Below are 144,179 nucleotides of genomic sequence, written 5' to 3' on the forward strand. Positions count from 1 at the left end.
ATAAATGATAAATTTTGAACTTTTGAAGTCCATTTATTTCTTAAATTCTATCATTTTCTCCACAATATTCAAAATATAAAATGTAAAACATAAGAGAAAATTTTAATTGCAACAAGTTATATTTTTTTTAAACTTTTCAATAAAAACTCTTCAAGGAATGAATGGGATCTTCTCTTTTAGTTAGGATGGTTTAATATTTTCAGTAGGGTGACCAATCTTTTGTAGATGTCATCATGTTTATAGTAGGTAGTGTTCATGAACAGGCAACCGACTGTCTTTGGGTCCACCTAGAAGTATCTGTGATATAAATTTAAAATATTTTGTTATACAATATTATATTTAAACTAGAATTGCTACAAGTGAACATGATATTCATGAATATGCTTACTGGTGAGAAAATAAAAGATACAGAATCTACATTTTAAATTAACATTTAGAAACATTGCTAATAATTTTAACATGGCATTTTCAGGTAATTAAATCTTTCCTTAATTCATGGGCAACAAGGTCCAAAAAGTTAGACCTTTTATTGCTTCAGTAACATTTTAGCATTTGTTTACAATACCTACTGGGGAGATTCTAAGTGAAAAGGGGAAAAATGCAGAGGAAGGGAAGATCAAATGATTGACATTTGCTTTGCATTATTTCCAATGTTTTGCATTAGGATAATTACATATCACCTCTTTTCTAAGATGGTATATAACAATATAGATTTCATAAGCATGTGTCATTGGTTGATGAGAGAATTTTGCCATTTAATCCTTATTTCAAATTAGCATTTTAATGGATAACAACTCATTTTCGAAAAGACCTTATTTTATTGTTGACAATATAAACATTATAATATAAAATATAATTTTATTTATTCATTTCATATGTTTCAAAAATAATAAACCATTTGTTTAATAGATTTGTTTAAATTAGCAAGAAAAAACATATTCCCTTGGTTCTCTGGCTCACCGTTATGATTCTGTTCTGCATGTTTTATGTATTTTTCCTTTTGGTTATATTTTTATTATTAAGCAAAGGAATATATTTCATCCAGATCTGCACATCTTCTTTGATAGATTCTCAAATTATGTATGATTAAAGCAGCTTTAAGGTTTTTAAATGATTAAAAATTGATAAAATACTTATAACCATACTATCTTTGTAACTGTACAAGTCCTCTGTAGAACAGACTTCAGTACTAAGTGGAACATTTTGAAAATACTTGGATGACTTAATTAGAAAAGCTATATATGTATAACAAAGTTGAGCTTACTATTTCTGTCATTATTTTTATCCAAAAATAATGATGAATATCAATTTTATGCCCACAGGTCAGAACAAGCACTGAAACCTAAAGATCTGTTTATTACTGGCTCTCCTTCAACCTTACTTTATTTGTGAATCCTGACACAATAAAGTAAATAGTTCTTTTTGCCATAGGCAAAGGAGGTCCTTGAAAATAGCACTTACAGAATCTAGTTATTTTCATACAGTCAAATTCCAATAAGAAAGTAAACAAGATTTTCAGGGTTTCAAGCCAGATTTACCTCGTGGCCCCATTTGTATTTATAATTCCTCCTATTATAGCCAATAATAGAATGAAAACCAGTGAGAGAAACATGAATAGATGGTTAGTTTCAGGGCAGCAAACTAATACTTTAAATCGTAAATACAGTCTTTTACGCAATTTATAGACAAACGACACGCAGGCATCACAACGAGGCTGACTTCTAATGAAGACTGTTTATAGAAGACAGTGATTTTCAAACCCACTTCTCAGATCCAAACAGCCAGGGCTTTAACCACCATCCACTTTAAACAGATCAGTTCCACTTTTGAAAAACCTATTTAATATATTAGGATTGTACTTAAGATTTCTTTTTTAAACCTCTGACTGACGTAACAAAACAAGTTATTTACCTGATTCATTTTTAGTGACTTGGATTAAATCATCCTCATCCTCATCACAGCTATCAAAGTTTATTTGTTGGAGGACTGTTTCTGACTGGCTTCCAGCTTGATTAACATCTTTCTGCTTACTGAAGCTCTGAAGTGCAACGAGACGATGATGTATTGCTGTATACAGATATCCTATATCTTTGGCACTGGCCTGCATGAGGAAAATTAAGAATATAAATCATTTGTTAATATTAGCCACATTTTATAGATTTTTAATCTTTCACTATTATGAAAGAAAGAATTATATGGCATAAATCTAGAATTAAATGAGTGCTAACAACCCTAAAAAGTAAAGGGTAAAAAGCCAAACTGAACCAAATTGAACGAAATTGCATCCTAAAGTGAATAAACTTATGAGGTCTCAATTTGTACATTTCAAATTGAGAAAATTATGTGATTTAAAATTTCTACTTGAATTTAAGTTTGTTAAGGCTATACATCTGCCACTATTTTACACCACAGAAAACTGTAGTGTTAGGGGAAAAAAGACTTCCATTTCCTTTTCATCCCTTTCCTTAGACATCCCTCCATGTCGTATAGCTTTATGGAGAAACAGCTCATTAGAGCAGTCTACGATTTTTTACTATGAACACATCAGGAGTTTTTGCTTTTCAATACGTTTCTATGCTACCTTTATGGTTGCTATTAGTATTAAAATGATAGTAACAATAACTAACATTGGTGTAACATTTACTGCTATGTATTTTTTTAATTCAATACTTACAATAAAACAGTGGGTTCGTTATTCATTCTATTTATATTAGCAAAAGCAAGTAGCACAGGTATTCAATATATACTTGTTTCCTTCTTCCCTTTACAAAAGAGGAAATTATGACTCCAAAAGGTAAAATGATTTGTCTGGGTTACATATTAAAAGAATTTTTGAGGAATAAACTGCTATTTAATGGCATGAAAACACTCATTTACACTAAATGAAATTATATATGTGTATTCATAATCATATTATTTAATCTTCTCAACAGCTTTGTAAAGTGTATTATTGTTATCTTTGTTTTGCAAATGAGTAAAATTGGTTGAAAGAAGGCTAAGTTGCCTGAAGGTCATACAGTATGTAAAGAATGATAGGTATATATGTATATACATATGAACATACACATACATACTAAAATATAGTATAAGACTAAAATGTTAATAGTGACCATCTCAGGGTGGAATTTTGAGTGATTTTTATTGCATTTGGTTTGTTTATATCTAATAAAATAAAATTACAATTTAAAAAATCAGCATGGGTCAGATATTGAGCAGCAGGGTCTAATATGGTTAATAGTCTCATTCTCAGTCTTAGTCTCTGGCGCAATGCTTTACCCACTCTAAACCTCGGGGGATCTGAACTGGCAAAGTATCAGGTATTAACTCCCTAAATGGTAAACAGAGTTTAAACATCATCTTATCTAACATTTTAATACTCAAAAACACCTAACAGTGCACTTACTGGTAGTTAGTAAAATCTTTGGTTTTTCATCACTAGGCACTTACCAACTTTTTTTTCCCCCCCATTAATACATAGAAGCCAATTGACTTGTATTTTCATCTTTTGCCTAAGTCGCTTGGGTTCTCAGTCTTCTCCAATCTTCTAGGTCTCAGCCCATGGGGAAAACCCAGCTTTTTTTTTGTTTTGTTTTGTTTTGTTTTGTTTTATTCTAGCAAGCTCTCTTGTCTGGATCTTGTATTTGAGGTCAAGCATTCCTGCTGCCAGGAACAGCTAAAGCTGTGCTCCCATCCTGTTACCTTGGAGATGAACGCATGTCCAGAATTGGAATTTGCTGGTGGACTGGTTGCTTTAACTTGCTAGCCTTGTGTTTTTCCATTTATCCCTGATTCCTTTCCAGTGATTCTAAAGCCTTCTTAATCTCAGCTTGCAATGTAAGCATGAAGCTTTGGATTCTGCTGACCTTCTCTTGGGAGCCATTCCTGACAGTAGTCACTTTGGTAACTCAGTGAGATTGTGGACATAATTTCAATGGTAAAGCAAAGGGTAACGGTTTGACAGCATAAATCACACAAAGGTCTTGAAAACGGTACCAATTGATTAATATAAACTTTGGTGTTAATTTCTAATTTCATATAAAATTTAAGTCTTATATAAAATTTAAGTCTTATATAAGACTGTAAATAACCATAATGAATGGCTGATTTTTTGCCAAAAGTACAGATTATTATAATGAAATGAAAGAACAAATTAGTAATTGCAGAGATCTATTAATATAGTAGGATAATCCTCGATCACTGAAATTTCTCACTTACCTGAATTAAAAATACTTGGATGCTACAGTCTTCTAAATCAGTAGCTGTTATTTGTAAATTTTTGTGGTTTGCTCTTTGAATCTTCATCTGAGCCCAGAGTTTGCTGTTGAGGATCAGCCTCAGGCTGCCCTGATGGCGCATTACTAAAATAGGAAGGTGAATATATCAGACTGCAATACAGTTAATTTCTCAGTCTTTCAGGGGAATTCACCATTTTTGCAAGCAAAGTAAATCTTGTAGTTGTTTTTCAGACTGCATTTTCACTATTAAGTTAGTTGACTCGATTATATCTCGATTTTCAAATTGTATTTGGGCTTTAATATGTTGGAGAACTCTTTTAGCTTAAATGCTGAAATTATATATTTTTTAGTATAATACTTTAAAATGGTTAAAATTTTAGAACTCCTTTTAAGACCTAGTGGTCTTAAGAATATTTATCCAGGAATTGTTTAGTGGAAAAAACTGAAACAAAAACCTTTAGCATCCCAAAAATGGAATTAGTTAAATAAATTATGGTATAGCCATTCAAGAGAATATTATGAACACATTAAGATAAGAATACTGCAGAATGATATTTTATTGATGTGGAAAGATGACCTTGGTATACTATGCATACAAAGAACAAACTCTGAAGAAGGTATCTGTTAATAGAAGCTATCCCAGGATGATAGGCCTTTAAGTGATTTTTTTTTTTCTTTTGGTTGATCCATATTTTCTGTTTTCTACAATGAACATGGATTACCTGCATAATAAAAGGAAAAGCTCTTTGGGGGGTTGGTTTTTGTATTGGGGGAGGGGAAGCAGGCAGTGGAATTCAATCAGAGTAAAGAACAATTAGGACCTGTCTTGGGAACATTACTTGGTTGGGTTGTTAAGAAACCTCTTTGCCAGTTCCTGAATTGAAGGCACTGTTCCTATTCTTTTAATCTGAAATCTATTTCTTACCCATTTCTTGAGTATGATATCCAAAACTCAGCATATATCCACATACCAGGATCCAACTTCTACCTATAGTCTCCTCCAAAGCTTTGACCTCAGAATTGACCAGTAAACCCATTCACCTCACACAGATCTCTGCCTATGCCCACTTTCAGTTTGGGCTTCTGAACAATGCCCAGTGTGTCTTTCTGGATACCAGACTTCCTGAATCTTTCAGTATGACTGACTCCAACTTCTGATCATCACTCTGCCTGTAGTATTCAATAACTGCACACCTTTCTGCTTAGAAACAGACCCTTCATCCCAACCTGCACACAACGTTTGAAATGTCAAGGATAAATTATGGGGCAAGTATGTTCACTTGAAAAACTTTTCACTTTATAGAGTAATTTACATCATATTCCTTCAAATAGTACTGAGAATTCTATTCAGGTGTGTGCTGGGCTCTGACATAGGTACTTTACATGCATTATTGAATTCTCACAATCACTTAGTAAGTCATGAACTACAATTACCCCCATTGAGGGTCTTTTTCAGCTCATTAGTATTTTATTTTGTTTTTCTGGCACTGGTAGGTATGAGGATCTGAACCCTTAACCTCAGTGTTATCAGCACCATGCTGTCCCAAATGAGCTAACTGGCCAGCTCAATCATCCCCATTTTAAACTGATGCAATGAGGGCAGAGAGAGATTGAGTAACTTGTCCAAGGTCACCAGTTAGTCAGTGGTAAAGCCATAACTGGAACTCATGCAGTCTCACAGGAGAGCGTACTTGAAATGGGATGCTCTTATAGACATTAGAAATAATTTGTTTTCAACAGTCTGATTTACCAATGTGTTTTATAACACATCTCCAGAAAATGATGTGTACCTATATTAGAAATTTGACCCTGAGACACCATGGCTTGCTTTACAAAATGATTCCTTACTTAGTCTTGACTGTAATGTTCCACAGTCGCTGCTTGCTGTGTCATTCAGTCTCAAAGTTCCTCTGCCCCTTTCAGTCCAGGATTGTGTTGTTTTGTTGAATATAAAAAGCTTGCAGTTGATCTAAATGACAATTTTTTTAAATGTCATATAGAAATTTTTTTCAAAATAAATTATTTTCTATGCTATAACACTTCATATTTGTCTAATCTTTTACCAGAATTACCTTGGTTAATGATTTATAAACCAGCTTTTAAATTTATTTAACTTTTAAAAACATGCAATTTTTGAATAATTCAAACATCAAAAAGTAAAAAGACATACAAAGTGAAAAGGCCTCACAATCTTTGTTTGCCATCTGCCAATTTCCACCCCCACAAAAGGTAAGCACTGTTATTAATGTTTTGTTTTTCCTTCCAGAGATATTTGTATACATATACATAACAATACATATATATGTTACCCTCTTTTTTTTAATGGTAGAATACCACACATACTTTCTGCTTTTTCACTTAAGAAATACCTATACACAAATTTTTTAATTAAACTGAGTATTAGTTGAGCTATGTAATGTTATTTGAAAGTAATGGAATCATGGAACTATTTTCATACTTAAAAATTTTCAAAGATGGCGTGAGAACTTGGAGAACTAGGATGTGATGCCTCAGGGTACCCTGCTATAATTTAATGATTACCAATGGTTCTCAATACTGCTTTGTACAAGAATCACCTAGGTGATCAGCTAAAAATATAGTGTGCCAGAGCCTCACCCCTAGCAATTATTTAGTAAGGCTGGAGTTAATCTAAGGCTGGCATTAATCCAAGGGTTATGCTTTGAGGTACACTTATTTAAGTAAAAGTATCCATCAATCATGGGGGAAGTGAAGAGGAATGGACAGAATTTAGGAGAAAAGCAGATGGAGAAAGGCAAAGGGAAATTCCTGCCTTGTTGAAAAATGATAAACTTGTAGTAATTACATTTTATACGCCTATGCTGATAGTGATTTCAACATTCAGATCCTATGTGTGATATTGAGAGTACATCTCTGAAATTCCTGGTTTATATAAAATTCAATCCTTTTTATTTTGGGTGGCTGGCCAGTATGAGGATCTGAAGCCTTGACCTTGGTTTTATGAACACCAACTGAGATAGCTGACCAGCCTTCATTTTTTAAAAAGAAAACCAAAATTCTTTATATTATCCTGAACTGAAATTAAGTCATCTTATCAACATTTTAAAACCTTCAGTATAGGCAGATTTAATCACGTGACATTAGCACTGATTATAAAAGCAGGTATTAAAAAGTGTAAAGCATAAGTCTGAAGTTATTCTAAGACAGAATGGCTATCTTCTTTCCAAGAGACTAATGTGAATGGTTGTAAACTCAACAACTCATTTTCCTGCAAATCATGCATACAAATGTAAAATGACAACAAAATATTGGTTTAATCTTTGGAAGCCTCCAGCATTTTTATTTAAGCAATTTTAGTCTTCATGAAAGCTGTACTTCTGTCTGCACTTTAACAGGTATCCCTGTTGATAGTAACTTTATTCCGTATACGTAAGTATTACTAGAAAGAACAATACATGTTAAACGGACCTTTAACACATTATGTTCTGCTTCCTCTCCTGTTATAACATCAATTTTCTCCAGCAAGCATTTCTGTGGTGGTTGAGAAGAAAAAGCAGCAGCTGATTCAATTAGGGATGTATTTTTAATAGAGTCTGTTCCTAAGAGAAAATAAGGGAAAAACACATAAAAAGCCCCATTTTCTCTCCTGTAAAAGTTCTTTTTTGCCCTTGTTAACACATGTCTTCTTGGTTTTTTATAACAATGTGTTTCTAAGAAAATCAAACTGCTTGAGTTTGGGTAAAATTTCTTTATTGATTCCCCCATAGCATTCAATCAAAAAATTCTTAAAGCTTATGTATCAGGTAACCATATATATATATATGCTTTAATCTTTACCAAAGAAATTTAAAACACTGGATTGTTATTTTCTTTGTTTTGTAGATATTTAACAAATGACATGAAAAACAGGAGACAAACTAGTTGAATCAAATGTTTTACAAATGAAATACTTACTTGAATTTGGAGAGTTGATAGAAAATTTCAGAGTGGAATTGAATGGCTTTTCCTTGGCATAGGAATCATTTTCAAGTTGAATCTGGGTGAGTTTTTGAGTACCCTAGGTGGAGAAAAGGATGGATTATTTAATTTTATTCCTATATATTTGCAGTAAGCCAAAAGATACTTTTGCTCTTCTATTTCAGCATGGCAAACGAACCCACTGCTATGTTTTTGTTTTGGACACCCTATGTGCTGAACAGGAAACTCTTCTCTATTGTTAGAGGGCCTTGTTCTAATCTTCAGAAAACACGCTCTAGTAACCACCAGCCTATTTCAGGAAGGATCTAGTCCCAGGGACAATGGGAAAAGTTCTAGTGGTAGAAAAGAATGTAGCATCTGTGCCATCCTCCCACTAGACTAACCTGATGCCTAACAGGTGCGCCTATCACCTCTGTTTTGAGGTATTTCAGTATTACCAGCAACTCACTCTTGCTATCCACAATATTCATGTTATCTTTTAAATCTATCTCCTCTTACTAGATTATAAACACGTCTAGGGCACAATGTCTCCTTTAGCTTCTCATAACCTCTTACTCAGGTGGTTTTTAAACCTGGCTGCATATTAGAATCACTTGACACCTGGCCTCACCCACAGAGATTCTAATCTAATTGGTCTGGGGTGAAGCCCAGGCATAAGAAATCCTTTAAAGGCTTACCAGATGATTCTAATATGCAACCAAATTTGAGACTGATGTTTTATGTATCATAAGAACTCAATACATGTTTGGTAAATTGAGTTGAATGTAAGAATTGATCCTGTAAGTTTGGAAAGCATCTGTAGGGAAAATATAGGAAAATGTTCGGGGCCCCTCAGATGTTCAGAATCTTGCCAAGCATTTGATGTAAATAGGCACGTGCACTCAGGTGTGTGTTCCTTGATTATTGTTTAATGTACTTGCACATGTGCACCCAGGTGTCCTGGGTTATGGACTTAAGTATAAAGGATGAATGGTTCTGATCCACAGTGCCCCCGCCCCCTGCCCCCAGGGGACCATAGGGAGGGGGCGTACTGCTGCTGGAGGCTGTTGCTGCAAGCTGTTGCTGCAAGCTGTTGCTGCCCGTGTCCCCAGATGCCCGGAGAGGCCACTGCTGCTGCTGTTTCTGCTCCTCGTGCTCCTGCTGCTACTGCTGCTGTAAACTGCTGCTGCTACTGCTGAGAACTGAGCTCGTGCTGTCTGCCAGTGGATCCCAGGATCTTTCCCAGTTACCTAATGTGGACCTGTGTGTGAGGGGTCTGGTGACCCAGCCTGTCATGTGAGGGGTCTGGTGACCCAGTCTGTACAATGGCTTTGAAGGGTCTGTGAGCCCTAGCTCTGACAATATAAATGGAAACTTAGTATAACTAAAATAATGAAATGTTTTGGCTTTAGCTATGAATGCTTTAACAATACAATTGGTGTAGTTGGTAGCTTTATAGCATCTTAATTGTGTCTGACATCTTACAGAAGCTGTGGCTAGTCTAATGCCAAACTTAGAAGTAAACGATATGAAATAAATGTGCCTAAATATATTGCCTGGAACTTCACCCTGGAGGTTGGTCCATTCTAGTTCAAATGCAAAGGTGTGGGTCAACAACTTTAGGGATCGTAGAGTAGACCTTCATCTTGAGAGTGACAGAAGGGTACCTCTGAGCTAAAAAGCTATGATACCACTCTTGGGGTGTTGCCTGAGGCAGGTCTGAAATAAATTAGGTCTTTAAAATTACTGATTTTTAAAAGCCCTAAAAATCTTGGAAAAGCTGGTTTCATGAGTTGGTCCTTTTATTAATCTGAACCCTTACATAGGTTTTAAAATCTCTGCAGCTTCCTTGGGATTCTTCATGTAACTGGTAACTCTAAGACAAGCTAGCCACCTTGGGCCTACCTCAGCCACGATCCTGATCTGAGTGACAGCTGGAAAAGGCTTGAAGATATGACAAACCAGCCTGGCCCGTTAGCCCAGTTGGTTAGAGCGGAGCCTTATAACACCACGGTCACAGGGTTTGGATCCCCGTATTGGTCAGCCACCAAAAAATTAAAATAAAAAGATATGATGAACCAGATGAAACCACAGGCCCTCTTGTTCCACAGCTTTCGCTTTGTCACACAATTCCCCACTATAGATGATGCTTTCTTAGAAATCGGATCTTTGTGGAGGACAGAGCAGCATCTCCCTCATGCAGGAGGATGCTCAGTATTAAATAAGGATGATAGTAATGAGATAGGGGTTTTTACACAGCAATTATATTCCCCTAGGCAAGTAAAGCACTATGATTTTCCTTTTAAAGCTAGCAAAAAAAAAAAAAAAAAAAAAAGGTATTATAATGCTTTTTGATGTAAGAGCTTGAAGGAAAGGGTTGTGGTTAACTAATAAGAATAAATTGGCAAATGAGTTTAAATACTTCTTGTTATAAAAAGTGCTATTGAAAGGCTATATTAAAATGTCATTACCAGTTGAGCTTACCTATTACAGATAATTATGGGATTTCTTTGGATACCTTTGGTTTAACACAAGTCAGATAACTATTTAATATTTCACATCAGTAATAATGTTATAATTTTACAGTTCCCTTCCTCTGTGGATTCCTGTCTATTATTCTAATAACCAGGACGTGCTTCCCAGGAAAATCTTTCCAGTTAAAAAAAAGAAAAGGTTCCTCTGAACCCAGGAGTTGAAATGTGTACTACAATTTAACATTGCTTTTAATTAATTGCCTTCAGAAATTTGAAGTGACAGCTCTTTATATAATAATAAAAACATTTACCAAAATCTTACCAAAACTCTTTCTACCATGTTTTCTCCAAAAACAAAATTGGAACTGCAGCTTTTAAAAGAATACTTATCTTCATTTGGTTGGCATCTAAGAAAAAGAAATAAGCATTTTATAAAACCATTTTAAACCTTAGCAAGCAAAACAATCAGATAGTTTAATAGACTTTCGTAAAACATAAACATCTACTGCTAGCTCTTATTTAAAGAAAAATGAAGAAAACATTGAGATAGGTATTTCCAGAGATGATATCAAAATACTTGCCAGCTGTTCCATCACTGGCAGAGATCAGCCCCGACTTTCTCATGCCCATCACTGTACTGCCTGCAGGGTCAGCCAGGAGGGCTGTCCAGCCCTTACCTTTTTGCTTTTGCAGCACAGCTTGTCCAGTCTCTAATCTCCACTCTTCTCTTCCCCAAGTGGCTGATGCTTTTAACAATCAGAGATCTCCAGGGCAAGAGCAAAGTCAATCTATTTTGTCATTTATACTTGAGTGTGCGTAGGTTCCTTCCAGAAACTTTTTTTTTTTTTAATATTAAAAGTGTTTTCCATGATGAGAAACTTGAAGACATGCAGCCCTCTCTTTATAGGCAGATGTGCCCACGGTCCTTCATTGCACCCGAATATGAACAGTAGGCAAGTGCTACTGTACCTGCATGGGGCCTAATCATGTAAGTCAATTTATGTCTACACCTAGTTTTACTCTTCTCTCAGTTTGAACATTCCTTGAACATCACTGGTAATACTGATAAATATTAACATTTTGCAAATTTATACTGCTTTCCTTGCTGTCTATCCAGCCTACATCGATACATAATGAACAATGCCAAACATAATTAAAAAGAAAAAAGAATGCCAGAGAAAGGGGAAGAAAGGCTGATTTAATAACCAGATAATTAATGACTAACTAAATAAAAGCTTAGTCATACCTTTATGTAGTGTTCTCATCCAAGTCAAGACAATGAAGACAATCCAATATTAATAATATTTAAATATCAGAGATATTTTGAAAGTCATTTTAAACTTGTGTTCTTATAAAATCTCCTTTCAAACTGAAATCCTGGCCATTTATCCAAACTGAAATCTTTGTGATTTATCCATACAAGTTCAGAAAATTATTTTTTTGCAAATGGTTATAATGACAAAAGAAAGCAAGAATGAAAGGTCACTTCTGTTTTCCCATTATTAACTTACACTTCTGATATTGCACCTAAAAGATGCTGGTTAGTAGACAGCTGGACTGAAATTCTGGCACTTGGTAAATTTTCACTTAGTATATAGGAGTTCCTCTCAGAAATCTGAAAGAAAAGGAATCCTTCAAAAAATTTACTGAAATTGCCTTACTATAGAGACATCAGACAAAGAAATAATAGTTATAGTTAAATATATTGAACTGTTAATGTTTTCAAGTACTGCCCTAAGCATTTTATGTACATTATCTCATTTACTCCTAACAACTCTATACACTTCTACTTCTATTATCCACCTTTTACAGACAAGTAAAGTTACTCAAAGAACTTAAATAACTTGCTCAGGTGACATACAAAGGAATGAAGCTGACATTTGAGCACAGGGCTAATCTGACACCAGAGACTGCACACATCGTCATAATATTCAGAAATCCTGAAACCTTTTGCTACTTTTACCTTTTTAGCCAAATGGAGTTAATTCTCATTTCTGGGTTCATGAAGCTGTCTTTCAGAACTATTTAATCCCTGCAAACATCCTAAGAGCTTCACCATTACAGCCACCCAGTGTGAGAGGAAACTCCATTCATCTCTGTATCCTGAAATTTTCGAATGTTAACTTAACCAATGAGTTATACTTTCTTATGTGCATATACACATGTGTATTACCCATATTCATGCGTAAATGTAGGACTGAGGAATTTCAGAACTGGATAGTGGCAGAGGCAGGACTACCAATCTGATCTTTTTTCATTGAATCAAAATGGGTAGTATTTTTCACATTTCCATGTGTTGCTGTCCTTATGTTCAGTATGAGTAAACAAAACAAAACTATGTGACCCTCAATAGTTTAGCTGGAAACAAATCGATAATGGAATAACTCGAATTCCAAACTGCCTATCTTGTGTCCTATTCCTCCCAAACATCTGTTTCTACTGGAAGACATATCTAAGAACTATAGCAACAGAATATTCCCAACCTCATAACTGCATGGCCTGAGCAAATTAATATCTCTTTAGAAAGGCCTAAAATGAGTGATTTTGACACAATAACAGTTGGAAGAGGGAATTCTTATCCGTCTCTGGCAATTACACTTTATAGGGAGTTCTCTGCTCCTGTTATCCATGAAGACGGGTCTGAAGTGGATCCCTGGTGTGACCTAAACTGGCAAAGCCACACTATGATAAGGACCATCTGGGGATGTAGAAAATTCCCATTCCTTTTTTGACTACTGACTCTGTCACCTGCTTACCCATTGCTCCCCTGATTCTCACATGGAATTGGGGCTCTGGAATAAGATCCCCAGGTTCCCACGGCCCGATACTCAGCTTTACAACTTCAGAGAGACCTCAAGATTTATTTCAGGGAACAACTCTCCATTTTAAGAGGACAAGTTTAATAAGGATACCAAGGGCTTTTTGCTATCTAGCCTTGGTGTTTCAGGAGCCTGGCAGCTGCATCAGCAACAAAACAAAACTCAGGCAGCCTCTAATTCTGGATTCCAGGGCCCCAAACAAACTATGAAAAGAAGGATGAGGGACTGAGGTCAGTCCTACCATCAAGGGTTTTCTTACCTTATTTTTGTTTTTTTCTTTATTCTTGCAGGATTCCAATGCATTGTGCCCAAGGGTTTTTATTTTTTCACAGCTCTGAGTTTGAGGTGGCTGCAAAGTAGCAGGTCTTAGAACATGTTCAGAATGTTTCACCGGACCTTAAAAGAATAGAATTAAAGGGTCAATGTATTCTTAATGAAATGATCCTTCCTCCCTATTTTTAACTAATATAATGTTTATTTTCTAAAGTCATGATTAAATGAGGGATTCATGTCAACTAATCAAGGTCAAAATAGCCATTGAATTGCCTACTACTCATTCTCTGCCTAGCTTTTGCCCAATAACTATTCATTTTGACCATAGCATGTGGTTTGCCAAATATATTCCTTCATGTTTTTTCACTCCACTCTGCCTGCTTCCACAGCCCCAACACACACATGTATATGCAGATTAAAATATAGAGGGTAAAATGTAAATTTTCTGAGGCTTTTAAAATAGAAAGAAGCTACAAACCTTGATCCGCACTGTTCACATCAACATTTCTTTGCACAAGAGTTGATGTCATAAAAACATTGTTCTTTGACACTGTAAGAAAACATTTAACTTTTAAAATCTATGAGAGTGCGTTAGTGTCTACACTATTGGGGGTTTAATGGTCCTGTTCTGAACTCATCAGTAGATGTCACTGTTGGCAATAACAGTAGGCCATGCACATTAGAGCACTAAAATGGGACTGCCAGATGAGTTTTGCTACATGGTTCTGTTTACTCTCAGAAATCTAAGCGAAAACTTAGATTACCAACAGAAAAGGCAGTCTTCTGAGAATCATGAAATAAGAGTACTGTGAGAAAATCTACAGATTATAAAATCTGCAGTGGTAAAGAACCTTCTGTGTATCAGTATGTAGCTCTTATAGAATATTATAAAACTGTTAACAAAGTCTGTTCTTCTCCCACCCTAGTCTTTCATGAGTATATACCTGAAGAGAGAAGTAAAGATGACCATTATGCTAGGTTATTTCTCTGTAAGTGTGTTAGTGGGGAAAGACCGTATAGAATTTCTATACACTTCAAAGGGACTTCCTCTTGATCACAAATTGCAGAAACAGCAGCCTCTGGCATTTGCTTAACAGAGATAAGACTAAGAATTGCTTACTCAAAGTATTCTTCAAAGTATTATGATATATTATAAATGTTTCTTCTCTAATTCAAAGTTCACTTTAATGGTTTTTATGAATTTTATTACTGAAAATCAGCAATGAATGGGCTGTATAAAATTGTACTGTTTTCTCCTTTCCAACACCAACATTCTGTACAATATAAAATGGAATGGTGCCTACTGATATCAATGCTCCCTTATTTATTCTTTCTTTTTGTGTGTGTGTCTGATTTTAAAAATGAATTAAAATGACTGAAGCAGTTATCTAGATAACTTAAAGCCATCCCTTTGCTTTACGCAGAAATGCAATAAAACAGAACACCTTTGCCTCTAACATTAGGACTTCTATTTCTCTTCACGCCTGTAGCTTGTCAGTCAGGTTTAGACGGGGCCTATGAGCTAGGAAGTGTCTCTTCTGTATCAGAAAGGTGCCTGACGTACTGTTCCTTTGTATGTCAGGCACCTTATCCTTAATGGAAAAGGATTAATGAATATGGATTCATTCACTTGAAAACTGTAGTTCCTGGGTAAAGTGGGATCAGTTAAAAGGAAATGAATATTTATTCTTTTTATTTCTTAGTGACAAACTTAACTTGGAAAAAGGCAATTGGTTGTACAGTAGAAATAAAAACACACCCACATTTTAATGTGGAGAAAGTGCCAATCATTTCAAATATTTTGTTATGATAAAATAGTTTTACTTAACAAAGCATTACACATTTCAAGTAAAGAGAAGTAATGTTTTAATTAGTCTCTAATGGAATCATCTTCTAAACTTTAGAATATTAATCTAAAGCATAGTTATATATTCTGAGTACTATATATTATAAACTATGTAGTTGGACAATAATAAATAAAATAAAGCAAGTTGTTCTTATTTTATAGTGCTGCCTTATATAAAATAATGCTATCATAAATATGAAGCTCAAAAAATATCAACAAGTTCAAACTTTCTGTCAAACATTAATGCATATACTGTCTGGATTTGTGGAATTAGAATTTATAAGGTATTTTTCCATGCATACTTTGCTAAGGCATCTATTTGATTTGTTGCTAAAATGTCAGCATTTTGCCATAGCCCAGAAAGAAAACTAATAAAAACAATTTTGAAAAGTCAGGCTTGAGATTCAAGAAACTCTTTATTACCTGGCCCAGAAGGGGGGAAAGTTGGGAGGTCAGTGAAGGATGAAGATCTCATTTGCTTCTGAGACAAGGTTGACACTAAAAGCAGATTGCAAACTAAAGTCAATAAGGAAATGGGTTTCTTGTTTGTTTTGCTTTGGACTTTTGCTGTTTAGGAAAAATTTTTTATATCAGTAATTTAGAAAAATCTTTGTATTTTTCTAAAGATTGCTTCTGGTGAGGATTTTCATTTAATCCAATAAGTGTTTCTTGAGTGCTCACTCTATTAGGCATGAAGATGACCTCAAGGAACTCACATTGGAGGAGACAGACATATATATAAATAGCTATATTACAAGGCAGAAGGCAATCTGACCTATAATAAAAGGAATCACTGGAGTACTTTGAGCATAGAAGAGGGGAAAACTGAGTTAATGATTTACTCAGAATACACTGTATGATAAAGTTCTTTTTTTTAAAGGGTAGACATCATTTATTTACATAGATGGTTACTTTAAAAATGACTATTTCCCCTAATTACAAAACTAATACATGCTCAATGCAGAAACTTCGGGAACACAGCAAAATACAAAAGTGGGACAGGTGGGGGGTGGGGGAAGGAGGGGACCAAATTACTTGTAATTCCATTACCTGAAGTAACCACTGCTAACATTGTGACTTATGTCCTTTTCAGTATTTTTTTCCAATGCTGGTCACTGAATTTTTAAATACTGGCTCACTCTACAATCCATTTTATAGTTTGTTGCTTTCATATAACAATATATTAAAAACACTATTCAATGGGTAGACTTAACATTATCCATTTGAAAAGTTTCTTAGTAATCTTACATTCAGAATAAACATAATCGCAAACAGCCAACAGTCAAGGCTATCCCTACCTGTTTGGGACTGAGAATCTGTAGTCTGCAAAGTAAAAGATGAAGACCGTACACGTTTTCTTGAAAAACCATTGCATTCTGCAAGAAATTCAATGGGATAAGTAAAATTGCTTGGAATAACAAATTATCCTCAATCCATGATATGGGAGGATAAATAGAATTTCCTTCTGTCTACATAGATCATCATTTGGTAATGTATTACCAATATTATCCTGAAGCACAATTTCAAATATTTGAGTTAATAAGTTGGTGATGATAAACCTATAGGGCATATCATACTAGTATGAAACAATTAGAAATGAGTGGCTTCAGCAAGAAACTGTATATGCATTTTGAGTTTCTACAGGAAACGTTTTTGGTAGGCTAAGGGACAGGCAGTGGAGAATCATGGAATTTTAGTTACTAGCATCAGTGTTCTCAGACACCTGCATGCCATCTTTCAAAACAAAAGCCAATCTACTTGCGTGTTCAAAAACATGAGAAATCATTAAATTTTACAGAGTCTGTGCCACATGCTTATTATAAAATAAGTGCCAGCTTATTTTCTTTGTGTAAAGATTGATTTTGAAATATAGAATGTAAGTCATTACCATGTTCTACTGCTTCATACAGTGTGTCTTCTGCAGGTCTCTAAAAGAAAGCAAAACTGCCAGTGAGAGCTGAGTATTTGCTGTTTTTACATCAGCTTGCCACCCCGCTACTTTATATGACAGTTCTCAGAAGGCAGGTCTATTCAGACCAACCAGGACAAAGCAGCTCACATTTATTCACTAGTCATGGAGTCAAGGAAAAGCAAAGTATAGTACGGTGGTTTTATATTTCAATGACTATGGAGTCACTAGTGGGAGTTTGTTTAAAATGTAGATTTTGAGGCACCAACTCTCAATATTCCGAAATGGTTGATCTGGAGTGGGGCCCAAGAATCTGCTTTTTTAATGAGAGCTTGGAGGTTGAGATTTTCTTTAGTTTAGTTTATTTTGTGGGTAATAGAATAAATTACCTGCATAAGTAAGAATAAATACCAAGAAAATAATAATAAACTAAAGTGATAATGCTACTAATCTTATTGTTTCTCAAAGCAGATGATTTTAGCATGATGCCAAAAAAGCAGATAGAGTTCATAAGATCTCTTTTAAATCAAATGTCACAGTTTAGAATTTATTTTATACCCAGTTGTAGGCTAGTTCAGTGGTACAAACCCATGAGGAGCTTTAGCACTCCTAATTTCAGCCCCTCCTCTTTTCAAGTCTCTCTAAATAAACATATTATTTTGTTGAAAACAGCATGTTATTCGTACCTTCAGACAAGGCCTCTGGATTCCTATTTCAGCCAAATTGATATCTGTAAATCCCAACTATATAAATATTCTGAAAGCACTACTACACTAGTGAAGAACAGCAGGATAAACCCATGCAGCGGTTACGTCTTTTAGTATAGCTAGCTTCTTGAAATATAATTTTCCCTGTCAAAGTAAATCAAACAAACAAAAGTAGGTACATCTCACCTTAAAAGTTTGTTCTCCCTTTTCAAAAACGAATATTGGTTGAGCAATGACAGATTTTTCTGTAAGAGAAAAAGAACAGTCAAGAAATCAAAGCATACTCTGACATTTCTAACAAACTAAAAAATATTTGAAGAAATTGTTTTACGTGGGTTAGGGTTAGCTGTATATTTATAAATAATTTAACAGTTAATTATAGAAATAAATACTTGGGGGAAGTGATTTCTATTTATGGAAAGCATGTTTCCATAAATAGAGAGGTAATCCTATTAAAAGAACATGCATTAAGTGTTTAAGGAAAACAAAATATAATTACTTGCTTTTAGAATCTCATCAGGACATAGTGATTAATATTTTTACTTTAAGAATAAAAAGTTTCAATGGGTGAAAATCTCATCTGAGAAAGTACTTCTACTTGGGTTGAATCTTAAGGTATAAATCATATAGATATTCTGCATTCCATCCTTAAAATGATCCAGAAATAATAAAATTTACTTCACTAGAATGGTCTTATACTAAACTATATTTTCAATATTTAGATTAAGGATCAGTCTTACACAGTGTTGTAAAGTAGGTAAAGTTTTTCTCCAGCCCTGCCAGGTTGGTTAATTTTTTACATTTTCCTGTCTTGGAAAGACAGTAGAGAGAAACTCAGTCACTCTAGGGTATACATGAATAATAACAGCTTTAAATATCAGCACTCCAGAATTCCTAGGAAATATATGGCAGTTACGAGCTTGGCCTCTGGAGTTAGAAAGGCTTATGTTCAAATATAGTCTTCATCATGAATTGGCTATATATTTTGGGAAACTTAATATGTCTGTACCTTAGTTTCCTCATCTGAAAAAAATGAAAATTATAACAGTCCTTACCTCATTGAGTTTATGCAAAGATTAAATGAGGTTTTTAGATGTAATTACTTGAATTTTAACAAGACCAAGATAAATAAATAAATAAAGCCTTAAAGAAAGGATATTAAATATTTGGCATGCCACCAATACTCATTCTAAAACTCATAGCTGACATTGCTAACTGATGACAACACACGCCTGATGAGCCCAGATAAGACCTCAGAACTTTTCTTCTAGCAGCCATTACCATTATATTGTCTTTGCGTACATTGAGGTAATTTTCCATCCCTGAACTGAATGAATGAAGCTCTAGCTGAGGAATTTTAAGAAACTATCAGTCAATTACATCTTTTATATGCCATAAAGGGGTTCTCCATTTCTCCACAATTTTATCCCCTAAGATAGTGTCATAAACTCCGCCAGACTACCTTTTATAAATCTCCAGGAGCCATATGAACTTGGGTACCTTTTTCCAGTCCAGTTTCAGTTTCTATGAAAGTGCTTACTATGCTGTCTGCCCTTGGAGCCAAGTTAGCACCAGGTGAAAATGCTCAGTAACAAACTGTCATTTCCATCCACATGAAACTGTAGTTCAATGATTTGTTCTTTCTCAGAATAAGCTCCTTTTCTAGCAATTACCTTAGATTTAAGCAATAAGATTCCTAGTAACTTTGAGAGGAAATAGTTTTGTTTTGTTTTTTTTTGTCTTTTTGTGACCGGTAAGGGGATCGCAACCCTTGGCTTGGTGTCGCCCGAACCGGGCTCAGCCAGTGAGCACACCCGCCATTCCTATATAGGATCCGAACCCACGGCGGGAGGGCCGCTGCGCTCCCAAGTTCTGCACTCTCCTGAGTGCGCCACGGGCCGGCCCAAGAGAGGGAAAAGTTTTTTTGAATGTGTAGTGGAATATTTATGAATTAGAATAATAATGGGGCTCTTCTGAACTGGGCTTAGGGCAGTCATCCTGAAAATAGCATGACTTGGTCTAAGCCTAGACAAATAACATGTTGACTTTCCCTCCATCAAAACATACAGCTAAAAATACACAAAAGCTATTTTCACTGCCGCATTAAGGAGGAAATTACAAAGCTTACATATTGGAGGGCATATGGTAAAGTAAGAAGGCCACCTTTGTTTACTAATTCAACAAATATTTACTGAGCATCTCTTTTGTGCCCATACTGTGCTAAGGACACACGGTCTGCTTGAAGGCTTATTAGCATCAGTGTAGCCACCTTCTGTCCTTGACACTGCCCAGCACATTAGCTAGAAAGCAAATAATGTCCATACCTCTTCTTCCACCTAGATTCTCTCCCCTTCTCCCAAGCAATTTTCTTGGTTCCAAAGACAGTCTAAAGTAAGCATTTATCAAGCCATCAGATTCATACCAGACTTATCTGACTCAACAGGAGAATTTTAAAATGAAAACAAGGTCCTTAAAATTATATTTGTAAAATTTAGTCTTTTTTTCCTAATATAGTCACTAATCAATCCATTTATTCAACAAGTACGTATTGAGGGGTGACTATGTACGAGGTGTCATGGATAAAGCAGTACAGAAAATAGACATAGCCCCTGTCCTCATAAGAGTGGAAATGGAGCTAAACTACTAATTACACAGTTACTTAAATTCAATTGGGATAGGGGTTACGAGAGAGAAGTATCAGGCTCTCAGCAAGTGACCAAGAGCCGAAGCTGTCTGGTTTCCAGAGTCATGGTAGGGTTCCCAGAAGATGTGATACTTGGGCAGGCTTAGTGGATGAGTGGGAGCTGGCCAGGCAAATGTGGGCGGGGGGCATTCCAGGCAGAAGGAGAGACAAGAGGAGAGTCTCTGAGGGATCTTGGCAAATTCCAAAAAGTGAGAGGAACCAGTGTGGCTTAGCCCTTTTGAGAAAGAGGACAGGTAGTACAAAATGGGTCTGAAGATGAGGTTACAGCTTTGCAAGGCTTTTTGTAGTTTCTGCCAAAGAGTTTTGTTTTTATTCCATGAAAGATGGGGAGCCAGTGAGGAATTTTAAGCAGGGGAGTGATTTGTTCTGATATTCATTTTTTTTTTTTTTTAAAGATCACTCTACCTTCTGTGTAGAAAATAGATTAAAGAGGGAAGGAGCTGAGGGAGAGGAAATAAGGAATCTAACTAAAAGGCTACTCTAAGTTCTAGAAGAGAGCTGATGAGGTTCCTTTTTATTTCTTTATTTAATACCTTGCATCCATGATTTTTTTTTTTTTTTTTGAGGGAAATGGAATAATTAAAAGCTTAAAATACAGTCTTCTGTCACAAGGAATGAAATGAAGGGATGGGAGAGAAATACTTTAAAACTTAAAAATTAATTTTGATGTTTTGCCTTTTTTAAGATTCACGTAGTACCTAATGAATCCCTACATTTATTGTTGTCATCTGAAATACTTCATTAAGAGAACACATTCATTTGTCCCACAGAGAACCTGTTACAAGAAAGGACACAAAGCACTATCCATCCATATAATTCAATCTCAGTTCACCTGAAATTCCACTCCACAATAGAGGCACACTGTTGGTCAGGAGCTCTTATCCATCATCTTGTCTAACTTAATACTTTTAATCATTTTGTGGGTTAAATATGGTTTCTACCACTTACAGATGAGAAAACTAAGGCTCAGTTAACTGACCTTGCTCAGTCATACCACTAGTAATGGGCAAAGTCTTTAATTAAACCCAAGCCTCCATCTTCCAACCATTGATCTTAACTACCATGCATCATATTGACAAATATCCTATACAGCTCTACTGTAAAAATCATGTTCTAAATGTATAATATATACGATCCAGCACAATGCCGAGGAGAAATCAGTATAAAATAATGATACTTTTTTTTAACTTTGTCAAAATTGGTTGACCATACACATGTACTTCTACTCCCTCCTGAAATTAGAAACCACACAATAACAAAGGTTTTTTTGGGGGGGGGGCAGCGTGGAGAAGCCACCCCAAAGACAAAGAAAACTGAAGAGGAATAACAGCAACAAGTTTTGGAAGCTGGAAAGTGAAGGATAAATGGTAACTGATTTAGCAGACCAGGAAACTGAACTGCAAGCGTAAGCCAGCAGTGGAGATGCTATAGCACAGCCTGGTTTACACCCTACAGAAACACCAGAAGTCCAGGAATTGGTACCACTGAGTACTACTGAAAGCAGAGATAACGTCTGGCTGAAAATGAGAAGATGTTTTGTCTGTTTGGCCGCAAAGCAACCGTCCCTATCCTAACCTAGCAAAAGAGTGGAGGGTTATTCCCTAGAAAAGATAAAACATCAGGCACAGTTTAAAGTGGAGGTTCTATAACGAAAAGAGGGGGTTTAGGTGAAAGTTTACATACTATTTTAGCTCCCTATTGTTGCTATAACAATTATCCCAAGTTTAGTGGCTTGAAACAACACATTTATTTTGTTACCATTTTGCGGGTTAGAAGTCTAAAACAGGTCAGCAGAGCTGTTTCTTCTGGAGGATCTAGAGTAGAACACATTTCCTTGCCCTTTTCTGCTTCTCTAGAATGAAGGCTGCCTTTGTTCTTTGGCTCTGGTCCCATATCATTCCAACCTCTACTTCTGCCATCACATCTCCTGCTCTGACTCTCCTGCTTCCCTCTTTGTTTTATAACAACGCTTACGTTTGCATTCAGCTCACCCAAATAATCTAGGATAATCTTCCCATCTCAAGATCCTTAACTTTTTCACAGCTGCAAGATTTCTTTTGCCATGTAAGGGTACAGAATCACGGATTTTGGGTGTTACGATGTGGACATCTTTAGGGAGACATTATTCTGTCTACCGGGTATACAAAATTTTGAGCTATAGCTCAACTAAGTTCACAGAATGCTGGAAGCCAGGTTTATTTCTTTCAGGCAGGAAATTCCAAGATTTTTCTCTGGAGAGTCTGAATAACTCAAAAGAAAAGTCTTAGAGATATTGACAAAAGGGTTCCCCAGTGAATAGTTCAGCCAGATGATGAGTCCCCAGTTCAGGTACACATAGCTGCCAATCAGCTTTTTAGTGCCTCTCTCTTAAATCCAAGCCGTCAGTCAAGGACCACCAGACATAAAACACAGTGACTAGGCAAGTAAACCAAAGAAAAGTAAACGGGATAAAAAATATTATCCGGAGAGTTTAAAATAAATATAGATATGTCATTGCAATATAAAATAGGTATAGATATGTCATTAATAGCCTCATAAATATTAAGCATCCATAAAACAAAAGAATACTTTTTCTAAAAAAAGAGAAATCAGAGAACAAAAATAAGCTTTTAGAAATTAGACTGTAAAATATGATAGTAGAATCAATAAAAGAATTAATATTGATCCAAAAAATTAACAGAAGATTTAGAAAGTGAAGTTGAATAAATAACCCAAGAAGCAGAGCAGAAATATAGAAATGGAAAATCGGAGGAAAATATAGGAAACTTGGATGACCAGCCCAAGAGTCACTTTAACGCCTAATAGGAGCTCTAGAAAAAGAGAATACAGAAAACAGAGGATAAAATTATCAACAAATTGAAGTACACAAGTTTCTAGACTGAAAGAGCCCATCCAGTGCTCAGGACAATGTAAAAATAGACCCACACCAATGCACATTATGAAATCCCAGAACCCTGTGGACACAGGAAACGTCCCACCTAATAGCATCCAGAGGGAATAAAAAAGGTCACATACAAAGGGTCAGGAATCAGAATAGCTTTAGGCTTTTCAAGAACAACACTGAAAATTACAAATCCGAGGAGCAATGCTTTCAACTCTGATGGGAAATTCTTTCCAGCCTAGAATTATATACTACTATAAACCATCAATTAAGTGTCATGATATGATAAAAAACATTTCCAGACTGCAAGGTCTCAAAGTATGTATCCCATATCATCCAATCTCTGGATGCTTCTGAAGGATGTTCCCTACCAAAAGAGCTAGTAAATTTAGGATTCAAGAAACATAGGAACCAACTCATGAGAGACAAAGGTGGTCTCCAGGATGACAGTAAAGGGATATCCCAGAATGGCAGCAGTAGATGATCACAGACAGCAACAGCCCAGAATGGGGGAGATCCCTGAGGAGACTCCAGGAAAGAAGTCTCCAAGAAGATGGGACTAAAACTAGTTGAATATCTCAAGGGTTTGAATATTTGGAAGGATATCTAGAAGATTGGTGGAAAGTCTGGGGATCAATTGGCGATAAGTACATAGAGAACTAAGAAAACAGCAAAAAACACGACACAATTATTAACTCCAGAAAAAAACAGAAAGTTGGGCAAGAAAGGAAAAGTAATTACATGACATGGTTCCTCTGCAACAGCATTTGCATAGTCACAATAGTGCCAGTACTGAATACTGATCTAATCAAGCATAGGATTTGGGGACGATGGAAAAATAGAAAGTATGCATGTGTGTGATAGTAATGATTGTAGGGTTCAAGGAAATCTGCAAAAGGAAAATAAATTCTTCCATAGTGGCAAATAAATAGTGCCTAAACATAAAAATAAAGAAATAGCACTATATGCATGACATTTGGAGATTAATACCAAAAGAAGTAACTATGAGAGTTGGATGCTGTTGCCTCTGGGGATCAAGAAAAGGGAAAGTAAAGAAAGGGCCAAAGAGGAGACTGCTGTTCTTCCAGAAAAGCCATATAGAACCATGTGATTCCTTAAACCACATGAATACATATAACTTTGAAAAAATAAAAACTAAATTTAAAAATAATCTCTTTTTTTTTTTGACTGGCAAGGGGATCACAACCCTTGGCATGGGGTGGTCTGCACCACGCTCAGCCAGTGAGTGCACCGGCCATCGCTATATAGGATCCGAACCCGTGGCCGTGGCGCCGCCAGCGCCACACTCGACCGAGTGAGCCACGGGGCCAGCCCAAGAATAATCTTTTTTCTACCACAGTGTTAGACAGCCATAATTAAAGGACAAATCTCATGCTCATTGCCGAGGTCAGAATTCTTAACTGAGTTACACTGCCTAGCAAGCATCCACTTGCTTATTTCTTGCGCCTAACTTTTCTTTGCATTAAAATACATGGAAATAAATATGTAAGATGGAGTCACTGAGTTCAGAAAGCAATTGAAATTTCCCAGAATAACTGAAAGTCTGCTCTTTATAATGCCATCTAAATCTTTGACAGGTATTTTACATTCTTGGCTTTCGCCTTTACTCAAAACACTCATCCAGGTTTCCAGACAAGAATTCAGCTGAATATGTATGTAACAGTTTTGTTCTCCAGGATTCCAAAGTGCTATCAGGGTCAGTGTTTACAATAAATACTGCATAAACTTATTTTTGTCCTATTTTAGTATGTACCATAATTTTTGCCCCCCCCCCCCAATTTTGGGTGCATGTAAGGATTTGACCCTATCCTTCATTTCCATGTGTTTAATTGACACCTAGTCTCTGACAAATATGAGCAAACCTATTTCTACTGGGAGATTTTGTTAATGAATCACCACACAGGAAGTGGACTGAAAGGATCTACTGAGCCAAGAGAAGATCCCGAAAGCAGAAGAAGACACCAAGAATGGAGTACCTTTGGCTCAGAGCCCCAGTGGGCACAAGAGGCAGGCAGCTTCTAGAGGCCCTTAGATTTTTGCTACGTAGCCTGTCTCTGCTACAGCCCCACAGACCTCTTGTTGCTGCTTGGTGGTTTAGGAAAGGTGGAAACCCAGTTCTCCACACTGGATAGAACTAGGCTCCTCTAGCCAAGGCTAAAAAAGGTTGTGGAAACAGTCTTGGCAGGAAAGAGGGTGGCAACAATCCCACTGCAGCTGGATGGGTGCTGCCAAACCAGTCACCTCTAATTGCTACCAGGACTGGAATTATCCACTTGGACTGTAGCCCTGGCAGGCCCTGCATTTTCTCTTCCCTTCATCCTGGACCTTTCCACGTGTCCCTGCCACATCCTCTTCTCTAACTTCTTTTCCTTGTGTAACTGTCTCACCACAGTCTCTGGTACTCTCCTTTATGCCCCTGTCCTCCTCACCCTTTCTCACTTGTGTCTGGCTCTCTGGCTTATCAAGGCATGGGTTTTGGAGCTGAAGTCAGTCCTAGAGCTGAATTTTTCAAAAAGTTACTCCAGCCTCAGCTTTTTCATATCTCTCTCTGTCTGTCTCTGTCTCTGTCTCTCTCTCTCTCTCTCTTTCTCTCTCTCTGTCTCTATCTCTGTCTCTGTCTCTCTCTCTCTCTCTTTCTCTCTCACTGTACATATTTTGAAAAGGTTGTTATAGAGGATTAAAGAAATATATGCATGTGAGATCACCTAGTACAGCTTCCTCTTCAAACCTTTTGGAACAGGCAGGACATCCTTCTATCCCTGTCAGTTTACCTATCTCTCATCTCCATATACACACACACACACACACACACACACACACACACACACACACATACACTTCATATATCTATTTCTATATATGTCCAGTTACAGACATCTACATATATCAATACACATACATGAACATATAGCAATATGTCAGACTACAGGCTGTGCAGAAGACAATTAATAAAAGTTAGCTTCCCTTCTTTCATCCTTCCCAGTCCTACGTTGTATGCACTCACCCATCTATTCTATGTTAGCTCTGGGGCAAATGCCTCAGTGTTCCTCTAAAGTCTTTCTTTTTCTTTTTACTCATTACCTTATTCTTACCCCTAGTTTTTTTCTCATTCCTCCTTTCTTATTCTTTTTATTTCTTAATATCAGAAAGTTTTTCATATCAGAATTCAGGCTGTGGCCCATAAAATAATCTTAGAGATCCTTGCTTCTCAAAGAATGGTCTGGTCAGACCAGCAGCACTGACTGGGAGCTTGTCGGAAATGCAGAATCTCAGGCCCCACCCTAGACCTACTGAGTCATAATCCACATTTTACAGGATAATTTGTACATATTGTAAAATGTGACTCGTACACACATTAACATCTGAGAAGTGTCCTCTAGAGCACCTCCTGGTTTCTGTCATCTGAGGTCACATTTAGTAAGATGGCAGTGGAGATTCCAGGAGTAAATAAACCTGCAGGATGTTCTGAGTAACTTGGCAACTAACGAGAAAATAATTACTATTCAAACCGTATGCTATGATTACTATAATTCAATGTAAGGTAAAGTTAAGGGCAACTCTGAAGACTCAGAAATCCCTGTAGTAAAGATACTGAAATGTGGATATCAATATTAAAATTAGTCACTCGGATATACTGCTCGAAGCAATTACTCATTTCCTCTCAGATGCACAAGTTTTTCTGCTTTAATGAAATGTCTTAAATCTGACTTTTTCATGAAAAATGTTTTTTAGAAAAGTCACTGCTTGAGATTATTAAATGTTAATTAAAATGTTCATTTCTGCAAAGCAAAATTTAGCCTGGAAGCATAAACTACATCAAAAGCATCTGCCATAGTTCTAAGACTCCTCAACAAGAATTTGAAACATCTGCAATCTCAACTGTAAAGAATAACATCATCTGTAGAAAAAAATATAGACAAATCATAGCAGCTGACCTCAATCTCTGTTCGGAAACCCAGGAGGAGGAGACACAGAGGGTTTGAATCACAATCTTGATTTAAAAAAAGAAAAAAAAAAAGAATAAATGAAAAACCAAAACTATACTAAAGTCTTTGAAGGCAGTTTCAAGAAAGAGCAAACTGTAGACCCAGAAGAGAAAGGGGTCTGTGCCAATTCAAAAAGGAACCACAGCATGAGGCATTCTGCACTTATTTCTAGACATATGGGGGAACTCTTTAAAAATTCAAAAGGAGCAAAATAAACAACAAATTTTGCACCAGAGTATGAAAAAATATGCCTTTACAGAAGGAGGTGGTAGGGCCACAGAATGAGACTATTAACTGTGATGGGACACTCTTGATTCTATTTTATGAGATACTTTGTACTGGCTTGAAGGTAAAATAACCAGGACCCCAGGGGGAAACCAGCAGTCTACACAGAAAGTTTCCAGGCTGACTCACAAAGCACTAGCTCAACTTGAGACACCAGATGAATGTACCCTGCTGAAATGACTACACCCCTCGTCATCCCTACTGAAGTTATAACCAACTTTGCATAGTGTAAATACCAGCTGGTTATAACAAATACAGAAGTATATGAAGTAAAAGGGGGGGAGACTCTTACCCTTTCAATCTAATTCTGCAGTTTTAACTGCACTTGTTTTAACTGCTTTAAGTTTTAATGAAAATAAAATTACAAAGTACCAACTCTAAGAAATCTAGCAATTCTTAGTTTATATTCATTTATAAGAAGCACACACTAGATAAAAAAAGAATGAACGTGAGAACAAAACAAGGAAAATTGCTCCTCTTCTCATTAATACCAAGCTGATAATGAAAGTACTCATTTTCAGAATGGAAATCACTTTACAATAGAAAATTGGAGAAGATGAGAATACTGTCTCTCAGTCCTGCTGAATACCACTATCACCACCAACGGCTTTGTCCAATCCATCCCATTTTTTGAACTTATCTGCATTTCATGCTCATAATTTTCAAATGACTTGTACATTGTTAGTTTCAAAGACTTTAGACTCTTTCCTCCATGGGTTTGTACGTTGGTCTAGATCTAGACACAGACCAGTTTTGAAAAACCAAGTCATAGAGATAAAATATCTAACATGAGCAAGAAGCAAGAAGAATTAGAGGTTGTGTTAAACACAGACCTTGCTAACCTTCTGAAAACAGGACCAAACCTTTGAAAATTCTGTGGTGACTACCTCTCATCCCAATCTTAACTCCAAACTGTGCTATTTTATTTATAACCCAGTTCTATGTGGTAGTGGGCTTGTTGGGAAAATAGAATACTTTAATCAGGCCCCTTTGCCTGCCCACCCAGTTGGGAATGGTTCAGCACATTCTTTGTAAGCAAATTGTGTGTGTGGGTGGGTGGGTGGAGTTAGTGTGCATGAGTGGAGCCACCACCTTGGCTGGCAACTGCCTCGGGCGCCCTCCTCTTGCGGTCATGCTCTCAAACGTACGGCTCCAAGGACCTTTTTTGCCGGTTACCTAGCTCATAGACCTGTGTGTGAAGGGTCTGGGGACCCAGCCTGACATGTGAAGGGTTTGTGACCCAGTCTGGGCAATGGGCTTGAGGGGTCTGTGAGCTCCAGACCCAGCCCTAGCTTGACAATTGGCCCATTCGGCAGGATTACAGGCAGGTAAAAGAGCTTGATAGGGCTGTAGCCAGTGACTTAATTCATTTGCACTTTAGAACCTGGAGATTTGTAGCAGCAATAATTCAATTCAAGACAAATTTTCTAAAGTCACTTACTTCACTAATTTATAGAGAAGTTCTCAGATGCCTAAAACCAGATTAATTTTAATTTGATCATTTCATATAGAACATTTGGCAAAATCACCTTGTCAATCAAATAAAATGATGACTGAAGAAAATAGCTTTATGTTTTTTGAGAGTATTCTGTAATTGATCCCCAAAGATATGGTCATCAAGTGCAGTGTACTTTATGTTTGGGAATGATCAGGGACTAGAACAGTTTCATGAGAACTTTGTTTTTCAACAGGCACTTTCCCATGAATATCACAGCATGCTCCGTTAAATTTTACTATTGTTTCAGTGTCAAAACATTACTCTTTGATTTTTTTTTTTTTTCTCCTTAAAGACAGTAGCTACCATATGAAGTGCTTATGTTTGTCATGGCTAGTCTTTACCTTTTGCCTTTTGAAATGTTTAACTTCATAAGATCTTTAAAAATCCTGTTAAAAAGGTAGACCTTGCTGATCTCCCAGTATGCTTTTATGCACGGGCATAATATAAAAACTTACATTTGCATCATACTTTTCCTACTATAAAACACATTTAAATATATTAGTATTTGGTGAATAAATGAATGACTACAAGGAGCCAGAATGTATGGTTTTTAATCCCTAAGCTTTGGAGAAAAACAGACCTGGATTCAAATTCCATCTCTTCAATTTACTGTGTGAGGTAGGGCAGGTCATTTGATCCCTCTGAGACCAAATCTCATCTGTAAAATGGGGATTATAAGACCTACCTCACAGAGTTGTTGTAATGATTGAACAAGTTCATGTATGCAAAACTCTTAGCAGTGTCTGGCTCATAGAAAATGCTTGGTAAGCTGCTGCTTTTATTACATGCTATGATCCTCGAGAGGTAAGTTATTAAACCCTTTTACTCATGAGAGAACTAAGGCTCTAAAATTATAGGATGTGCCCGAGGTCACACAAATAGAACTTAGAGATCTGGGTCGAAACCTCATGAGAGCTGACTCCAAATTTCACGCTTTTTCATGTAAGTAAGCTTCCCTCCTGTTCCATTGTGAGCTAAATATTTTACAGCTGCTTCTTTTCTGAAGGGTGACATGCCTAGGCTATGACAGCCCTCTCCTGCCTCCATGGCTTTGTACAAACCTTGCTGAGATGTGATACCATACTGTGGGAGTCTTCTACGCTTTCGTTTTGCCATCTGCAAACACTACAAGATGCTTCTCTTATTCTTGCCATTATTTGTTCATATTCTGACTGAAGAGGTATCTTTGAGAAGGTCTGCAGGCAAAGGGCATGGTGATCCTAGCAATTTAAAATCTCCATAGCGGTATTTATTTTCAGCCACTGGCAAAAATAACTCAGAAAAATGTATTACTTATGACAGGGCACACCCATTTCTCCATAATTTGAAGGTGCTATTTTGTCTATAAATTAGATTATTGTGTCTTTGTGATAAGGCTACATGCCATCTTTACTAGAGTGCATTTATCAGCAGCAAATATAGGACCTCTGGATTGGTAATGCCAGAAAGAGCTGCTTGCTGTTCCTCAACACAGCTCCCTCATTTAGGCCCAAGGGCTAATAAAGATGCAGAATGCATCCTAGGATGTGCTTGGTCAACCCAGTACCATTTGGAAATACATATTTCATTTGACAGCATTTGTACATCACATATTTTCCCCTCAGAATAACTCGCAGTGTGAAAATGCTTCCATATGTTAGAAATAGGTCTTTTCACTTTGCTGAGAGAAGAGGAAATAGAAAGCAAGCCTGGTTTTCATGGGATGTTGAAGATATCTATTGAGCAGGCACATACACAGGTTTAAAATGGTATCTTTTAAGTTAATTTTAAATAATTCTGTAGTCATATTTTCTTTACGGCTCAAATTAAAGAGGTAATTTTGATACAAAATATATTAGTAAGAATCAAATCATTATTCAAAAAGACTACTAATAAGTCCATATAACTTCAGGTATTGAATTCAGATAAATTTAAATTCTTCCTCTTCAGTGAAGAAGCATACTATTTTTAAATTCCTTCATGGATTCCAAGAACACAGGCTAGATGAAAAAGCTTGATTGCAACTTCTTCCAATTCCAAAACTCTTTTCCTTAAACTTATTCCTTTTTGCCCTGAGCCTTTGAGCAAGCAGGAGAAAAAGCTCCTTGTTTTCTGTTTCCACAGAAATAAATGGATGTTATTCCACTGAGAACAAGTCCTTGGAGGTCTAGCAGGAAGAAAGACGCTGAGCCACTGCCCAAGGCCTCCCAAGCCAGGAGGGCCTGGGCCCCGTTCTCCTCTTGGGAACACGCAGAAGGCTGGAGGCCACCATGCACCTTCTCCTTGCCTTGGAGGACTGAACTGCCAGCTGACCCTCAGGGCACAGGAACTGAGCAGGAATAATGTGATGTTCTGCACAGATCTCTTACCACATTGCATTAGAACTAGGCTGGGAGAAGGAAAGGCAACTGGCAATTTTTACACTTATCAGAAGCATTTTGCTCATCATGCTAAATAAAATTACAAAAGAAAATTTTTTACTTTTAAAATGTATATGACTTGAAAAATTCTTGGAGAAACTGCAAACAATCTTTTAACTTATCTATTCCTTTCTTCAAGCTTTCATAATTATTGAAGTATTGTAACAAATCAAGATTAAAGGATTAGACAAGATATTCTAATTATAGATGTCTTTTAAAAAATTTTTAAATTGTGGTAAGATATGCATAAGAAAATATTTATCATTTTAACTATCTGTACGTGCACACGTAAGTGATATGCAGCACATTCACGTTGCTGTGCAACTACCACCACTATCCATCTCTAGAACTTTTCCATCTTCCAAAACTGAACCTCTGTACCCATTAAACAGTAACTCCCAAGATATATATTGAGAAAATTTCCGCTATTTCCCACTGTTCTATTTTTGTCTATTCTAGGTACCTCTTCTAAGCAGAACCATACAATATTCGTCTTTTTGTGTTTGGCTTACTTCAATTAGAATAATGTCTTCATCCATGTTCTAGCATGTGTCAGAACTTCATTCCCTTTTAAAAGCTGAATAATTTTCCATTGTATGTACCTACCACAATTTTTAGTCCATTTGTCCATTGGTAAACTTTTTTTTAAATCAGCTTTTCCCCCTTTTCCTTCTGCTTTCTTTGCTTCCATTTGGCTCCATATTTCTCTCTAACGCCCACATTTCTCACCTCCCCACACATATTTTCCATCCTCCCCCTCCTCATTTCTCCTTTTCTCCCCTCCCTTATACTCTCATCATTTCCCTATATGCACAACATTAAGATTATTATACACCAAGTCAACACTTTTTATGAGTATTTTTTTAAATGAGATAAAACGGAAGTTATGTTCTTAATTTTCCATCCGTTTTAGATATTTTTTAATATAACGGCCCTCATATCATAAAAATTCTTGGATGTTGATAGAAATGCAGCCCCAGCCATTTGTACACTAATCACTAACTTGGAGCAGGTTACTTCTCTCTCTGTTTTCAGTTTTCTAACATGTAAAATCAGTTGTACTAAGTGATCTCTGAAGTTCTAACACTCAATGACTTATTTACTTATTTTTTATTTTTTTTTTTTAGCTTACAAAAATTTTTTCACTCAGTGATTTATGAATTTCAATCACTTCAGTAAGCTGCTTGGAAAAAGATTTATTAATTTATTTAATAATCATCAATTGCCTGCTGTGAGCAAAGTAATGGATAGTAACAGCTTTGTGAGTTTAAGGCTGAAAATGTGAGAAGGGCTCGTAAAGATAGAAATGTGCATATTTAGTATAATGCTTTTCAGATTTATTTTCTATATCTTTGTTTTTGCTCATCTTTAAATTTGCAGCTAGGGTTATTTTCTAAAAGTTCCTCCAAACCTGTTTTGTTTCATCCCACTATCAAAACAATCACTTCCATTAATTAACGTTAGTTTATTCAGCTTTCAAAAAGAAAAATGGTGGAAAACACCAAAACTTTAACCATATTTGAGAATGAAGCTCCTTATAACAAAAATTGGTCTTGTTAAACAAACAGAACCTCATAATCTGTAGCACTGGTATGTGTCTTGTCCATCAAGTTTATAAAAATAAACCCATACACAAATCTTTCTGTAGCTTCATTTCTCTGTAGACAACTAAAGTGTAAGACAGCCAACCCTAGACCAAAGTGGTCCATTTCTAGCATTTGCAGACTTTCTCCTTATTTTACTCTTTCACTCTAGATGGCAGTACCTGTCTTTCTTATAAATTGCCTCCTTTTATCAGAACAAGAAAATATTTGGTGACAATTACTTAAATGGGTTATTATACATGGGTCTGAAGTATGGTTTTCCCATCTAGATGGGTTCCTGCTCCAGAGGGATGATCACATTATTGAACTATACAGTTGCTGGAAGTCTGAAAGTTTCTCTGAATCTGGTGATGGTAAGGAATTGGTAACCCATTAGCAATGGATTCTTTCAGGACCTGAAGCCCATCCTACCATGATACATGCCATACTTAAAAACCTCTTCCTTATCTCTCCTTTCTGAGTATATAGCTCTGGTCCTTTCTCTTTGGCTCCAATTTTAACCCCTCTCCTCCTTCTGGCTCAAGTCACCGACACATGTTTTATGTTGTTTTTATGTTGCTTTAATTAGAGTCAAAAGATTCCTTCAGACTATCATCCCTTCTTAAAAGTCTAGATTTTATCCCTATGGCCTTTTGCTGGTTTATTGCCACCAAGGGATGAATTATCTGATCAATGGGCAGAAGGAATATACCTTCTTACTGAATGCATGTATTTACCGTATTGTAAATCTTGACTTCTGAATATTTTGCTAAATTTGCCCACAGCCTTCATTAAAAAGCAACGCAGGTGTGAAACTTACCTTGCATGGATGTTGATTAAAATTTCATGTCAAGTTAATGATTTAATATAATAGTTGAGCCAACACTTGAAATAGCATCACTAGTTTAAATAAAAAATTAATTATAATAATGACTGTTATTTAGCCCCTTTTTAACTTCAAGTTTTGGATACTGCTTGTTCATTTTCAAAAACCCAAACCATTTCTCCAAGTCCATATCAGCCCAGTTCCAACAATAACACATTGCTATCTTTTACACTTCATGCATTGTGAGAGATATGGGCTATACAGTAATTTAAAGTTAAGCAAAAACTCTTAGCCTAGTCAGCAAGCCACTAGCTCTGGGCTAATAGGTTCTTTTAGAGTCAAATATACCTTTCTGAGAGATAGTTGGATGTGGCTAGTAATTTATACAAAAATCAATTGGTGATTTAATAGCAACCTATTTTAAACAACTGAACCACAAATTGAGTTCAAGGGTCAGCCATCATTCAGACCCTTCATAGGTGCTTAGCTGAGTATCTATTTTGTGTCAGCTTAAGAGGCAGTGAGCATGGGTTAGAGCACAGGCTCTAGAGTCAAAGTTCTTGGGTTTGGAGCTTAGCTCAGGAATCCAGCTATGAGGTCTTGATGTTACCTATCTCCTGGGGCTTTCATAAAGAAATGAGCTAATTTCTGAAAAGTGCTTAAAGCAGAGTCTGGTGTGTAACAAACACTCCATAAATGTGATTTGCTGATAAGTGACATGTTAGTACTGTGGTATGGTCTAAGGTAAAAACTCAAGAGCCTTGTAAAACAGTTGAGGAAACAACATCAAAATGAATGAAATAATTATGGGTAAATCACAGAATCTTAGTTTTGAAAGGGATTTTATAGACCCCGTAGTGGAATTTAGCATCTAAGCTGTCTAGAGCTTACCAGCACATGTGTGGAGCATGCTGGTGTAGGAGACACGTATGCCAAGATCTTGGCTCTTCATCCCACAGGGTTAGCTTCCTGATTTTACCTCAAAATGCTATACCCATTTTTATCATTTTTTATGTATGCCTTATTGTGAAAAACTGGGGAAGCACAGCTTCTTGTTATGACAGTTGTAACTGACATTAGAAGCCACCAGCAAATGTGAATGTGAGATTAAATTACACCCCTTTAGTTGGTGTCTGTTGACCTAATGGGAAATCAGCACCCCAAGGATGGTTGCCAACACCAGGAAACCCATGTCTCAGAGGTTTCTCACTACAAGCTTGTCATTTTTTCATCACAATCAATATCAGAGGCTATGAGAATTAGCATAATGAGCATCAGAAATTAATTGTTTTGGTGAAATTAGTGGCATTCGAGAGCCTTGGATTGCCTAAAACATTTTAGGAACACCTCCTAGTAAACTGGACAGAAGAATCTGGCAAGGCCTGTAGCCTGTGCTCTTAAGTACAGTGCCCAAAGCTTTATACTGAAAGGTCCAGTGTCCGTTAATGAGCAGGAGAATTCCTGGTTACTGGCTGACTGCACAGAAAACTGCCTGTGGAATGTTGTTTTATCTGAGCAAAACTTTTAGGCAAGATGTGATCAATCAGATTAACTAAAGAACAGAGAATTTGGAACAGCATATGAACTGTTTTATGGTTGTTTGATTAATAAATGTCTGTTTAATAAATATCTGTCTATGTGAAAGAATTTAGTCTAAGACTTGCTTTATTTTAACATGACAAAGAGGTTGTGGAGGAATAGCTTGGAAAAGTTAGTTCAGGAAAAGTTAGCTCTGTCTCTAACTTTTGCGTGGATACCACTACCTCCCCAAAAGAATCTAAAAGTTGTAAATGATCAAACTAGGCCAAGTTCATATGTAATATTTCCCGTCTCACTCAGTCAAAGCCAAAGAGTTTACCATGGCTGACAAGACTTTCCATAACCGCCCTTTTCTCCCCACTCCCCCTTATCTCTCAACTCATTTCCTGACATTCACTTAAGCTAACTCAGCCATACTAGCCTTTTTTTCTTCAACACAGTAGTTCTTAACGTGTGATCTCTGCAGCAGCAGCAACAGCAACAACATCATCTGGGAACTTGTTAGAAATGAAAATTCTGGACTGCTTCCCTTTTCTCCTCCCCAGACCTTCTGAATCAGAAAGTCAGGGTGGAACCCAGCAATTGTGTTTTAATAAGCTCTCCAGGTGATTTTCCTGGTGATTCTAAAGTTGGAAAAATCACTGATCTAGGTAACTATTATACTAATATTGCAGTAATTCAAGTGAATCAAGAACAATGTCAAAACAAACATGTCAAGTCTAAATTCTAAAATTCAGAGTCTTTGTTCTAACTCTTTCCTTTACCTGTGTTAACGGAAATTCCAGGTTCCACTGGCTAAATCCGGGTTCTTGGTGTCTAGAACAAAGAATTGGGAGACACACCAGAGGCGAAAAGTAAAGGGCAGTTTTATTTAGCAAAGCAAGAATACACTCTAGAGAGGATGGAGCAGGCTTGAGCGAAAGAGTGGCTCAAGAGCACCGAGGGTTACATTCCCGGAGGTTTTTAAGTCCTCTCAGCTGGATTTGTGTCATTTGGTCATTGGTTGAGCCCTAAGTGTAGTCTCTGTCTTATTGGCCATTTTTATTGGCGGCCTCATTGGTAGGGGGCTCCCTGTCTGGAATTGTCTGTCTCCTGTGGCTGCTTCTACACCTGTGCATGCCTGCTCAGGGAACCGGTTTGTCCAGTTTGCAAATGACCGGGTTTCCTTCTGCTCTTGTCTCTGCCTAACTTTCTGCCTCATTCTAAAAGAATGGCGAGAACATTGACTGGCCTTCCCCCAAATGTTGTGCAACTCACTCCCTCATTTCTCACAGGTCTTTGCTCAAATTTCACCTTCTTAATGACTGAGTACCCTGTTTACATTGGACCTCCATTATGACACTCTGTATTCTTCCTACTTAATTTTTCTCCATAATCACCATCTCCGTTATTACTGTTTACACTACATATTTCGCTTATGTATCTTTATTGTCTGCTCTTCTGCCTCTCAGAAAATAAGCTCCATGTGGGCAGGAATGTTTGCCTGCTTTGTTCACTAGAGCCTAGAATGTGCCTGATACACGGCAGACACTGAGGAAATATTTGCTGAAAAAGAATGAATGAAATGCTATATAAGCTCAAACAAGAGGAAAAGGAAGAAGTTGGGGAAGAAAAATCTTTATGACGTAGTCCATTTTAGCTGTTTATTAAAGGGTAAATCATGAGTCAGGCTTTCAAATAATAAAAAACACTAAACTCTGAAGAAAATTCAGAGAAATGATTGATTCTAAACAGTGTTCGATAATGAAATAACAGATGCCCTAAAAAAGATACTGAGGTCTTGCCCAAGCTATTATATAGTTCTTTTTATTATATCTCAATTTAACCTGTGCTAATGTCATTGACTTGCTAAGTTTTGGTTACTGTGTTATTAACAGAGAAGTTTTAAGATTTAGGGATAAAAGAAGCAATAAAATACTACTAATTATTAAACTTGTTTGAGGTAATGACTAGCATTTCATCCTGAAGGCTTGCTATTTCCTGAGCTGAGCTGTGAGTACTTTGCCAGGAGACGCTGTTATATTAATGGGCAAGTTACTAAAATTCTCTGACACATTCTGGTCTCTTCACTAATCAATGGAGTTGCCAGTAGAGGCCTAGAGGAAGCTCTGGAACATAAGGCCTCTGGGGCAATCTCACCTTTTAAAAACAAGACACAGATTACATAGAAAAAATACACAGAATAATTTTGACAAATATATTCACTTAGGTAACAAAAAGCTTTGTCAAGATGTAGAACATTTCCATTACCCCAGTTAGTTCCTTAGTATCCTGTTTCAATTCTTTCCCTCACCCTGGGCAACAACTGTTCTGATTTTTATCCCCATGGCCTAGTTTTCCCTGCTCTGGTATTTCATATAGGTAGAATGATACATTATGCACTCTTCTGTGACTGGCTTATTTTTACTCAACATAACATTTGTGAGACTCATCTACATGGTTATATGTATCAGTAATTCATTCTTTTCTGCTACTGAGTAGTATTCCAGTGTATGAATATAGAAGGGTACTTCGGAAAGTTCACAGAAAGATTCATAGTATCTTTTAATTCCATTTCACAAACACTTTAAGTAACCTTGTACCATAATTTGCCTTCTATTTACATATTTATGAACATTTGAACTGTTCACATGTGGGAGCTCATATGGGGCTATGAACATTCTTGTGCAAGCTTTTTGTGGATGTATTTTTATTTCTCTTGGGATACTTCCCAAGACTGGAACTGCTGGATCATAGGGTATGTGCAGGTTAAACTACATAAGAAATTGCCAGACCATTTTCCAAAGTGGTTATACCACTTTGTAGCAATGAATAAGAGAGTCCTGGTTTCCCCACATCATCCCCAAAACATCACATTATCAATATTAAGTTTTAGCCATTCTGGTGGATGTGAAGTGATGTCTCATGGTGGTTTTATTTTGTATTTCCCTCATGACTAATAATGTTGAGCATCTTTTGATGTGCTTATTGGCCATTTGCATATCTTTTTTTTAGTGTGTGCCAGATCACTTGCTATTTTTGTATCAAATTGTTTACCTTGAGTTATAAAAGTTCTTAACATATTCTGGTTGCAAGTCCTTTTTCAGGTTATATATATTAAAATATTTTCTCCCATTCTGCTTTCTTTTCTTAACAGTATCTTTTGAAGTACAGACGTTTTTAATGTTGATAGTCTAATTTAAAAATTTTAGTTTTTATGATTAGCGCTTTTTATGTCTATCTAAAAATTTGTACTCTTATATTTCTCCTTATAATTCAATCTTTATTTCTCTTTGCTATGTTAATTTTAAGCGTGCAGATCTTGCACATATTTTGCTGAATTCATCTGTATTTCCTTTTTTGTACTATTATAAAATACTACTTCAGATTTTCAATTTCCTATTCTTCTTTGTTCATATATAGAAATACAATTGTTTTTTGTATAATTGACTTTGTATCCTGTGATCTTGGTAAATGCATTTATTAGTTCTAGTGGTTTTTTGATAGATTCCTCAGAGTTGTTCTACAGAGACTATCGATCATCTCTGAATAAAAACAGTTTTACTTCTTTCTTTCCAATACGTAAGCCTTTTATTTCTTTTTCTTAACTTAGTTTGAGTGGGATCTCCAGTATAATGATGAATAGCAGTGATAATAGTGGACATCTTTGTGTTCTTCTTGATCTTAAGGGCAAAGTGTTCAGTCTTCACTACTGAGTATGTTAGCCATTGCTTTTTTTGTAAATGTTCTTTATCAGGTTAAGGAAGTTTGCTTCTATTCCAAATCCTTTGAGTTTTTATATCAGTTGGGGTTGAATTTTTGTTTTTTTCTGCATCTTTCTGGCACAAAGTTATTCATAATACTCCCTTATTATCATTTTAATATCTGTAGGGACTGTCATGACAGCCTCTGTATCATTCCTGATATTGGTAATATGCTTGGTCTACTTTTATTGATTAATCTAGTTAGGAATTTACTAATTTTGTTCATGTTTTTAAAAAAATAGCTTCTGGGAATCATGGATGAGCAGGCTCTTTCCACACAGCGTTGTTTTTAGGAATGGGAAAATGAAGGATTCTGTTTCTTTGTTTTTGTTAAGTCCAACTTTAAAAATGTAATTAAGAATGGCAACCAAGTATTTTTTTCTTTTTTTTTTTTTTTTAAAGATGACCGGTAAGGGGATCTCAACCCTTGGCTTGGTGTTGTCAGCACCACGCTCAGCCAGTGAGCGAACCGGCCACCCCTATACAGGGATCCGAACCCATGGCCTTGGTATTATCAGCACCACACTCTCCCGAGTGAGATATGGGCCGCCCCAGGATTTTTTTTAAATTGTGGTAAAATATACTTACCATAAAATTTACCGTCTTAACCTTTTCTAAGAATATGATAGTGTTAACTATATCCATATTGTTGTACTACCAATCTCTAGAACTCTTCATCTTGCAAAACTGAAACTCTGTACCTTGAAACAACAAATTCCCATTTCCAGCCTCTAGAAGCCACCATTCGACTCTCTGTCTGTATGAATTTGGTTACTCTACATACCCCGTATAAGTGAAATCATACAGTATTTGCCTTTTTGTGACTGGCTTATTTCACTTAGCATAATGTCCTCAAGGTTCATCCACGTTATAGCATGTGTCAGAATTTCCCTTATTCTTAAGGCTGAATATTATTTTATTGTATGTATATGCCACATTCTGCTGATCTATTTATTTATTGATGGACACTTGTTTGCTTCTACCTTTTGGCTATTGTGAATAATGCTGCCACAAACACAGGTGTTCAAATATTTGTTTGAACCCCTGCTTCTATTTCCTTTAGGTATATATCCAGAAGTAGAGTTATAGGATCATATGGTAATTCTATTTTTAATTTTTTGAGGAACCACCATACCGTTTTCCACAGCAGCTGTAATATTCCCACCAACAGTGCACAAGTTTCCAATTTCTCCACATTCTTACCAAAACTTGTTATTTTCTGTTTTGTCTCTTTGTTATTTTTTTAATAGTAACCATCCTAATGGGTATGAGGTAGAAAAATGAAGTTTCAGCCGTTAAGTTTATTTTCCAAATTCTCACATAGGTGCTATCCATTAGGGAAGCTTATTATGGAAAGGATTCCTGTACTGGGTAAGGGCTTGAATGTGATAAAGTCTAATAGTTTAAACGTATGTGATTTATCCTCTTTCTAATTGCTTAAAAACAGCCTATATTTGGCTCTATCAATTTGTGACTTTTTTTTTTTTTTTTAATTTTATTATGTCGATATACATTGTAGCTGATTATTGCTCCCCATCACCAAAACCTCCCTCCCTTCTCCCTCCCCCCCTCCCCCCCAACAATGTCCTTTCTGTTTGCTTGTTGTATCAACTTCAAATAATTGTGGTTGTTATATCTTCTTCCCCCCCCCCCCCCCGGTTTGTGTGTGTGTGTGTGTATGTGTGTGTGTGAATTTATATATTAATTTTTAGCTCCCTCCAATAAGTGAGAACATGTGGTATTTCTCTTTCTGTGCCTGACTTAATTTGTGACTTTAAATGACAGTAAAGCCTTTGTAAATGAAACAAAACTATTTGAGCCTCTTTGAGGATCCCTTTTGGTGATAGAAAGACAGGAATATGTGTAGGTCTCCCTTTATTAATCCTAGTCCATTTTAACTATGTTACCCAAAGATGTATATGCAGTATCACTACTTTAGAATCACACAAAAAAGGAAAGCTAATAGAAATCTATTTTGAAAAGTATAACATATTTGTTATATTTTCATATAAACAGCTTTATTTAATTGTACAATAGCTACTAGATTCTCTTTCCCATGGCTATTTCTTCATTCCTCAGCACTTAAATTCTTTAGATGTTCTAAATTAGGTTTATGAATATCCACAGAAAACATTTAAAGGTAATAGTGCATTCACAATAATCCAAATGTAATTTATGTTTTATGGTTCAGATTTTGAGCAAATTTGATGGCATAGGAAACAGGCACTACTTAGACTTTATATTTATATTTACATAGTTCTCAGTTAGTGGCTTCCAAAATGCTCAAGATCAGTGTAACTAAAATATGAAGAAAGATAACGAATGCAGCAAAGTCAGAGCACGATAGAATTTCCACTCTAAGAGCTGGAAAATTATCTTTAGCTTAGTTCTGATTACTGAATTTCTCAGCAAACACATGTTAGAAAACAACTGTTGGGTCCCGGAAAGAAATACCCGAAAGTGAAGGCCTCAGAAGCAGACTCAAGAGTAAGTTTTTCTCTGACTTTCTCCTGCCCTTCTGTCTCTCAGCCTCACTCTCCCTTGAGGCAAGCCATAGAGTCTAGAATCCCTCTTCCCCAAGGCAGGTCACAGACATATTCTAATCTTTCCCCCTGCCTCTCTACCTTGGAGCTGGCATAAAGAAGTTCTCTCACCTATCTTGTCTGATTGTAGGTCATCCAACACCCATTCCCAAAAGGGTCCTACCCCATATCCTGGAGGAATGAATGCTACACAGAGAGGCCAAGAAGAATCTGAATGAACAAACAGGCCTCGCTGAGTTTCCCCACTCTACCTATCAGCATTAGATCATATTGTTCTTGTCCAATCACATTTCTACATGGCTGTGCCTACTTCATAGAACCTAAGCATAAATATGGACATTTTTTTCTATACCTTCAGGTCTTCCTCCTAAAGTTTCCCATGTCATGCAAAACTATGATATAACAAAAATTTGTTATGCCTTTTCTTCATATTAATCTATGTTTATTAGCTGATTTTTCAGAGAACCTTTAGGGAGTTGAAAGGAATGTCTTCCCTTGGCTCCTGCACAACCTTGGGAGAAAACCATCTTTATATTCCCAATGTCAATATAACATCTAGTACAGGGTACGTATTCAGTAAAAATGTGTTGAATAAATGAAAGGTTGAGGATATTAATCTGTGTTTCTTGTTATGTTAGTCTGTTTCTGTTGCTTATAGCAGAATACCTGAAACTGAGTAGTGTATAAAGAAATAAAATTTATTTCTTACAGGTTCAGAGGCTGGGAAGTCCAAAGTCCAGGGAACACATCTGGTGAGGACCTTTTTCTTGGTGGTGACTCTCTACAGTGGCACAGGGTAGGTATCACATGGCCAGAATGGGCTGAGCGAGAGAGCTAACCACCTCACTGGCTCTCCTTTTAAAGCCATCAGAACTATGCCTATTACCACCCATTAAACCATCAATGGATTAATCCATTCATGAGGGTACAGTCCTCACAATCTAATTACCTCTTAAAGGCCCCATCTTTCAATTACCATAACCAGATTTCCCACCTTCTTAACACTGTTACAATGGACATTAAGTTTCCAATACATGAGCTTTTGGGGGATGCATTCAACTCACAGCACTTGTCTTGTACATTTCTTGGCCTTCAGGAAACTGCCTGGAACAAAGTACATTAAGAACAATGTATACCCAGAAAATCACAGCCGAAGTGTGATATAATAAATAATATATCTGGTCTTTGTCCCCATTCTCTGCACAATGCTTCAAAAACTCTTTGAATTTCCTTAGTGATAGGCATGTCTTTGTTATGCTAATGAGGTGACCTGTGGGCCTTCAGATAGTTTCAAGGGAAGGACTGGTCACAGCAAAAAGACCAAGCACATGATTAGAGGTTGAAACTTTCAGTCCTACCCCCAACCCTCCCCCAACCTTTGGGAGACAGGAGGAGCTAGAGATCAAGTTCAATCACATGACTAGTGATTTAATCAATCATACCTACATAATGAAACCCCATATAAAAACTCCAGACACCATGCTCACTGGAGCTTCCTGGTTGGTGAATATATCAATGTTCTGGGAGGGTGGGGCACCCTGACTCCATTGAGACAGGAGCTCCTGTGCTCATGACCCTTCTAAGACTTGCCCTATGTATCTCTTCATCTGACTGTTCATTTGTATCCTTTACAATAAAATGGTAATCATAAGTACAGAGCTTTCCTGAATTCTGTTAACTGCTCTAGTGAATTATCGAATCTGAGGGGGTTGTGGGAAGCCTCGAATACACAGTTGACCTGTTAGAAGTGCAGGTTGCTTAGAGACACTTGAAATTTGTCTGGCATCTGTAATGGGGCAGTCTTGTGGGACTGAGTCCTTAACTTGGGAGGTCTTCACTAAAATCTGGGTTGTGTCAGAATTGAATTGAATTATAGGAAACTCAGAAAATTGGTGTCAGAGAACTGGTGTCTGAACACACAAAGGAAATCAGGAGGAATTCCAAGGCATCTTGGGTATCTGTGAAGAAGTATCTCTGAAATGTATCAATTAAAAAATTAAACATTGTAACACTAGGAATCACAAATTTTATGAGCTATATATAGCAGAAAGTACATTGAAAGCAGCCCTTAATAACCGCATAATCTTGGAAAAGTCACTTGACCTTGAGGATTCACAGTCTCCAAGTCTTTAATAATGAGGATAATGATACCTACCTGTAATGGTTAATTTTATGTGCCAAGTTGGCTGGGCCATGGTACCCAGATATTTGGTCAACATTTCAGATGTTCCGGTGAGGGTGTTTTGGGATGAGATTTACATCTAAGTTGGTGGACTCTGAGTCAAGGACATTGCCCTCCATAATGGGGGTGGTCCTCATGCAATCAGTTGAAGGCCTGAATAGGACAAAATATGGACCTCCCTAGAGCAAAAAGGAGTAAACTTCAACTGCAACGTTTGCTCTTCACCTGGGTCTCTAGTCTGCCACCCCACACTGTAGAGTTTGACCTTGCTAGCCTACATAATTGTGAGTTAATTCCTTAAGATAAAGCTCTCTCTTCCTCTCTGTCTCTATACATACATATACACGTATGAGGGTATTTCAAAAAGGTAGTAGGCAAACAGAATTACAAGATAATGCAAATATTTCCATGAACTTTTTGAAGTACCCTTGCACACACACACACACACACACACACACACACACACACACACATCTTTTGGTGCTGTCTTTCCAGAGAACCCTGACTAATACACTATTCACCTGGTTGTTGTGACAATTAGTGAGATAATGTACATGAAACCATTTACAAGTTTTAAAGTACTGTAAAATATAAGAATTGTTGTCTGCCTAGTATATGTAATGTGTAACGAGCTTTGCTGAGGCTTTATAGACATATACATAGGCATATTTACAAATGCGGTCACGGGATCAATATTATATTGGAATTTATTTATTTTTTTTGGCAACTGGCTGGTATGGGGATCCTTGACCTTGGTGTTATCAGCACCATGCTCTAATCAAGTGAGCAAACCAGCCAGTCCAGGATCAATATTATAGATAAATAGATTCAAAATTTCACAGAAGAAGCTACAAGACAGTAACAAGTAGGGAAAGGAGCCTTCTCGACTTCTGTCTGGACTGATAAAACATCTGTTGCCATAGAGTATAAACTCCATGGGGACAGGAAACCATGGCTTAGTTGGCTTAGTTCAATTTACATACCCAGTATCTGGCACATTACTTTTGTATATAGTTGTTGCCCAGACAATTGCTGAAGAATAAATGATTTTTATCTTTGTGATCACCCAAAAAGTACATTTTTGTGAGTAACTAGGTGGAAACAGTTAAAGAACTGAGTTAACATAAAGCACTTTAGCATATACCATGGAAGAATAGAAAATACACTTGTGTTGAAGCTGGTGATAACTTCAGAAGAGTTAAATGTCAATTAGTCATAGTCCATATGCTAAATAAGAGAGCTGGAAGCTTACTCTGGTGGGGGAAGGCCAAAGTCATAAACCCAGAATGCCTCAGTGAAAAAATTCACTGCCAGACCTCACTCTCTAAAACTAATGGCTTGCTTCCTTGGACCTTTGCTGAACTTTGCATAATAGCAAGGTACAAATGTAACTTGGAGGAAAAATCAGGGCCACTGCACTGAATAAATACTTTCAAACTTCAGTATGGTAACTAGAATGCTATTTAACAGCACAGCAAACACTACATAGTGTCAAGTGTCAACTCAAATCTCCAGATGACATTTCTTATGGCAGTCAATAGCCAGTCTGGACCACATTAGCATGCTTTCACAACTTTATGGATTGTGGTTTATGTGGGCAGATATTTTGAGAGTCAGCTGTGGACGAACATGGTTTCTTTCAAAACATTCTAGGCAAAAAGCTTCAGTCTGAGAAAGAAGACCAGACTTTTAGTCTTGTTGGTATTTTGGGAAATATGTCATCATAATGATATTTCCAGGCTTCTCTGGATATGGCCAGTAAAGGAAAGACAATCAAGACAGCCTGACTTAAATTAAAACAACAGTTGGATATTATTTTTGACTTATAAAATTGGGAAAGAAACTTAAAAATAATACCCAGTATTACAGAGAACATATTCCTACACTGTTGATTATAGGTCCATTTGGCCAAAAAAAAAAAAAACTTACAAAAATGCATAATCTTTTGAACCCACAATTCTCTCTCTAAGAATTTATCCCAAGAAAATAATCCTATAACTGTGCAAATATCTATCCATTAGTTTAGGTTCAACACAGTGTTGATTATACCAGTGAAAAATTAGAAATAAATGAAATATCTAACAGTAGGGAATTGCCTAAAGGAATTATGCTATATCCATATGAAGGAATAGTATGCAACTGTTAAAGATAAGGTTATAGAAGAATATATAATGACATGGAAATATGCCCATCATCTGTTAAATTAGAAAGCAATTTATAAAACACTATGTATAGAATAGGCCTATTTTTGTTCAGAAATCAAGCAAGAGAATAATCCGTACATGGACATAGAAGAAAAGGCTGACTATACATAAAATGTTAATAGCAACTATCTCTAGGCGGTAGGGTTGCAGGTGATTTTTTTTTTTTTTTTCCTGACCGGTAAGGGGAATGCAACCCTTGGCATGGTGTGGTCTGCCAGTGAGTTCACCGGCCATCCCTATATGGGATTCGATCCCACGGCCTCAGTGCTACTGGCGCCACACTCTCCTGAGTCAGCCATGGGGCCGGCCCTACAGGTGATTTTTTTCCATTTCCTTTATGCTCCCCCACCAAATTTTCTGCAAGAAATATTACATCAGCAATTGGGCATGGGAGTTAGATTAAATATTTCAAACAAAATGAACAGCAAACAAAAAAATGTGCCATAAACTAGGATTATCTACTAATAGAAGAGCAAGAGTATTTTATAGTGCTAGCCTAAACTCTGGCACATTCCAGGATTTTACATTCTAAGGCAGTTGGTTCAAAATAATTTATTTGAGCCCTGATGGTACAGCATGGTCTAAATAGTTTATATTGTTTTCATTTAACTTGCAGTATTTTCTGTCCACACTGTGCTAAGCCTTGTACAGTAGGAAGTCACTTTGTACAGCTCCAGAAACTGAAACAAGGAGGTGGCCTGACACATTCACACAAATGGTAGCACACAGATGCCACCTTGGAAATGAGAGGTTTCGGTCCTTTAGCCAACACTCTCCATGCCACTGAAAACTAAAACTGTGTCTATAGAAAAATAAAGAACTCATGGTCTAGATCCACATGTAAACAGATCCATCAAAGTACTGGGGAGAAGTTAGAAATGTCTGGAAAGTCCTTAACCTCTGGGGGATGATGATGTCATCCACGAGAGCACCCAGCCTTTGCCACAAGTGTCCTTTGCTGTCCCTGACAGTGAATTGGAGGGATCATCTTGTCTGTTCATGTCAGCCTTCTGCCTGCCATTAATTGATACATCTGGCTGGGTAGTGGATTTGAAGTTTTAAAAAGACTGTTGATGAAAATGGCTGTGAGGTAGATAGTTTAGTCTGAATGAGTACCCATCAAGTGAAATGTGACACTTCCAGCTGTTCCTGGACCATAAAAGGGAAAGAGTCAAGAACATATTTATTTTTTCCCACAAATGAATGAGCCAGAGATCCAGACAAAATTAGACTTACACAAAGTCCCAAAGTGTACCACTGGTAACCACTGTGGGCAGGGGCACAGTTCCAGGCTAACTTAAAACTACTTTCAGCTGAATTCCCCCTATAGCTGATTCAGACTTGCCCGGATGGGTATTTTGAATTACACAAAATCTAGCATACTCTAAAAAACTGACGATGGCTAGAGGTTTAAGCTCATATGTTTCAGAGTGACAGTGCCAAGGAATCTGCATTCTTCACAGTCTTCCATAATTCTTTAAGAATCAATATTGAATCCAACTTAACCCACCCTTATGCATCACTATTATGTCTATTTTGAATTTTAAAATGGAAGATTGCAAAGCATTTTGCAACCAGAGCTTCCCTAGGTACTTTACCAGCCCACCATTCTTCCGGGAATGCAAATGGACAGAACGTCACAGAACACAGAACTCATTAGCCCGACTGACTCACCTCGCTGTCGCCGGTCCTCCTGAAGCTTCAGTTTACATGTGTGCAAACTGTTGAACAGGTGGCTGCTGCCTTTTCTTTGTTTGGTAGACATGGTACTAGCAGTATGGCTGTGGCTCTAGGATCACTAGGGCATTTCCTTTTCTTGGCCAGTCACCTTAAATGCTCTTCACAGACACCCAGAACCACTTAGGTACATGCAGATGCTGTCCTTGAATGTAAAACATTTACTCATTTAACGAGTTTCTTCTAGTCATGATTCTTGAAAAAAAAAAAATTTACCATTTACTTCTCCTACATGTAAAGATGCCAATCCATTTGGCTGAAAACATGACTTAATACTTCTTTTATTTCAAAGCAAATTGAAACTTTCCCCCCTTATAGTTTAAAACTCTACAAATTAACTATTTCTAAGAAATTACAGTTTTGGCAATTTTCGATTCCTTCTGCCAATATGAAATCCAATGCCTCCAGTATTTAGAGAGGACTGCTAGAATAAAACATATTCAAAGAAAAAAAGTACTGCTGAGTAAAATCAAGTGATTTCTAAGCCTGATCTGAACTACCCTCGGTGATAGCTGAAAATGTGCAGTTCTTAAGGGAGGCTGGAAGAAGGAGGAGCAAAGTGGGCTAGGATCATTAGCATAAAGAGGCAGGCGAGAAATGGCATTGGAGTTGCTTTGAATAATAGTGACCAATGCAGGGATTCTAAAGATGCCCTGCTGTTACAGTAATTAAGTATCTGACTTCTGCTACTTTGTCATTAAAATACAATCTGAAGGCGGGAGTTTGTACTGCCTGGATATTCATTTGTACATGTGAAATCTAAAAGGTGTAACTGGAACTGGTAATGAGCTCATGGAAATGTACTGCTCGAACTTTCAATTTCTGTAAACACCTCTGAGTCTTCAGAGGGGAGCAGTTACAGGGCAGGCTGCCTGCCAAGGAAACTATTTGGAGTTCTGGAAGAAAAATAAATACAAAAAATATTGTCTTTCCAGAGACCTATCTTTGTTTCCCCCTTAGAGTCTCTATTGCTACTTCTGGGTCCTAAGACAAGACTATTTCCAGTGTTTCCTTGTGCTTGCTATTTCCTTACTATTTAAAAACGTAAGTCCCAAAAGCCTTTACTGTAAGTTGGGAGAACCGGCTACGATTGAAGTCATAATGATCGCTGGTAGAGCCTGCCTCCCAAGATTCAAAGCTCCATGTAGAGTCAGAAAGGAGGTGGTAGGCAGGACTAAGAGAAGGCAGGGCTGTTTGACCTCAGAGTCTGGACCCTGCAGCTTCATGCATATTTAGAAATCGGTGCTAAACTTGACACCCTAAGGAGAAGGTTACTTTTTAGCCAGGTCTGGGTGGGTGCCCTCATTTTATTTTGAGGCAATTAGCAAGTCCCCAGGCATACTCTGATTTATGAAAACACTTATGAAATGTGTGATTGCACTTTTCTGATTCCTATGATTTACTAAAATGCTTTTATAGTTTCAATAATCTATCTACTGCAGTTTTAGGTCCAAATTTCTTTTGATTAATTGATTTTTAAATCACTATGGGTTGTATTTTTCTTTATTCCTAGTAACAATGTGCATGTTTGGTAATTTTTTATTGGATGCCAGTCACTGTGAAATTTGCCTTGCTTTTTATTTTATATTTCAGTAAATATTCTAGTGCTTTTTTTCTGGGACACAGTTAAGTTATACATAACAGATTATGGAAATGTCTTGCTACTTTAAAGGAGAGTCCTTTTATCATAGAACCACAGTTTCTGCTTTAAATGGCTGCTATTCATCTAATCCTCCACAAAGTCATGGTGGAAGGTTGAGGTATTTTCTTCCTGAATAAATAACCTGAAGCTATCAACATTCTATCAAGTTGTGGATCTCACTGGTAAGTATATTAATAAATATAAATAAATTAATTTTTAATTATAGTTAAATAAATTAACTCACAAAACTGTAAGCCAGTCTTTGTGAGAAACAGATTCTTTTACTATTTTAAAATGTAAAAAAATTTTAAATATATGAATAAGTAGAAAGAATAGCATGATAAGTCCCATGTACCCATCACTTGGATTCAATAATTATCGACTCATGGACAATCTTGTCTAAAATCTATGTGTTTCATCTCAGCCACTCTCCCCACTAACTGTACCACTGGATTTAAAGCATCTCAGATATCATTGCATTCATTAATATTTTAGAATGTATTTCTAAAATGTGAAGACTTTAAAAAAAAGTAAGATTGACACATTTCTAACAATTAAACATGACTCCTTAATGTGATTGAATATCCAGGCAGTGCTTTTATTTTCCTGATTGTCTCATAAATCTTTTTGTTTATATATATTTTTTCAAACTGGGACCCAAAGGTCTATTCATTGTATTTGGTTGATATGTTTCTTTAAGTCTTTTTAAAGCTATAAGTCCTTCTCTTACAGAAAATATTACTTGGGGATTAATATCTACATTTACCCTAATTTGGTTTTGCTTTATTCAAAGAAGCCCCCTAGATGCTTCATTTTTCTTACTGATGCATGCATGTAAAGCTGGGGGGAAAAGAGAGGAAAAGAAATGGTTAGATAAACACAGAAGCAAAAACACTGGCTATCTTTCATGGTGCTCCTATTAATGCACTGTGCAACCTTGAGCCAGGTACTGGGTTAGTGTTTTCATTTGTCAAATGAAATGAATGTTTGGAATGTGAGAAATTATTCAACACTCATTGTGTGAATATAAAGGCCTGGAAAAGGAAGGAGTATCCTGCTTTGTCTTTGGCTAGAGCCTGAGGAGAAAGAAATAGATTTAAAATTTTAAATATGATTAGGATTTAGGGGTGTATTTGAAAATCTAGGCCCTCAATTCTCAAACTTAGGTAATTACTACAATTATCCCAGGATCATTATAAAGGTGTAGATTCTTGAGCTCCAACTGCAGAGTCTGAGGTTTGGGGTGGGGTCTGAAATCTATATAATTTTACAAGTCTTCTGGTCCAAATAACAAGCATAACCTGCTTAAACAGAGCTGGTTTGCTCCACTATTTCATTCATCATACCTTTCCTGAGGACTTATGAAACCAAACAAGCACTCCTTAAACATAGTAGTCTCAAGTGCTGCCAATATAAGGGCACTAGAATGATACAAGGAGTGCTTGCTGCTTCCTCTCTGGTGCATGGTTGAGGAAGCCCAGGGCACTCCTGGGTTCTGTCACTTCGTGTCAAATTATTGCTCTTGGAGGAATCTTTGGTTTGATGGACCAGTTTCCACTGGAAATAAGCCAGTGTGGCTGAAAACACTATGTTTCAGGAGTTTGCAAAATAACATCAGATGTATTGGCCATAGTGGAATGGGTGGTTACTTTGCTTCCCGACCTCATCCCCCATTTACTTTTCAGAAACACCAAGTTAGTTCACACTGGGCATATCGTACTTCACTTTTTGCTTGTAAATAAAAGCAAGAATCCAGACTACAGAAGTCTGGCTGGGTCAAGAAACAGGTGAATAATCTTTGGCATTTTTGCTTGCGATTTGATTAAAAATGAATTTGAATCCTATAAAAGTCAACCTTCCCTTATCAACTAACTCTCTCTGACCACCCCCCCCCCCCAGGATGCCCCTGGTTCCTTTAATCTGGAGTCTTCCTTGTCTGTCATATCTTTTCTGCTTAACTTGTGTCTTTGTATTCCCAGAAGAGAGTGGAATATGGCATGTCACAAGTAAACAATCTTATCAGCTGACACTTTTGGAGCACATACTTGAAACATTAATATTTTATGATTAGACTTTATAGCTCAGAGCACAGCATTTGGTCAAATAAGGGTTTAGATTTATAGTATATAGGAGGGTTTTCTTTTCTCAGTTGAATCTTATTTAAAAAGCAGGAACACATGCATTTTACATTAGTCCACAAGTAAGTTACTTGTTTAATTAATAACCTGCCTTGTTTAGAAAGTATTTATGATGTCTAGTCTACAAGCATACCTGTTCTTTGAAGGTCTTTGGACTGTTTTGAATGACAGGTATTATATAAATAAAAAGCAGGAGTATTGCATTTATCATTTTCATCCTCAAAGAAGAGGATAAAAGATTCTAACAGAATGTAGACATGAGAGCTGTGAGCCCCTGGGCTGAGCCTCACTACAATCCCCAGAGCACTGCAGGAATTATTAGAGGGTCATTGTAGTTGAAGTCTGGTGAACTAGTGTTAAGACTCTAGATTTTCTGTTAATTTTAAATTCCAGATCTCCTCCTCCTTGATATCAGCCAGTGGTAGACTTTTTCCCCCAGATTACTCTTCCTTAATACATCGACCAAAGACATTGTGGCTAAAACGGTTGAGTTTCAAGATCTAACAATGGCTTATGCAACACGTATATCATAAACACCCATAAAAGTGGGCTTTTGTGGCTGTCCAGAGTTGTGTTACTCTAAGTTACTGTATATTTTTAGCTCATAGAGACTCCCGGGTAGTACAGTTGGCTGGATTTGCATAACTGACATTTTCAAAAATGTAGGAGACACAAATGGTTGTATTAGAAACTGTTTTGCTTGAGTACTTGCTCCTGTCATGGATTCAGGAAGCTACACTGGTATAGAACCAAATTGCTAACTTATCAAAGGTGCTCACTATTCTGAAATCGCTACCATTAATCTTTAATCCATTGCATGCCAACATTTGGGTCATGGTTATGTGAAACATTGCCTCAATCTACAAACATTGCATTGGCCATTCAAACTAATTTTGGCCCTTTCCCAATGAACCTAGATTTGGCTGCCACAGGGCTCCCCCTGGAGGTCAGCAGAATAGAAAGTCAGTCAAGAAAATAGTTTTGATTATTTTATCAGCATAAGATAAATGCATGTCTTTTCATCCAGCGCCTATAGGAATGGGGTCCTGTATTTGTGAACTTAGGAAATAATTATATGTATCTGAGGTTGTAGAAAAGGTACCTGATTGTCCTCCTAGGGATGAAATTGGATCATTGCTGCTTGTTGGTATTTAATATTCCATAGCTTTACATTTTTCTATCTTTTTTGAAGTCTTTTAGCCAAAGTAAAAACAAAACAAAATAAAACCAAAGGTCAGAAAAATGTCAAATTTTATTTTGTTTGTTTGTTTTAAGCGTTGAGGAAACCCAGAGTAAAGTGGCTCTGATTCCATAACATCCACCTTCTAGGTAGGATCAAATGATCTCAGAGAGTCTGAATTCCATCTAGAAATGTTTGAAGTACACGGGCATTAGGATCAATGGGATTTCAGCAGAATTGAACTCTGAAGGTAAATATGCACCAACAGGGATCATTTTCAAAATAAAGCAAACTAACTTGCACCAAGTTAAACTTTTGTTACTTCACTTGGATTTACAATTACAGGAGTAAAATAATAAACTATGTTCCCCCTTCTCTCCTTCATACCTTCCTTTCTTCCTTCTTAATTAGTTTATTGGTTCTTTGGTTCTTTCTTTTATTCCTTCTTTCCTTCTTTCCTTCTCTTTTTCCTTCTATTTCTTCTCTTATTCATTTTCTTTTTTGTTAATTAGGTGGAATGTAATTTTAATATATTGAAATGAAATTATTCTATATCTGGGATTTGCTCCAAAATAATATGGGAGAGAGAGACATGGGGGTTGTAGATGAAATAGGATTGGCCATAAATTGATTATTATTAGCCTAAATGACAGAGACATGAGGATTTATTATACTTTCATGATTAGTTTTGTATATTTTTAAATCCCTATAATAAGGAGCTTGAAAATATAATTATTCTTAATGAATCTGACTGAGAGGGTACAAGGAACAGGCAATGTGCTACATTTATTAGTGTGGACTTCTTTTCCTATTTAACTTCTTTTTGTATCTAATTCTTTACTCTGAATGTTATAAAATACACACAAAGATACAAAATGTTAACATTCATAATGTATTAGTGTGGCAGCACATAGACACAATTTATAAACAAACAAACAAACAAACCCACACTGTGATACATTCTTGAACATTTGTTGTTGAAAAGTGGGTGTAAAACCACCGAGTTCAGAGACCTCCATGGCAGAGGAAGAAGATGACACACTCATTTGAAGAGAACCAAACAGTTTACTTTTCAACTGTATGGGTGTCCTTTTCTATATTGTTTCTAATTTTATTACTATTTTATCAATTCTCTTTCTAAAATACAATGGGGTGGCTTTTCAAGATGGCGGTGGCTGCAGCGGCTGGCGCGGAATAGCTGAGTTGGAAAAGGCGGCCACTGGGCCTCAGGCAGCCGGGAAACTTGTGGACCTTCCTCTCGCCATCTCTTAAGGGAGGACTGCTGCTGCTGACCGGTCGTGGGGGGTGACCGCCACTCCCCCGGCAGGAGAGGCTGCCTCATTTACAGGCAACAGCTTTGAAGTGTGGAGCAGGAAAAGAACTGTTTCTTAGCTGCAAAAGCGAGTCTTGAAACAGGGAACACGGCGCCAGGGCTGCTGTGGATGCAGCCAGGATCCCGGAGGCTGGGGCCGCGCTGAAGGCGGCCAGCTGCCCTATTCAGGATTCGAGGTTTCAGGCCGGCATTAAAGAAGATTCCTGGGAGGGCCCAAGCCGCGCCGCGACTGAACAGCCTGAGGCGGCAGCGGCCGAAAACTGGGAAAGGCGGCAAACCAGAGACAGAGAGCGAGCACCCGACCTGGCACAGCACTGTGAGTGTCCCCTGGCACAGCTCTGTTCGGGGGGTGGATGCCCACGCGGCTCCCGCCTGCACCACCAGGCCACTCACTGCCAGGTGCTGCCTCCATTTTCCCAGGTGCGGGCAGCTCTGCCCTGCTCAGCCATCACTGAGCCCTCCCACTTGCTGGCCTGGCGCCAGGCTTTCCGGAGCCTGCGGACCGGCCTTCGCTCCCACTCCCTCGGTGGTTCTCTGGCGGGGCTGGTGGCGGAGGGCGTCCTGGGCCAGTGTCGGGAGGGCAACGAAGTACGGGCGGGCCGACTGTCACTCCACCATACCCTGGACTCTGGCCCCAGGTAAACTCCCTGTTACTGGGAGGCAGATACCATCTCTGCGGCCACCAGTTTGGAAAAAAGCCTAACGAATGTCTGGTTGGGAATAGTGTGGTAGGAGAGTTCCCAGGTCCGCTTGAACCTGCCGGAGACCAGGCTGCAGGTGGGCGCTAGACTCGGTTTATACTGGGGGGATACAAAGGTGAACAAGACCCGAGAAAGATCTACATAGTGCTACAAAGGCACCCAGAGAGACCGGTCGTCTGTGCCCAGCAGAAACCTGGTAGATTTCCTGGGCGAGGCGGTGCCGAGCAGGGTCTTAAAGGCTCAGCTGATAGACGAGGGGTGCAGAAGACACGCCCCAGCCCAGCACAGTGCACACAGAGTGGGGAGACGTGTGGCCAGGGAGGCGGAGACTCGACAAAAACCACATACCCGGTGGGGTCGCTATTGCAAGATCTAACAGCCTGGGCCAGAGCACACGGAAAGGGGAGAAGTCCCGCACAGGAAGTGAAAGCTCAACAGAGATCACACACCCTGTGGTACGTGATCCACCAGCCCAGCAGAGTCCAAGCTGACCAGAAAGGTGGCTCACCGGAGAAGCCCAAGACCCGAGGCAACCACACACACAAGGCACTAGAGGCCAACTGAGCAGTCACGGAGGGAGCCATACGAAATTGGCAACCACAGCAACACCCTAGTTAGTCATTAGTCTCAAAACGGTGGACTGTGAAACCCCCGGCCACAATGAATAAACACCAAAAAAAAGATACCAGAAATACAAAAAATCAAGAAAGTACACCACCAAAAGTTAATAAATCTCAAACTCTCGATCCTATAGAACAAGAAGCCCTTGAAATGACTGACAAGGAATTTAGAGTGATAATTCTAAGGAAACTGAATGAGATACAAGAAAACTCAGGTAGACATCATGATGAAATGAGGAAAAGTATACAGGATCTGAAAGAGGAAATGTACAAGGAAATCAATGTCCTGAAAAAAAATGTAGCAGAACTTGCTGAACTGAAGAAGTTATTCAACGAAATAAAAAACACAACGGAGAGTTTAACCAGCAGGCTTGTCGAAGTTGAAGAGAGAACCTCTGAACTTGAAGATGGGCTGTTTGAAATAACACAAGCAGACAAAAAGAAAGAAAAAAGAATCAAGGACATTGAAGAAAATCTGAGAGAGATATCAGACAACCATAAGCGATCAAATATCCAAGTCATGGGTATTCCAGAAGGGGAGGAAAATGGAGTTTCCATTGAAAACATATTCAACAAAATAGTGGCAGAAAACTTCCCAGGTATAGGAAAAATCACAGATCTTCAGATCCAGGAAGCTCAACGATCTCCAAATGTATTCAACCCAAAAAGACCTTCTCCAAGACATGTCATAGTCAAATTGGCAAAACTCAGAGATAAAGAGAGAATCTTAAAAGCTGCAAGAGAGAAGCGTCAAATCACCTATAAGGGAGCCCCAATCAGGTTAACATCAGACTTTTCATCACAAACCCTAAAAGCTAGAAAGGAATGGGATGATATTTTCAAAATACTAAAAGACAAAGATTGCCAGCCAAGAATACTCTACCCTGCAAGGCTATCCTTCCGAAATGAGGGGCAAATAGTATATTTCTCAGACAAACAAAAACTGTGGGAGTTCACTACCACACGACCACCCTTACAAGAAATCCTCAAGGGAGTACTGGGTTTGGTTCCTGAAAAATAACTACCACTGCCATAAAAACCCAAGAAAAATCTAAACCCGCTAGTATAATAAAAATGGCATTCATGAAGAGAAAACAAGCTAACAAAAACACTATCTACAACCTAAGGAACCAACAAACACAGAAAACAAACAGTAAATCAGAAAGCAAGGAACAAAAGACACCTAAGACAACCAAACAACCAATAAAATGCTAGGAATAAATCAACACCTTTCAATAACAACTCTTAATGTAAAAGGCTTAAATTCCCCAATTAAAAGACACAGACTGGCTGACTGGATCAAAAAGCAGGACCCAACTATATGCTGCCTACAAGAGACCCACCTCACCCATAAAGATTCACAGAGACTAAGAGTGAAAGGATGGAAAAAGATTTACCATGCAAACAGAAAAGAAAAACGAGCTGGAGTAGCTATTCTTATATCTGACAAAATAGACTTTAAACTAAAAACCATAAAAAGAGACAATGAGGGACACTACTTAATGATAAAAGGACTGATCCATCAAGAAGCATAACAATCATAAATATGTATGCACCCAATGTTGGAGCAGCCAGATTTATAAAACAAACTCTATTAGACCTAAAGAAGGAAATAGACACTAATACCATAATAGCAGGGGACCTGAACACCCCACTGTCAATATTAGACAGATCATCTAGGCAAAGAATCAGTAGAGAAACACAAGATCTAAACAAGACTCTAGACCAATTGGAATTGGCAGATATCTACAGAACATTCCACCCAACAACCTCAGAATATTCATTCTTCTCATCAGCACATGGATCATTCTCCAGGATAGATCACATATTAGGTCACAAATCAAGTCTCAATAAATTCAAAAAAATTGCAATTATCCCATGTATCTTCTCAGACCACAGTGGATTAAAACTAGAAATTAACAACAAACGAACCTCTGGAAACTATACAAACACATGGGAATTAAACAGCATTCTACTTAATGACATATGGGTCCAAGAGGAAATCAAGCAGGAAATCAAAAAATTTATTGAAACTAATGAAAACAATGATACATCATACCAAAACCTGTGGGATACTGCAAAAGCAGTATTGAGGGGAAAATTTATTGCATTAAACGCTCACTTCAGAAGAATAGAAAGATGGCAAGTGAACAAACTAACACTTCACCTTAAAGAACTAGAAAAACAAGAACAATCCAAACCTAAAGTTAGCAGACGGAAAGAAATCATTAAGATCAGAGCAGAACTGAATGAAATTGAAACCCAAAAAACAATTCAAAAGATCAACGAATCAAAAAGTTGGTTTTTTGAAAAGATAAATAAAATTGACAAACCATTAGCATGGCTAACAAAAAAAAGAAGAGAGAAGACTCAAATAACAAAAATTAGAAATGAAAAAGGCGATATTACAACCGATTCATCTGAAATACAAGGAATCATTCGAGACTACTATAAACAACTATACGCCAACAAATTTGAAAATCTGGAGGAAATGGATAAATTTCTGGACACACACAAGCTCCCAAAACTGAACCGTGAAGATGTAGAAAATTTGAAGAGACCAATAACAATAAAGGAGATTGAAGCTGTTATCAGAAGGCTCCCAACAAAGAAAAGCCCAGGACCAGATGGATTCACAGCAGAATTTTACCAAACATTCAAACAGGAATTGACACCAATTCTTTACAAACTATTCCAAAAGATTGAAATGGACGCAAATCTCCCAAACTCATTCTATGAAGCAAACATCATCCTGATACCAAAACCAGGTAAAGATATAAGCAAAAAAGAAAACTACAGGCCAATATCCTTGATGAATATAGATGCAAAAATCCTCACTAAATTACTAGCAAACAGAATACAGCAACACATACGTAAAATTATTCATCACGATCAAGTGGGATTCATCCCAGGGATGCAAGGTTGGTTCAACATACGCAAATCAATAAATGTGATACACCATATTAATAAACTCAAACACAAGGACCATATGATCATCTCTATAGATGCTGAAAAAGCATTTGATAAAGTTCAGCACTCATTCATGACAAAGACCCTCTATAAGTTAGGTATAGAGGGAAAGTATCTCAACATAATTAAAGCCATATATGCCAAACCCACAGCCAATATCATCCTGAATGGGGAAAAGCTGAAAGCTTTTCCTTTAAGAACAGGAACTAGACAAGGATGCCCACTCTCACCACTCCTATTCAACATAGTGTTGGAAGTACTAGCCAGAGCAATCAGAGAAGAGAAGGAAATAAAGGGCATCCAGATTGGAAAAGATGAAGTCAAACTGTCCCTGTTTGCAGATGACATGATCCTATATATCGAACAGCCTAAAACCTCTACAAAAAAACGGCTGGAATTGATAAATGATTTCAGCACAGTAGCAGGATACAAAATCAACACACAAAAATCAGTAGCATCTCTTTTCTCCAATAGTCAACAGGCAGAACGAGAAATCAAGAAAGCCTGCCCATTTACAATAGCCACCAAAAAAATAAAATACTTAGGAATTGAGTTAACCAAGGAGGTGAAAAATCTCTATAATGAGAACTACAAACCACTGCTGAGAGAAATTAGAGAGGATACAAGAAGATGGAAAGATATCCCATGCTCTTGGATTGGAAGAATCAACATAGTGAAAATGTCCATACTACCCAAAGTGATATACAAATTCAATGCAATCCCCATCAAAATTCCAAAGACATTTTTCTCAGAAATGGAAAAAACTATCCAGACATTTATATGGAACAATAAAAGACCACGCATAGCCAAAGCAATGCTGAGCAAAAAAAATAAAGCTGGAGGCATAACACTACCTGACTTTAAGCTATACTACAAAGCTATAATAACCAAAACAGTATGGTACTGGCATAAAAACAGACACACTGATCAATGGAATAGAATAGAGAATCCAGAAATCAACCCACACACTTACTGTCAGCTGATCTTTGACAAAGGCACCAAGCCTATTCAGTGGCGAAGGGACTGCCTCTTCAGCAAATGGTGCTGGGACAACTGGATATCCATATGCAGGAGAATGAAACTAGATCCATACCTCTCGCCGTATACTAAAATCAACTCAAAATGGATTAAGGATTTAAATATACACCCTGAAACAATAAAACTTCTTAAAGAAAACATAGGAGAAACACTTCAGGAAATAGGACTGGGCACAGACTTCATGAATACGACCCCAAAAGCACGGGCAACCAAAGGAAAAATAAACAAATGGGATTATATCAAACTAAAAAGTTTCTGCACAGCAAAAGAAACAATTAAAAGAGTTAAAAGACAACCAACAGAGTGGGAGAAAATATTTTCAAAATATATATCTGACAAAGGATTAATATCCAGAATATATAAGGAACTCAAACAACTGTACAAGAAGAAAACAAGCAACCCAATTAAAAAATGGGCAAAAGAGCTAAGTAGGCATTTCTCTAAGGAAGATATCCAAATGGCCAACAGACATATGAAAAAATGCTCAACATCACTCAGCATCCGGGAAATGCAAATCAAAACCACATTGAGATACCATCTAACCCCAGTTAGGATGGCTAAAATCCAAAAGACTATGAACGATAAATGCTGGCGAGGCTGCGGAGAAAAAGGAACTCTCATACATTGTTGGTGGGACTGCAAAATGGTGCAGCCTCAATGGAAAATGGTATGGCGGTTCCTCAAACAATTGCAGATAGATCTACCATACGACCCAGCTATCCCACTGTTGGGAATATACCCAGAGGAATGGAAATCATCAAGTCGAAGGTATACCTGTTTCCCAATGTTCATCGCAGCCCTCTTTACAATAGCCAAGAGTTGGAACCAGCCCAAATGCCCATCATCGGATGAGTGGATACGGAAAATGTGGTACATCTACACAATGGAATACTACTCAGCTCTAAAAACGAATGAAATACTGCCATTTGCAACAACATGGATGGACCTTGAGAGAATTATATTAAGTGAAACAAGTCAGGCACAGAAAGAGAAATACCACATGTTCTCACTTATTGGTGGGAGCTAAAAATTAATATATAAATTCACACACACACACACACACACACAAACCGGGGGGGGGAAGAAGATATAACAACCACAATTATTTGATGTTGATACGACAAGCAAACAGAAAGGACATTGTTGGGGGGGAGGGGGGAGGGAGAAGGGAGGGAGGTTTTGGTGATGGGGAGCAATAATCAGCCACAATGTATATCGACAAAATAAAATTTAAAAAAAATAATAAAATAAAATAAAATAAAATAAAAAAATACAATGGGGCTGTGTCTTAGTTTGAGCTGCTGTAGCAAATTATCATAGAGTAGGTGGCTTATAAACAACAGAAATTTATTTCTCACAGTTCTGGAGGCTGGAAGTCTGAGATCAGGATGCCAGCATGGTTGACTTTGGGTGAAGGGCTCTCTTCTGGGTTTCAGATTGTAACTCAGTGTCTCCTTGTGTCCTCCCATGGAGGAAAGAGGGCAAGACAGCTATCTGGAGTCTCTTTTATAAGGGCACTAATTCCATTCATGAGGGCTCCACCCTCATGACCCAAAGGCCCCACCTCCTAATACCATCACATTGTGGGTGAGGATTTCAGCATATGAAAGAAAACATTCAGTAGGTAACAGGTTGCCTTTTCAAGGATTAAAGAATTTTTAATCCAAATTCAGCTCCATCATGGGGTATTGAAAAAAATATACCTATGAGCTTTTTGTATTTTCATGTATTTGACTTCAGAGGCCTACTCACTATGTTCAAAAATTTAGACTAATTTCTTACTGTAGAAGTACATCTTGCTCCCCAGCCCACAGATATATGAGTGTGTTCACACACACCACACACACACACACCACTCATCTCCCTGGCATTTGCAACTGACATGTGAAGATCAGGTTGGTAGCTCAGACATGGAACTTCGGCAACAAATAAGAGTACCTAGTGAGCTGCAGGTGGAGAATCCTAGGACAGCATGGGGGCTTCCTGAACAGTTGTATATGTACCAGGACCACTGAAGCCACTCTTTCATTGCTCAGTGAGGACCCAGAGTGACTGGGCTTGAAAAACTTAGAAGGGTTGGAATATGAGGATACTTCCAAAAGTTCATGGAAAAATTGAATTAAAAGATAATATGAATCTTTCCATGAAAATTTTGAGGACCCTCATGTAGGATCCCTCTCATGGTCTCAGGAATCCTATTGGGGTAACTGTATAAAAGTGGCAGAAGATAAATCAAGAAAAATCAACCTTCCACTTCTGACCCTTTAAATTGCTTTTCAAATAGTGGGAGCTTGAAGTTCTCCTGGGAGCTTGAAGTTCTCCTAGGAACTCGAACAAGAATTAAGAGCTATTGCCACTATTCAATAAAACTACTGATAGGATTTTCTGCTCCCCTTTTCTGTATGGGCCCTAAATCCAATGACAAGTATCCTTATAAGAGACACACAGGAGAGATTTGACAGACAGAAGAGGAGGCGATGTGACTCAGAGGCAGAGACTAGAGTGATGCAGTCACAAGCCAAGGAACACCAAGAAATGCCAAACACTTCAGAAGCTGGAAGAGGCAAAAACAGAATCCTCCCTAGGGCCTCTGGAAGGAGTGCAGCCCTGACAACACCCTGATTTTGGTCTTCTGGCCTCCAGAATTATGAGAGAATAAATTTCTGTTGTTTTAAGTGATCAAGTTTGTGGTAATTTGTTATAGCAGCCACAGGAAACTAATATATAAAAATAGCACTGGAAAACAGTATGGAAGTTTCCCAAACAACTACAGATAAATCTGACATACGATCCAGAAATCCCTCTGCTGGGTACACACCCAGAGAAATGGAAAGCAGCAAGTCAAAGAGATACCTGCACTCCCATGTTTATTGCAGCTCTATTCACAATAGCCAAGTGTCAGAACCAACCTTGGTAAACGTCCTACCGCAGATGACTGGATAAAGAAAATGTGGTGTATATACACAATGGAATACTACTCAGCCATAAAAAAGAATGAAATTCTGTCATTTGCAGCAACATGGATGAGCTTGGAGAAAACTATATTAAATAAAGTAAGCCAGGCACAGAAAGATACCACATGTTCTCACTCATAGTGGAAGCTAAAAAGAAGAGTTGATCTCATGGAAGTAGAAAGTAGAATAGTGGTTACTAGGGACTGGTGGGGGGAAGGGGTAGGGGGATGGGGAGAGGGTGGACCGTGGATACAAAATATTAGAGAGACAGGAAGAATGGGATCTAGAGTTCTACAGCAACATAGTAGACTACAGTCAACAAAGTGCTGGGTACCTTTAAATAGCTAGTCAAGATGATGCTGCATATTTCTAACACAAAGAAATGACAAATGTTTGAGGTGATGGATACACTAAGCACCCTGATACGACCACTGCTCACAGTATGTACCCAAATATCACATTGTACCAAATAAATGTATACAACTATCATGGGTCAATTAAGAAAAATAAATTTAAAAGAGAGAAAAGAAGAGAGAGAAATAATAGAATCGTGGTTACCAGAGGCAGGGAAAGGAGGAGGGAGCCTGTTTCATCATTTGTGAAACAGGGATGTATAATAATATTACTTATCTCAAAGATCTGTGGTGAGAATTTAATGAGATAACATGGTTGGCACATAGCAATATCTCTATAACTACTCAATGCAAGATGGGTTGGTCAAAGTGGAATAGGAGGAGAAGGATGGCACAAGAGCCACCTTAAAGAGAGAATCCCCAAGATTTGGTAAATTGTTAGATGTAAAAGGAATTGAGGGCTCAGTTTTCTTTTACGTGGTAATGATATTCAAAGTATTATATCTTTTTTGATTCATAGCATATTTAGAAAATGTATTGCTTAATTTCCAAATATGTGGAGAATTTCAACTTATCTTTTGTGTTACTGATTTCTGGCTTAATTCTACTGTGATCAGAGAACATGCTCCATGTGATTTTAATCCTTTGAAATTTTTGTGTTTTTTATGCCTGGCATATGGTCAGTTTTGATGAATGTTCTCTGTAAACTTTACTTATTTTTTCCCCATTAATGCATGCTGTACTTATACTTTTTTTTTTAAAGAAAATAATTTTATTAACATTATTTTTTACATTCTAGGATGCTGTGGAGCAGTTGGGAGGGAGGGGAAGAGGAGAAAGGGGAAAGAAATGGGATGGAAGAAGGAGAAAGGAGGAGGGGCAGGGTTGAGGCCTGTGGTAACAGCCTCATTCCCACAGGGGAGAGTGGGGTCTTCCAGTGGTGGCTTGGTCATTGCTGGGCTGGGTGCAGATGTCAGGGGGGTGTGGCAAAATCCCTCACCTCCTGCCACCCCAGCTCAAGAACTCAGTGCTCTTCTTGCTGTGGCTTGGTGGTTGTCGCTGGGCTGGCTGTGCATGTCTGGATGGCGTGGCCAAGGCCCAAGGCCCCTGACTGCCCTGGCTTGGAAGCGCCTGGGGCACTTCCTGCAGGGGCTTGGTGGTCACCACTGAGCTGGCTGCGGGTGTCAGGGGGCATGGCTGACACTCTCTGTCCCCCACCACCCTAGCTCAGGAGAGCCCAGGGCACTTCCTGTGGCAGCTCAGTGGTTGTAGCTGGGCTGGCTACAGGTGTCACGAGGGGCATGGCCAAGGCCTGAGGCCCGCCACTGCCCCAGCTCAGGAGAGCCCGAGGCATTTCCTGCAGAAGCTCAGTGGTCCTCACTGGGCTGGCTGTGTGTGTTGGGGAGCATGGCCAAGGCCCAAGGCCCCCAACCTCAGGACTGATTGCAGGTGTTGGGGGGCATGGCCGAGGTCCCCAGCCCTCCCCGCTTTCTGGCTTGGTAGCCCAAGGAACTTCTGGTCCTTTTAGGTGTTACAGGTGTTATTTGGTGAAATGAGACCTTTACTAGTTAATAACAAATTTTGTCTCTGGTTGTGGGTACTTTGTTTTTTCTTTCAGTTCTGCATTGCATGATTTGCTGTTCCTACCTCTTAAACTCTGCTCTGGAACTAATTTGTTGTCGTTTGCTTGTGTCTATAATGGGGGGAATTCCTGTGGGGACCAGTACTTGAGCTCTGTGGTTGAGCTAAATTGCTGCTTTGCTGCTCATTCCCTGGGAAGGCTTTTTGTGCAGCTCAGGTTTTAATGGTTGACCTTATAGGTACTTCCAGGTCTGGTGAAATCCTGTGTACCTGGGTAGTATAGAAACTCTGGTCTGGTAATGAGTCTTTTCATCAAACTGCACCCCCATGCAATTCTATATTCCTGACCAGTCTCCTCTGAGAGTGGTCTTGTGCTGATTGGGGTGCAGATCAACTGTCTTTGCTGTGCTCCAGTGTTCTCCCGATGGGCCCACCTCCCTCTCTACCCATGCTGCAAACACTTCCCATGAGATGGGCCATATGCCAGTCCCCTGAAATGACTCACTGGCCTTTGAGTGGCTCCTTTTTTCCAGTTGTTGTGGTTCCTCGGTCCTATGTGGGCCCATGGGAACTCTATTAGTAGTCCTACTGGCCTGGTGGCCACCAAAGCCCTCTTCTCCCCTTCTGCCTCCAAGCAACTTCATCCTAAGGGCTCAGCAGCTCCAGCTTGGAGGCGGCTGGGACTCAAAACAGTCAGAGCAGTCCTTTCTTTCTCTCATCAGGGCTTCTCCCACCTTCATGCACTCCGTAGGTCTCTACTCCTCTTCCCCAGCTCTAGCAGCCCCAGCTTGGCTGTTGTTGCTTTTTTATAGTTGTAAATTGGTTGATTTGTGGGAGAGAGTGACACTGCAGACACCGTGTCTATTCCACCATCTTGACTGGAAGTCCTCCACCTCCATGAACTTTAAAAGAATGTATTCTACAGTTTTTAGCTGTATATATGTTCAATATGTGTCAGTTAGGTCAAGTCAATTAATTATATTAGGTGTTCCATATCCTGTCTGATTTTTTTTTTTTTTTTTTGGTCAGCTTATTCTATGATTTGTTGAGAGAAGTGTATTAAAATGTCAACTATGATTCCCCTTTTTATTATTTCTCCCTTTACTTAATTTTTGATTTCTATATTTTGAAGCTCTGTTAATTGCATTTGCATGTATAATTATTATGTCTTCCTAATGGAGTAACCCCATTAGCAATGAAATGTCCTTCTTTACCTCTAGAAACGTTTTAGAAGATTTCATTTCATTTGCTTTTAGTGTAGCTACACTAACTTTTTATTTGTTAGGGTTTGCATGGTATATCATTCTTCCACAAAAAAAATTAAAATCTTATGAGAAGCTTTTTCCCATAAAACAATTTATCTGCTGAAATTCTCTGCCATACTTTCTAATTATTGAACATATTAATCACAATTATTTAAATTTCTATTTCTAGTGTCAGCAATATTTTGGTCCATCCGGTTTGCTTCTATCATTGGATTTTGTTTTGTTTTGTTTTGTCAGGTTGTCTTATTTCTGGGCATGCAAATTATTTATCCCTGCTAAGGACTGAACTGATCTGAAGCTGAGATTTTATCTGAGTGTCAATCTATTTCCAGTTCAACTAGTTTAACCCTACTTCTAGAGTTGAACCCTTTGGGGATATTAATCAAAATCAAGAGATCCTCCTAGGTGAACCCTGCAGACCTTGTCCCTAGAACTTTGCTCAGCTCTCAGCCGCTAATCCACCACTTAGCTGCACTGAATGTTGGGTTCACTCCTTTTGCCTTGGCTTCTCAAGCCTTTATTGCTTTGGTAGCCCTTTAGCACCTTCCAGAAGATATCTTATAGTTTGTTGAGCTTCCTAGTTATTCTCAGTGGAAAAACTGATCTGGAACAAATTAGTCCATCATTACCAGAAAATTTAAATTATTATGGAGTAGAGAAAATATATTATGTTCTGAATGTATAGTCATCTATTTTAATTTTTGTAACTTGCCTACTTAAAAAGTTGATTTGCAGAAGCATACAAAATGAAGACTTAGGTTTCTTTAAAAAAATAAAATAAAAATGTATAGTTATATAAAAAAAGATAATTCTGATGTAAAAGTAACTTTTAGAATTTAAGTTGAAATGTCACCTATAATAAACCAAATATTTGTGAGAAAATAAATGTTTGCTCTAATTCGTACCATGTCAAATGGACTATATAACAAACAGAAATTATCCTGATAAAAACTAAGCATTTAGTATCATAATCTCCAGGAGAGGAAGTATTCAATCAACATGAACTAGCTTGGTGCCATTCCCGCAGCTGCCTCACCTTTCAGTATAACTAAGTGCTAAAAGCAGAAGGATACTCGTCTTTGGACACTTTGCCAAAGTGTTGATAGCAATATAATATTTGCCAATAGCAATATGATATTTGTGAAGCTCTGGCCTTTCTGCATCTCTTCTTTTCCTAATATTATATATAATTGTTACTAATTCTCAATGAGACCATGATAAAATAACCAACTTGTGTCATGTTTAGATTCTAGAAGATCATGCCCCAAATTGGGAAAATTTCTGCTTTTTCCATGGTTAAGAAACCAAATGGAAGAAACGCACCCAACTTTTTCTGAAAAATTATTTGGGGCATGTAGATTAGATGACCTTAAATAAATGGTTGACACCTGGTATAAGAATAATGTGCTCTTGACCTGAGAGGCAAAGATGGAATTAATATCATTAAAATGAGATCAAGATCATTGAATTGGAAGGGCTCTGAATTAGACAGGCCTGCTGGAGTCTGGGCTTTACCCCTTGCTAACTGTATGACACTGGACAAGTTATCATCTGCAAGCTTCCGTTGCTGCATCACATGAAATGAGCACAATAACATCTGCCTTATAAGGTTATTATATGGTCTACATTGGATGAGATAACCACTCCTAGCTCAATGCTGGGCAAAAGTTACTTAGATGTTTAGATGTTAGCTTCTTTCCATGTATGGCAAATAGTGCTTAGAACAAATATATATATATGTATGTATACACTCACACATTTATATATACATTTATATAGAGATATATATAAATAAATACATGTATACACACAGACATATACATATATATCCCTGGCGAGGCCCCATTACAGAGGTGGGGATAGACCAGGGAAAGAGGCCAGGTTGGTAAGTAGGAAAGGAGTTGCTAAAGGTGTTTTGCCATCTCAGACATATTCTGATTTATAATCATTCTGTTGTGATTTGGTTTAGAATGAGTCACTCCCTGTAGAGTGAACATTTCTGGGAAAAATTGATAAAATTGAGTTTATGATCCACCTAATTTGAGGCCTGTGGATCTGGGGTCTCAGCAAGATGACACAAGGATTTTCTGAGGACAGGGACCTTATCTAATTTAACTTTAGGTCCCAAGTGTGGAGCTCAGAGACTGACACATCATAGGTGATGAATGAGTTTCACTGGAAGAATGAATTCATGAAATCACACTCAAGACCCTGTCTGAGCCAAACTGCTGAAATTTACATCGACAGCAAAGCCCAGAACTACTTCTAGAATTTTTCTTTGATGACATCTTTTTAAAACCTGCATAAACATCAAACAGGAAAGAAGTGGACTTCATTCTTCTTGACTGTCTTCAGTTCTCATTTTTTCTTAGTCCAAGGAAACCTTTCCAGAAGTTCTGTGACTGAAAGACAGTCAGCCTTTCAGCCGTGGGAATTTTCCAGTTGCATGTGAGAGCTTCGTGAGAAACCACCTCCACTCTTGCCCTCCAGGGGAAAAAAAAGGAAAAAAGAGGGCCGAGCCTGTGGCGCACTCGGGAGGGTGCCGCGCTGGGAGCGCGGCAACGCTCCCAGCGGCCGCGGGTTCGGATCCTACATAGGAATGGCCGGTGCACTCACTGGCTGAGTGCCGGTCACGAAAAAAGAAAAAAAAAAAAAAAAAAAAAAAAAAGGAAAAAAGAAAGAGCAGAATATTAGAAATGATGGCTTCTGCAAAAAACAGATATTTTTGCTTTTTCTTTTCCTGACTCTATTTATGTGGATATTAACAGCATGTTCAAAATTGTCATTTTTATGATTTGTAAAGTTGTAAATACCGTTTACAACCATGCAAAGCACGAAAGAGGCTAAATAAGTACAATGGAAATCTGGAAATAGCTGGCTAGTGTGAACTCGGGAGGCAAAACCACACTGGGAGCTGCCCACCGTGCATTGTTTAGTCAGCATTTGGCAGCCCCAGCAAATTACAAACCTAGCAGATAACAAGCAGAATTATCTGCAATGCATTTCAGAGAGTCAGCCATGCTTGCCATGAGAAATAACACTTTTATTTAAGGGAATTAAAATTCATAAGTGGGAACTGTCTAAAAACTATTAAGTAAAAATATATGTTTTCCCCCCTGTGGAGGTCACTTGAAACAAACTTTTTAAACTTCATTTTTGAGTTTAGAATTAGGCAGGCATTTTGTATTTTAAAAAGTCTTATTCACTTAGATTCCAAAAGGCTGAATTGTCTAACAGAACATGGCAGAAGTTTGGTTTCATAATTGTTTTGGGTGAACTATCGTTTTCCAAAATTGTCTGTGTATGGTTTGGGAAGATGATTCGTGGAATTTGGAGTCAACCTGATATTATACTCCTGGCCAAAGAAAGTCATGAAAGATGTTGATGTCCTTGAACCCCCAATATGATGTGACGTTTGGTCTGCCACTGCCAGCTGGTGAACAGTCCTTGGGTGATTTCATTAATAGCACTTACAAGCCCTTGTACACCTCTGGAGGCAGAAAGAACTGACCATGCAAACAGCCCTGTAACAGAGCCTGTCCAAATTCTTAAAGGGATTCAGGATCTGCTGGATTAGATCAGGGGCCATGAAAACAGAAGCAGGAGAATACAGTCACGCATCGCTTAACAACAGGAAGAGTTCTGAGAAATGCATCTTTAGGCAATTTCATTATCATATGAACATCATAGAGTGTGCTTACACAGACCTAGCTACACACTGAGGCTGTATGGTATAGCCGTTATAATCTTATGGGACTACCATAGTATATGTGGTCCATCATCGACCAAAATATTATGCAGTGCACAACTGTACATTCATTCAATGTCATTTCTTACCCATAGACCAGTGCTTCTCAACTCTGGCTGCACCTTAGAATCGCCCGAGGAATTTTAAAGCTTCTGATGTCTGGAACCCAACCACAGGAAATTTGGATAAATTGGTTTGGGGTGGAGCTTGGGAACAAGCATTTTATAAAAGCTCCCCAAAGTGATTCTAATTAAGAGTTAGGCTTGATAAACACTGCACTAAAGTAATCTCCTCGAGGGCACGCTTACTACTGTTCATCTCAGCATGCATTACAATGCCTAGCACATGGCACATGAGAAATATTATTGGGGTGAACAAAATATAATTAAAAACCAAGGGTCATCTTCTAAACCAGAGCCTGCAATGCTGTTGCCAGGCCCTCTTTGTTTGTTTTTCCTCCTGGATGCACATGTATGTGTACTTACTAGGCCCCATGGCGGTTAGCACAGTATCTCACTTACCTGGGCAAGTGGGGCTCCATGCTTGGGAGTGCCTCTCTTGAAATTTTCTGTCTCCTCCAGTGCCTGTAACCTCTGGATGTGGTACCCTGAGCTCAGAGCAGAACCTCTGTTTCTGCTCTCTTCAACTCTTTGCACTGCATGGGGGCACAACCAGATGCTTCCAGGAACTCCAGGACTCAGGTCTATGGGGTTGTCCTGGGGCCCTGGTTCCAGGAGGGTGGACTGGTTCCAGAGCCTGGCTGGTGGACTTCTCCCACTGGTGACACAGTGTTTCTTTCCTGAGATCACGTGAGATTGGGTGTCCAGAATAGTGCTGACAGGCTAATTTTGAGTTACTCAAATTATTGAGATGAACAGTGTCTACACAAAAAGTGTCTGCCTAGGCCTTGCATACCCTTAGGGTCACTCTGCCTCTAGAATATTAATTCTTAACTTTCTTAGACACAAAATTGTGGGCTGTCCTACACCAAAAAGATTTCCATACTAGTAAACCTCCTTTCTTGGGAAAAAAATCCAAGAGGATTTATGGGGCCAAATCAGTTAAAGCTGTTGACCACATTTTCTAGAAGAGCAACTTTATTTAGACAGGCATTTCTGCCCGAATCTTTGTAAATGCACCATGAGAAAACTTCCAAGGGTCTAAAAAGGGCAAAAAAGAAAAAGAGTAGAGATTGAAGGAGTCTTTTTCTCTGTCTTCTCAAGGCAAATCTAATAATTGAAAAAAAATTTTTTTAAGCAGTGAGAGAGGAAATCGTGACCTTCTAGAAAGTCAGAAGACTAGCTTTCTGATTAATCTTTCTTGGGAAATTTACCCTTGTTAATATTTTTTTATATTGAATTAAATGCTCAAATGATAATATTTTGGGTCTATCTGGGTTAAATAAAATGTTATAAAAATTAATTTTACCTTCTTTTTATTTTTTAATGTAGCTATTAGAAAATGTAAAATTACATAAGTAGTTTGTATTTGTGAGCTATCAAAAAGATCCACAACCTTAATGTTTCATGAACTATGAACATAGACATGGAAGCTTCCTTAAAACTGGCTAGAAACTTTGATTTGGCCAAACCAAAGAGGCTAGTGATGGGCCAGCAGGGTGGAAAGAACAGAATAGCAACTTGAAAGCTGGTGGAAGGAAACAGACAGCAGGGGAGATTGCAGGGGTCAGAAAAGTGCTGACCTACGTGAAAGGAGAGGTTTTGGGACAGCATCCAGAGAGGTCTGCTCATCCAAGGATCAAATGAGGGTGATTTTAAGCATTTCACACAGAGAAAGAAGATGACGAAGTCCACCCAACCTGAGGAGTGCACCTGACCCTACCTGGGGCTGAAGTGAACTTCATTCTTAAATCTAATCCCCAGAGACTTGATTGGAGCTGATTTCTTGGACATGGCACAAAATTCTGAACTGAACTTCAATTGAGGTGGGGGGATAATTCTTCAAAATCAACCTGTCAGGAACTCAAGTTATAGTAATTTAGTCATTCGATGTCAATATGACTTTGTTTTTTAGTCACAAGCTTGTGAGATGCAGACACTTTTTATATTGATTCAAGAAAGTTTTATATTGATACAAGGAAGGATTCTGCACGAAGGGATTGATACATCTAGGAGTTTCACAATCCAGACAAATTCTCAGAGAGATTAAAAAAACTTTTTCTTTTTAATGGACAGTGTGAAATGTTTGTAAGGAGTAAAATATCCCACTCAAAGTGCCTTTGTACTTTCTGCGATTTGGCCTAATACGTTTCCAGATTCTGGGTGCTGCTGAAACGAGTCGCTCCAAGTGATCAGGGAAATGGGAGTCTGGGAGTGGAGGGCCACCGGGAGATGACGCCCAGAGCCTCGCCTCAATCGAACACCGCAGGCTTATTTTCCTCCCAACCTCCAGGACCATTTCTAGTTCCTTACAGCAAAACAGAAAACAAGGGAGAGAAGGATTTGACAGACAGCAATTCCTACACTCCTGACGCCCTTCCCCAGATACTGAAGCCAATGTTGAATTTGAAAAGTACAATTTTCCAGCCTCCTTTTTAAAAAGCAGACATTAACTCAATGTCACAGTGATGAAAATTACATTTGGCTATTTTTGTCTTTAATCTTGCCACATAGATGCTTGGGAAAATCAAAGATTCCAAATTTCTGGCTTTCCTGAACAGAACTTGTATTTCAATGAGGAATGCTTTAATATGAGGGCTTCTTTTCTGATCCTTTTAGTTCCTAGATGTCTTAATTTGTGGTAAATCCAGGGAAGATTCCCCTGAGTGGAAAGATAGCAAAATATAGAACGGATTTCCCAGGGATTTTTCTGGGACCTTCTCAACTAAACAAAGAGAGGTAAAGAAGAATCACATTTAATAATATCCTTTTAGAAGTTTTCTGGGAGGATAGGATCATATTTTATGATATCAGAGATGTTACTTATTGAGTCAGACAGTCATCCAGCTGGTTGTAGCAACTTCTCAAGACTATTTCAGGAAGCTAGAACTACACGTCCTTGCTTTCTCTCTCCTTCCCACCAGAGATAGTCCCTGGAGAAGCTGGTAAGCTATTAATTGTGACAATAACTTGAGACATCAGTCTTCAAGTACTACATTCTTCCCCTTGACACAAACCCATTCCTGGGTCACCAGAACAGATGTGGACAAGGATGTGTAGACTCCACAAGGACCATGCCAGCTATGATAAAAAAAACTCTGGAGAGAATCAGGAGAAGTAAGTTGCTCTCACTTGCTTTGAGGATGGTTTATAAGCTATTCGGTGGGAAGACTGGGGAGACTTTTTGAAAATGTAAAGCTAAAAGGAGAAACTGAGGTAAAAATATAAGACAAAGAATTTTATTTGGGCCAAATGTTAGGATTGCAGCCCGGGAAAGCATAAACCCAAGTTGCCTTGCATCTGTGCTCCAGAGGACAAAAGAGAAGTCAGTAGTATCGATAGAAAAGGGAGACTCAAAGGGGCAGTTCCAAAGTTGTTTGCCAAGAATTTTCACTGGATCACTGAAATAACATGAGCAACTGATTGTTACACATTGCTCTTTGCATCATAAATTCCAGAAACCTTACAACAAAGAAAGGGTGAGTGTCATACTGTACAACTTGTGAGAACATTTGGGTAGTTTATACCCATTGGGACAGCAAATAGTCTAGAAACAGTTACCAAAATGTGTAGTTTAGCAATTACCCTGGACATGGGCAAGGAGCAAGTGACTGAGTCCTCATGCTCAAATCTCTCTGGGCATGAATTTAGCAAACCTCACATGGCTCAGATTGTTCTGGGCCACTTTTCTTTCTCTAAGAGATCTTAGAGTGTTAGAGTCATCCTGTTCACACCCTCATTCCCTTGAGAAAGGGGAGCACTTGCCATGGTTCCCCATAAATAGGATCCCCAGAGAATATCCTGTGAGGCTCAAGGGTGCATCTGAACGTAGGACTGTGTCCAGCTTCTTATTTGGAGTGTGCCAAGTGGCACAACCTCTTGGCACATCCAGGGCTGCTAGGACCCAGGCAAAGGCTACCAGAGGGCTTTGAACACATGCGGTGGGTATCAGAGAGAGGGCATAGCAAGTCAGGAGAAGGCACACATCACTTCCCATTCTCCACAGAACCTTGCTGGTTGTAAAAAGGAGTCTAAATTTTCTGGGTCCCAGAGTCCCATAAGATGGTTGGCTGGCTGTTTGTCTTGCCAAGCAAACCCCCATTCCCTGTACACTCAAGAAACAAAGGCACCTGGTACCAGCCTTTGTCCCAGGCAAGAGGAGCTCCTACCCTGAACCCCATACCTTAGAAGGATCTACATTCACTAACAAATACATTTACTAAAGAACACACAGTGTTACAGCCACTCTGGATCTGAGATCACAGCTCAAAGCTGGCACAGACCAACCTACAACCCTAAACCTTTGCTCTCCTGACTGATGTGATGCAGGGCCCAGGGAGAGCACTTCTACTTGCCTTAGATCCTCTAAACAAAAGGCAATTTTGTGCAAAGCCCTGAAGTTTTGTGAGCTGTGCTACTACAGAGGCTGCTTTGGGATACAGGAAGGATTTTAGCAGTAGAATGCGTGGAATCATTTAAAGGAAAAAAAAAAATAAGTTAACTTGTAAATTTTTCTTCTCAAAGCGCTTGAATACAGAAGATTCTTTCATAATTAAATATCAGTTCCCTCACAGTGCCAACTGTCCATTTCTTATTTCTCTTCGTGTTTGAGTTTGTCCTTCTAAAGGTGCTCATGAGTTTGCCCACCATTTCCAAGAGTTAACATGATGACTAAGGAATAATTGCAATGTTGTTCATTAAAATGTGAATATACATAGGTCTAGTTGTAACACGCATGAAGCATGATTCCTGTCCTTTATACTGGCAATTTGATGAACATGAAATTCTAGAACTGCAAATAGCTTTATTTCTATAAAAATAGCTAGGCCTTTTAATTTTCATAAATAATTTTAAATATTTTAGATGAAATCTTATTTTAAAATGTGGGAAAAATATTTTTATTTACATTTGTTTACATTTACTTTAATTTAAATTTCCTTTAAAATGCAAATTTTGTGCACTTTCAATGTAATTACATTTTTTAAAATCCATTTTATCAATACTGATGCAAAAATGCAAGTTATATGTGAAAATCTTGATTATATCAACATCATTAGTGACTTTACTTGAAATGATGACCAAAAAATTTAGATTCCAGGAAATAAATATATACTAATTTCTGAATTATTACTCATCCAAACATTGCTGGCCCATCAAGAAAACGCCCAGGCCCATACTATACAAATTGAATTTAATAGTCTTTGATATTTTGCTTTATATACATTTTTAGCTTTATATACATTTTTCTAACTTGTCCTTATGAAAGTATATTTGTCAAGTTAGAAGGAGAGAACATATTTAGCAAGTTGTTATAAATCTGAAATATGGGAGCAGACCCCGGGCGCAGCCAGAGCGCAGGGCACGGGTCCCCAGAGTCGGAGCCCGGTGGATCGGAGCCCGCAGATCGGAGCTGGGTCCTGGAGTTTGCAAGAGGCAAGAGAGAAGCCTACAGTCCTGAGGCAGCAGCTGTGCTGTGGAACCCAAAGCTGGCTGGGCTTATCTCCCATGCATCTTAGCCAGAAGATGACCGGAGAGGCTGCCTCGTTTACAGACAACAGCTTTGAAGTGTGGAGCAGGAAAAGAACTATTTCTTAGCTGCAAAAGCGAGTCTCTAAACAGGGAACAAGGCACCGGGCTGCTGTTGACGCTGCCAGGATCCCAGAGGCCGGGGCTGCGCTGAAAGCGGCCAGCTGCCCTATTCAGAATTTGAGGTTTCAGGCCGGCATAAAAGAAGATTCCTGGGAGCGCCCAAGCTGCGCCGTGGGACTGAGTGAGCAGACCGAGGCGGCGGCGGCCGAGGACGGGGACGGCGATGACGCAGAGGCAGAGATGGAGCCGCCTGGCCCGGCACTGCCCCGTGACTGACCCCTGGCCTGGCCATGCTCGGGGGGCAGATGCCCACCCGGCTTCCGCCTGCCCCACCTGGCCACTCACCGGCCCCAGGACGGCCTCCATTTTCTCAGGTGGCGGCGGCTCTGGCCCAGCTCAGCCAAGCCTGTCCTCCTTGCCCGGCTTGGCTCCTCACTGAGCCTTCCCACTTGCTTGCCCCGGTGCGGCGCTTCCCGGGGCCTGTGGGCCGGCCTCCCCTCCCACTCCCTCCACAGTTCTCTGGCAGGGCTGGTGGCGTGGGGCGTCCCCGGTCAGTGTTGGGAGGGCAAGGAAGTACTGGCTGGGCCGACTGTCACTCCACCGCACCTTGGGCTCCGGCCCCCAGTAAACTTCCTGTTACCGGGAGGAAGATACCATCTCTGCAGCCACCAGTTCGGAAAAACGCCTAACCAATTTCTGGTTAGGAATAGTGTGGTCGGAGAGTTCCCGAGTTCGCTTGAACCTGCCAGAGAGCTGACTGCGGGCAGGCACCGGAGTTGATCTGCGCCGGAGGGATTCAAAGGTGAACCGTGTGCTGTGGGCTCCTCCCCCGAGGAGCTCACACTCTGGTGTGGGAGATAAGACAAGTACACAAATAACCGAGATACCAGGAGGAAGGTGATAAGTCCCGAGAAAGATCTACACAGTGCTACAAAGGCACCCAAAGTGACCGGTCATCTGCACCTAGCAGAAACCTGGTAGACTTCCTGGGCGAGGCGGTGCCAAGCAGGGTCTTGAAGGCCCAGCTGATAGACGAGGGTTGCAGAAGACAAGTCCCAGCCCAGACCAGTGCGCACAGAGCGGGGAGACGTCCGGCTAGGGAGGCAGAGACTTGACAGAAACCACACACCATGTGGGGCTGCCACTGTGTGATCCAGCAGCCTGGGCCAGAGCACACAGAACAGGGAGAAGTCCTGCATGGGAAGTGGAAGCTCAGCAGAGACCACACACCCTGCGGTACTGCCTGGTGATCCAGCACCCCAGAAGAGTCCAAGCTGACCAGAGAGGTGGCTCCCCGGAGAGGACCAAGACCCAAGGCAACCACACACACAAGGCACTAGAGGCCAACTGAGCAGTCACGGAGGGAGCCATACCAAATTGGCAACCACAGCAACATCTTAGTTAGTCATTAGTCTCAAACCGGTGGAATGTGAAACCCCCTGCCACAATGAATAAACATCAAAAAAAAAAGATACCAGAAATACAAATAATCAAGAAAGTACACCACCAAAAGTTAATAAATCTCATACCCTAGATCCTATAGAACAAGAAGCCCTAGAAATGACTGACAAGGAATTTCGAGTGATAATTCAAAGGAAACTGAATGAGATACAAGAAAACTCAGCTAGACATCATGATGAAATGAGAAAAAGTATACAGGACCTGAAAGAGGAAATGTACAAGGAAATCAATGTCCTGAAAAAAAATGTAGCAGAACTTGCTGAACTGAAGAAGTTATTCAGCAAAATAAAATCACAATGGAGAGTTTACCCAGCAGGCTTGTCGAAGTTGAAGACAGAATCTCTGAACTTGAAGATGGGCTGTTTGAAATAACACAAGCAGACAAAAAGAAAAAAGAAAAAAGAATCAAAGACATTGAAGAAAATCTGAGAGAGATATCAGACAACCTTAAGCGCTCAAATATCCGAGTCATGGGTATTCCAGAAGGAGAGGAAAACGGAGATTGCATTGAAAACATATTCTACAAAATAGTGGCAGAAAACTTCCCAGGTATAGGAAAAATCACAGATCTTCAGATCCAGGAAGCTCAACGATCTCCAAACATATGCAACCCAAAAAGGCCTTCTCCAAGACATGTTATAGTCAAATTGGCAAAACTCAGAGACAAAGAGAGAATCTTAAAAGCTGCAAGAGAGAAGCGTCAAATCACCTATAAGGGAGCCCCAATCAGGCTAACATCAGACTTTTCATCACAAACCCTAAAAGCTAGAAAGGAATGGGATAATATATTCAAAATACTAAAAGACAAGGATTGCCAGCCAAGAATACTCTACCCTGCAAGGCTATCCTCCCGAAATGAAGGGCAAATAGTATATTTCTCAGACAAACAAAAACTGCGGGAGTTCACTACCACACGGCCACCCTTACAAGAAATCCTCAAGGGAGTACTGGGTTTGGTTCCTGAAAAATAACTACCACTGCCATAAAAACCCTGAGAAAAATCAAAACCCACTAGTATAATAAAAATGTCACTCATAAAGAGAAAACAAACAAACAAAAATGCTATCTACAACCTAAGGAACCAACAAACACAGAAAACAAACAGTAAATCAGAAAGCAAGGAACAAAAGACAACTAAGACATCCAAACAACCAATAAAATGTGAGGAATAAGTCAACACCTTTCAATAACAACTCTTAATGTAAGAGGCTTAAATTCCCCAGATCAAAAGACACAGACTGGCTGACTGGATCAAAAAGCAGGACCCAACTATATGCTGCCTACAAGAGACCCACCTCACCCATAAAGATTCACATAGACTAAGAATGAAAGGATGGAAAAAGATTTACCATGCAAACAGAAAAGAAAAATGAGCTGGAGTGGCTATTCTTATATCGGACAAAATAGACTTTAAACTAAAAACCATAAAAAGAGACAATGAGGGACACTACTTAATGATAAAAGGACTGATGCATCAAGAAGACATAACAATCATAAATATGTACACACCCAATGTTGGAGCAGCCAGATTTATAAAACAAACGCTATTAGACCTAAAGAAGGAAATAGACACTAACACCATAATAGCAGGGGACCTGAACACCCCACTGTCAATATTATACAGATCATCTAGGCAAAGAATCAGTAGAGAAACACAAGATCTAAACAAGACTCTAGACCAATTGGAATTGGCAGATATCTACAGAACATTCCATCCAACAACCTCAGAATATTCATTCTTCTCATCAGCACATGGATCATTCTCCAGGATAGATCACATATTAGGTCACAAATCAAGTCTCAATAAATTCAAAAACATTGGAATTATCCCATGTATTTTCTCAGACCACAATGGATTAAAACTAGAAATTAATAACAAACGAAATTCTGGAAACTATACAAACACATGGAAATTAAACAGCATTCCACTTAATGACATATGGGTCCAAGAAGAAATCAAGCAGGAAATCAAAAAATTTATTGAAACTAATGAAAATAATGATACATCATACCAAAACCTGTGGGATACTGCAAAAGCAGTATTAAGGGGGAAATTTATTGCATTAAATGCTCACCTCAGAAGAATGGGAAGATGGCAAGTGAACAACCTAACACTTCACCTTAAAGAACTAGAAAAACAAGAACAATCCCAACCTAAAGTTAGCAGACGGAAAGAAATTATTAAGATCAGAGCAGAACTTAAAGAAATTGAAACCAAAAAAACAATACAAAAGATCAATGAATCAAAAAGATGCTTTTTTGAAAAGATAAATAAAATTGACAAACCATTAGCATGGCTAACAAAAAGAAGAAGAGAGAAGACTCAAATAACAAAACTTAGAAATGAAAAAGGCGATATAACAACTGATTCATCTGAAATACAAGGAATCATTCGAGACTACTATAAACAACTATACGCCAACAAATTTGAAAATCTGGAGGAAATGGATAAATTTCTGGACACACACAAGCTCCCAAAACTGAACCATGAAGACGTAGAAAATTTGAACAGAATAAAGGAGATTTAAGCTGTTATCAGAAGGCTCCCAACAAAGAAAAGTGCAGGACCAGATGGATTCACAGCAGAGTTTTACCAAACATTCAAAGAGGAATTGACACCGATTCTTCACAAACTATTCCAAGAGATTGAAACAGACGCAAATCTCCCAAACTCATTCTATGAAGCAAACATCATCCTGATACCAAAACCAGGTAAAGATATAACCAAAAAAGAAAACTACAGGCCGATATCCTTGATGAATATAGATGCGAAAATCCTCCCTAAAATACTAGCAAACAGAATACAGCAACATATACATAAAATTATTCACCACGATCAAGTGGGATTCATCCCAGGGATGCAAGGTTGGTTCAACATACGCAAATCAATAAATGTGATACACCATATTAATAAACTCAAACACAAGGACCATATGATCATCTCTATAGATGCTGAAAAAGCATTTGATAAAATTTAGCACTCATTCATGACAAAGACCCTCTATAAGTTAGGTATAGAGGGAAAGTATCTCAACATAATTAAAGACATATATGACAAACCCACTGCCAATATCATCCTGAATGGGGAAAAGCTGAGAGCTTTTCCTTTAAGAACAGGAACTAGACAAGGATGCCCACTCTCACCACTCCTATTCAACATAGTGTTGGAAGTACTAGCCAGAGCAATCAGAGAAGAGAAGGAAATAAAGGGCATCCAGATTGGAAAAGATGAAGTCAAACTGTCCCTGTTTGCAGGTGACATGATCCTATATATTGAACAGCCTAAAACCTCTACAAAAAAACTGCTGGAATTGATAAATGATTTCAGGACAGTAGCAGGATACAAAATCAACACACAAAAATCAGTAGCATTTCTTTTCTCCAATAGTGAACATGCAGAAAGAGAAATCAAGAAAGCCTGCCCATTTACAATAGCCACCAAAAAAATAAAATACTTAGGAATTGAGTTAACCAAGGAGGTGAAAAATCTCTATAATGAGAACTACAAACCACTGCTGAGAGAAATTAGAGAGGATACAAGAAGATGGAAAGATATCCCATGCTCTTGGATTGGAAGAATCAACATAGTGAAAATGTCCATACTACCCAAAGTGATATACAAATTCAATGCAATCCCCATCAAAATTCCAAAGACATTTTTCTCAGAAATGGAAAGAACTATCCAGACATTTATATGGAATAATAAAAGACCACGCATAGCCAAAACAATGATGAGGAAAAAAAGTAAAGCTGGAGGCATAACACTACCTGACTTTAAACTATACTACAAGGCTATAATAACCAAAACAGTATGGTACTGGCATAAAAACAGACACACTGATCAATGGAATAGAATAGAGAATCCAGAAATCAACCCACACACTTACTGTCAGCTGATCTTTGACAAAGGCACCAAGCCTATTCACTGGGGAAGGGACTGCCTCTTCAGCAAATGGTGCTGGGATAACTGGATATCCATATGCAGGAGAATGAAACTAGACCCATACCTCTCACCATATACTAAAATCAACTCAAAATGGATTAAGGATTTAAATATACACCCTGAAAGAATAAAACTTCTTAAAGAAAACATAGGAGAAACACTTCAGGAAATAGGACTGGACACAGACTTCATGAATACGACCCCAAAAGCACGGGCAACCAAAGGAAAAATAAACAAATGGGATTATATCAAACTAAAACGCTTCTGCACAGCAAAAGAAACAATTAACAGAGTTAAAAGACAACCCACAGGGCTGAGCCCGTGGCGCACTCGGGAGAGTGCTGCACTGGGAATGCAGCAATGCTCCCGCCGCGGGTTTGGATCCTATATAGGAATGGCCAGTGCACTCACTGGCTGAGTACTGGTCACGAAAAAGACCAAAAAAAAAAAAAAAAAAAAAAAAAAGACAACCAACAGAGTGGGAGAAAATATTTGCAAAATATACATCTGACAAAGGATTAATATCCAGAATATATAAGGAACTCAAACAACTTTACAAGAAAAAAACAAGCAACCCAATTAAAAAATGGGCAAAAGAGCTAAGTAGGCATTTCTCTAAGGAAGATATACAAATGGCCAACAGACATATGAAGAAATGCTCAACATCACTCTGCATCCGGGAATACAAATCAAAACCACACTGAGATACCATCTAACCCCAGTTAGGATGGCTAAAATCCAAAAGACTCTGAATGATAAATGCTGGCGAGGTTGCGGAGAAAAAGGAACTCTCATACATTGTTGGTGGGACTGCAAAATGGTGCAGCCTCTATGGAAAATGGTATGGAGGTTCCTCAAACAATTGCAGATAGATCTACCATACGACCCAGCTATCCCACTGCTGGGAATATACGCAGAGGAATGGAAATCATCAAGTCGAAGGTATACCTGTTCCCCAATGTTCATCGCAGCACTCTTTACAATAGCCAAGAGTTGGAACCAGCCCAAATGTCCATCATCAGATGAGTGGATACGGAAAATATGATACATCTACACAATGGAATACTACTCAGCTATAAAAACGAATGAAATACTGCCATTTGCAACACCATGGATGGACCTTGAGATAATTATATTAAGTGAAACAAGTCAGGCACAGAAAGAGAAATACCACATGTTCTCACTGATTGGTGGGAGCTAAGAATTAATATATAAATTCACACACACACAAAAAAAAAAAATCCGGAGGGGGGGGAAGAAGATATAACAACCACAATTTCTTGAAGTTGATACGACAAGCAAACAGAAAGGACATTGTTGCGGGGGAGGGAGGAGAGGTAGGAGGGAGGAAGGTTTTGGTAAGGGGCAACAATAATCAACCACAAGGTATATCGACAAAATAAAGTTAAAAAAAGAAAAAAAAGGCACGTTAATTCTAACCTGGCAATCCTACCCTAGGGATTTTATCCTGTAGAAATAAAAGCATCAATATATAATGAAAAAAAAATTAAAAATTAAAAATTAAAAAAAATTAAATTCCTTTTCCCTTTGAAAAATAAAAACATAAAAATAATTTTTAAAGAAAAAAAATCTTAAATATGTAGTGACTTAAGGTATGTGGCCTCCATTTGCCCAGGTCTTGTGAAGTTTGGGTGGGCATGAAGGAATCCCACCAGCAGAGGCTCATGGTAGATCACCGTCCTGGGGACAGTGAAGCAGAAGTGAATCTCAGGATGCCAGAGGCATCCAAGGATTACTGAGTCCACAGGGAGATACCCACAGAACGCACTGGGTAATGACATTGGCAGCTGGAATCAACAGAGAAGTGACTGAAACCGTCTATTCCACTTCCTCCTGGCCCACTGGCCTGCACCAGGCAGCTCGCTCTTCCCGATCTTGTCCTCTCCCTGCTGCCTTCACAAAAGTCAAGCAGAGATTGCTTCCCTGGAAATATCCAAGAGTTGGGAATGAAAGCAATTTGGAAAGAGAATTTTAAACTGGAGACTGATTGAAATAAAACTTAAATTTTTACAGATGCACTAAGATCAATGTTTACCAGATGGCACTAACGTTTATTTTCCTGCTGTAAAACAGGAATGGGGCCTTGTAAAAGGAAAATGGGCACTGATACCAAACTAAAGTGTTTCCTATTTGCCAATTTTTGACTTGGGTTTTTCTAATGCGTACTTCTCACTGGTAGCACCATACTGGAAAACAGGACATCTTTTGAAAAGTAGAAGGATGGGATTATTAACCTGTGGGCTTGACACAGTGATTTGTAACTCTAACTGCACAATAGAATTACCTAAGAGCCTTCAAAATATTCCAGTTTCCTCGTCCCATCCCAAACTGATTGAGTCTGCATCTCAGAGTGTAGGGCTCAGCATCTATGTTTTAAAAGCAACTCAGGTGACTCTAATGAGTAGCCAGGGTTGCAACCCACAGGGCAGGTGGCTGCTCGGTCAGTTCTTTGCCACTTTGTGCCTGTGTTCTCAGATCTTGGCAGATTCACCAGTTAAGGCTGCTTTCTTTCTTCTCTCCCTAGCTGTGTTGTCATGGTCCAAGACCCGCCAACTGATTAGGCTCTTTGCCTCAGGCACCTTGCACAACAGCTTGTTTACTCAGGGGTTTATAAAGCCAATTAGTCGGACTGTTTCTACTTTAATGAAGCAGATCAATTAAGAAGCCTGCACTGGAAAATTCCTGGGCCTGCCAGACCAGCAGTCCTAGGGTGATATGTGGTTAGGCATCAAATTTATTCATTCATTCAACAAACATGTATTGAAGACCAACTATGTGCTGAACACTGGAAATAAGATGATGAATAGAGATACAATGCCAACCTTCAAAGAACTCTCAGTTTTTGTCATCTCAGAAGTCAATAATTTCTCATCTACCTAGAGTTCATCTGTTCTTAGCCCCCAAATTTCAATCACTCTTTTCCAGACTTTGGAATTTGATAGACCAGTCATTTGTTTTAGTTGGAAGAGCTGCTAATTTTTAACTTTGCCAGTAAAAAACAAAACCAAATGAAAGTCTTTTTAACACACAAGAAGTAGCAAGTAGATTATCTCCGCATAAGAAACTGCCATTTAAATGAAAGAAATTTGCTTCATAAAAAACTCTATGCAAATTTTTTTCTTCATTTTGCTGCATCCCAACAAGCATTTGTTTAAAACCAAGTAACTTTCTTTCTTTCTTCCTTTCTTTCTTTTTTCTTATAGCAGTACCTGTTATCCTTCTCCAAATAAATATGCTATGACCAAATTACACTTACAGCCAAGATGGAATAACAGGACCAGATTTACTACCCCCTCCCACCTTAAAAAACCAATAAATAAATAAAATATATGAAACAATGACTTTTAAGACAATGGATATCAGGCATCAAAGAGCAGTGATTCCTAAAAAACAGGAGACAAATAAGGTAAACCTTATGACTACCCCACCTGAATGTCTTAAGAGGGATTCCAGTCTGTAGAGCAGGGAGGGGGGAACTCAGGTGGAGCTTGGAAGATTCCCTTACTTAGGATGGAACTAAAAGTCTGGGATGGAAAAGTAGCTAGAGATCATGGGAAAGAATACTGGGCAAGAAAGAGCTGTACAGAAGCAATGTCTGAAGTTTCCCTTGAGCTTGCAGCTGAGTACTGACTAGCACAAGCAAGTGAGGAAACTACCTGAGGACAGGGACAGAATCACTGGGAAGGGGTAGAGGTAAGAGTGCCTGGCACTCACACAGTACCCAGAAATCATACTGGAAAACCTCATGATTCATGGGGCATTGGGTAGAATACTCAGAAGCGTCTTGTCTTGAGAATGGGAAATAATTAGTCCTATACTGAGGACTGCTCTGGTCCCATTTAATAAATCATAAAAGCAAAACCTGAAAGGATCCAACTATTTCCATATAAGTTAACCAAGCCCCAGAAAAAAAAAGCACAAGAATATTTACAGAAATATAAAACAAAAAAACAAGTTAAAATTCACAATGACTGGCATCCAATAATAAATTACCAGGTGTCCATGTTGTTAGTAGGGATAAAGAAAAATACAACCCATAATAAAAAAACAATCATCCAGAAGAAACTTGGAACTAAATAGATGTTAGAAGTAGTAGACAAGGATATTAAAACATCATTTTTACTGCATTCCATATGTTCAAATAGTTAAATAGAGATAGGACAGATTTTTTAAAAAAACCTCAGAACATCAAGGGATGAGAACTACAGTGTCTGAGATGAAAAATACACTGGATGGGATTAGCAGCAGATTGAACATAGGAGAAGAAAAAGTTAGTGAATTTTCAGACAAAGTGATAGTCACTAAAATGTAATCGATAGAGAAAATAGGTTTAAAAATATAAACAGGGCATAAGTGAACTGCTGGACAACTTCAAGTAGACTTAAATCTGTTTAATTGGACAGATGAGATTGGAGAGAGCAGAAAACTATTTTTAAAATAATGGCCAATATTTTTCCAAGTTTGACAAAAATTATAAGCCCACAAATTCAAGCACAAGAAACAAAGAAAACTACACCAAGGCACATCGTAAACCAATTGTTCAAAACCAATGATAAAGGGAAAATCTTAAAAGCAGTCAGAGGAAGAGATGCATGTTATACACACAGGAACAAAGATAAGGATAACAATAGATTCCACATCAGAAACAATGCAACTGAGAAGATAATTTTCATTTATGATGATTTAGGAACCCTCAGCAAATTATAAACAGAAGAAACTTCCTCAACCCTATAAAGTGCATCATTGAAAAACCTACATCTAACCTCATACTTATAATGAAAGACCAAATGATTTCCTTCAAGATCAGGAATAAGAAAAGAATGTTCATTCTCACCAGTTCAATTCAACATTGTCCTGGATGTTCTAGTCAATGTGATAAGGCAAGAAAAAGGAATAAAAGTCATCCAGATTAAAAAGGTAGAAGTAAACTATTTTTCTCAGATGATGTGACCATCTATATAGAAAATATGATGGAATCTACAGAAAAAAACTATGAGAATGAATGTGAGTTTAGCAAGTTGGTAGAATAAAGAGTGATATACAAATTAAATTGTGTTTCTATGTAGTAGCAACAACAATCATAAATTGAAAAAATAGGATAATATTTACAACAGTATCAAGAAATATGAAATACTCAGGGATAAGTCTGACAAAATATGTGGAAAACCTATGCATTGAAAACCATAAAACATTGCTTAGAAAAATTGAAGATCTAAATCAATGAAGATACCTACTGTGCTCATGAGTTGGAAGACTCAATATTGTTACAATCTCAATTCTCTCCAAATTTATTTATAGATTCAACACGATCCCCATCAAAATTTTAGCAGGCATTTTAGTAGAAATGGAAAAATTGAATCTAAAATCATATGGAAATGCAAAGGACCTAGAATAGCCAAAATAATTTTGAAAAAGAAAAAAATTAGAAGATTAACACTATTTGGTACCAAGATTTGTTACAAAGTTACAGGAATCAAGATAGTGAGATATTGGCATCAATACAGACAAATAGATCAATGGAAAAGAATAAAGTGTGTAGAAGTAGACCAACGCATATACATACAACTGATTTTTGACAAAGATTCAAAGGCAATTCAATAGGAGAAAGCATAGTGCCTTAGTTCAGGCTACTATAACAAATTGCCATATACAGGGTGGCTTATAAACAACAGAAATGTATTTCTTACAGTTCTGGAGGCTGGAAATCTGAGATCAGCTGGCCAGCATGGTCGGGTTCTGGTGAGGGCCCTCTGGGTTGCAGACTGGGTCTGCAGACTGGGTTGCAGACTGCTGTTTTCTTGTTGCATCCTCACATTGTGGAAAGAGGGCATGACAGTTCTCTGGGGTCCCTTTTATAAGGGCACTAATCCCATTCATGAGGGCTCCACCTTCATGACCTAATCACTTCACCTAATAACATCACATTGTAGGTGAGGATTTCAAAACATGAATTTGGCGGTGGGGGTCACATTCAGTCAACTGCAGATAGCCTTTTTAACAATGGTATGGGGACATTTGGTTATTCATAGACAAAAAGTTGAACTTGGATTTGTACTTCCCACCATACACAATAATTAACTCAAATGGATTATAGACCTACATATAAAATCACAAACTGTAGAACTTCTAGGAAAAAATCTTTGTGACCTTGGGTTAGGCAAAAATTTCATAGATATACTGGATAGCATGGACCATAAAAGAAAAATTTGATATATTGAACTTCAAGATTAAAAACCTCTGCTCCTCAATAGACACTGTTAAGAGAATAAAAAGACAAACTAAAAACTAGAAGAAAAATTTTCAAATTATATATCCAATAAAGGTCTTGTATTCAGAATATAATAGGGAGCTTTCAAAATTTAATAACAATTAAAAAACCCATTTTTTATTGTTTCGGGATTAATTTAAATTTTGCAAAACAAATCCTTTTAAAAAATACATCATTGGGAAAAGTCATAATCTAGGCCCCCAATTTTTGTCAGATAAACTGTACTTCAATTTTCAAACTATTGTGACTATGAGAAGATGGAAGAATAATAACTAGAATTGGGATTAAAACTAAACAAACATATAGTTGTTCACTAAAATAACACTTTTATCCAAGTCAATTGCAAAGGGATATGCAGAATATTTATAGAATGAGATGAATTTTAGGACATATTCAACAATATCTTATATTCTACTGGATACTTAACATCCCGATGCAAAAAAAATTTTTTTTTGCAGAGTAGAGGCAGCAGTAGAATGCACAGCACTTCCATTCACTGCTCATGGAGACATCGGGGTCATCTCCTGAGCTCTAGGTTTTGGTGGGGGGGATGGAGTCTGTCATCCATGGGGATGTGGAGAAGGTAGAGAAGGCTGGAGTCAGGATCCCTGGTATCATGTATCTTATAAAATTCATTCAGAAATTACAGTAAATCCAAATTAAGAATACTTTGACCCCACCCTCTCAAGCCAATGAGAATATCCTTAAAACTGCACTTTTTTGACATCTAAATTATGTCTTCCAAATAGCCTCCTGAGCCCAGCAATGGGGGGAAGTCCTTGTTGACCAGTGTTCTCTATCTCACTCTCACTCTTGTTCTCTCAGTCTCTTAGTGACAGGAGGGAGATGTTGTGTTCACCTTCCTTATAAGACAGTAAAGTGTGTTTGAAAAGCCAAAAATCAATAGCTTCAAGGATAGAATCATGCTGAGAATGTTTGTCCTAATTATCCATACCTCTGTAGTTCTATATTACTTTATGATGATCCAGATATTAAGATAAAAAAAATCTTAAGGCAATGACAAAAAAAAAAAAAAAGCTGTGAACCAAGAAGCCCAGATTTAGTTTTCCAGCTGCTGAGGGTGTCCACAATGAGTTGTAATCTTCAATTAATGGACTAAGTAGTCTAGGAAGTCTTGTTCCTCCTATGCTCTTAGATGACACAGAACTTTTCTAAGACTTCCATTCAACGTTTTATTGACAAAGCTTCTGGGGATTTGTACACATCATGCGTGTAGATTTCAGCAGGAGCTGCAGTTTAGCTAGCTCTTGGACTCAGGGTTGAAGCATTATTGGCTGATCCAGGACTAAATTCTCCCAATAAAATAAATGGAAATTTTGAAAGTTCTAGAAGCAAAGTCTAGGACAACTTTTAGATGGCTAGTTTGTATGACAAAACAATAATAAACCCATGAAGGTAGGGAATCTATATTGTCCATTCTACTCAAAAGAACCCTTTGTAAAATATTTAAATCCTTTTTGCCCTTTAAAAACAAACAAACAAACACCAAATTCATGTGTTTACACCTTAATGTTATCTGCTAAATTTTGATGACCAAGTGGTTTCATTTAATATTTTTTCATTACATCTTTAACATCATTAATTACTGCACACTTTCTCCAGATATTTTCTTTTCCTGGAAAAATAAGCACAATTTTTGCCTTTGTCTAATTTTAATAAGATTAGCTGCAAGCCTGTACAAGATGCCAGCTTTGCTGTTGCTATCAGGAAAATGCAATCCACTGGATTCTAAATAATACGCTAAGAAAGACTGTAAGGCAGAGCATAAATTTTACACAGCTCAAATGCCCACCATCCTCTGCTTAGACTGGGGCCACACCTGTTCCCCATCTTTATCTGGCTGCTGACCGGAACTAGGAAGTACACAGATACATGAATAGTTTTAAAAAATAACCATGAATTTTGGTGATGAAGAAAAGGGGCTACGCAAATGGTGTCCTTAGGCCTTAAAAATATTCTTGACCAAATAAATTCTCATTTCATCCAAAAAGGTTTCTCACACACGTCCTCAAAGAAGTCCTAAAAACCCATTCTAGGAGATATAATATCAACATTATAAATAATCTCTGAAGATGGAGTAAGCATTTGGATGATTGCTTTCTGTCATTTGCTTTATTAACTTCACTTTTCAGAAAATATTACTTTGATATTTATCTTGTCCGAATTCAAAGACATGAAGACATTCTAACAAATCTGTTTATTTTCTTTTGCCCTTAGCATATATCCCAATAACTTTTGTCCCTTTAAGCTTACACGTGCATTCATATAGTTAGCCCATAGTTACCAGAATTTAATTTTTATCAAATCAAGTGTGTTTATACAAAAAAAAGAAAAATAAAGCTTGCTAGAAGACCATGGTGTTTTTAATATTTTTCCAGCTGTCTCTCTTAGAACTCACTGCCTGTTGCTTAAAACAACATCTTTCTTCCTGGCTCTGAGATCCTGAGATGTTGGATTTAGTGTTTGTTTACATAATCTTTTATTCAAAACATCAAGAAATATATCTTTAGGCAATTAACGAAAACTGAGGATAGAGCAGTGAGTAGAATAAAGTCCCTGCTCTTTGGATCTTACATTAGATGATTAGTGTGAAGTGAAAGTATAAATAAAATGTAATAAAAATACGAAGTAGTTCTTGTACACTCAGTTCTAATTTGGGAGTGTATTAGACAGTTTGTGCTGCTGTCATGATATACCTTAGACTGTGTGGCTTAAACAACAAACGTTATTTTGTTCTGGAGGCTGGGAAGTTCAAGATCAAGGTGCCAGCAGATCTGGTGTCTGGTGAGAACGTGCTTCCTGGTTTGCCGACAGCCAAGTCTTCTCCCTGTATCCTCACAGAGCAATTAGAGAGAAAGCAATCTCTCTTGTGTCTCTTCTTACAAGGGCACTAATCCCATTCATGAGGGCTCCACCTTCATGTCCTACTTACTGCACAAAGACCCCACCTCCAAACACCATCACATTGGGGATTGGACTTCAACATATGAGTGGGGGGAAGGGTGAACTCAAATGTTTGGTCCATAATAGGGAGCTTTGTAAAGTGAAAGGATCCAAGTTTCTTAGGGGTCTGGCAGATAAAACCCTTGCTAAGTTCAACTTCAGCTGGTATCTCATTTCTCTCCTTACAAAGTAGGGACCACCGCATGGACAATCTGGGTTCCTGCTCGCGTAAGCTGACTCTCCTGAAGCGTGTCTCTCCTTTTCCTATATCAGCTCTTGCTGGTTACTGGAGAAAAACTTGCCTCTACTCTCTCTTATTTTCCCTCCCTTCTTTTTTTCATTTTATTAAATCTGTTGATGACTTTTGAACATGAGTAGTATGAATAAAACATTTTTAAGCCCAAGTAAAATCTTGTGTTTTAAATTAAATTTAGCTAAAATTAATAAACAGTGACAGCAACCTCTCTTAAAAGCCCTTATAGGCACTTAGAATTCTCCCTCAGGAAATCTCCACCTGCCTCCTTGTCTTATTTTAATTAACTGTTTCTTTGTAGCCCCCCTTTTCCCTAAACTGAAGCACTTAGATCAACCTGTGGACTCACCCCCTGTCCATTCCAGAACATGACCAATTCAGACAGTAAGTGGACAGGATTTAAGGAATTCTAGCCACCACCGCACTACCCCAGACTCAGCATTAAGTCATATTTTACTGGTGAATGAGAATAAACATCACTAGGCTGAGGTCTGGGAATGTGTATTATCATTATTATTGTTATTGTTGTTACACTTAGAAAATTCTCCAAACAGCTCCCAGGTATACCCCAGTTCGCAAACTACTAAATCAAAGAACATTTCTCACAATGAGATTCCAAATGAACTGCCTCAAAATCATCTGGTATGTTTCTTTAAAATGCTGATTTCTGGGCTTCACATCATATTCTTCAAAATCTCTTCAGTCAGGGCCTAGAACTCTGGATTTTAATACTTCCACATTTATTTTTGATACACATTTAAGTTTGAGATCCTAACAGCAGGTTCCAAATACAGTTAAAATACATTTGTACCTACATGTAAATTTTTTAGAATTGCCATTTTGTCCCTCTAAGTAAATGGGACCAGAGAAACTAGATTGAAAAGTTACTTTAAAAAAAATTACTTTTCAAAAAAATCACTCTTTAAAGAAAGTAGCATTGTGAAACCATGTCCGTGTGACTGGAGCTTTCAAAGATGTTTCTTTTCCATATTTGCATATTAATTTAAGTCCTTTTTTATATCTCAAACAGCTTGGATTATGTTCTGTCATTTCTTCCTGATTCTATTGAGCAATTATTCATGTATTCATTCAGCAAACTATTTGGGGGTCACTATTTGGGCCAGCCGGTAGGTTGGGATTGGGGATGCCTTTAAGGACCTTACAAATCAAGACAGGTGTGGTGGAGGAAGCAGTGAAATCATATAAGTAACTACGAAATTACAATATGATAGGGCACACATCCTGATGAGAGGTATGTAATACCTAGGTGAAATAAACTTCAAAGATGAGCCACTTTCTAACCACAGCACTAACCTCTGACGTGCAGCTGCAGGGTCACCCAGCCATGGACTGGTCTGTGGTTTTCTCCCACTGCAGAATACTCAACTCAGTATCTAGATCAGTAAGGCTTCAGAAAAAGGAATGTTTGCACTTACACAGAAGAAAAGCAGTGTAGATGTAATTGTAACTGGAATAAAATATCCCCAACCCTAGGGACTTTTTTTCCGAATAGGAGAAGAATAAATGTTTCTACTGCTCCTCTTACCTTTCAAAAATTGATAGGGACTGTAACCCTGCTCAAGAATCGAATCAGGATATGCTAAAGGAAGAGCAGCAGTTTCAAAGTGTTTGCTGATTCTTTACATTGCTGGGACTGGAGTCTTGGAGTAAATGGCCTGTGGCTTAGCGAAACACCTTAATCAATCTCTGGATTTGGAGACATATGCCCTGATCCTAGTTTGGTTGGGATGCACTGGAGTTAGATCAGGATTTTTCATCTCCACACTATTGACATTTCAGATAATTCTTTGTCATGAGATGCTGTCCTGTGCATTGCAGAATGTTTAGCAGCATCTCTGGTCTCTATCCACTAGATGCCAGTAGAACATCCCCGCCCAGTCTTGACAATCAAAAATGTCTCCAGATATTGACAAATGTGCCCTGGGTTGGGGGGGTGACAAAATTTCCCCCAGTACGGAACACTGGATTAGATGGATAAACTGCTCTGCACTAGAACATAATAGCAACTAGGGGATGTAATGCTGGCATCTAGGGAAAGAGGTAAAGGAGAGGCAGTTCTCAGCAACGCAGCAGCAAGCCTGGCTTGACAAATTCCCAATGATAGGAAAATTGTTGGTTTTATAAGAAGAATAATGTCTAATAAAATTATGAATTTCAAATTGTTGCCTATTTTGTGCTGGACTGAAATTTCTCTCCTTTTTTTTTTTTTCCTGAACTTGCAAACATTCAGTAAAATTCTATTGCATGATAATAAGAGAATTGTAGCCTCCCCACCTGACACCACTGGTGAAGCCCGCTGGTACTGCAGTAACCAGATTTATAGGCAGTGACAAATAGTGAAATGAACAGAGGCCCAAGATGACCCCGGGCATTGTGGGTAGGAGCTGGAGAACAGTGGAGAAGCCATATCAACTTAATTAGGTGAGGATTTGAGACATACTCCCCTTTCCCCAAATATTGCAGGAAGGTAACCATTGTGGGAGAGGAAGGTAACCATTGTGGGAGAGGAAGGAGACGCGAGATGCAAGGAAGAGTAACTGATGGCAATTAATTGTGTCTCATTGTGTCTTTCTTTTCCTAGAAATATCTTTGAATATAGTAGCAGGTGATCATATTTCAGATGGATTAGGCACCATATTTTCTGTATGTATGGGAAAGAATTAGACAATCTTCTGGAACTTATTTCTAAATTGGTTATTGTAAAGCAAGACATAAATGCTAAAGCAATGAAACAAAGTACTTTAGATTTTAATTATATTTTAAAGTGAATTATTGAGGTAAGATTTTTAAAAATTCATTTGTGAAAGAAAATTGCAAAAGTGTACAAAATAAGTCTTTATGTTCTTTCTACATGCTTGAATTAAGGTGGTGGGGTATGGGCAATCCTTTCTTTTGCAATTTTTTTTTAAACGTGGTTGTTACCTTTTTAGTAAATACATATGTATATAAATAATATGTAGCTTATATATGGATATGTTAGTTAGGTGACCCCATCACAATTAAGAAATTTAAGCAAGTGGATTTAATATAAAACAGTTAAGATTATCTTCCTACAGAAATCTCTCTAACCTAAGTAGGATTTCCTCAGGCTGAATGTAAGAATAAGACCTATAATGCAATCAAGATTAAAAAAAATATATGAAGGCAAGAGAACAGCAGCCCATCTTTTCCACTTCTAGTACTAGTCTTGAGAGAGGCTCTGAGAAATAAGTTTCTCAAATAAGATTGAGACATGCCATGTAGTAGATTCCCTTCTTGAAGGTTCGTGATTCACATCAATACATAAAGACTTTGAGAAATCCTGCAGGAATAAAGAGTTTAACTTTGCTTAACCCAAAATTTTCCATGTCTACTTGCTATTCTATGGGGTGCACTTTGAAAAACACAATGGTGGGCCAATCAATGGTTTCGACATTTGAAGAAAAGAGTAAATAAGCATGAATAGAGGGAAGGGAGAGGTTGGCATGGAATCAAGGAAAAGGGGGAAAATTCCAAGACTGAGGATGTTTCAGCCTCCTTTAGTACTGGTAAAGAAGGCTCTGACTGACAAACATGGGTATTTTGATTTAATTGGTAGGCGTGCACTCGGCATGGAGACTGACAAACATGAGTATTTTGATTTAATTGGTAGGCGTGCACTCGGCATGGAGATGGACATGCCAGATTCTTAACGACAATAGCCATGAAGATTATCCAATTGCTCCTCCGATTCCATGTTCAGCAAGCAACCTTCTGGCTATGATTTGGCTTTTCATATAACTTTATCTGTAAGGGAAAAAGGAATGATGCTGTTCCAGTGCACTTGATAATTTATCTTTCCAAATTATTAAATTAGTCTCTGGCATGAGTCTCTCGTGAGCTTGATCCGCTGAGCATGTCCTGCTAATCCTAACCACTTCAGGAAACTGGAAAAAAACAACTTTGCACCTGCAAGCTAGGGAATGAGTTTAGGTTTTAACAAATTCTTCCTAGGTACTTGCACTTTCCGTTCTGAGACCCAACTTGAGTGTCCTCCTTTAAAAACAGCTTCTCTTCACTCTTATTTAATCACCACTATATAACAAAGGTGAGTTGTGGAAAAAGAAAGAAAGATCCTAAAATAACAGCTAATCTCACTGCACAACTCTGTGCTTCTCAAAGTGGGAAATGTAGATGCATGGCAGAGACCAAGGAGACACACAAAGCCCCAGGACAAAAGTGATAAATCTTCCAGGAGTACCCATTTGGCTCGATTGAAGAATTACTCTTATTTTGAAACAAACATGGATATACTTTGGAACAGAATGAAAATCACCCTGGATTTTTAGGATAACATGAAACATCAACAATTTCACACTTGTGTATGGCCACTTCAGACTTTGCCTTCACGACTGCCCTGGGTGGGGGGCAAGGGAGTGGTGGCATAGGAATGGTCATCCGTGACCTTATGGAGAAGAGTGGGAGGCATAGCTGAAGCAAAATGTAAAAGGAAAGGGGGAAAAAATTCACATTCATCAAGCACCAACCATGGGCTAGCATTTTAGATAAATAATCACCCAAATCTCACAGCAGCACCATCAGGTGGGCATTATATACATTTTATAAATGCAGTGGTGGACCTAGAATTTGAATCCAGATCTTCCACCTTTGTGCTCCTGCCACTACATCAGATGTGTTTAAACAGTAAGTAGCAATCTATTAGTTCAGTGGTCTGCAAAATTTTTCTGTAAAGGGCTAGATAGTTAAATATTTTAGGCTTTGTGGCCACATGGTCTCTGCCAAAACCTTCAAATCTGCCCTTGCTGCGGGAAAGTAGCCATAGACGATATTTAAGCAAATCAGTGTCTGGGTTCCAATAAAACTTTACAACACAGAAATTGAATGTCTTTTCATTGTTGTATATCATGAGATATTCTTCTTTTTTTTTTTTTTTTCCCCAAACACTTAAAAATGTAAAAACCATTGCTAGTTCTTGGGCCATACAAAAACACGGCCATAGTTTGCCAACCTCCACATTAGCAATTTGTAAAACTCGATTTAGTGGATTGCTTCCAGCACTAAAAAATAAAAAAGATACGAAATAGAGCAGAAAAGATGAGAAAAGAAAATATAACAATATATCACATGTGGTAATTATGTCATGAAACTTCTATTTGTTATCATATTTGAACAAATTTGAAACCATTAATTATGAGATGCACTATTAATTTATGTACCACTAAGAAGGAAAAAACTGCTGACAACTATAAGTGCAAGATTTTATCAACTGTAACATGCGTCCCAATTTTAGAGATGTTAAAATGTGGAAAATTATGTATCTTATAATGATAATACAATGAAATACAGTATATATACTTGAGCCTGTGAATGCATATACTAGTTGGTGATATAAAATGTATTTTTCACTATGGGCCACAGTCAAAAAAGTTTGAAAGCCACTGCCAATACCATGCTGCCTTTTGAAATAAAGAAATCATAATAAAATTTTTTAAATGTTTCAGATTTTACCATCTTAAATTATTTTTCCACATTTTTTCCAGTTCTTGCCAAAATACATGCCTAATTTTAACATAGCTGTAATCACAGCAGAAATGCAATTTATATTCTGCTTTTTTCCTGGATGTTTTCAGGTTGCTACATAATTTTTGTAATGATTATTAATGGCTGCATCATCTATAATGAAATTGATAATTTCTTAAGCATAATTAACCAAGCTATTCTTCCACAGTTTAACTGTTATATTACTTTCTACTTTTCCATAAATCTATAATGAACACCTTTGCATTCTAGCCTCTTCTTTTCTTAGAATTTTGTTTATTATGTCAAATGGTATAAATGTTTTCATGACTCCTTAGATGTATTGCCAAATAGTTTTCTAAATGGAGAATAATAATTTACATGTTTAATGCCTCAGCACTGTCTTAAATTTTGAAAATAAATGCTTAAGGGAACAAAAACATTGATGCTTTTCTCATTAAAAAATAATGGATTCTAAATATGGAACTTTAAAAATAATGATTCTCTCCAAAGAAGAAAATTTCAGGAAGTAAGCCTTAGCCTAGCTGAGAAAAAAGTGAAATGGCAGATTCCTGCTCTCAGTGGATGGCATCCTGCCAGAGGTTAGGACAAGTGGCAGGTGGAAGGAACCCTATGCCCCATGACGTGGGACTGCTCTTTGGGGAGGATGTAAAGGATAGAGAGGACTAAGAAGTGAAGACGGCTTCACTAATGCCCACCTAGGTCACCAGAAGTACTGCTGTCCTATTTACAGAGATAGAGAAATTGGTAGGAAAAACCAGTTTTGAGTGGGGAAGTGATTTATCTCATTTCAAATATGCTGAGTTCAAGACTTCCAAGAGTGGAGTACAGGATAAGAGTGAGAGATCAGAACTGAAAACGCAGTGGTAGAATCATTAGCATAAGGGTGATGGTAATAGTATCTATGAGAGAGACTTAAATGAGACAGAGAGAGAGAGAGAGGCTGAGAGACAGAGACTGCAAGAGAAGAGAGCACAGGGCAGGAGGCTGTGTTCTGTGGATATTTTCCCAGTCTCAAGGGACAGGAGGAAGCAGAGTCCATGAAGGAATCAGAAAGTAGGGAGGAGAGGGTTTCAAGGAGGGCATGGCCAACAAAACACACCTCAACAAAGTGATGACACATTCCAGCTGGCCAGGAAAGGCTGAATTTGGCATTAATGATATCAGTTTTGATCTTCTGAGAGTGCATATGGGGAGAAGTAGAAGGCAATTTATTAGAGCAAATAGTGGAGAAAAAAATAAATGTTGTGAATGTGGGCTACTCAACACTAGGTGGTTGACAGCTGAAGGAAAGAGAGAAGTGGAGAAGGAGTAGCAGGATCAAGTAGAAGTTTATTAAGCAGGAGACACATACCAAACACTGGGAAGAAGGGACCAGGGAAGAGGCAAAGAATAAAGATGCAAATGAGTGTGGGAGCATAAGCATATGCTCAGTGTGATCAGAGCTGTGTAAAATGTTTGTTAATCACATGCTCTGTAATATAACTTTCAAACTTTTGACTGCAACCAAGAGTAAGAAAAATATATCTATCTGAAACAAAAGTTTAACTTTGATGTTTTCTATTCCATTGTTTTTTTTATTTTCCATGATCCCCATCATGCTCTATCTCCTTTCCCTTCCCCTTCTTTCCTCCTTCTTCCCATCCTTCTTTTCCCTCCTCCTCCCCTTCCTTCTTTTCCCTCCTCCTCCTCCTTCTGGTTGTGTACCACTAAATAAATTTCATAACCCATAATTTGGAAAATTCTGATCTGCAGGATGGCCCTAAAAGCAACATTTACTTTGGAAGGGTTGTATTATATCAAAATTTTTCCACAATATGTAAACATATTTTATCATACTGCTATAAAATATTTAATTCTGATTCATATTCAATACTACTGTACTATAAAGTTCTTCCTTCTACTACAGAGACTGAAAGAGCTAAATATTTTCCTGGACTCCCTTGCAGCTATGCTAGGTGTCCAATTCCAGCCAATGGGACATAAGCAACTGTCTGTTGGGAGTGCTAGAAAGTGGTTGTTTTCCTGCTGTTGTGGCTCTGTGCTTCTCCTTCATGCCTTGAAAGTGCAAGTCATGCCTGAAGTGGAAGCAGCCATGATGTGACCATGGACGAAAGTTCAAAAGAATCACAAGACACTGATCCTGACATTACTGAGCCTCTGAAACAATGCCAACCCTACTCTTTGGCATTTTCTGAATCACTAAAGCAAAGCTTAGAAGAAAACAATCTTCATGTCTAGAGCTCAAGAACAGTTCCATGCCCATCCCATCAGTTCAGTTCCCATGAATGTGTGAACTTCATTACACCTTCTCTTCATTACACCTGGAGGTCCCAGCCAGGTAGGGATGAGACTCATGTAAAACAGAGATGATCAGGGCTTCAACAATGCACCTCAAAACCCAGAGAAAGCAATGGATGGAGCCCCCCAAACCTCTTGTTGCAAAGAGACCTCCAGTGACAATTAAAATCATATATGTTTCTTTGAGAATTGAGGGTCCTCACTGCAGTACACTAGTTTATCTCTAATCTTGAGGGGATACATAGACCCTGAACAGAGATAACCCTAAGCCTGGGCCTATCATTATGGCTTCCCGGATTTCCCCTCTCAGAATTAGAAGCTTGGCAGGGAAACCTCTGTTCCTCCCATTGGCACAAAGGCAGGCAGATTCAGGTTTCCCTGGGAATCCTGGACTGTCCAGGGTGCCCTGGGCAGAGAATCAGTCTGTCTCAGTAATTTGCATCTTCTTTTGTTGGCCTTGGAGGAAGGTCAGAGACTCTCCAGGTGATGCTAGCAGATGTGACTGAACCATTCTTAGGGCCATTGTCAGGCTCAGTGTGAGTCACTGCAAATTGATCCAGCTACTATGACACCCCCTGTATTAGCCAGGGTTCTCCAGAAAAATAGAACCACTGGGATATATACTCCTCTGTGTGTGTGTGTGTGTGTGTGTGTGTGTGTGTGTGTGTGTGTGTGTGTGTGTGTGTGTGTGTGTGTGTGTGTGTGTGTGTGTGTATACAAATATATATACATATATATATATAGCCTAGCCAAGCTGACATATAAAGTTAATTATAATGCCCCCCTTACTAATAAGGAGTGACCACAAGCCAGATGTACAACATCCCTGTCACCAACATCCAGCCAGATACCCTGAGGCCTCTCCTTTATCTTTCTGAGACTGAGGTTGCCAGGAATGGTCAGGGTGAGGGCCCCCGGGAGCTTAAGGAAGCAGTGAACAGAAGGTTGGAGAGAGTACTGAACTGCATGAAAACTGATAATGATAATAATAATGCCTGCACTTGACTGAATACATATTGGTGACAGATTCTCTATCAGTTAAAAGGGACTAAAAACATTACAGTGTTGGTCTGAGTTTTCTAAATTGTCCTAATGCAGTTTTCTGTCACTGGGAAGACATGAACAGACATAGTCAAAGGAATGTACACACAGAAATAAAAATAGAATAAGATTCATATTTGCATATCACTGCTTGGTGACTTTCCGATTCATACATACTTCATGGAACATTCTAGAATGATTCTTTTAAACCCAGCATTATCTTTCAAAGAAGATATTCAAACATGGCAAGTGTTTGCCCTGTCTGCTTATACCAGGTGGTTTTATACGGATTGATTTAATCCTGCCTGAATTCAGCCTTGCTCTACTGATTTTGATAACCTTCCAAACAGAAAGGGCTGAGATGATTGGAGAGGGTTTGGAGATGAGAGAAGAGAAGAGATAGAATGGTCATTAGTAATTCTGTTTTCACACTGCTGGCTGCTGCTGCTGCTAAGAGGAACAATTTGACCAAGGCTGTACTGTATCAGGCATGTTATACTTTCAGGGGAGACTATGTTTATATATACACACAGAGCTCAGCACACAGGTGATACTGGGTAAATGGTAACTACTTCTGTTATCTGCAGATGTGTAATCTTTCACTGCATCATCATTGCTAAGAGACTATCACTTCAAGTGGCTCAGTAGACATCATACCTGAGTTCCCAGAAAACGTTGGGCAGAGGGGATTGCCCCAAAACCTCACAGTGTGAAGGTATTGCTCTGTGTACCTGGGTAGATACCCCATGCTTCTGACTCATTGTCTGTGTTTGGGGCGTCCAGCTGTGCTGCCTGCATTTTTTCCCCTAGGTAGGAAATCCCTATTGTGCACTAGTATCCAGCAGTTTACAGTATGTTCACTCCACGAGGCTTTTTTCTTCTTCATTGGTTTTGGCTCCTGAGTTTAGAACTCCTACACCAAGTAATCAGTAAACACGGCTAGTTACTATCTGGTTTTATGTGCTTCCCATCACAGATGATCTACCTTGGGGGGCCACTTATTTTTCTTAAGGTCAGCCAGTGTATCAAGAGCACAGGTGGGAGGAGTTCGGGGGCTTTCTGAATCTAAATGAGCAACTGTGCTGAACGTTCCGCTTCGGCTGGTAGGTTGGACTGCACAAGTTTTCAGACTCTCCCAACTCTCTGGATCTGTGATTTTTAGAGGATATGTTGCAGAAAGTGTAATAGATAACTTCTGTCCCTCAAACATGCTAGGCATGTCTCAGAAACTCTTCCAAGCCCACTTGTGCCTTAAGGCCATTGTGCTGGCTCCACCCTCTGTGGAAATGCTCTCTCCCACACAACCGCCCCCGTGGCCAACTTCTTTACTGGCAAGCCTGTCCTGACCACCCTATTTAGAATTCACTCTGTCATCACCCCTGCCAACACTCCCAATTCCTCTTCCTGTGCTCTTTTTTTATAACACTTATCACCACCTAACATACTATGTCATTTACTCTGTTAATTCATTAATTGTTGATCATGTCTCACTCTCTGCTAGCATCATAGCACCTAGAATAATTCCTGACATATTGCAGGTAGTTAAAAAATATTTGTTGACTAAATGGTGGAACAGAGTCAGGCAGTCTGAGCTCAGGCTCTGCTGAGACCCAGGTGAGTGACCTCGGGCAAATCACTTCATCATTCTGAGTCCCAGTTTACTGTTGAGTCCGTACAACTCTAAAGTAATAACTGTATGATTTTGAAATCAGTTGGTTGGTTTGTTGTTTGCCACTTAAAAATATACCAAGTAATTTCAAATGAGCACCAGTACAAATAGAAGAAGAAAATATACCAATCGTTCCTTTTGAACCACCCTATTTCCTTTACGCAGCTGGGCTACTAACCTGGGCCTTTTGACCCTCCGACTCTTTGTTGTGCCAAGAGCCATTTATTATTGGAAACATACCATTGAAAGATAAATCTGGTGACCAGCACACGTTCACCACACTTCCTCTATGAACCTTCATGCTGGGGATTTTCCACTGCTTGGTTATTGCTTAGGGGAAAATTTTAGAGCAGCAGGAAAAAATATTGATGCTCTGCTCCTGTTACTGGTGTAAGTCATGTTGATGGGCATCTCTAAGCACACTGGGGATATATCAGCTAGTACTGATTGTTTGATGTCTTTTTATCCACACACATCTTATGAATTACTACTGTTTTCAGGTGTGCTTAGATGGCTTCACATGAATATGGGGGAAACATGGTATACATGCTATGTGAAAGTACATAGTTATTAGATAACCATAGTTATTAGATAATTAGATATTAGATAATATCTAATATATATAACATGTTTTGTGAAATACAAACATTTAAGATAAACTGAAGTAGGATTTTCCTATAGAATAAAAAGATTCAAGAAACTAGAAAAATAAGGACAAAATAATTCCAAAACAAGCAGAAGGAAGGAAATAATAAAGTTAAGAGCAGAAATCAATAAAATTGAAAACAGAAAACAATAGAGAAAAATCAATGAATCAAAAACTTGGTGCTTTGAACTTATCAATGAAATTGACAAACTCTAGCAAGACTGACAAAGAAAAAGAGAAGACACAAATTACCAATATAAGAAATAAAATAAGAGATATCACTACAGACCCTGCAGACATCAAAAGGATAGTAAGGGAATACTCAAACTACTCTGCACATCAATTTGACAACTTAGATGAAATGGACCAATTCTTTGAAAAGCACAAGTTACTACAACTCACCCAATGTGAAAGATATAATTTGACTAGTTGTATAAATCTTTCCTTGGAAACTGGTGTTAAGTTTTTTCTCCTCAGCTTATCCTGACACTCATAGTAGGTACTTGATAAATATCTATTGAGTGAATTTTCCCAGCACTTTGCCCATCTAGATATAATTACAGAATAAGTGGAATCAAGGTCTTCTCTCTAGGCTGCATTACTTTGGTTTACTTATACTCAAGAATCCTAGGGTTGTTTTGTTGATGTCATCCTGAGATTCAGTAAAAGTAAATAAATAAATAAAGACAGCTAACACAAAAACCGCTAGTTTAACAGTCCTCTCAACTAGGATTCTCTGTTTGAATATTGTTCTCCATACCTAGAATGCGCCAACTATGGCTCACAACTGCATTAATTATCCATTTCTGTAAAACTTCCCCCAAATTTAGTGACTTAAAACAACAATAATTTCTCATTTCTCATGATTCAGTATGTTGAATAAACAGGCCTTCCAGTCTTGTCTGGGGTCAGTCCTATAACCATATTCAGTTGTCAGCCAGGCTGGGGCTGTCAGCTGTGGTGCCTTTATACTCCTCTGTGGGGCTTCTCCCTACGGCTAGCTTGGGCTTCTCACAACATGATGGTCTCAAGGCAGCATTCCACAATGGCTTCATCACACATCTGGCACTTTGGCTGGGATGGCTGAACTAGCTGGGGACCAGCCATTTGGTCTCTTCAGCAAGGTAGCTAAACTTCTTTACATGGTGGCTCAAGACTCCGTTAAAACAAAGGCTGCCAATTCTTAAAAGCTAACCTAGACAAGACTAGTATCACTTCTGCCACATTCTGTTGGGCGAAGAAATTCACAATGCCAGCCCATCTTGAAGGGGGAGGGAAAATATGCTCCCTCTCATCATGGAAGGGAAGTATAGAATTTGTGGCCATCTTTAATACACCATGGCTCCAAATTATTTATATTTCTCCCACATGCAAAATATACTGTCCTTTCCCAAGATCCTCAAAAGTCTCATCCTATTATTGCATCAGGCTTGAGATGCAGAATTTTTTCATCTAAATCAGGTCCAGATATGAATGAGTCTCCTAAGGTGCAGTTCCCTGGATACAGCCAATTAGTGTGGCTCCTCTCTATTTATTCAAAGACCTCGAAATTCAAAAGACAAGTTTTCTTCCTCCCCAAACATCCAAAATACAAAGGTGACACAGTAATGGGCACTGTCATTCAAAAGGGGAGGAAAGGGAAGCACACAGCAGTCTCTGGTTCATAGTAATTTTGAAATCCACCTAGGCAGAGGTTGTCAGGGTCTCCTGGTACAGCACAGGGAATGTTCCTTGATTAGGGCCCAGGTCTGTCCTGTCATTTCTCATTTGGCTCTTTGCTCATTTTCCCCAATCCACTGTTCTTGGCAACGTTTGGTTTCACCCTCTGGATTTTGGCTCTATCCCTTAAGAATTCTATCCCTTCTTTTCCATTTTTTTTTAAAAAAGGCCCATGTTCATAGCTGAGTAGCTTCCTCTGCCTGGTTTCTGCCTGTGTAAAGTTTGGAGCCCAGAGCCTCATTTCATTTTGTACTTCCCTATCTCTTTTAGTCCAAACTGGTGGTGCTTTTACAAATAGAATTTTCTTTAAAATTCTGTGTATTTTCTACACAACAAATTAAAAATTCACTTCACTAAATAAGTTATACCCATAAACTTTTCCAAAGCAGACATCTCTCTTTTTTTTTGGACTGCAAGTCAGGGTGCTATGGAAAAATGCTCTTAAGATTCTTACATCTTTCTGAGGTCTTAACAAAGGTTTGCACAATGACAAATAAAGACCATACAACCTTAATTTGATTTTTAGTCTGAGACCATTTTATTGTCAGCACCCTGGATTTGAACTTGACCTTGAGACCATTTTTTGCTTTGAGAAATTTTTGCCTCATGGAGAGTCTGGAAATGAAAAACGGTTGTATTTTCCAACCTAGTAAGTCAGAGATGGAAACATTTCCTCATGGTTCTGTTTTAAAAGGAACAGTTTCTTCTTTGGTGCATTTCTGTTTTCCCATGCTTTATTTATTTTTTTATAGGTGGCTAAAAGAAGCCAACTTTTACTTTCAACATTTTGCCTAGAAGTCTCCTTAGCCAGATTCATAAACTCATTGACATATTTTTTTCTTACAGGTTACCACAGGCAACAGTGTGGCCAAACAATTCCAGCACTACATGAGTTTTCCTTTCTCCAGCTTCCAACAGCAAGTACTTCACTGTTTGTCCTACCTCGACTGAGAGTCTCCTTGCCACCCTTCCAGCTACCTCCCACGGGACCTGAAGCCAAAGCCACATGTTTTAGGTTTCTGTTACAGTAGCACTCCACTTCTATTTGTGTATCAGTTATATTTGCTATGTAATAAATAGCCCTAAAGCTTAGTGACTTAAAACAAAAATCTACATATTGTTTCTCATGATTCCGTGGGTTGACTGAGGGATTCTTCCACTGGTCTCACTTGTTCAGTTATGGGACTGTATTCATCTGGCTGCTGATCCAGGGCTGTTGGCCAGGATACCTTAGTTCTCCACGTGGCTACTCCACACAGTTAACTTGGGCTTCCCCACACCGTGGTCTAAAGGCTATATTTTACATGGATCAGTTCACATATCGAGCACTTGGTCCAAGATGGCTGAAACAGCCAGGCATCTAACTCCCCCTGTGTTCCCTCCAGCAAGGTAGCTGGACCACTTTATACTGCGGCTGAAGGCTACAAGAGAACAAAGACAGATGCAGCCACATTTATTAAAGCCTAGGCCTACAACTAGCACAGAATCACTTCTGCTTCAAAGAAGGTCACAAAACCAGCCCAGATTTAAGTGGAGAGGAAAATAGATGCTACTTTTTATTTTTTGAACAGTGTTCAATGCTACCTTTTGATTGGAGGAATAGCTAGAATTTGTGGGCTTCTTTAATCCACCAAAATGACAATGACCTCAAGGCTGTATAAGATCCTCCAATGTTTCTTGGTTCTTAGATTTTTGTTTTATATCAGAAATGTCTACCTTTCACAGAAGACTTAACAGCACTTTGAGAGCAAAGACCTGAGAAGAATCATTTGTGTATCCCTCTTGGGACCTTACACAGAGTTTGCCACTCAAGAAAAAATAGGCATCAAGCAATGATTTCTGAACAAATGCTGGCTGAATGAAATATTGTCTGAAGTTTTTAATGTAAATACTACTGTATTCTAAGTCCATGTAGAATGAATTTTCATTCACGGTAAACTTGCCAACTCTGATTAACTATTTGATTAGCCAACAGCAGTGTATCCCGTAACTGTTGGTTTGACAGCAATTTTACTATAAATAGTATCTTTTTTAGTAAAATGAAGCTTTTCATAACTAGAGTCTTCCTCTAGGACAGTGGTTCTTAACCCTCACTGCATTAAGAAGAGCATTATCTGTAGTGCTTTTTAAAAAATTATCACACCAGAACCCTTCCACCTAGACTAATTAAATCAGACATCTTAAATGCATTAGGATTTGTCCTTAGGTGACTTTACTGTGCAGCCAGGGTCATGAATTACTTTTCTAGAACTAGACTTTTAAACTGTGTCTTGCATTTCAAGGAGGTGAGTTTGCCCTACCTCACCCAGCTCCAACCACAGCAGTCCAGCATTTTTATCCAACAGATAAGAGCATATTGGTAGCCTGTGAACAATTTAGGCTATGAAAAGGATTTAATGCTAAGATAAAGTTTGAAAACACTAGGGTGTTGTGAGAGCCTAGGACCCCTGGCTTTTGAAATTGAACAAATAACCACTGAAATATTTTTCTTGGCATTTGTACGGCTGGTCTACATGAACAACTTTGAGGTTGTGATTGTTTAATACAAGGCAGGATCTGCTTTCCAACATCTCCAGGGTGTATCTCTGTTTAAGGCCTTTTGCTCACGCTGCATAACTGAAGCTCACCAATCATCTTCTCTCTTTACCCAAAGGGCAATGGTGTCATGCATGGCAGATCAAGAGATCTTTCCTCTGCCTCTATGGTGGGTACTTTGCAAGGCTCAGTTTATGATTAACTCCCAAAGCTTGCTTTTCAAAGGAAGAGATACCAACTCATTTTCCTTAAACTCTGCAGACCTAATTCTTGTAGGGAACTTACTAGTGTAGAAAGGGGCAAGAATTGCTCTGGAGAAAGTTTTCAGAAAAGTTACTTCTCTAAAAGCGAAACAATGCATTAAAAAATCAAAAAAGAATCAAGAGTAGAATGCTTTGTTATTTGGACACTTCCTCAGATCAAAGGATCAGATGTGTTTATTTCCCATCCTTGTAGCCTAGGTCCTGGTTCTTCAGAAATAAAAGCTTCGTAACAACTTCCACGTAGTTCTTCATTTCAGAGATCCTGTAAAACAATTGCTGGTCCAACCCACCTTGCCTCCCCTCCCTGTCACTCCTCAGTCTCTTGCAATCTAGATCTGCTCACACCATTCCACTTGAACTTCTCTAGCAAATGTTGCCAACTAATGCACAGTTTATGGTTCTTCGACAGCTGTGCTTCTCAGCTGTATTTAACCAAGCATCTCTTCTCTAAATGCTCTGTTCCCTTGTCTTCTCTCACAAAACACTCCACTGGTTCTCTTTGACCATTTCCTCTGTCATGCCCTTTTTTTTTTTTAATTTAATTTAATTTTTATTTTTTTAATTTTATTTTGTCAATCTACATTATGGCTGATTATTGTTGCCCCTCACCAAAACCTCCCTCCCTCCTCCCTCCCCCCCTCCCCGCCACCAATGTCCCCTCTGTTTGCTTGTCGTATCAACTTCTAGTAATTGTGGTTGTTATATCTTCTTCCCCCCGCAACCCGGTTTTGTGTGTGTGTGTGTGTGTGTGTGTGTGTGTGTGTGTGTGTGTGTGTGTGTGAATTTATATATTAATTTTTAGCTCACACCAATCAGTGAGAACATGTGGTATTTCTCTTTCTGTGCCTGACTTGTTTCACTTAATATAATTCTCTCAAGGTCCATCCATGTTGTTGCAAATGGCAGTATTTCATTCGTTTTTATAGCTGAGTAGTATTCCATTGTGTAGATGTACCACATTTTCCGTATCCACTCATCTGATGATGGGCATTTGGGCTGGTTCCAACTCTTGGCTATTGTAAAGAGGGCTGCGATGAACATTGGGAAACAGGTATACCTTCGACTTGATGATTTCCATTCCTCTGGGTATATTCCCAACAGTGGGATAGCTGGGTCGTATGGTAGATCTATCTGCAATTGTTTGAGGAACCTCCATACCATTTTCCATAGAGGCTGCACCATTTTACAGTCCCACCAACAATGTATGAGAGTTCCTTTTTCTCCGCAGCCTCGCCAGCATTTATCATTCATAGTCTTTTGGATTTTAGCCATCCTAACTGGGGTTAGATGGTATCTCAATGTGGTTTTGATTTGCATTTCCCGGATGCTGAGTGATGTTGAGCATTTTTTCATATGTCTGTTGGCCATTTGTATATCTTCCTTAGAGAAATGCCTACTTAGCTCTTTTGCCCATTTTTTAATTGGGTTGCTTGTTTTCTTCTTGTACAGTTGTTTGAGTTCCTTATATATTCTGGATATTAATCCTTTGTCAGATATATATTTTGCAAATATTTTCTCCCACTCTGTTGGTTGTCTTTTAACTCTTTTAATTGTTTCTTTTGCTGTGCAGAAGCTTTTTAGTTTGATATAATCCCATTTGTTTATTTTTCCTTTGGTTGCCCGTGCTTTTGGGGTCGTATTCATGAAGTCTGTGCCCAGTCCTATTTCCTGAAGTGTTTCTCCTATGTTTTCTTTAAGAAGTTTTATTGTTTCAGGGTGTATATTTAAATCCTTAATCCATTTTGAGTTGATTTTAGTATACGGCGAGAGGTATGGATCTAGTTTCATTCTCCTGCATATGGATATCCAGTTGTCCCAGCACCATTTGCTGAAGAGGCAGTCCCTTCGCCACTGAATAGGCTTGGTGCCTTTGTCAAAGATCAGCTGACAGTAAGTGTGTGGGTTGATTTCTGGATTCTCTATTCTATTCCATTGGTCAGTGTGTCTGTTTTTATGCCAGTACCATACTGTTTTGGTTATTATAGCTTTGTAGTATAGCTTAAAGTCAGGTAGTGTTATGCCTCCAGCTTTATTTTTTTTGCTCAGCATTGCTTTGGCTATGCGTGGTCTTTTATTGTTCCATATAAATGTCTGGATAGTTTTTTCCATTTCTGAGAAAAATGTCTTTGGAATTTTGATGGGGATTGCATTGAATTTGTATATCACTTTGGGTAGTATGGACATTTTCACTATGTTGATTCTTCCAATCCAAGAGCATGGGATATCTTTCCATCTTCTTGTATCCTCTCTAATTTCTCTCAGCAGTGGTTTGTAGTTCTCATTATAGAGATTTTTCACATCCTTAGTTAACTCAATTCCTAAGTATTTTATTTTTTTGGTGGCTATTGTAAATGGGCAGGCTTTCTTGATTTCTCCTTCTGCATGTTCACTATTGGAGAAAAGAAATGCTACTGATTTTTGTGTGTTGATTTTGTATCCTGCTACTGTGCTGAAATCATTTATCAATTCCAAGAGTTTTTTTGTAGAGGTTTTAGGCTGTTTGATATATAGGATCATGTCATCTGCAAACAGGGACAGTTTGACTTCATCTTTTCCAATCTGGATGCCCTTTATTTCCTTCTCTTCTCTGATTGCTCTGGCTAGTACTTCCAACACTATGTTGAATAGGAGTGGTGAGAGTGGGCATCCTTGTCTAGTTCCTGTTCTTAAAGGAAAAGCTTTCAGCTTTTCCCCATTCAGGATGATATTTGGGGGATACTCAAGTGTTCATGCTTGGCTTCACTCATCTTATACTCTTCCGCTGATTTCATTCACGCTCTTTGTTTTAACTATTATCAATTACTCGTGATTCTTAAAATTTTTTTCCCAAGCCCCAAGATGCTCCACATTTGGGCACAAATGTTGCATACTTTTATACTCAACAAATATTTTCCAAACAACAGCCACTGAGCCAGTATGAATTGGTCTGGAGGAGCTTCTAGCAAAATCCACATGTTGTGCTACAATCCTTCACCACCATTTCTTGTACTGATTTTTTTTTATTGGTTATAAATATTCATGAGATACAAAGCTGATTGTCACCCCTCATGCCCAAGATCCATACTGGCAGTATACACCTTACCAGAAATTGTGTTTATACCCCATGTCCCCCACCCAATCAACCCCAACCTCCCACCCTCTCCCCCTTCCCCCCCCCAGTCAGCTTTGTATCCCAAGGTATGTTCCCTCTGCAAGTCCAACATACCACTGTGGACTTTCTTTCTTTCCTTCTTTCTCTCTTAGCTCCCACTTATGAGTCAGTACATGTGGTGTTTATCCCTCTGTGCTTTGGTTATTTCACTCAACATAAGTTTCTCCAGACTCATCTATGTTGTTGCAAATGGGAGAATTTAATTCTTTTTTTATGGCAGGGTAGTATTCCATGGTGCATATATACCATATTTTCCTTATCCAATCATCTATTCATGGACATTTAGGTTGGTTCCATATCTTGGCTCTTGTAAACAGAGCTGCGACGAACATGGGAGTGCAGGTATCCCTTCCACATGATGATTTTCATTCCTCTGGGTATATACCCAGCAGTGGGGTTACTGGATCATATGGAAGATCTATCTGTGGTTGTCTGAGGAAACTCCATACTGTTTTTCATAGTGGTTGTACTAATCCCACCAACAGTGCAGGAGGAAACTCCATACTGTTTTTCATAGTGGTTTACAGTCCCACCAACAGTGCAGGAGTGTTTCCTTCTCTCCACACCCTTGCCAGCATTTGTTATTCACTGTCTTTTTGATTACAGCCAGTCTAACTGGGGTGAGACAGTATTTCAATGTAGTTTTAATTTGCATCTCCCTGATGACCAGCGATGTTGAGCATTTTTCCATGTACCTATTGGCCCTTGTATGTCTTCCTTTGAAAAATGTGTATTCAGTTCCTTTGCCCATTTTTTAATTGGGTTATTTGCTTTTTTACTGTGTAATTGCTTGAGTTCCTTGTATATTATGGATATTAGTCCCTTGTCAGATGCATAGTTAGCAAAAATTTTCTCCCACTCTGTAGGTTGTTGTTTCACTCTGTTGATTGTTTCCTTTGCTATGCAGAACCTTATTAGTTTGATGTAGTCCCATTTGTTTATTTTTTCTTTTGTTGCTTGTGATTTGGGGCTCATTTTCATAAAGTCTGTGCCCAGACCTAATTCCTGGAGTGTTTCATCTATATTTTCCCTTAGTGATTTTACAGTTTTCAGGTCTTGTATCCATTTTGAGTTGATTTTAGTATATGGTGAAAGGTGCATATATAGTTTCATTGTTCTGCATATGGGTGTCCAATTTTGCCAGCACCACTTGTTGAAGAGGCAGTCTTTTCTCCAATGTAGATTTTTTGCTGCCTTTGTCCAATATCAGATGGCTGTAAGCCTGAGGGTTGATTTCTGGGTTCTCAATTCTGTTCCACTGGTCTCAGTGTCTATTTTTATGCCAGTACCATGCTGCTTTGGTTACAGTAGCTTTGTAGTATAATTTGAAGTTAGGTAGTGTTATGCCACCAGCTTTATTTCTTTTGCTCGGGATTGTTTTGGCTATTCGGGGTCTTCGGTCATTCCGTATGAAAGTTAAATTGTTTTTTTCCATTTCTGTGAAGACTGTCATTGATATTTTGATGAGGATTGCATTGAATCTGTAGATTGCTTTGGGTAGTATAGACATTTTCACCATGTTAATTCTTCCAATCCAAGGGCATGGAATATCTTTCTTTTTGTGTCTTCTTTAATTTCTTTCAGTAGTGGTTTGTAGTTCTCATTGCAGAGATCTTTTACCTCCTTGGTTAAATTGATCCCCAGGTATTTTATTTTTGGTGGTGACAATTGTAAATGGCTTACTTTCTTTATCTCTCTTTCTGTTAGTTCATTACTTGAGTTTATAAATTTAACTGATTTGGGGGCATTTGAATCCTGCAACATTACTGAAGTTATTAACCAGCTCTAGGAGTTTTTGATAGAGTCTTAGGTTTTTCTATATACAGTATCATGTCATCTGAAAATAGAGACAGTTTGACTTCATCTTTTCCAATCTGGATTCTCTTTATTTCTTTCTCTTGCCTGATTGCTCTGGCTAGTACCTCCAGTACTATGTTAAATAGAAGTGATGAGAGTGAGCATCTTTGTCTTGTTCCTGTCCTTAAAAGAAAGGCCTCAGTTTTTTCCCATTCAGAATGACACTGGCAGTGTGCTTGTCAGAGATTATTTTTATTGTGTTGAGATACTTTCCTTCTATACCTAATTTGTTGAGAGTCTTTATCATGAAGAGATGTTGAATTTTGTCAAATGCTTTTTCAGCATCTATTGAGAAAATCGTATGGTCTTTGTCCTTGAGTTTGTTGACATGATGCATCACATTTATTGACTTTTGTATGTTGAACCATCCTTGCAACCCTGGGATGAATCCCATTTGACCATGACCAAGGTATATAGTTTTTTTGATGTGTTGTTGTTTTCTAATTGCTAATATTTTGTTGAGGATTTTTGCATCTATGTTCATCAAGCATATTGGCCTGTAATTTTCTTTTTTTGTTGTGTCTTTATCTGGTTCTGGTATTAGAGTTATGTTGGCCTCATAGAATGAGTTTGGGAGAGTAGCTTCTGCTTCAATTTTTTGGAATAATTTGAGAAGAATTGGTATTAACTCCTCTTTTTGACCATTACTCAATACATTTTCTTCCCTCAAATAATTTTGTTTTAGAAGTATGGGGGCATTTCCATGCCCCTCCCTCCTTCTCCTGCCCCTGCACCTCAACCAGACATCATGACAGCATCTCAGTGTGTGATTCGGAAGCTTATAGATTTACAATATGATTTACTAGTCTACTCTTTCTGGTCAATTAAACATGTTTTATAGGGTATCATCTGAGTGTCTCTTTCTTTGAATTGGCATCCAAATTTTGATTTCTCCTTTTTTATATACTCAAGAAGACGCTTTAAAAAGACATCTCTTTATTTTGCTCTGTCTTGTTTTCATATCGCTACACATTATCCACGGCATTTTCAGCGACTACAATTTTACTTATTTGAGGAAACTGGACCTTTCATCATGGACTTCAGTTAGCATTCTGAGAGATCTTCCCTATGCCATGTTAACCTGGGGTGCTTGGAGACAGGGCAGTGAGGCACATTACAGGTCTTGGCCCTTTACTGCACAGCACTATTTCACATGCTGACTAATGTCCCTTACAGGACCCCTATTACAGAAACATTTTGTCTTTTTCCTCTTGCACAGACCTAAGTAACATTTAAGGGCTCTCCTGAGAAGGTCAAATTGGTATTAAATGCAGCCATATGTTCTGCATCTTTCCTGCTTTAGACATGTAGCTAGGATTTTATCTTTACTGCATGTTGAAGACTCCCCCAACTCTTCCCTATTAAAGACCTTTCAGTGTCAGCTCATTTCTGGTTAAGACTATCCTTAAACTTGATAAGATTGCTAATACAGTAATTTGAGATATTACTCCATAAGGCAGTACCCAGGTCTGTCTTCTTCACTGCCCTGTTTCCAGTACCTACCACATGATAGGAGCACTAAACATTTGTTGAAAAAAATCTGTGAATGACCATATCCTTACACTTCTTAGCTAATAATCTAAGTCCCCGTTGCTCATGACAGTTGAGGCAGATGTGACACATTCCCTAGGCCACCAGGAATGTGGGTTTGGAGATCATCTTGATACCAGATACATTTTGATAATTACGGAGCAAGTGTAGCTGGTCACATCTTGCTCTGTTGTGTCAAAGGTCACTTAGTCCCTAACTCTTTCAAGGGAGAGTCTGGCCCAGTTGCTGAAAGGACCTTCTGGGCTGGTTGCATAAAAAATTTGGTTATCCTATAGTTCATCAAAGGGAAGTCATCCAAGACTGACCCTAAAGACCTTTTAATGGAAATGGGAATTAGGGAAATAGGGAATCCGATTTCAGGTGAGCATATGGAAATTTCCTACAGGAAGGTGAGTCCTAAAAGTGGCCCCAGCAACTGACATATCATGGTGGGCATCTTGCCCAATCCTTTTAGACTGCTTTGTAAAAAGTCTCAGAAGACTAAACTTAGCCTTCTCAGCTATAAAATTTCAAAAATGCAATTCTCTCATCAACCTGCCTTCCAGGTGAAGCATAGCAAAGTCTTAGTCCACTGCATCTGGATCACAAAGAACCCAAGCAGTTGCTCTTTTAAATCCTTTGTCTGCAGCAACATAACCCTTTAATACCTGTAAGCCTCTGTTGTTATGTTCAAATGTTTAAAATCTACACAATCTATACCAGCATTTTCCAATGGAACTTTCTGTGGTAATAGAAACGTTCTATTCTGCACTGTCCAAAATGGTAGTCACTGGCTACATATGACCAATGAGTCCTTGAAATATGGTTACTGTGACTAAGAAACTGAATTTTTTATTTAACTTAATTTTGACTAATTTAAATATAAAAATTCACATGACGTTAGTGGCTATCATATTGGACAGCACAGCTCTATACAATTGAAATATATATAAATCCAAAAAAGAACGCATGAAATAATCATTTCTGTATTCTAAAATTATAAAAGTAATATAATTAGGAAGTCAGAGAAGGCTTCTTGGAGAAAGGACCTCTAAAAACCTTTATAAAGGCTGAGAAGGAGCAAGTCCTGCTGTGCATGTGTGTGTGTGTGTACGTGTGTGTGTACATGTGTGTGCGTGCATGCATATGTGCGTGTTATGCACACAGACACACATGTATGTAGGAAGGGACAGAACTGTGGCTGGAAAAAAAAAATTTGCAAAGACCTTACAGGGCAGAGCTTGGAGCATAGTGAAGGAAGAAAAGGTGACTTGACTTGAAGTGGGATTAGTAAGCAGGAGGTAGATCCTGCAGGCCTGCAGGCCACACAAGGATGCCAGCATTAATTCTGCAGGCAGTGGAAAGATACTGAAGAGCCGTAATTAGGAGGGTGACATGATCCTTAGCACATATTTTAGGTGAAGCACCACTCTAGTTGCTGAGAACACAGCATTAAACAAAATCTACAAACACTCTTGTGGAGCAAGTACTAGTGGGAATTGACATAAAAGAAAATGAAAGTTGAGTTTAGAGAAATTGTTGAGAATTTAGTGGTGTCCTTGAGATGACTGGAGACACTTCCTGAGGCAGATAAAGTCAGACAGGCATAGCCCTAACTGCAAGCCCTGGTATCTGTCTACCCTTCCAGAAAGAGGCTGCACCTGGATCTCCGGTTCCACTTGGTCTGAATCTTTCCTTGCAAACTGTTCACTTGCTTCCTGACCTGATAGGCACAGTGTTCCTTCCAGGAAAATCAATTAAGCTTGTGGTCTAATGATAGCTGAGGACATGCTTTCAGTACTGCCACTCGTTTGTTACCTAGTTCAGATTAAAGTGGGCTAAGAATTTAAAGGTAGCAAAAGCCAAAAGCTTAACTATAGGCTAGTGGCAGGTGAGAGAACAAATTCTCCTTCCAGGAGGAATTTTTTCTGCTGCCTAAGCTACTTAGGAGACACAGCCAGAGATGCACTGGGCCTATGCCCAGCTCAGCCACAGACCAGAAGCGCATCCTCATTCTTCTGACTGGCCATCACCATTCCTGGAAACACAGAGCAAAACCAAAGGCAAGGCTTAGCATGACCTTCTGAGGAAGAGTACAGGACGGCCAGTTCATTTCCCTTTTTAGATGCAATTCCTAGACAGGCAAATGGGATGAGGTTTTCTCTTAAGCTTCCTCCATCGTTTGGCTATGGCCTTGAGTGAAAAATGTGAAGCGTGCCAAAAAACTTAGTAATCATGATAAATAATATTTTAATGCAATATTTTTCAAAATAAAAATTAGTGCAAAATGTCCATGATGGGCAAGAAAGATAGTGTAATTTTAACTAAGGACAGTATCCATTGAAGTGAACACTTTTGTCTGGACTTCAGCAGACCTAGGGCCTTCTCTAGATAGTAAGTGACTCTACCTCTCTGCCACTCAGTTTACAGAGGAAGAAACTGAAACCCAGAGAGATGTCCATTCTTTCAAGAAGCTGTTAATTAATCAGAATCTCTTGGTGGGGGTGGGAGAGTATGTGCTGGACATTGGTCGTTTTAAAAATTCTGCTCAGTAATTCTAATGTACACCAGAGTTGAGAAGAACTACGCTAAGAAATGGTAGACTAATTTCAACTACAGTGCAAGTGGCAAAGACTGAATTCCTATATTCCTCCTGCCACATATTGTCAGCACATTAACAGTAATACTCTTTTGGTTTAGGATGGCATTACACCAGGGTAGGGTGTCGGGCTAGGGCTTAGAGACACTTCAAACCCACTGTACAGACTGGGTCACAGACCCCTCATGTGCCAGGCTGGGTCACCAGACCCTTCATATGCCTGCTGTGTCACAGACTCCTCACATGCAGGTCATGAGCTAGGTAATTGGGGAAGATCCTGGGAGACATTGGTAGAGTTGACAGATTCATTTCAAAGCAAGGTCAGTCTCCAGCTTCTTCCTCAGCAGCAGCAGCTTACAGCAGCCTTCAGCAGATCCAGCAGCAGCAGCAGTGGCCTCCCAGAGTATCCCGGGGGCCCTGACAGCAACAGCTGGCAGCAACAGTCTCCAGCAGCAGTAGCAGCCTCCCTGTGCCGCCCCTCCCCCTCTCCCGGGGACAGGGGGCGGGGGACACTGTGGATCAGAGCCACTCATCCTTTATATTTAAGTCCTATAACCCAGAAACACCTGGGTGGAGTCAGACAATCAAAGAACACCTGGGTGCACACGTGAAATTACATTAGACAATAACCAAGGAACGCCTGGGCACATGTGCATATTTATATCAAATGCCCAGCAAGATTCTGAACATCTGAGGGACCTTGACCATTTACCTTCACTTTCCCTACACAGGGTCATGGAAAAGAATGAAGCAATATTTATTGAGCTTCAACTTCCTCCCGGTCATCACGCTAGGTGCTTTTCATTTGCTTTAATTCCCAACATCATCAGATGAGGTCAATACAGTCAGTCACCTCAAGTGAAGAGATGAAGAAGCCCATGTCTTTAGATAGGGAAGTCTTTCATAAAAACTCTCAAGTAGCCTCACAGAGCAGATTTATCCAGTGGGGCACTGGACCTGCTCATTCTGCAGACCCTCCAGAACTGCCCACACGTCTGTTCTCAGCAGTGAAGGTTCAGCATCACCAAAAGCAGGTAAGAACCTGAGTTAGGATTCAAAGTCAGGTGTTCTTACTCTAGAGCCTGAACTCCTAACCATGGTCTACACTGCTGACTCTAATACCTTTCCATTCAGGAGGAGCTATTTGAAAAATGGTGGGCTGGTGTAACCTTCTGAGTCATGTGGTGCAGTCTGTATCACCAAAGACGCAACAGCTTCCCATTGGTAAATAACATAAAATTTCCACCATCTGGGTATTTTTCCATTTAAGGAGACAGAGTATTTTACCTGGGTCAAGGGATAGTTTATTGAGAGCCCAAGGAAATGCTAGAAATTAAGAACTCTCTATAGTTTATCTGACCTTAGCCCATAATTATGCAAGCATATTTCTGAGTGTACCAGTAACTTTCCACTTTTGTCTAGATTGGAAATATCCCCAATCTCCCCAAACCTGGTGTACGTTATTTTTGTAGCATTGATCAGAGGATGCAAAATGATAGCAATTTCAGAATTCAGAGCTTTTTCTCTCCCTCACATAAGGGTACTTCAAAAAGTTCATGGCAAAATAGAATTAAAAGATAATATAAATATTTCCATGAACTTTTTGAAGATCCCCCCCTGTTTAATCCAAATATACCCTTCATGTTTTGGCCCCCATTTTCCAAAAAACTGGGAACCCAGAGAAGGTGCTGGAGGCCAAGAACTGTTGGCTAAATAAATGTACTCAGAGTGTGAAGGTGCTACAGACCCAGCATTGTTAGGACACAAGCAGAGAAATTTTTTCTAGAAGTGCAAATGGATTTTCTGTAAGCCACCATGCCATCCTCTGCCTTGATTCCCCTGTATTTTACTAAACTTCTTCCCTGCAGCTGAATTTACTGACTCATTCCTATTGTGGTCCCAGGATTACCCTCAACCCCACTAAGTCTTAATTTAATCACGTTGGGGACAGGAAGTATACCCGTGGCTTAAGTCTCTACCACCTCCAGGGGCTTAAGATAAAACGAGGTCTCCAGAGCAGGATTCCAGGTGCTCAGCTATGCCTGCTGGATTCACCCAACCCCTCAGAGTCTCCAGATGTATGTAATCCTCACAACAATCCTGTAAAGTGGGTATGTGTGCTGGTTAGGATTGGGTTTGTGCACATAAAACAGAAACCCAGCTATAGCAGAGGAACAAAGAAGAGTTTATCTTTCTCACCTGATGGAAGCTGCAGTAGCATTCAGGGGTAGACCTGTGACTCCTCAGTGCTGGCAGGGCCTTAGGCTTCTTTTAGCTCTCAGCTCCACTGAGCTCAGTTTGTGGCTTTGGACTTTTGCTCACTAGATGGAGGTTTCTCTTTCACCCTCCTGAATGAGTTCCAGGCAGAAAAAAGCAGGAATGATAAAAGGCAAAAGCACATGCCAATAGAATTAACCCCTTCAACCAGCTTTCCTGCAGCCCCTCCCTGGAATGTCTGCTTATACCTTACTGAACACCCCTGGGACTCTGGGGATATGAGTGTTTTTATACTCAGGCATATCATTTCCAAAACAGAACTGGGATCCTCCTCATTATGATAAAGAGGGGACGAGACTGGCATTTAATCATGTCTTGCCACAGCATGGCAGCATTGGGTGCTCCAGGGACAAGCCCTGGGGTCCCAGAATGTGAGGGTCATGGTGCTTCCTCCCCACCTCTGGATGACCCAGTCCACAGCACCAGACTTCTATGTTGTTTCCTTGCTCCTCATCACTCTCCCTGTAGGGAAAATGAAATGGAAAAATGGTCAGGATCCCGCCGATGTTCAGAATCTTGCTGAGCATGACCTGGCCTGTTTGATGTAGATGTTGGCTGTGCATGTACACCTAGGTGCTCCTTGGTTAATGTCTGATGTAATTGCACATGTGTGCCCAGGTGTTCCTGAGTTGTCTGACTCACACCCAGGTGTTCCTGGGTTATTGGACTTAAGTATAAAGGATGAGTGGCCCTAATTCACAGCACCCCCTGCCTCCAGGATGCCCCTGGGGGGGGGGCACAGGGAGGCTGCTACTGCTGCTGCTGGAGGCTGTTTCTGCAAGCTGTTACTGCCAGGGGCCCCAGGACACTCCAGGAGGCCACTGCTACTGCTGTTGGGGGCTGCTGTAAGCTGTTGCTGCTGCTGCTGCTGCTGCTGCTGCTGCTACTGCTGCTGCTGCTGCTGAGGAAGCTGAGGACTGAGCTCACGTAGGAATGAAGCTGCCAACTTTGCCAATGGCTCCCAGAATATTTTCCCAATTACCTAGCTTGCAAGCTATATGTGAGGGGGTCTAGTGACCCAGTCTGTATGTGAGGAGTCTGTGACCCAGCCTGGCATGTGAGGGGTCTATGACCCAGTCTGTATTCGAAGGGTCTGAGCCCTAGCCCGACACTCCCTCAGACACATCTCCCTCGTATCCATCCTCCTCATACCCATCTCCCTCCTGAGCCAGAGCCCTGCCCTGCATACCAGCCACTCCCCAAAGGCCCTCTCCTTCTCTCGCCACTATCAGGGTCCTTTTGTCTATGGGAAAGATTCTGGTACTGGTCAGTTTGCCACCAAGCCTCTGACTTTAATCAATGGGTGGCATCCTTGCCCACAGCACTCTAGCTCCCAGGCTGGACCTCCTTGAACTTGAGACTATTCAATTCATGTCTGAACTTGTCCAGGGGATGACCCAGAGTCTACAGTCAGGTTAGTTTCAGTATCCAGGACTCGAGGAAAGGGGATCTAATTTCCTGTGGTGACAAAGTTCTAGAATGCTTTGCATGTGGCCCTTCTTGAGGCTGAAAGAAAGCAGCTTTCATTCACTCTGTCATGTCACCTGACTACCCAAGAGCATCCAGGGTGTGGTTCTGAGCTGCAAAGGTAACAACAGCTCTAGGGCATCATCACAGGCGGTGATTTTGGGGGGAGCTAGAAGACATGTCGCCGTCATCTAGGCTGACCGTTGTACTTTACTCATGAGAAACTGAGATCCAGAAAGTTAGAAGGAATTTTTCTAAAGGAGGCAGAGCTGCACCCGCACATATGGGAGGTATGTCGGGGTGAGCTGTGTCTGAGGCCAGCTGGTGGTATCCTTCCCGAGCTCTCTGCCAGCCTCCTTCACTTACGAGTAAGCCACCCCACTAACTACCAGGAAGCCAGAGGGAGGGGCATGAGGGTGGCCGTAGGGAGGATTTCCATGTTCCAAACCAGGGGAGCAATTTGGTGGAGAGTTGGGAAGATGGAGCTTCAGGAGTCTCAAGTGCTGAGTGGTTGAATGGAAAGAACTTTAGACATGAATGGTTGCAGGGCATGAATAGCCAGAACAGGTCCAGAGCAGTGGTGGAACTGTTCACACCGGCTCAGGGTTGGGTAGCAGAGGGAATAGTGATGGCAGCTAACATCCATTGAGCTCCTCCTGTGGGCAGGCACTTCTCAGAGCTTTACCTGAATTAACTTACTTACTTTTAGTCTGGTACCTGAAGGCCCACAATCCTTTATCCAAAATCCTTGAGGCCAAAGGTGTTTCTGATACTGAATTTTTCATATTTTAGAAAAATAATATTGTGCATATACTATACATTATGTAATGATTCCCAGAGGGGTCTGGGGCAGCACAAGGTATACAAGGACATTGACATTTCTGCAGCAATGGGCTAGACAAAGACCATCAAAACCGTCACATCCATCTCACCGCTACATAAGCTTGGACACCCCACTTATGAAAAAACTTGGTTTTCTGAGCTTCGGGGGTTTCAGAGTTTTCCATGTGCATCTCTATTCCCATTTTCCAGAGGAGAAAACTGTATCTGTCCAGTGATTGTGCCTTTAGCTATTTTATCTGCTGATGATAATGCACATCTATCATGTTATGTATGTCCCATGTCACTGCAATATATATAACCTCATTAAGTCTTCATAGAAATGCTGAGAAATGGGGAGCAAAATCTGGTACAGTTCTTCAACAAATGGGGAAACTGAGGCTCAGAAAAATGGTGTCTGGTTCAAGGGCATACAGTGGTTGGATAGAAGCATGATCCAAAGCAAAAGGCAGGTCTGCAGACTTCTGGTTCTTCTGACTATCCTGGCTTCTGTGCTATTTGGGCACATTCCTTAGGAATTATTTGAAGGAAGAGTAATATAAAGATAACATTAATTAGGTTTCTTTAAGAAAGACAATTGGGTTTTTAAGAGAATGAAGGGTAGATAAAGTTTGTGATAAAAAATATATTTGTGGTGCTTAGAAGAATAGATTTGAAGGGGCAGCAGACTCAGAGTAGAAACATGGAAACCTGTGCCAACTTTTTGATCACGTTGTAGAAGAGAAGGGCCTGGTAGACTCCTTATCCTCCCTAAATGCCATAGAGAAGGTTCTAACCAGTCGAGCAAGAAGACGTGATAGGGAGTGCACTGGCAGCCAGCCTACCCCTCTTGCAACTTGTGCAGGAGGTGTTCTTTGAGACCACCATGATCCCTCCCATCATCAGGGTTAACCAAGGTCTCCTGCCTATCTCCAAAGGTGGCAGAAAAAGCAAACAAGCAAGCAAACATCCCCCTGAACACTGGAAGGTTATGAGCAGGAAGCCTCTGCTGTCCTCTGACTTTTTTGTTAAATTTCCACTTATCTTTCAAGACCTTCTCTGGACCTGTGCTTCTTTCCTGAGTACCCCCAATAAGTTCTTATACATACCTCTGTTAGAGCTGCTTTCACTCTGTTGTATATTTACAGGTTGGGCTCCCCAACTGCATGGTGAATATAGTGCAACTCACAAGGACTACCGGGGCAATATACGTAATGTGCTTGGCACGGAATGGACATCAAGCAACAGTTAGCATTTCTCTTCTCTTGCCTTCTGTCAGTTCTTCAATTGAACTATTTCTCGGATTCACTTCTTTTCCTCCTGCTTCCCTGCCATCACCCTAATCCATTCCTCTATTACTTTAAGAGCTTCCTAACTGCTCTCCATGCCTCCAGTATCTTTCTTTCGATTTTAATATGTCCTACAGGCTGCTGGCTATTGAATTTCCCTAAGCTATTTCTGTCTTTGTGTTCCTCCATGATTCAAGGACCAGGGTAGCTACCAGGGGTCTACTGCACCAGCTCCAAACTCCTAGCAATGTGTCCAGCAGTTCATTTGCTCCTCCCAGGCCAAAACCCTTTCCAGTGCTTTCCAGGTGATTCATCCTCTAGGCACCAAACTTGCTGTGCTACTGACTTGCTCCAGGACCCCTATTCTTACATCTCCTAACCCACAATGTTCTCCTTCCAAATCCTCCTTTCCAGATTTAGTTTAAGTCGGATGTTTTGCATGAATCAATTTCATACTTTAAGTCATCAATTAATAAACATGGATTGCATAGTGAGGTGGGCGAAAATATAAAGGAAGGCCTCCAAATTCCCAGGAGCTGAAGTCCACATGGAGGCCCGATATTCACATCCAGTATCATTAACTTCTCAAGACAGATGCTAAGTGTAACCTCTTTCCATTACCTGATTTCTTAGGACTCCCGTTTCCCGGAAAGTTGTCCTTGGCATTTCTTAAAGTCAATGAATGTTGTGTCACATGAGCCCGTGAACAAGACCTGACAGCTGCTCTCTCAGTCGGTGATGCATTTGGCTTCAAAGAATAGAACATGTAACAGAGTCTCAAGCAACAAAAACATTTAATGTCTCAGAACACGAGAAATCTGGACGTACGCAGTCAGCTGTAAAGCTCAGTGTGGGTTCAAAGAACAACTGATAAATGGCAAGGATGACTAACCTTGGGCTATTGAGTTATAGGTCATTAAATTCTCTCTAATTACTGAAAGGATATGTTCCAGTGATCAAGGCAGGGAGGTACATGTGGGAGGAGACAGGAGGTAAAAGATCAAGTGACCCAGCTGTGCATAAGGAAGAAAGCACGGGCAGGGATCTTATAGGAGATAAGTAAATTATTTAATTTGGTCCTTACTTTTTTTAACTGTGTCTACTGTTTTTGACGTTCTACACACTGGTAGTCAATGGAAAACAACAAAAAAGAAAGGGGATATTAGCACATTTACTGCACTATACTTTCCTATCTTTTTCTTTCCTAGACTTCTAATATCTGTATACATATTTAAAAACCCAAGGTTCTACGGTCAATAATTGAGGCTTTCAAGAAGCAATGTCCTCAGATGGACTTCATCTGTGTGGTTGCTGGTTAAGCTGTCAGTGACATTGTTGATGGCCTACCCAGCTGTCATTCCCTCCTTCCTCCTTCCTGGCAGAACTTGAATGCTCTTCAGGTATTGCGCCAACTCTGTGCAGCTGTGTGTCTCGGGGAAGGCTGAGCCAATGCTTTCTCTTTCTGAATAGAAAGGGAAGCTGCCAACTGCCTCACTATTAAATTGGGACTCCTGTTCCAGGCACTGTTGAACCCTATTGGACACTCTACCCTCTTTCAGGCACCACTGTCCCTAATGGTAGCATTGCCAGATTCACAAATAAAAATAAAGGACTCCCAGTTCAATGTGAATTACAGATAAACAACAAATTCTTTTTTAGTGTAAGCATGCCCAAACATTGTATGAGATATACTTACACTAAAGTTATTTGCTGTTTATCTGAAATTCACATTGAGCTGGGCACCCTGTGTTTTATTTGGCAACCCTTCCTACGGGCACTGCCACACTTCCACCAGGTACCACTGTACCTAAGGAATTGTCCCCACGGATGGCCTGGAATCCTCAAAATGCCACAGCACTGGGATGCTCACTGAGAAACTTGGCCTGAACACCTCTCCTCACCTTTCATTTTGCATTCTATTAACGAAATGCTAAAGAAAGTCACTTGTGCCTCATTGTCTTAATACACTTTCAAAAAACATCTCTTTACTTATAGCCACTCCCCCTTACGACTCAGTCCTGAGTTCTAGGAGAGGAGCTGGGCAGAAGACAATGTGAATGGCAAACACCACGATGTATCCAGTTTTGCCCCTTCCCCGGAGCTTAGGGTTTGGCCAAGCTTGTTTGATTTGGCTTTAACCTGGATGTGTCTTTACTGGGAGGCTCCAGCCCTGTTTTCTTGGGCAACATATCTTCAGTTCATGCCAAGAGAACTACCCACCTGTCTACACAGATGGGTCAGGATCCTAGAAGTGGACGCACCTTAGTCTCATAAGTGCTGCATAAATCATGTGCCACTCGGAGGAGAGACCAAAAAAGGCCTCACTGTTTGAGGCAGTCTTCATGGAAATTAGGATTAGGCTTGATCCTTGAAGGAAGGCCCTGAACAGGTCGGAAGGCAAGAAGAGGCTGTGGTGGCAGATGGGACTAAATGTGTTTTCAGGAGACTGTGAAGGGACCACGACTGCAGCAGGGGCGGCTTGCTACGGAGTCTTGGGAAATGAGGTTGAGTAAATTCAGGGCCAGGTTACGGAAGACACCACGAGCAAGGAAGGACAGCACACTTGATTTAGTAGAAAATACAGCCCAGTGAAACATCAATACAAAGAAATATTTTAGATCCCTCCACCTGGGCTGTTTTTCCATTTCCTTCCATTATCCTCCCGTGTAAAATTGGGTCACTTAAGGAGAAACCCAGCATGTTTTGCTAAAGGTGTGCACTCTTCTGCCAGTTAGGAAGGCTGAGTCTCTAAAAGAATTCCCTATTTTTAGCTAAATCCTTCAGTTTCTGGACTAAACCACAAGAACATGTAGTATTTGAGAAAAACATGTATTTCATTCTGAGCTATTCAAATTACTGTCAACTTCAACTTAGACACAAGGATGCTGCAGGGTATCTGATCGTTACTAATACTCTGACAGGCACTTCCTTCCTCCTGGGTCGGGGGACGTGTTTACAGGTGTCTGGGTGTGCGTAGCCACCCTCCACCCCATTCTCCACCTGCCGGGGAACACAGCCCGGCTTCCACCCAGCTACCCCATAACACACACAGGGTTTTCCCGCACTATTGCCCAAAGAATTGGGTGCACCCGGTTTTCTAGTTACACTGTTCAGAAAACAGTGCAGAGGATCCCACCCGAGGTAAATTCTTTCCCCTTTTTGTACTTTGTCTCTCTAGGTGGCCCCTTCCCCACCCACGTGGCCTCTGATCCTTCCATTCTGTTGTAAACCCTGTCCTAAAAAGGATCTGATAAACATGAATGCCTGGAGATGTTCACGTGGGCGTGGAGAGGTAAAGGAATACACCACTATGCTTATCTAAAGGCCTTTTCTTCTCCTTTAAACAAACAAAAAAAACCTTAGGAGTTAGGGTGGGGTGAGGTGGCAAGATTCCTTGTTATTTCTGTTTTTCTTGGAATTTTTCCACTGTGACATTCACATGTTTACTAGGATGTAAATGGTCACCAAAGATTAACATGTGATCCTTCCTAGAAAAACAGGAAGAAAACCACGTCTAAAACATGTGAAGGTCAAATTATGGGGATCTGGGCACCAGCCATTCCGAGGAGGCACCGTTGCTTCAGGCCGGGGAAGACTTTCCAGTATGAGGAACAGGTTTTGCTAAGGGCCAGGGTGCTGCTTGCTTCTTGCTTGGTCCTTCTGCTCCTGACCCTTCGCCTCAGGCATCAGAAGGGTCATCTAGTTTAGGGTTATTGTTGTTTCTCCACGAACAGATAATACATGGACATGGCACAGAATTCAAAATATTCAACAGGTGGTTGAGTAGAACATGAGCCTCCTTCCTTTTCCTGCTCCTTGGCCACTCCCTTCCTCCCTGGGGGTGACTTCTGTGATCAGTTTCTTAAATGTCCTCCTTCCAGGCGTAGGCTATACATTTTCAAAAACAGATTTAGGATTACTTGAAGGTCTTTTATTGGTTTATTTGCTTATTTTTTCAAAGAGATATCAATTTACATGGGTCAAAAATTAACAAATTTAAAAGATAACCAGTGAAAAGTCACACACCCAACCCTGCTCCCTGCCCTTTCCCCAGTTTCCACTCTCAGTGGCACCCCTTCCCACACCCCATCAGGTAACTACTTTTGTTAGGTTCCTGTGAACTATTCCAGACTTTTTAAAGGTACATGCAACCCAATACAATTCCTATCCCCCCACTCCCCACCAATGTGGTTCTTCAACTTGGGACTCCATAAAGATAATGAAAAGAATTATTTGAAAAAGCAAAATATGCATGAATGGAATTAATTATATGCAGTTTAGGAAGCAGTTAACTCAAGCATACATATATATATATATATACACACACACATATATACACACACGTATGTAAATAACTACAAATAATAAATTTGACTGCATGGGATTTCTTTGCTTCATGATATTGTCATTCCCTTAAAAGAGAACCCCTCCCTCTCCTTTAAAAGTATTTAACAATAAATATCTCCTGGACCCCTACCAATCAGAGCAAAAGACCCACCCAATCAGAACAGCTGCCAACAGTGCATCATACAGCTGTATCTGGTGTTCCATACAGGTGTTTCCTGCTGACCACCAAGCCTATTTCCCATGGGTCAGCCTGTGAAATTCTAAGACCAAGGTGATTTACCACCTACATGAGCTCTGAGGTTTTGCCCACCAAATACAAGGGTGGTGTTCTTAGCTGGCTGTGGCTTTTGATGGGAAGACAAACTTCTGCTTTGATCCCTACCATTTTGAGGGCACTTTTATTTAGGAGGTTCCTGGTCCCCCCTGGCTCCAGCATCCTAGATTTTATGTGTTTAAGTATTCCCTGAAGACAGCTCAGATCTCTCATTTGAATGTGTTTCTTCCTCTCCTCGACCACTTATTGCTGTTTCTATCATACCATCACATTCTGCTGACAGTTGCATTCCAGCTATAATTATAAGTATGCTTTTGCCCACCATGAAACTATACATTTTGTGACCTTGGCTATTTATCTCTGTGTCTGATGGTGCAGCACAGCTTAACAGGGTGCCTAGCATATAGTAGGGTTTCAATAAATATTTTTTAAAAAGAACTGATTATTTGGTTTAATCCTCATCCTTAGGCCAAAGAATTTGACTGGTATGGGTTTAGGGGAAGAGGAGAGTATTGAAAATCTCTTACTCGGTAAATCAAAAAAGCCCCAAAAAACTTTCAGTATGGACAGTGTAGCAGGATAGTTGAGAACTCAGTCCCTGGCCTTAACATGACAGATTCAAATCCAGTTTCTGCACTTACATTACCTTGATCTCAGGCAAGCTACTTGACTCGTCTAAACTCCAGTTTTCCAAAATGTAAAATAAGGATGAGAATAATAGTTCCTACCTTATGAAGTACACAGCATAGTGGCTGGCAGACAGTAAACATTCAATCATTGTCATTTTTAATAATTTTTATCAGGCTGACCGTCACCATTATCCATCTCTGTTTACACATGGTCAGGAAGCTTCGACAATAGCAGCTGAAACCAGGAGCTCTTTGCACCAAGGCTAGACCATTTTCACTTTCAAATTGTTATTTGCTTGAATGGAGGGAAATAAAAAAGCTATTAATGAAACCTCAGTGAGCCTTAATTTCCCACTGGGGAAGCAGGCTGAATAACAATTGTGAAAGTTTTGTTCATTGGTTCTAAAATAAACATTCCCATTTCTAAGCTGATACCAATACTGGGGCACATTTTTTAAATTTGCTATTTGGTACCGTACATTAGCCTTTTTTTAATGTATTTTTTTTTAAATCCAATTATCTCATTATAGTCTTAATAAAAAATAGACAGTTGAGCTCAAATATTAGAAAGGGAAGTTTTCCAACATGAAGCAAACACAAAGAGCACTCAGATGGCAAAAGGAGATGGAAAATTTATCATTTCTGGAGCAGTTTATACATAGACTGCAAATACCTGAAGCCTTGCAAAAAGCTCAGGAAGCCAAGAGTTAACAACTGGAAATTGCTTATCAGTTGTGCTGGAAATTTCCACTGCTTGTTTTGCTGTGGAAGGGGTTACACAGTGGGGAAGTACTGTCTCCACGTGGGTGTGCATGCCTCTGTGTGTGTGTGTGTGTGTGTGTGTGTGTGTGTGTGTGTGTGTGTGTGTGTGTGTGTTGCCTCTTCATCAACCCTCTGCAATGCTGTGTCATGTTGTTTTCCTTCCAGCTTTCTTTGCACTCCAGCATTCTCTAGGGTCACCAGGGGTCCCTCTTCTGGCTTGATTATTGTATGATCAATGTCCTGCTGTTCATGGTCCTACCCCCGCTAGCTGACTGACCTATTAATATCCTCACGGCAAAGGCATTATTAATGATATTTGATAATGAAATAGTTGTTTAGAAAAGCATAATAAAATATAAACTGGCGCATAAATAAAGGAAGTATCAATTCAGGTCAAAAGAGTGATAGAAATTCAAACCCTTAGGGACCCAAGACTGCACTCAAGCCAATCCCCTTTTTTAATTGTGGATGATAAAATTGAGGCACAGAGATAAAAAAAAAAACATGTTCCTAAAGTTGCAAAGCTAATCAGAAAGTCTGGCTCTAGGGACAAAAGTTGTATGGCCAACTTCATAAAGGATAAAAATAGAGTGGTTACCCACTGTAGTCGTGGCCTGTAAATCAAGAAACAGCATGGCCCTTATCCTTGTCATGTTAGGGAAACAAGAATACCAATACAGCATGTTTAAATTCTATTTCTGAAGCAGCACCACTAAACAAACACTGCAGAACTTAAATATCAGTGTCAGTGTGGACAGAAAGAATTTCTAGGCCTCCCCAAGTGTCTACCTTTCCTCTAGGAACATGCAGACCCTGGAGAATTACAGCTAATCCCACGTGTGTAGGTGTGGCCAAGAACAGAAAAATAGTGCAGCCTGGAGCTGCAAGGGGCTGCTGTGTCTAGGGCCAATGCAAGGGCCAAGGTGGGACAGACTATGGAGCAGGAGTTTGGCTGAAGTGGGAGGAATGGAAAGGAGGCAAGAAGAAGCCTGCTTGCCCTGCTGGTGGGGCTGTCTTAATCTTTGGGGAATTTCTTAAAGTGTCAGGAGATTTCCTGCATTTCTCTCTGGGTAATTGTTACATGAAACATCTTCTGGACATTTCTCATTGGTCTGGTACCCTGGCTCCCTGCAGGTAGAGGGGAGGCCAGGAACTTTCCTGGTTGGGGGGCATGGGTTGGAGGTTCCTATGGCCAGCTTTGCAGGGCCACAGGGAGGGCTCTTGCTGGAAGCACATTCAGGATAGTTCTTCCAGGGTGAGGGGCACATGGCTCTGCACTGGAATGCCCTGGGTGAGTGCTCCAGATTCTGTCTGTGACCACCAGCTCTCAGGCGTTGCTCCAAGTCAAGTCAGGATGATCAGCTATGTGACAGGCGACGGCTATAGTCTGGAATTGTGAGTGGATCTGCAGTTACCTTTGTAAGACCTCCCCACACCACCAAAGGAAAAAAATATTCATCCACTACCAGCACCCCAGAGGACCCAAAATTCTTCTCGATATAGAGTGATTTCCCTGGGTTAAGTTTATCTCAAATGTCCAAAAGAAAAAAGTGAAGCTCAGAGAGCTTAGGTGACTCAGTGAAAAAATCAGTGTTTGGATTTGATTTTCAACCTGGATATCAATGTGTTTTGTTTTGGTTTTTATTTTGTTTCGTTTGTTTTGCTCACTGGGGCAGTTCTCACTTCCGTTTGAAATAGTCCATCAGGTCAGCTCTTGTGTGTAAGAGGAGGAGGAAAGGAAGGCAGATTGTGGATGGGCTGGACAGGGACACTTTTTTTGTCATAGGGAAAGGAGCATTAGAAGCATTATTTCAGCCTAAGCTATAGTCAGTCATAGCAAAATTTAAAAATCAATGTTTGTCTCCTGCTATCTTGCTCTTCCTGGAAGAATTGGGCTGTATTCCCTTCACTGATATTTCTGAAGGAAGTTGGACAGTTTTGGCTATTCCAAAGTCTCCAAAAAGACTTTCTTTAGCACCAATGGCCCAGTGAGGCTTTTTCAAAGGCTGCATTTAGCTTAGAGGTGGATCAATGCACTATATATCAAGATTCTTTCTGTCTGTGACAAAAACGCAAATCAAACCAAAATAGGCAAAAAGAAATTTATTGGTCCACTCAGCCAGAAGGAACAGGGGCCTCAAGAATGCCTGGACCCAGGGGTTCAGATGAAGTTTTCAGATCTCTGTGTCTACCTCTCTGCTCTGCTTCTGTCTGGTCTGGTCTCATTCCCACCTACTAGATACATCAATCTCTGTTGGTGGGGAGGGGAAACGGTATCCACAAACAGCTGCAGGCTCACATTCCAGTTGGTGACTCTTCCAGTGTCTTACTCAAAACCTCAGGGAAAGGCTCTGAATGGCTCGTTGCAGTTCAGATACCCAGCCTGTGAATCACCCACCATAGACAGTTTTATGAAATACTCAGATTGGCCAGTCTGGTATGTACACCCACTTATCTGGATGTGGGTAGGTTTTCATGTCAGTCAAGTCCCCAGCAGTAAGTACATGGCACACTCAGACTGGGGAATTTCAGGATAGTTCAATAACAGCACTGCTTACAAAGGTCCGGCAGTGTTTAAGGAAGCCAACCAGTGCAGTGGAGGAGGCTAACAACCGTGGGGAGCCCTTACCCTCCTGAAGCATCAAAGGGAAGGGGAGTAGCCATCTGGAAAGCCTTCTTGACAGAAACTGTGGCCTTCAGGAGAAGAGCACAGCCAACTGTCCCCAAGCTGGCAGAGAAGTCACCAGGGGAGAAACATCCCTACCTCACTCTCCTTCCTTCCTCCAGACTCCTGCCAGAGACTCTCAGTGGCCAAAACCAAGTGGAAGCCAGAGGGAATGGGACCCTTTGATGCATCCATGCAGGCCAGGCAGGTGGAGAGAGGATCTGGAAGGGCAATTAGAATATATCCAGTAGAGTACTATGGTCGGCATACCCAACACAATCATGTAGAACCTGGAAGAGAAGGCTTACAAAGGAAAACCAGGTTGTTACTACCATAAAAAGGGACAGAGTGGTGCTGAGCAGTTTGACATGACAAATATCCATTATAAACCCCTTGGGAAGGAGCCTATGCCCATGGGCTTTGCGGAGATGTTTTCACAACCTAGATGAAGGCTCTGTTGTCCCAAAGCCCTCCCCATCAGGCAGAAGTCCAAAGGACTGGAAGACCTGGCTCTGTGACCTATAGTCTGCTATTCAGCGTCCACCATGATCTCTCTCTCTTCTCACTACCCACCCACTCATTGCAGAAGCCCATCTGAGCACTGTCATTTGCTCTATTACATTGCTTCCCCTCCCTTTTTGCATATGCCTTAATTGTCCAGCTAGATTTAAAACCGGCATCCAGCCTAGGGATTTACATCAAATAGATGTTCAATAAAAGTTTGGTGATAAAACGTTGTTGACTCTACACAGAGGAATAAGTGTGACTTTTTTCAGTTCTTTAAGCTCTATGTTTTCCTTTTCATGCTCGTTAAATAAATATGCAAGACAAAGAATAGAGTAAATCTGGTTTGGGGGCTGGTGAAATGGTACAGTTAAAAATAAAAAAGGTAGTAGCCTCGGCATCCGGAGACCTAGGCAATGGCCCCAGCCCAATAACCCGTGTAGCACCAAGGCCTGTCATGCAATCACTCAGGGTCATAGATTCTTTTCCCTACCAATTAGATGGCTTATCAATCTCAGAACTATTGATATAATGGGCTGCATAATTCTTTTTTGTTGTCCTGTGCATTGTAAGGTGTTTAGCCACATCCCTGGCCTGTACCCACTAGATGCCAACAGCAACCTCCACTACCTCCCCCACAAGTGGGACAACCAGAAATGTCTACAAGAGATTGCCAAATTCTATTCTCTGGGAGACGAAATCATAGCCCCCTCCCCTGAAGCAAACCACTGGACTAGATGGCCTCTGACAAGTTGAGATGCAGGCTTGTCTTCATGTTTCAGAGACTGAAAATAACAAGGGCTAATACAAGATAGAAATTTATTTTTCTCTTATGTCAAAGTCAGAGATGGTAAGGCAGCTCTTCTCTGCCAAGTTTTCTGGACTTGGACCTCTTTTATCTTGCTGCTTTGCCATCCATAGGGTATTTCCTTTTTTTGGTCTGCCATTACATCAGCATTCCAAGCAGCAGGATGGAAGAAAGGGGACAGGGATGACCAGGGCCATGTGCCTTCCTCGTAAGGCAGCCTGTGTAACTATGCTCATCCATTGGCCGGAACTTTGTCACATGACCATATTCTAGCTGCAAGGGAGACTAGGAAATTTCATCATTCCTATAGGCTGCCATGGACACAGCTGAATTCATTTAAAATCACAGGCCTGACCTTTGCCTACTTTTTTTTTTTTTAATTTTTGGTTGATAGGGAAAAGAGTTTGGGAAATGTGTCCGTGGGAAGCGGAATCCAGTTCACTCTAAGCTCTTTATTTCCTCCCTCTCCTCTGACCATCAGAGCCCCCAAGGCCCAGCTGTCTGTGTCATAGAATTCCAACCGCCTTGCAGATCTGACCACAGAGCTTAAAGGTGGTTGAGTTCATACCAAGAAAAAACTGAGGGTCAACCCTCACTTTCCCAGTAGATATGGAGAGAAGTGGGTCTCTTCTGAAGGCTCTGGGAGCGAGGCTGAAGCTGTACTAGAGAGGCTTATGTGAAAAGAGGGGTGTAAGATATTTGAAGATTAAAGTGAGCCCTGAAGAGTCAGAGATTCTGCCCAGAACTGGAAGACTTCTGACAGCAAGGGAGTGAGCAGCCAGATACCAGGGGACAACAGAACATTTTGCATACTCTTATTGTGGCATCACTGGCTTTGCCTCTGGAATTGCTCATTTATTAACTTATTCAATAAGTAATTATATTAAGGAATTAAGTAATTTGCTTGCCTTTCTCTTCTAGGCTGGGGAGTTGTATATGGTAGACTATTGCCCTTCTGTGAGCTGCTCACAGCATGGCAGGGATAAGCCTTAATATGCCTAGTACTCTGTACTTCATAGTACGTATTATAGCAGTAGTTAACTATTTATAGAATTACCTAATTATGTAATACATAATTACTTATTGTAATATGTAATTACCTATTTACGTAATCACCTACCTCATGTCATTTTCCTTAGATAAGCTGTCAAAAAAAAAAAAAGCATAAACTGTGAAAATACTAAGAAAACTCAATATAGAAAAAAAAGTGCTAAATTGAACTGCACTTGTTTCCTAGTCCAGGAAAGCCGGGAAGGATGAGGTAGCGTTTTTTTGTTAGACAACGACATAGACCTTTTAAGTTAGAATATGCTAATTCTCAAGCTCTTAATTTCATGTGTGTTTTGAGTAGACTATTGGCTACAGTGACTATACTTTGTAAACTTTTCTATTTGAAGTGTCATACACATACAGAAAAGTACACAAATGTATAAATGAATTATCATTAATAAAAAATATGAATGAGTTATCATAAAGTCAACACTCATCTGTCCATCCAGGACAAAAAATAGAACACTACTACTACTTAAAGCCCGTCTCATGCCCCTGTCCAATTACCACTCCATTTCTTCCTCAAAAGATATATACTGTGCTGACTTAACAGTATCATTTTATTTTGACTATTTTTGAACTTTATGTAAGTAGAATCATACATTTTTTAGGGTAACTATTTTTAGAAGCAAAAATTGGGTACCTGTGTATGTCATTGGGTCAATAAGATGGGATATTTGAAATAATGACTGCCTCAAAAGGACATACAGTAAATGTAATTTTGTCTCTTTATGAAAAAAGTTTATCTCCAGATTCCATGCTTATTTCACAAGAAGGAAGAGGAAGGCTATGACTGACGAGTCCAAGAGACCGAGAATATTTTTCTAGGAACCAGCAACTTATCCCCATATACAACAGTTATGTTCTCTTTGATGAGAACCCAGAAATGTTCCACAGCCAATCAAGCACTGACATATGGTATTTAGTGGGGGGAAAAAAGACATTCAAATAAAAGTTCCAAAGAAGTAGAAAAGTCAAGACAAAGATAAGGTTTTCCTTTTTTTCTTGATTATTTTAGGAGTGGTCATTAAAATAGAAACACCCATAGGAAACTTGTAGTTTTGCTTTTTTTTATAGATCAAGGTAACTCCTTGAACCGGGAAGTGGAAGAAGAAAATTGAAAATTAAAGAGTTAGAGATTATATTAGTCAGCTTTTGCTATGCTTTGTTGTGTAACAACCAACCTCCAAATGTCAATAGCTATTATAAGATTTCAGCTGCAGTAAGTTGCCACTCTGTCACACATGTCTGTTTCATCTGCAGTACAAGCTTAAGGAGCAGTACTGATCTGGGCCATACCATTCTTGAGGCAGAGGAAAGAGAAAAAGAAATGGAAGAACCACTTGGTGGCTATTAAAACTTCTGCTTGGACCTGATATATGTCACTTCCTGCTTATATATCATTGTCAAAAGCAAGTCACTTGGCCAAGTTGACATTAGTGCTTTCTATGGAGAGCAAATCATTAGAAACAATGCAGACGATTACAGGAATCATTTTCAAATGAAGATCAGTCAGAAATTATAATCTGAAAATCAATGTACATAGTCAGAATTTATTCATTTGTAATGGATCATTCATACTCATACAAGAAAATTCACTGAATAGTTAAACATATATGCCTTAGATATGTTAGAAGCCTGAACAGTTCACATAAGAACAATGACTGGCACAAGAAACATCTTTTGCTCAATGCACTAGATTTCCAATAAATTCTGTTTTCCAAAAGGGTTTGAAGAATCCTAAGGGTATGACTCAGATGGAAGGACCGACCATAGCCTAATCCTTTCTTTGTAACCAGAAGCCGCTGTTTATAGCCTGGATTTTCAGTATCTCTTCTGTTCTATAATCCTCCTCTCTATGGACTCCTCTGTGAGGATATAAATTATCTATCTTTAACCATAAGTTATCTGTGATGTATTTTCAGAAATGTCACAATATCTGATCCTTGCTGACAATATAAATCCTGTCTACATACTGGGAAGACAGGAAAACAATTCTGTTTCTTCAGGTGGCTCTTTGCCCTAACATTTCTTCATTTAAACAGCACTTTCTTAATCCTTGAAGAATTTGTTTCCTTGAAATGCATTGTTTCTCTCTGAAATAACCATTTTTTTTGCCTACTTTTCAATGACTCAGCCTGGTGGATTAGCTGCCTTGAAAGTGAATCAGGAGACTTGTTGATTTGGGGAGATCATGTCGTCAGGTGGATTTCAGTTTCAGAAATGCAAGTCTGACACCTTCTGGAAAGCCTGTAACTATTACACTCACAAGTAGTTCCCTTTGTCCAATATTCGGAGGGCTGGATACCTGTTGGGCATGTACAGTGGGTCCTAGAAACCTCTTTCTAGAAGCATTCCTGGCTTGGGTAAGAGTCAGAGGTACATAAAATTAGATGGGAAGAATCTTGCATCTTTATTTCTGTAAGTTGCTGTTTGATATTTAACATTTTCTTTGACTATGAATGGAGACAACCAACTACACTGGTATAATTAGTGATTTGTCAACAGTAGAAACTGCACATTTTTTATCACATTATTGCTATTGCAGATATTACAAAGTATTGTTTACACCCATCATTACTTTGAAATCACAGTAGACCTGCCACCAGATCTTGTTACTTAATGTGTTAGAAATAAGCACATACATTAATATTTCATACATTTGCTTCTTAAAAGTATTTTGATTTTTGAATATTTCAACATAATTGGTTTCTTTTGAAATTTTATGTGTAATATTTTACACACGTAAAGGCTATTTTAAGAAGTTGTTTTTAGTTTTCAACTAGACAGCTAAGGGTTTAGAGTACAAAAAAGATGAAGAATGCTTGTTGTAGGTGCCTTCTAGAGGCGATAGTGAAAAAACATAGATCCACTCCTCTCTTTCACTAAAATGATGATTTTATGGTTCTTGCATATGGTATTAAATGGCAAGAATTTCTTTTTTATATAAAAGAATGTTTTGATATCATACTATTCACTAATGTACAAAGTTTGTCTTTTTCTTTTCATGAAATTGGAACCCAAAACTGTGTCAAGGAAACTACTCCCTCTTCTTTCATTCCTCTCCCACCACCACCCCCACCCCACTCCCCTCAACACACACAAAGTGGTGTTTGTGTTCAGTTCTCCAAAAATACCTTTTTTTAAACTGCGAAATTTGTTTTTAATTTTTATATTGGGTAAGAGTTTCTGAATACTGAATTGCAAACAAATAGGAAGTAAGAAGAGAAGGCTGTAGCAGGTGTTCAATTGTTCATTAAAAATTTCTACGTTAGGAACTTCAGAAACACGCCTGAGTCCATGGTGTTCCTGAGCAAGCAGAAGAGCCACTGTTCAACACAGTCCATTGTGTGGAGCTATTTATTTTAACAGGATGAACTGGAGAATTGGCTCCAGGTGCATGGCCTACACTCTAAGGGAGCACAATATAATTCAATGGGAAACAGAAAGAAAATACTAGAACTTCTTTCTATGTTTATCTAAAACTTGAAAAAAGTTGAACTTTACAAGTATTTCTCAGATGTCTTCATTCTGTCTGTATGTCACAATGTCAGGTTCACATGAGGGGCATGGAGTGTCCTGAGGGAGGTATGGAAGTTCCACAAGGCAGTGGAGTTGACAGCCACCCCATCCTTCCTCTGCTTAGGAGCCGCTCAGGCATTTGCAGTTATTGTGTGCCTAGTTAAGTGGCTTCACGAATGTATTGTCCAGTTTTGACTAAACTATCCCTCATGAAATGGAGTTCCACATGGAACTGTGGGTTGAAGACAATATTTGCAATAATGCAGTCTCATACACTTACAAAAATACGATGGCAGAGGTCCATTTACTCCTAATATGACCCCTTCAGAAAACAACACAAGGAAAAACATGACAATCTCATCACATCTGATAATGAAATTGATCCCTCAAATTGAAATTATCAAGGTGATTTAATATATGGATTTGTAAACATTGTTATTAATGATGATCTTGCCTATAATGTATATCGTGCCCTGAGAAATTAGTTAATAATGATCATACATGTATATAATTTATATATGTAAGTGCAAAAATTATTTGCTAATAAAAATGTGTGAGCAGATGAGTTTGAATATCATGACTGTAAAATTCCAAGAATGAAGTTTTTTAAATAAACATGAAAAAAAAGGTCTATTGTAAGTTCAGAATTATTAGAACATGGTATGCCATGTTGGCCAAAGTAAGTTTTATTGGCCAAAGATAAACATAACAATGATGTAGAAAAATGGGAAGATTGTTGGTTGAAATGAATATTGGGGTACTGTGGATAGAGTGAATTTATCTACCTCTGCCTGGCTCCACAGACAGACTGTGGACCTCATGTAGGCAAGAATTGTGCCTATTAATTAGCTCTATATCCAAGCTGCTAGCCCCCTACCTGAGATCAGTAGGTACCTGTGGAGGAGTATAGGAATATTAAGATTGAGAAAGACAAGGGAACTTACACAGGGCAAAAGCCATTAGTGTAGATAAGAGATTTGAGGCAGAACAGGGATTATTCAAAGGGCAAAAGCCCTTAGCACAACAAAGATCTTCAAGGATGTTCTGCTAGATTAGATAAGAACATTAAGGTCATTTCTTATCCAGCTTCATTCCCTTTCCTTTGTTTCTTAAGATGCTTTCCAGAGAATGCCCCATAGCCAATTTCTTTTCATTCCTTTGATAAATGATTGAATAAGTTGCTTTTTCTCTTGTATTTCCTTGTCTTTACAATAAAAGCTGAAGCAAATACTGACTTGGGGCTGTGCCATGTTTCTCCCCTCTTGAGGGAGTTTTTCTCAGTGCAGTTCCTTTGGGCTTCTCGTTGCTCTTAATATTTGGGCTCTGAGTAATCTTTTCATCTCCATCACACAGTGAGAAGTGACAGGTACTCAAAAAATGTTTGCTGGATTAATGGATTCAAAGAAATAAAAAACTAAGGGGAATTTGACTTTTGGTTTATAGCATAATTTCTCTCTGTCCCTTAGCTTTCCCAGGGATGGGTAGCTATTCCAAGTTGGAAAGGCACTCTCTGTGTCCAGTAGGTTCAAATCACAGCATCAAGAGCTTGAGTTGATTGGAAGCATCAGCTCCTGGGGAGAGCAGGAAATCCTTCCCTGCTCTGGGCCCCCATTAGCCTTTTCATGTTGTGCTACAGCACAGCATGTACAATTTTGTGCCATATTTGTGTTTCTGGTAGTCTCCCACTATTAGCTGGGGACCTTCTGGATGGTAGATACAGGGTCTTATTTATCCTCATTTTCCTTATGCCTAGAACAATGCCAGACACAGGAGAAAGGGGCAGGGAACAAATATATAGGGGCACCTAGTCAGAGCCAGGCACTTGACATGTGTTATCTGTTTAGCACATCAGCCATATAAAGCTTAAAGTACACTCCCAAGGTCACAGAGTAAATGAGGGATCCAGGATTTGAGTCCAAGTTTGCTCCCAAGCCCAGGACTCTTTCCAGGACCCCATATTATGTCAATAAATGTAGGAGGCATCAATTGGTTGATTGATTAGCATAGCCTCTTCATCATGTCTCTCAAATGGTACAGCACTCACTACCATACAGCGGAGCCCACTTCATTTTCTAGAGCCTTAATTGTTATTCCTTTTATTGAACTAAACTCTGTTTCCCTACAGCTTTCACTTATTGCTCCTTATTCTTCTCTGGAGCCATATAGAGTAGCTAATACCCCTTCCATAAAATCAGCCCTTAGCTTATGAAGACAATCACTGTGTGTCTCTCCCTCACCAAGCAGCTCTTTTTTCATGCTGTAATGATGAAATAGTTTACAGGAAGCAGAAAGGAGGCCTGATTTTAATCTTTCAACCATGGATCCTTTGCTGTGAAGTGTATACCTTATTTAGCCAGAAGGCTCCTGAGCTTCTGCCAAGCTATACCTAAATGGGATGCTTTCCTGGTGCTCTTTTATGCATCAAAACGTGGCAGTGAAATCCCCTGGCCCTTATTTATTTCTTTGGGAATGTTCACTTGTGCTAGAAACCCCAGGTCGCAGGCCTGGGGGAGGTCAGTGATTCTCAGGGTACCTCTGAATAGGTTCTATGGAAAGCAACTTTATCAGCTTCTCTCAAAGTACAGTCAGAAACCACCTGCTTCAGAATAATTGGAATTCCATGTTAAAACGCAAAGCTCCTAGATCGGAATATCTAGACTGAGACCTGTAATGCTTTCTTTTTATTAAGCACTCACTCCATCAATGATTCTGACACTACACGGGCTTAGGAGCCTCTGTACTAAAGAAAGTCATGTGTTTTAGCCCATTTTCTGTTGCTATAACTGCATACCTGAGACTGGATAATCTACAAAGAAAATAAATTCATTTCTTAAAGTTCAGGGGACTGGGAAGTCCAAGCTTCAGGGACTGCATCTGGTGAGGGGCTTCTTGCTGGTGAGGACTTTCTGCAGGGTCCCAAGGTGATGCAGGGCATCATTTGGTGACAGGACAAGAGCATGGGTGTCAGCTCACGTCCCTCTTTTCTTATAAAGCCATTAGTACCATCATGGGAGCCCCACCCTGATTACCTTATTTAATACTTATTATCTTCTAAAGGCCCTACCTCCAAATGCCATCAACATATGAATTTGGGGATTAAGTTTCCAATACATGAAATTTGGGGGACATATTCGAACCATAGCCACATGTCTAAGTGACATGGCAGTTGTACTTTAGTAAAATCCACATTGGTGGATGGCAAATTGATGGAGTCAGGCCATGCAAGTAAGAAGTATTTTTAAAAGCAGTGGGATTGTCAATATTTATGAAATATAAGAACAACAAAAGGATTTGCCAAGGGAGCTTAGCAGCAATCCCACAGGAAACCATGATAAGAAGATGGGATCATGTAGTTAGCAGAGGTGGCCTAAGCAACATCAGTGGGCACCTGCACCAGCCCCTTTGAAAGGTGCTGAGAACTCCTCTGAGTGGGACCTTCCACTGGCCACCTATAAAGAAGTGAAATGATAGGCCCTTTTTTGCAGCCAATAGGTTTTGTTTGATTTGGAAGAGCACACGGACAAGACAGAAGATGAGCTCCTAGTGTTAGTCTGGACTCATCTGGGGCTGTTGTTGACAAGAGAAAAAGGGGTCTCTGCCAAACTCAGTGTCTGCTGTGGAGTTTTCACTGAGATAGTGTCTCTGAAGAATTTCTGAATTAAAATAACCTTCTATCCCTACTCCCAACCTCCTTTACCAAAACATAAGATTTTTTATACAAATTGAATAAACCCTGAAGTCTCATATGGCTTAGGTGATTCCTAGATGCAGTCAGAAAACACATTCCAGGAGTCAAAAGTAATGAAAAGAAATTCATTTTTACTTGTGTTTTTCAGAAAAATAAAGGGAGATTCAAATCCTATCACTCTGTTATTCTTTTTCTTTGTCACATTAGCTTCCCAAAGCCTCTCTTCTCACTCTGACTCTCAATTCTCTCTCCAAGGAGTCTCTGCACTTAATGGGGTAGAAAGCAGGGTGTAGGGGAAGGAACCACTAGACAAAAGCCTTGGTAAAAATCATGACCTGAATCCTTGGGAATTCTGCTCTGAGAGCTGTTGCAAGACCTACCTGGAATGATTTCAGCTTTCTAGAGTAGACTCTTGCTGCTAGTGAGGTTATTTCTGTTACTGTCTTTTCTTCCTGCTCAGCACCTCTTTAAAATAAATAGAAGCCACCAGGTCACTAACAGGGCAGAAGTTCATGAATAGAATAGTCTGTTTATTTGATTCACTTGGTAAGCAAATATTCTGTTCTCTTAATTTCAAATGTTTCATCAAAACTCAGAGCATCCTTATCTGGAGAACTGCTTGATCCTCCCCAGCACGTGAAAAGTTCAGAGGAAATAGCAACCGATCAATAGGTGTCAGCAAGTGGTCTCATTCCCAAATGAGATTGGCTGAACTCTGAGCTCAAACCAAATTACTTACATATTATCTTGTTGAGAACATTACTGGTGCTTTGGAGAGGGACATTCGGGTGTAGAAGGCAAGAAAAATCACTGAATGTTGTTGGGAATAACCTGGGATGGAAAAGGATAAGCTAAAATGCTGGGTTAGGTTTTTCCAGCTTTGATTTCTTAAGGAGCCCTTGGCCTATGAGGCGGGGCAAATTCCCAACAGGGCAGGCCAATTCCCATGATCCCAGGCCACTGGGAAGAGGGTCTAACTCTGCTTCTCACTTACCATAAATAGCAGAAATGTACAATAATACTGATTATTTCCCAGTGCCCTAAAATTTCTTCACCATGATGACCCTGGATGGATTTTTGATTCTGTTTTCTGAATCAAGAATCCAGATTTGTAAAATGCAAATTATTTATGAAAAATCCTTCACTTTAAATGGAAGAATTTTAGTGTCAAAGGGTTATTCATGAGTGCATTTGAAAAACGTGATTTCAAGTACAAGATTCTGATATACCCACAACTTTTCAAGAACACATCTCCTGCCTTAGAGAAACCTTCTGCAGAAATTCCACCAGGCCCAAGTACTTTCAGCAGCTGAGTGGCCCATCTGGGAAACAACTCGGAACCTCTTCAGACAAACTCCCTCGGGCAGGGTGACCCGGCAGTCACTGAGCCCCTGCCAGCTCATTTGTGTCAGTATTTTTCATTGATGCTCCCTGGTGAGTAGCAATTTCCAGATATTTTTTATTCTGCCAGCTGGGCACAGCGTAGGGACTTCGGCTTGGAGAACTCAGCCGGATGGACCAATCGTAGACAGCTTGCTGGCCTCATTTGGATTAGACTGGATCGATTAAGCCTTGCCCTGAGGTTGGCAACCTCCCCACCCCGCCTTTCCTCCCCTGTTGATTTCCATCTTCCCCCCTTCCACTTCCCTAATCCTCTTTGCTCCTGTTATGAGATCACTATACAGTCATCTTACCCCCTCTCAACACTCCCTCCCCAGGCTGACACCGCTAATGTGCAGGCAATGTGAAGGAGTGAGAACAGTATCCTAGAAATAAAAAAACGTGAATCTAGACCCAGTTCTGCCACCAGCTAGCTCCGCAGCCTTGGTCAAGTTTCTCAACCTCTCTGTGTCTCACTTTCCTCTTTTGTAAAAGGAGGGAGTCTGTAACTAGTATCAGGCAAAGCCTTTACCAAGCCATGCAAGTTATTCCACTAAGTTGCACATCTGATGACAGCTTATCCCCCACAACCACTTCTAAGTATGTTCACTGAAATACTTCAGAAAATAGGATTTCAGAAGGAAAGCTACGTTCATTGCATGAGCCTGCTTCAGTGACAGGCTGTGGCAGAACATTAAATTCAGAAGACATGAACTTCATTATTAATGCTGTTTGGGGGAAGAAGAGGCTGAAGGAAGAACAGCATCTATAAAAATCAGTGGTGAAATGGAATTTACCACTTCTGTGTGAGTCTGACCTCCCAGGACTTTTCTTCTAGGGTCTCAGGATCATGAATAATGAATAATGAATCAAAACATGATCTTCAGGACCTTTAGGATATGCAAAGATGAAAGTTGATAAAAGGATAAAAAAAAGAGAAAAATTCTGGAACGTTTAACTTCATTTCTATTATATTCAAAATTTAAAATAATGTTTTCTCAAATTCTAAAAGTAATCTGGAAATTTGGAGGCTACTGAAAAATATAAAGCATAAAAGAAAAACATTCATAATAGAGATAACCACTGTTAATGTTTTGGCTATTTCCTTTCTACCTTTTCTGATCTGGACACTGCAAAAAGTTTGCTCAATTATTATGAAGTGTCAGTCTTATCTTGAATCATCCTGGCTCATGGAAATCTCTGAACCCCAGGAATTCAAAGTACCAACACTACTTTTGGTTTTCTTTCCCATCTTTCACCTTTACCCAAAATGAAAAATAATGCTACCAGGTGGCTACTTGAATATGTGACAGAACTAGGGTAAAATTTTGAGGTTTGCTATTTCTCAGCATTTGTAGACAAGCCTTTGTCTGTATCTCTATGTTTCAGTAGTGGGATACAAGGCACATTTTTCTAATATGCATGTTTTGCTTCTCTGCTTTAAATTCTTCGATGGCTTCTGATTGCCCTTTTAATGAAATCCACACTCCTCAAGAAGACTCACAGCGGCCATCATGATCAGACCCCTGCCTCCCTCCAGTCTTGACCTGTGCCTCTCCCCCTCACACTCTCTGCTCCAGCAAAACTGGTCCTTCACCCAGGCTTTCTCCCTGAAGCACTCTTCCCCTTTCCTCTGCCTGGATAATTTCTAATTTATCCATCAGACTAGGTCAGTCTTTTGCTGTATGCTCCGAGCTGAGCATTCAGTGCATTTTGTTGCTATGACTTATTTTTTGCCTTTCCTACTGGTCTCTAAGTGCCCTGAGAGCAATGACTATCTGTTTTGCTCACTATTGTATCCCCATCCCCAAGCATGGGCTTTTTACAAACTGAGTATTCAATAACACTTGTTGAATAGATTAATGAATAAATGAATGGCATCCTTAATCCAAATTAATCAAGAAAGCTGTTCAAGAAAACACATACATTACTAACATCTTTCAGAGTGGTAGATTTTGTAAGTGGTTAGTGCTATGGAGAGAGAAAGAAGAAATATACTTGTGCCCTTTTATAAAATCCACAAAACTTGGCTTTGGAAAGTGAGATTGAGACCTTTATACAGCTTTTGCCATTGCTGCTGCTACTCTTAAACTTCCCCAAGGTAGAATAGGAACTAGGAGGATGATTAATATACCTGTGTCCCACGACCCTAAGGAGCACCACTAACATTGCATTCTACCATCTTACCCCTCAGAGGGACAGCAGAGGCAACCTATAGCATTAATACCACAAGGCCCACAATGCAAGCTTCCTTACTAGCATCAAAGGCTGGTAATGAGAATCCATATATGCAATAAACTTCCAGTTATCAGACAGATGGAGAACTGGGGCTCAACTGAAAGCAGCAGGAAACACAAAGTTACTCATATTTGGCATACTAGACATTTTTTCTATGGGTACTGCAGCCAATTCTGTCTCTGCAATAATAGTAAAGGTCTCAAATTCTCTGTAATTGTCTCTTTCCTTCAGAGGGAGGGGGTCCAGGAAAGACAGGAATATTGGAAGCCAGCCATTTATAACCAGACCAAGGATAGATCTGCCTCCATCCTGCCTATAGTACAGCAGCCCGCTGCTCCATCCAGGCAATTCCCTAACTACCTTCCAAAAATGCAGAGGGGAAAAGGAGAAAGGATATGCTGTATCCCAACACCTTGAGGGGAAGAACTTTAACATTCTATCATATTTCTGATAGTTATAATTACTTATAATGAGATATATAAACTGCAAAATTAAATCGCAGTTTTGTTCTTTTTTCTGTAAAAGTGTAAAAATCCCCTCCTTTATTATTATAGAAAATAAAACCATAAACAACTACGTCTCAAGGAAAGACTTACCCCTCCACATCCATCTGAGCTCCTGTGGCCATCAGAGCTCTGCTTATGCTATTCTTATGCTATTCTTACTCATGCCATACTTATTCCCAACTCCAAGCCATTGCTTCTGCTGAACAGATGACTGGAAGAAATGCCTTCCCCTCTTCCTTTCACATGTGCAAACCTAGCCCTGCTCCTTGAGGACCAACTTCCTTACTGCCTTTTCTCACTAAGACCTTTGCCAATACCTCCAGTCCACACTGGTCTACGATTTTCTGGACCCCCTTTTGCACTTAAAACCAGCATCACTCATTAATTACATCCTGTTAATCACACTCTGCTTTGCTGGTTTGTTTGTTTGGTTTTTGTTTTGTTGGGGTTTTTTTGGGGGGGGGGTGGCTGGCTGAGATCTGAACCCTTGACCTTGGTATTGTAATAACATGATTTAACCAACTGAGCTAATCAACCAGCCCTTGGCTTGTTCTAATGTCTCTCTTAACTCCCTAATAGATCTCTAAGTCCCTGTGTTTTCTTTGTGTTTTTATTATTGTATTAACCACACAAA

The 144,179-nt window shown here is 39.2% G+C and overlaps 1 protein-coding gene across 5 annotated transcripts; it reads right to left on the bottom strand.

The window, feature by feature from the left end:
- Positions 1-253: 253 nt before the first annotated feature.
- On the bottom strand, positions 254-48,358 carry RANBP3L (RAN binding protein 3 like). Of its 5 annotated transcripts, none has more exons than XM_063087411.1 (15): positions 48,268-48,358; positions 18,386-18,444; positions 17,472-17,511; positions 16,882-16,899; positions 16,007-16,081; positions 14,216-14,287; positions 13,724-13,860; positions 12,157-12,260; positions 10,968-11,052; positions 8,169-8,271; positions 7,683-7,813; positions 6,084-6,204; positions 4,216-4,358; positions 1,912-2,101; positions 254-297 (listed from the first exon to the last, which is right to left on the bottom strand). In XM_063087411.1, the coding sequence occupies exons 1-15, from the start codon at positions 48,356-48,358 to the stop codon at positions 254-256; spliced, it is 1,413 nt and encodes a 470-aa protein (XP_062943481.1). The 5 variants fall into 5 exon arrangements, with proteins under 5 accessions (XP_062943481.1, XP_062943478.1, XP_062943482.1 ...); XM_063087408.1 differs by having other exon boundaries at positions 16,882-16,959; XM_063087412.1 differs by lacking the exon at positions 16,007-16,081.
- Positions 48,359-144,179: the final 95,821 nt, after the last annotated feature.

The sequence above is a fragment of the Cynocephalus volans genome, chromosome 2, assembly GCF_027409185.1.
Source record: "Cynocephalus volans isolate mCynVol1 chromosome 2, mCynVol1.pri, whole genome shotgun sequence".
Lineage (NCBI taxonomy): Eukaryota > Metazoa > Chordata > Mammalia > Dermoptera > Cynocephalidae > Cynocephalus > Cynocephalus volans.

What these genes read in the sequence shown, in the direction of transcription:
- RANBP3L (XM_063087408.1), bottom strand. Translation starts at nt 48,358, where the DNA reads ATGTCTACCAAACAAAGAAAAGGCAGCAGCCACCTGTTCAACAGTTTG. An exon ending in AACATTACAGTCAAGACTAA is followed by an intron (nt 4,359 to 6,083) that starts GTAAGGAATCAT and finishes TTCCTATTTTAG; the next exon opens with TAATGCGCCATCAGGGCAGC. An exon ending in TCCAAGTATTTTTAATTCAG is followed by an intron (nt 2,102 to 4,215) that starts GTAAGTGAGAAA and finishes TTCCTCATGCAG; the next exon opens with GCCAGTGCCAAAGATATAGG.